Below are 139228 nucleotides of genomic sequence, written 5' to 3'. Positions count from 1 at the left end.
TAATCTCATTTGGCAAAGCACAGCTTAAACTTTTACTTGTTTCCATTCAGGTGGGAGGGAGCTGCTTAAAGACATCGGACAAGTTCTGCCCAATCTTGCTTTTACTTTTGTTGTTTAACAACAATCCTCTCAGGCAGACGGGAAAAAGGCGTAAAACGTTGGGACGCGGTTTTCCCCTCGGGCCCCACAAAATGGCAGGCTGCGGTATTTCGTGCTGCGAAGGGCAGCTTTGCACACGGGCCGGGGGGGGGGGGGGGCGGCCTGACCCGCTTTGGGGCTTTACAGGACCGAGGTCGGCGGAGACCAGGCAGAGGAAGGATCCCGAGGGGAGGACATGCCGGAATTTGCGACCCTCTCCCTCCCCGGGGCGCCCCCACACTGCGAAGTCTCCTTCCTTTCCCAAGGTCAAGGAGGCTCCCGGGCCCGCATTAACTCAAACACCACGGGGCCTACATGGCCAGATTCTAAAGATTCTGGAACAGCTACGGCTCATCCGGGGTCTTTTCCCATTCTAATAGTTCCCCTTCGCTAAAGTCCTTCTCGGGGTCAGAGAAAGCTCGGCTCCCCGGGTTGGGGGGGGAGGGGAGAGGAAGGAGACCGAGGCGAGAGATGAGAAAGGAGCATGCGCAGAGAGAAAAGGCGGGGCGGCGGGCGCAGGGATATCGCTGCAGAGGGTGAGATGGTTCCCCCCCTCCCTTTGTGTCTTGCTCAGCTCGCGTGTGCGGCCTCGGCCGGTTCTAACCGGCTGCAACCGCCCCTGGCCGCCCGCGGGTGCGGCGTGAATTGGCGCAGTGAGTCACTGCGCATGCGTTGCTCCTTCCCCCCGCCCCCACCTTCTTACTGCGGCCTTTTTTTGCTTTTCGAGGGGGGAAGGGAAGAAAATGGTCTCCTCTCTCCCCTTTCTGTGGCGTCCCGAGGCCCAGGGAACGATGGGGGGTGTGATCCCCCTTGAATCCATTTAGCCCAACCCCCAAACTTTACAGGATGGGGAAACTGAGACCCAAGATGTGAAGGGACCAGGAGTTCAGGCGGAAAAAAGAGCGTTTAATGGGGCAAGGGTTGGTGGGGGGATCCTGCAAGCCCGTGCGAGGGGGTGGGCTCCAGGCCCCCCGGGTCCCGCGGTAGAAAGCCGAGTTTGAGGGGTGCAAGCTTAGTTGAGACGAACACAAACCTGTTTGGGGGTGAAGGGGGCAGGGCTGGGGATCCTTTAAGGCTTGGGGTGAGAAGGAAGCCAGGCCGGGCAGGGCCCCAGTCCCCTCGGGCCCCCTCCGTAGCCCGAGCCCCCTCACACAGCGGTCACGCCCCATTATTGCTAAGGGAGGCCAGACCAGCACTTGGGGGCGGCCCCTTTGCCTGTGTCCTATTGGATTCCCTAATCTTGGCAGAAAAAGTCAGGGGGGGCGCAGTTCTGGGGTGAGGGCCCCCCCCCGCAGTGAAGTGCCCAGGAGAGCCAGAGGCCGAGGTCTCAGCTTCCTGGTAGTTACCCCAGGCTGAGGCCCAGGCCTTCCCGAGGGTCACGTGCTCTCATTCAGACCCCTTTGTCCCCCTGGCCCTCCCTCCTGACCATTCCTGGAACTAACAATAACAAAGTCTCCGGCTCCGGTCCTGGTCTGGGGCTCTGGGAGGAGCAGAAAAGAGCAGCCCCACGCTAGAGATAAGAGCCATCTGGAGCCAATGGACCACGGCCCTCGCGGGCTGCCAGTCACTGCTCTGGGAGCGCCGGAGCCCAGTTCTAGAGGAGCACAGATGCAGCTGCCCCTTTGCTGCATTTGGGAGGGGCTCAGAATGTCCCTGCGCTCGTCGCCCTGACAGCTGCCCCCGCTCGGGGCCTTCTGTGCGGAGGCTGATTTTGATGAAAACCCTGGAGATCGCCGTCACTGAATCCCCATCTTTGTCCTCCTCCTGTCGGAATGCTCCCCAGCTGTCTGCTCAGGTTGCATCATGGGTCCCTCCTTCTCAGAGAATGTCCTCCTCTCCTCTGAACTAGCCCAACCCAAGCTCGGCCTTGCATTCCTTTATTATATTACTATATCCCTCTCTCCTCAAGGGGGCTTTCAAAGGATCTTTTTTTCAATCATGTTTCAGAAGCTACTTTTTAAAAATTAGTTTTTATTAGTATCTTTTAAAAAATATCCTTAAAGAATACCCCAGTTAGCCCTTCCCCTACTCCTTCCCAGAGCTCGTCCCATTTAACAACCAGTATTTTTAAAGATCAAAAAAGGAGGAAAAAAAATCAGCGCGGCTGATAATTCATCAGAATGCACTGCACGATCACTGTGACCTCCAGACTCCTTCAAAGAGCTGAGCATCTTTTTGTCTCATTACAGTTTGGATTCATGGGGCTTTCTGGTTCTTTCCATTTCCATTCACTTCGTCACAAATAGAATGTCTTAACATTTTCTCGGCCGACTTAGATTGGTTCCATCTGTCACTTCCTAGAGCCCAGGAAAATTCCATGACAACCAGAATTTGGCTCACCATTCCTCAGTCAGTGGGCACCAGAAGCACTGCGGAGGCCTTCCCCGTTCACCTTGGGATGGCTTTGACCTCACAAATCCTCCCCCACTAACGTCCAGCTCCTCGTCCCCCTTCACCACCCCCTATTTCAGGCTCTGATCTCACTTTTTCAAACTCCTGTCCTCTATCCTAAGCCTTGTGTCCCCCAGGGCATTTTCAGGGGCCCTTCAGTGAACCCACTCCCAACCAGTTCATACAAGGTCCGATTCAAAACCAGGCCTTTAGTCTGAGAAGTTCCCGCCAATGCTGTCGTGCCCACTTAGGAGTCCACCAAGCCTCTTTCCAGAAAGAACTCGTATTCTGCACCAGACTCAGAAAACTAAGTTCAGGCTAGTTGCTTCTAGCCTCCCTCTCATTCCTCCCGGCCTCATTCTGCAGCAGAGGTAAAGAGCTTTTCCACTAGCTCCCCCTCGGTGGAATGGGCTAAGTCCTAAGGCAGTGAGTCTCCAGGTAGAGCTTGGAGGACTTGGTGGGTGCTTTTCCAGAGCATTCTGGGGCAGGCATGGAGCCTTTCCCACCCTGAGGTTCTGGATCTGAGGTGTCTCTGTGAATCTGTGCAAGGATAAGCTCCAGCTCTTTGGCTAAAAAGAGGAGGAGGGCCTGCGAGTAAGGAGGAAGATTGTGGTGGGGGAGGGGCAACCCACAGGTGGCCCCATCAGGGAGCAGGAAGTGGGCCGATGGATGGCAGCTGCCTCCGACCCAAGCCGATCCAAGGGCAGCTGCAAGTGATGAAAAGTCAAGTGTTCACTGGGCCAACAACGGAGCCTTTGTGGAGGCCCCCGGGTCTGCCAGGACCGGCTTCCGCCCTCCGCCCACCTCAGCCCCTGACTGCAGCTCCAGCCCAGAGTCTGGGGAGCCCGTTCCTCTGAAGAACAAGGAGACACTTCCAGCTTTCCTTGGCCCATCTCTCAAGGCCTCCTCAGCAGAGGAGAAGGGAGGGGCGTGCCCTGCTCCCATAGAAAGTGGCTGCTTCCCATGGATCCCCCATGGATGATTTAGAGCAGACCCGCCCCCGCAGATGTCACCCACTCTACCACTTCCTTTATCCTTTACAGGTGGGGAAACTGAGGCTCAGTCCCCCACGGGGCCAAGCCCACCCTTCTGCCTCAGTCCTGCCAGCTCCTAGCGGCCCTCGGCCGGTCCTGCTGAATCAGAGGGGTGTGGGGGTGCTGACTCTGGCTCCCTGGCAGTGCCCAGAAAGGAACAAAGACAGGAGCTGAAATGGAGCTTTCCTCCCCTCCCCTCCCGCCCAGAACTCTGCAGCCTCTGACAAGGCACAAGCCTTCTTCCCCACCCCCATCTCTGCAGCAGCCTCTGCGGCTGGAAGCTTTTGCCTGCATGGTGACGCAGGTCCAAGGCTCACGTCCCCAAAATGAAGCAAGTGGAGAGGCTGAGGTCATCGGAGCTCAGACAAAAAGGGACATCTCGGGAAGGCAAAATCGGCCCCGCCCCCCAGCTCAGTCTCCAGGGAAACTGAGGTCCTTCAAATAGAGGGGAAGCTCCCTACAGGCGCAGGGAACAAGGGTCCTTGCTCCCCAGACTGCGAGGTCTTGTACCCCAAAAGGATCCTGGAGCGGGAGCTTGGCCCCCTGACACTGAGGCCGGGGGCTGTCCAAGGGCAGATTTCGAGGGACACCAGAAATGTGGATGGAAAAAGAAATCTTGATTTTCAGGGACCGCAATAGCACATTTCCTTCCGTTATGAACATTCTGAAAAGTCCAGAGGCTTCATCCGCTGTCTGCCAGGGGGGCTGTGACCCAGAAAAGATGTAGAGCCCGGATCTGGGAGAACCCTCCCTTTTATAGATGAGACAACAAATGAGCCCAGGTAAAAGTGGGCTGCTCCTTCCCATGAGGCGAGGTTACAGAGCTGGAGGACCCAGGGCTTCCTTCTGGGGGTCAGGAGACCCAGGAGCAAAGTCCTCCTCTGCCTCCAGCAGCCGGGGTCTCAGAAGCGCTCCCCTCCCTGTGGCTTCTGTAGTTACTGTGGCAGGAGGTTCTAGGTGCTGGACCTTGGAGTCTCCCAGTACTGGCCTTGTGGGTGCGAGGAGAGATGGGAAGCAGAGGCTGAAGGGTCTCATTCCCCCCCCCCCTTCAGGCTGACATCCTAAACTGATCACAATTTGGCCCCATAAGGGAAATCCCTGGAGGCAGCTTCCCCAGGCCTGGATTCAAATCCTCCTTACTGCCACTGGGCAAATAATTTCACTTGTGTACCCCAGATAAAAGAGAAGGTGCTACCCTGTGGGGGTGGAGGGCATTTCCTCATCTGGGAGTTCTCTGTACCAATGAAATCACACAAATCCCCCTATTTGGTGCCAGGAACCAGGGATGTAAAAACAAATGTGAAATGTCCTGTCCCCCAGAAGCTTCTGCTCTTTCTGGAACAACAAACTGCTTCTGGTGAACTGCAGGCCATCCTACAGGCTGGAGGAACCCACACACCTGACTGTCTCCTAAGGCTCCCAGCACCTCGTGCCCAAAACCTTTCCATGGCTCCCCAGAGTCCATGGGATAACATGTTGGCTCCTTAGCTTGTCGGTCGGGGCCCTGGCCTTCCACAATCTCTGCTCCAACTGGTCCTTTCAGTTTTATTTTACTCCACTGCCTTCAGGGGCGAGCTACATGCCCACGCCCCATCAAACTCCCTCCCATTCCCTGATTTCTTCCTCTCTTCTCTTGCCAGCAGGCCTTTGCCCAGTGCTGGCCACAGCCCCTTCCCTGCCTCTGGAAAGCTTCCTCTAGCTCAGGTGCCCTTCATCCCGTCAGCTGCAATCGAGCTCTCTCCCCTCCGACTTTCCAGAAGATTCTGTCTGGACCCCAAGAGTGTGGACAGTTCTTATTGTACAGTCCTTATGTAGGCACCTGATTCTCCCTCCCTTTGCATTTGTGTTCCTTGAATATAGGAAGTGAGCAAGCATAATGTATTAATTATATGGATGGTGGTAAACAGTAGATATTTCATAAATGCTTAAGGATGGATGAATGAACAAAAGAACCAATGAATTGGGGAGATGGTAGCCAGTGTCCTTCATACTACCACGTTGCTTAAATATTTTAAATTATTTAACTTCATAAAAATCGTGGCTTCTCAGACTCAGTAGACCCCAGACTATGCAGAAAGTTGTGAAACCTTTTTTCTATAAAATCTCAAGATGGAACTTGTTAAAATGTGGCTGTCGGAACCCATTTGGGCTCACTTGGATGTCTGGGGCCATTTGGACCCATTTGGGCAACTATCTGGACTCATTTGGATCCACTTGGGTACCTGTTTGGACCCTTTAAGTATCTGGACCCATTTGGGCGTCTGTCTGAACCCACTTGGGCTCACTTGGACATCTGGGGCTATTTGGGCCCATTTGAACCCACTGATAGACTTTCAAGCCCCAGAATTCCATGGAGGGTTTCCATAGCTATCGGATGAGATCTGTTGAAACTTTCCTCCTTTGAGTCACCTGAGCGACCTTGATGACGGATGGCATTTCTTGGGGCCTGAGTCACCCCGGGGAGTAGCCTTCAGCTGGCCATGCCCTGCAGAAGCTCCTGCTCTGTTCTCCTGACCTCATTGGGCTCTGGCCCAGAGCCAGGAGGCCTGAGAAGGGCAGCTTGGGCATAACATCCGCATTCCACGGCCTCTGACCTCTGCGGTCCCACCCTGGATCCTGGACTGAAGGTTCTGATCTTCTCTCTGTTGTGTACCATGGTGGACGTGCTGACCCACCACAGGCTCTCCCCTGTTCCCTTCCCCCTCCCACCCTCGGCCTCTGGACCTCTCTCACAGGAAGCCAGGCTGGTGGAGGCCCGCCAGCATTCCCAGCATTCCCAGCCTCCGCTGCCTCGTGAGAATTCCAGGGGGCCGGGCCCTGCCGACAGCTGGAATGTGTAATGAACCGGGGTCCCATCTGGACAGGGGTCGGAGTTCAGGGGTGGGGGGAGTGAGGGCCCAGGAAGCCTGGGCCGCAGAGCTGGGGCGTCCCTCCCCATCTTGCCCTTCTCTCAGGGGTGACTTTCTCGACCCCTTCCTGAGCCTCTTTCTCCTTTCTCAAAAGAACCCCAACGTTGCTAAAACCAGGGGTTCTTCCTTCTCCGGCTTCAGAGCGTCCTAACCAGTGTCCTCTGTGAGGCTAAGAAATAGATTTTATATAAACATGATTGTGAGCAACAGTGGCTGTGACCCCCTGGGCTTAGACGGCTGAGCCCCTTCCAGCATCTCACCGGGAGACCTCTGATCTCCCATTCCACAGAGGAAGAAACTGAGGCGGGAGATGGGCAAGTCCTGACCCAGGGTCACACAGCAGAGAAAGAGCGGCGCCCCCCCCCCATTATCCATCTGTAAAAGCGCCAGGGCCGGGCACGTAGTAGGCGTCATATAAAAATGTTTATTCCCTTCCTCCCTTCCTCCTCATCCTCCCCTTTCTCCCCATCCTCCCCATCCTCCCCATCCTCCCCATCCTCCCCATCCTCCCCATCCTCCCCATCCTCCCCATCCTCCCCCATTCCTCCCCATCCTCCCACTCCTCAGAGTGGAATTTCCCAGAACTCAATAACAAGCCTGAATTTCGCCTGCCGAGGAATCGTCGCCATGGAAACGGGCCACGTGACGGTTCCTAGCTGTTTCCCCAGCTCCCGAGGCAGAGCAGCGCTCTCATTGGCTCTCCCTTCCCAGGCCCGCTGAATCCCGGCCGGAGATTGGCCCGGGCTTGTTGCTAAGCTGGAGCCCGACTTTCAGCCTCGGGAACGCGGGAGGAGAGTGGGTGGTCCCTGGCAGCCTTTCCTTCCTCCCTCTCCGGTTGCCGTGGCAACAGCTCTTGCTCTATTTCTGGCCTGGGAGAAAACATCTCCCTTTCCTTTCTACCTTCCAAACCAAGGTGGGGGCAGGGCAACCCTGCCGAGACTTGGGGAGCGGCTGGAAGCCCAGAGGTCCTTTGTGACAGAAAGGGAAACTGAGGATGGGGCAAGGGCGGCGACGGGCGGCTGGTCAATGTCAGTACTCATAGGAGTTGTTAATAAATTGATTTATTGTTGAAAAACGCAGTCTGTTCCTCAGAAAAAGAAGCTTCCAATAAAATGTACACGTGCATATAGGGGTATGTAGGTACATAGATATGCGGATATAAACGTGTGTCTGTGTGTGGGGGAGGGTTTCACCCCGGAAGAATCCAAGCGGAAGGCACGTGTCCAGTTGTGGGATACACGTGTGTGTGGAGAGAGGTGTGCATGCATACATATATATGTGCATGTAGAAGTATGTATGATAAATGGGAACCACCAGCATGAAGGGGAGGGGGCTGGGAAATGCCTCTGGAAAAGATGGGATTTGAGTCTTAAAAACAACTTTCCCAAGTACGGTAAAGAGAGTTTTCCGCCCTGACTTTTGTAGGACTTTGTGTTCCCGAATTTTCTCCCCCTCTTCCCCTCCCTCTTCTCCAGTCTGATGCGGGTAAATTGGTGCAATGCTTTTAAACAGATTCCCACATCTGTCATGTACAAGAAAAATCCGACCAGAGGGAAAAATCCATGAAAAATAAGAACGGTGAAAGGCTCTGCTTCTGTCCGCGGGCTCGGAGGCAGATGGAATTTTCCATCCCAAGTCTATTGGAATTGCCTTGAATCCCGATCTCAGCTGAAAATCACCGTGGGATTGGCATCTCCGGGAGGGCCGGGAAGCCAGAAGGCAGAGGCTGCACAAGGTCAGGGAGATAGTCAGTGACAAGGCTTTGCTGGGGTTAAAGAACAGTGAGATGGGGGTTACAGGCTGGGTGTAAGATTGGGAAAGTGGGGAGCCAGATTAGGAAGGAAGGGCTTTAATCACCCACCCGAGGAGTCCATGTTTGGTTCTTGGGGCCAAAGGGAGCCCCTGGAGTTTGTTTACCCCATGGGAGGGAGACAGCGTCACACCTGAGGCCACCTTGACAGCTGAGCGAAGATTGGCCTAACGTGGGGAGAGCAGAGCCTTGTGCTGGGCAGATTCCCGGACCCCCAGCTGGCTATTGCAACAGTCAGACACAAGCATTTATTAAGCTCCTTCTCTGTGCCAGACACTACGATCAGCGCCGGGCTTACAAAGCAAAGCAAAAGGAGCGCGTAGTTTCAGGGGGAAGGCAACAGACCAGCAAGCTCTGGGCAGGGTCAATAGGAAGTAATTACGGAGAGAGAAGGCCCCAGAATGAACGTTGGAAAAGGCTTCCCGTAGAAGACGGGGTGCTAGCTGGGACGGGAGGGGAGCCGAGAGCTCAGTTGTGGAATGAGAGCGAGCGTCCCAGACACATCTCGGGATAGTGCAAGGAAAAAGTATGAGACCACCAAGATGGCGGCCGTGAAAGTGGAGAGAAGGGGCCTCCTTTAAGAGATGTGAGGGTAGAAACGAGCTATTGGGATTGGGGGGAGGGTGTGTCTGGGAGTGGCTGTAGCAAAGACGGACATTGAGGTGGGGAGTCTGCTGGCAGGAGGATTTAGGGGAACAGATGAAGCCCCCATTGTGAGCTCATTGAATTTGGGAGGCCTGTGAGAGGCCAGTCTGAAAGGCCTCGTTTGATGGGGGAGACTGAACTGGAGAGAAAGCCAAGGCGGGTCTGTGGGCCTGAGAACCATCAGCCAAGGGCTGGTCATTGAACCCCGGGGAGCTGATGGGGGGTCACACCGGAGACTGGAGGGAGAAGGCCCAGGCCAGAGCCGGGGAACCCCCAAGGACAGTGGGTGTGACCTAGAGAGGATCCAGCAGAGGAGACTGAGGAGGGGGCCAGGAGGTGAGGCAGGCTAGCAGCAGAAGAGGTCTCCCCTAGTTAGAACTCCACAAGTTTGCATTAAGTGCCTACTATGTGATGAAATCCTAGGGAAACAATGTCCAAAACACCCGCCCCATGCTCACAAAGAAACCGTCCAGAAAAGAGTGGTTGATTGATTGTTTTGATTGATTGATGGGTGAGGGAATAAAGTACCTACTAAGCCCTACTAAGTACTGTGGCTCATATTCTATGGGAGAGACGGCCCAGGGGAAGGTTTTATCCACAAATCACAAGGGCCCCAGGGTCTGAGAGGGCATCAGCAAGGCAAAGGGGGAGACTGCTCCTTCTGCTCCTCCTGATCAGACCTTGAAGGAGAACCTCTTGGCAGGGCTAAGGGCAAGCCCTTCCCTTCTGTCTCTGCGGCTGGCCAGAGGGGCTGCTGGTTATTCTCAGGGCCGTGGGGTCAGGGGTCTAGGACGCCTCCATCAGGCAATGGGGGTCCGGGTGGGACTTGCTGGAACCTGCTGCCTCTTGTCTCTGGCTCAGGATAAGGAGGCTGGGCCCCCTCTGGACACTGACTTCTCCCCTCAGAAGGAGTGGGGCCAGATGACAGTATCCCAGATGAGGAGGAGGGAGGGAAGACCAGTCACTGGGAACTTTGGCCAGGTGGGGATGAGGTCAGAGGCCAGACTAGGAGAGGAAAGTTAAAGGGAAGGAGAGAGAAAAGGGACCCCTGGGTGGTTTTATCCTGTGAGGCAAACTGAGACCTGAAGGAGCCTGAATTACCCAGAAAGGGCCAAGGCAGAGGCCATTTGTGGGGCAGCTGAGAGGAGGGGGTAATGGAGCAGATAAATGGATCCTTAATCCATTCAATGAATGAAGGAGCTTCATCAAGTACTTACTATGTGCCCAGCACTGTGCTAAGTATGAGACAAAAATACAACTCAGGCCCTGCCCCTACTTTCAAAAGGGGAAAACAATCCAGGAGGCAATCTGGGTAGAAAGTGGAGCTGAAGAGATTGACCTGCCCCATCCAGGAGCAATGGGAGCTGATTTCATCAGGGTTCCTAAGGACCCCAGCAAGTGCAGGCCTTTGGCAAATCCTCCCTGAGTTGTATTGCCCCAATTTTTAGACTCCTCCCTCCCTCTTGTAGCTGTAGCCTTGTTGTTGCAACGTTTTTTTGTTGTTTTTATTGAAGTTTGTTTTTTTTTTAATTTTCAAAATATGTGGAAAGATCTTTTTTCAACATTAACCCCTGCAAAACCTTGTGTCCCAAATTTTCCCCTCCTTCCCCACCCCCTCCCTTAACTGGCAAGTAATCCAATATATGTTAAACATGGTAAAAATCTGTTAAATCTAATATATGTTTACTTAGACACTTCTCTTACTGCACAAGGAAAAATCAGATCAAAAAGGAAAGAAAACAAGAAAAACAAAATGCAGGCGAACAACAACAGAGGGGAAACGCCATGTTGTGGTCCACAGTTCCCATAGTCCTGTCTGGGTCCGGAGGGCTCTCTCTATCACAAGATTATACAATCACATTTTTAAGGGTATTTTTTTTTAAGTCTTAAGGGTAAAATTTACAGGACTAGGAAGGAAGCCAATGATATTGAAATGCAGGGAACAATATATTTCAAGAACACAGTCAAGGTCTCCAAGTTAAGAAGCCAAAGGGCAGAGGGGTTGGACTTGGGGACAGTGTGGCCCCCAGGAAGACCCAGTTATTCCCCTTCTGAGGCAGCCAGAGTCCATGTGATCCTGCCCACAGGGCAAGGGCCCTGGAACATAGGGCAGTGCCTGGCCTTGGCTTGGGCACACCCTCCCTCCTTCTCTGAGCCTCCCAGCCACCTCCTCATCTATTAGCAGGGAAGCCTCAAGAGAAAGAGACCTGAGTAAGAAAAACAGAATCCAAACAATCTCTCCCATAAACAAAGGCCTGGCTCCCCAGAGACCCTCCCTCCCCACCCAGGCTCAGCCTCAGCCTCTTTCAAGTTGGGGCGGGGCCTCCTCCCCCACCTAAAGCTGCTCTGGAGCTGATTTTTCCCTGATTTCACCTGAAAAGACTAGGGAGGGACAGGTCCCCATCCCCAGCTCCCTCCCCTCCTCCCTGCCCCAGGGAGAGGAGGATGAAAGGATCAAAAAGGAAAGATGAGCTCATCCAATTAGTGTTTACAGCCAGTTTCTAAGACCCAGTCACACAGATAAATAAGGATCAGGAGATCCTGAGTTGGCAGCAGGGCCTGGCCCTACACATCATCCAGACCAACCCTAAGATTTTACAGAAGGGAAACTGAGGCCCAGGAACAGTTCCTATGGCCTTTACCTCTTGGGTGAGCGAGTGACAGCTCATCCCAACCCATGTCTCTAGCTGGCTTCGGACCACGTTTCGCTCCCATTGTCCGGGACCACGGGGGCTGAAGGGGCCTGGACCCTTCATCCTGGAAGGCCCCTCCCTGACCAGAGAGTGAGCAGTCCTGAGCCAGACTCGGCAGGAGCTACACAAGAAGGAAACGGGCCCAGTTCTGTTTTGTTCTCTCTCAAATGATGCCATCCCTGCCTGGCATCAGAGTCCCTTTTAGTCGGTAAGGGAAGAATAGACAGTGCCTTCCCAGGGGAAGCTGTCTCAGTGCCGGCCAAACTTGGGACTGGGTTGTTTTAGGAGGGCACTAGTCCATCAATCCTGGCATATGGGAAGCCCTCACCACTGATAAACATGGCTCCCAGAAGGGTTAGTAGGGGTGAGGGATGGGAGCTACAAGAAACCTACCAGGACTGTCCCCTGCCTTTAGAGTCCTCGGTCTAGAGGGACCACCTGGTCCAGATAGAGGCAGGTGGATGGGAGGCCCAGGGAAAGGCCCCTGGGGGTCTGGAAGAGAGGGGCAGGTGAAGAGGAAGAGCACCCAGGCTTGGAGCACTCCCAGCTTGCAGAGGATCTGGGAATGAGTGAATCACTGGAGCTGCTCCCCTCCCCCCCTCCTCCCAGGTCCATTAGCCAGAAGGGATTCTGCTCTCCCAAGAGCCCTGTTTCCTCAGGGCTGTGACCACATCACCTTCCCATGCAAGCCATGGCCCTTGACTTTTCCACTTGTCACAAGGGTCCCTTGGGTGACATTAGGGGCAGTTTAGCAATGCTGAAGCAGCTGATTATCAAGCACTCAACAAGCTCTTGTTCCCAGGGGAACCTGGGGCCTGACTCACTTATTAACCTCTCCTGGCCTGAGGGGGTGGGGTGTGGAGTGCTAGGCTAAGGTGCAAAGGAAGACATGGTTCCCCAAGCCTCCTGGAGCTAATGGAGAGATAAAATAGTGACTATGTACAAACACAAAGCAATCTAGAGAAAGGAAGGGAATAAGTATTTATAGAGCACCTACTGTGTGCCAGGCTTCCATCCTCACAGTAACCTGGGAGGTAGGGGTTATTATTCTCATTTTTCAGATGAGGAAAATGAGGCAGACAGACAAGAGGCAGCCAGGGTCACTGGAACTCAGGTCTTCCTGACTCCAGGCCCACTTCTCTATGCCCTGAAGCATCACAAGCTGACAAGGGGGCTCTAACCACAGTACCACCAACTGCCAGGGGCATCTATCTGCCAGCTGTCTCCAGGAAGACTCATGGGGGAAAGGGAACCCGGAAAGGCTTCCTGCAGAAGGGGGATTTTGTATCTTTTTCCTTTAATCTCTTACTCGACTTATTGCTGAGGCTAACATTTCTAATACAATATTGAATAGTAATGGTGATAATGGACAACCTTGTTTCATACCTGATCTTACTGGGAAAGGTTCCAGTTTATCCCCATTATATATGATGCTTACTGACGGTTTTAAATATATGCTCCTGACTATTTTAAGGAATAGTCCGTTTATTCCTATACTCTCAAGTGTTTTTAATAGGAATGGATGTTGTATTTTATCAAATGCTTTTTCTACATCTATTGAGATGATCATATGGTTTTTGTTAATTTGATTATTAATATGGTCAATTATACTGAGTTTTCCTAATATTAAACCAGCTCTGCATTCTTGGTATAAATCCTACTTGATCATAGTATATTATTCTGGGATGCTTTTCTGGAGTCTTTTTACTAATATCTTATTTAAGATTTTAGCATCAATATTCATTAAGGAGATTGGTCTATAGTTTTCTTTCTCAGTTTTCAACTTACCTGATTTAGGTATCAGTACCATGTCTGTGTCATAAAAGGATTTTGGCAGGACTCCTTCATCCCCTATTTTTTCAAATAGTTTATATAACATTGGGGCTAATTGTTCTTTAAATGTTTGGTGGAATTCATAAATGTTTGGTGGAATTCACTTGTAAATCCATCTGGTTCTGGGGATTTTTTTCTTAGGGAGTTGACTAATAGCTTGTTCTATTTTTTTTCTGACTATTTAAGCAATTTACTTCCTCTGTTAATCTGGGAAGCCTATATTTTTTGAGGTAGTCATCCATTTCACTTAAGTTATCAATTTTATTGGCATAAAGTTGGGCAAAGTAACTCATTATTGCTCTAATTTCTTCTTCATTGGTGGAAAGATCCCCCTTTTCATTTTTAAGATTTTGTATCTTTTTCAAGGAGGGTCCATGACAGCAAGGGGTGATGGCTCAGCTCTCGCTGAGAGAGGCAGGGAGGCTCTAAGCTCTTGGCCTCAGGTCTTCCAGGGTCATCTAAGCCCAATACAAAGGCAAAAGCATGTGGCAATAGCCCATGAGGCAACGGGGTTCTGGCATCTTCGGATGGCTGACCAGACTCCCCAGCCTCCTTTGTGCGCCCATTCCACAGAGGGAGGTCTGCAAGTGCAGGGTGTGCACACCTCCTCACTCAGACACTGCTGGTCACCCTCCACCTGGTTCAGCCCATCTGCCCAATCTGAGAAGAGCACAATAATGCTCCCACAGATGCGCTTGTCCTTACTGAATATCCCATGTACCCCAAAATACAGAGCTTGCCAAGAACAGTGGGGAGGCTAGTGGGACTGGATCTTAGGGTACAGCCAAGTCTGGGGAGATCAGAAAGGTGGGAAGAAGGGGGAGGTGACATAGACCTGTGCTTTAGGAAAGTCCCCGGTGGCAGATGATCTTGGGGGGGACCCTGAGGCAGGCAGACCTCCCATCTCTCCTGCCCAAAAGGCCACCTGCCCAGGGAAGATGGCAGTGCCCTCAACAGCAATGGGAAAGTTATGGAACAGTAAAGAGGCCGAGCTCTGCCATGCTGTGTGTGGGATGCCTTCAGGACGGCCGGTTCTGGATGTTCAAGAGCTCTCTGGAGCTCGGGACAGGCTGGGGCAGCCTTACTGGGCTCACCTGATCAGGAGGTGAAGAAAGGGGGGGGGCATGTGCCAAACAGAGACAGAATGGGATGTGGAACATGAGGAAGAGCTGTCCAGCCTCTGCATGCTGCAGAGCCAGCAGCATTTATGAAGTGCCTACTGTGTGCTGGTGAAGCCGCTGGGGAAAACTAGATGAAAATGGAACAGACCCTGTCCCCCAAGGGGCCCGTCTCTGTGCCCAGGCAATGCCCTGTGTGCTCTCTCCAAATCTAGGTCACCTGGACCAGACTGGTCTCAAACATGTAGGCAGCCAGAACAGAGCAGGCTGAAGACAGAGTCAGCTGGCAGACTGTGAGGGAAGCTGCAAGGAGGCAGATGAGACACATGTACCGGGGCCCTGGCCCTAATGTAGGACCCCAGTTAGACGCAGATCTCAAGACTTATACCAGTGGCTAAGCAGTGAATTCCAGACTGACAAGGTGGGGCGACGGGGGCCAGTGTGACACGCTGGCTTCATGACCCAAACGTGGATCGGGCAGTACTTGTCGGAGCTCAGGGAGCACCCAATATGGGCCGTACAACCATTATGTGACTGTCAAAGGGTGAGATCACCCAGAAGGGAGCACAAAGGATTGTTGTTCCGCCAAACTCGGGCACAGCTGGCTTGCTGGGCCTCAGCTTTGGAAAACAGGGTGGCTCCTGACCTCCTGACATCCAGGAATGTGGCGGAACCTTCCTGAGGCCTTCAACAGGATTTTCCTGGAGGCCTAAAACAAGAACTCTCCCTGGCATGGGATTCTCCAATGTCCCAAGGCTTTCCTTTGTTTGGACATTGGGGATAATAGACTGGGACACATCCTGGGCAAGTTAGTGACAAAAGCAGTACCAGAATCTGGGTCTCCTGAAATCCTATGAGAAGCAGCACTGGACAGAACACTGTCTTCGGACCCAGGTCCAGATTCTACCCGTGATCCTTATTGATTGATATGGGGGAAGTCATTTCATCTGCCCGACCTCAGTTTCCTCATCTGTAATCATCAGTCTGTAATTCTAGACTAGTTCTCCCAGTGGAGGCAGGGCTGGGGAGAGGCCAGTGGGGAGAAAGCCTCCTCTGCCTTTGTGACCCTACAAGCCCCTAAACTTTCCATGGCCCCGGGGGCAAACTGGGGGTGCTTAGGAAACCTCCTGGCCCCTGCTGGCCTGCCTCCCTCTGGGACTTTCTGGTGGAAACCATCTTCTGGCTCATTTCATTTCCTCCTGCTTCAGAGCTGCCTTTCTGTCTCTGAACCAAAGCATCCTGGGAGGAGGAGTCAGCAATTCCAGAGTCTGCAAAGTTCCCTGCTTGCACTTCCCTGGTAGGACTAGCTGCCCCCGCAGCCACCGCCTCGGCTTGCCGCAGCATGAGCTCAGCCTGCATCAACCCTGTGGGCGTCCTTTCCTGCCAATCTCCTAGTGCCGCAGCATGACTCAGGGCTGCGGAAGGAGCCCGAGAAGGACTCTGCAGGGGCGGCTGAGGGTGCCAGATAAAGGCAGGCCGGCAGGGGTCCAGAATGAGGGCCCATGACCCCAGAAGGTCGCTCTGACCCCAAGGCTTAGGGGCTTTCCCTTATGTATGTCATATCAGGTTAGTTCAGTAGAAAGGATGCTGGTAGACCCCGGCTGAATTCTGGCTTAACTGGGTGACCTCACATGAGAGAGGGGAGCTCTGTGGCTTCAGCCCTTCTTAGTCTCAGTCTGGGGTCCTCTCATCTTTTTCTGTGGGCCTTGTAAGTGAGGCAGCCAGCTCTGAAACCACTGTAAGGGAGATAGAGCAAAAGTGAGAAACTGAGTCAAACAGGCAGTGGAAAAGGACATTCTAAATTTGGAGGCACGGACTTTGGATTTGAATTTTGGCTATGCTCTTTACAGTTTCTCGTTAAAGGAGGGGGTGGGACTGCATGGATTCTAAGGCCCCTTCTTGTTCCTAATCTGTGATCAATCTCTTTCTTTCTCCCTCCTTCCCTCTTTTCTTTCTTTCTTTCTTTCTTTCTTTCTTTCTTTCTTTCTTTCTTTCTTTCTTTCTTTCTTTCTTTCTTTCTTTCTTTCTTTCTTTCTTTCTTTCTTTCTTTCTTTCTTTCTTTCTCTTTTTTCTCTTTTTCTTTCTTTCTGTCTTTTTCTTTCTTTCCCTTCCTTCCTTCCTTCCTTCCTTCCTTCCTTCCTTCCTTCCTTCCTTCCTTCCTTCCTTCCTTCCTTCCTTCCTTCCTTCCTTCCTTCCTTCCTTCCTTCCTTCCTTCCTTCCTTCCATTAAAGCTTTTTCTTTTTCAAAACAGTGGACAATTCTTCAACATCAGCTCTTGCAAAACCCTGTGTTCCAATTTCCCTCCCCCTTCTCCCACACCTTCCCCTAGATGCCAAGTAGTCTGATAGATGTTAAACATGGTAGAAAAATATGGTAAATCCAATCTATGCATCCATATTTATACAGTTATTTTGCTGCACAAGAAAAATCAAATCAAACCAGTTAAAAAAAAAAAAAGTAAAGCAAAACAAACTGCCAGCAAACAACAGAAAGAGTGAGAATGCTATGCTGTGGTCCACACTCAGTTCCCACAATCCTCTCTGGGTGTAGGTGGCTCTCTTCATCACTGAACAATCAGAACTGGTTTGAATCATCTCATTGTCGAAGAGAGCCACGTAAGCCAGGTGACTAAGGTCACTTCCAATCCTAGCTCACAAAGGAAAGGGAACAAGCATTTTTTTTTTTAATTTTCTTTTTTTTTATTATTTTAGCTTTTTATTTACAAGATATATTCATGGGTAATTTTTCAGCATTGACAATTACAAAACCTTTTGTTCCAATTTTTCCCCTCCTTCCCCCCCCCAAATGGCAGGTTGACCAATACATGGAGAACAAGCATTTATTAAGTGCCTGCTATGAAAGGGTACATAGGGACATCCAGGTGGCACAATGGATAGTGTCAGAGAATGTCCCCCAAAGCTGAAACAGAGCATTTGGGTGGTGCACCAGGACTGGATTCAAGAAGGCTCATCATTCTGAGGTCAAATCCAACCTCAGACACTTACTAGCTGTGTGACCCTGAGCAAGTCACTTCACCTTGAGTGCCTCAGTTTCCTCATCTGTAAAACGAGCCAGAGAAACACACCAAAGCACACCAGGATCTCTGTCAGGAAAACCCCAAACTGGGTCACAGAGACTGAGTGAAAAAACAATGGAAGCAAAGGTTCCAGGCACTGAGCCAAGTGCTTTACAAACATCTCCTTTGATCCTTTGACTTTTGTGGAAGAAGAAAGGCTTTGGGGGGAGGGGAACAGGGAAGGCTGCTGGAAGGAGGGGTACTGGGTAGGAAGGAAGAGAAGGTCCCTACTTGAGGGGTGTGCTCTAGGCTAGAAGGCACCAAGGAACCACAGACCAGAGCCGGAAAAAAAGCAGCTCCCAGAGCAGAAAAGGAACGGGCTCCTTCCCTCCCGGGAAGGCTGGGGACGCAGTGGGAGGTGGGAGCCAGATGGTGGGAGCCTCTGGCTTCAGCCTCAGAGGGTTTGGCACATCCAAGGCCCTCTGACCTAGGAGGAAAGAGTGGCAGGTAATTCCCCTGCCCAGGAATAGGGAGCCCCTGAAGCCTGTACCCCTTGACTAGGTGGCCGGGGTGGGGAGGAAAGGGGAGGGGCTAGTGTCATTCCACTGCCACATTTTACAGATGGGGAAACTGAGGTCCACAGAGGGGCAATGACTTGAACAAGGTCACCCAGGCAATACTCATCAGAGCCAGGTTTCAGACTGGGGTCATTGGGTTCAGAGCTCTTTCTGCTTTATCACAGTGATCCTGAGGGTTCAAGTCCGGGTGATTCGAAGGAGGGCAGGTTGAGTTGGGGGATGCTGACTGAGGGGGAGGGGAGGATTCTTACCCTCTGACACTTTCTATGTGACCTTGGGCCTCAGTGTTCTTATCTGTAAGATGGGGGTGGAGCCTTCTAGGATCTCCCTAAGCCTTTCAGCTCTGAATAGGGCAAGACTTAAAGCTCTGGGGCATAACTGGCTTTTGAGAGAGGGCGGCCCCGAGATCGGGGGCTCAGAAGGATCTGGGGCCAAATGACGGGATTTGTGCCCACGGAGCAAAACCGGGGGCCGGGATTTAGAGATGGGAGCCCAGGCCTGCAGGAGAGGAAGTGCGTCACAGCTCCACCGCCCTCGGGGACTAGCTCTCGGACCCTCCCTGGACTCAGCCTTAGCTTTTAATGCCGCCGCCAAGCCCGTAAATACCCCGAGGGCTTCTGGGAGTTCCAGATATATCTAGCAAAACATTGCTGGTCACCCAACGTGGGGGGGCCGAAAGCCTTGGGGCCACCGGAAGGGCAGCGCCGCGTGGGCTCCCAGGAAGTTTGCCTGGCGGGTCCTGGCGGGATCATTGACGGGGGCGTGGTCGTGGCCCGTGCCTCAGTTTATTCCTCTGTAAAAAAGTCAATCCCTTCCCTCCCAGTGCCTACGTCCAGCATGCCGAGCTCCGGGGAGCCCGCCTGGCTTCTGCCCCTCCCCCACGGTGCCCCAGATCCCTTCTCCATTCAAAGGGGCTTCCAGCTCGGGCCCCCTCCCCAAGCCCAGGAGGCCTCCCGCTCCCCACCCCTCCCCCTCTCTTGCAGACGGGGGAGGGGGGGCGGCGTTCTGCCCACAGACGTGACGCATCTCTGCTGGCCCGGCATCTGCAGTGCAGGTAGGGGGAGGGGACCGGGAGGGGGCCGGGAGGGGGCCCGCCCCGCTCTGGAACGGACTCGCTGTCCGCGAGGGCCCCCTGGTGGCCAGAGCGGCGGCGGCGGCCCGGCCCGCCCACGAGTCCAGCTCAGTGTTGCTGGCTGCCCCTGCCCGGCCCCGGGGCTCGCTTTTCCTCCCAGCTCACGCCCCTCGGCTTCTGGTCCGTCCCTAGCAGCCTTGGGCCGGGAGCTTCCCGGGGGCGGGAGCCGCTGCCCGGCGGGGGGGGGGGGGGTGGGGGGGGTCACTAAGTGCCGGAGCGCGCCCTGGGGCCAGAATCCCTCAGCCCCATTCAAGTGGGCAAGCGCGCTGAGCCCCTCCGGCTGTGCGCCCCCCCCCCCCCGGGCGTCAGGGGATTCGGAAACCCGAAGGCAAAACACCCCCGGGGGCTTCCATGTTTCTGGAATAAGGAGGATTCCGGAACAGCTAAGTGCCTACTGTGTGCAAGAACGGGGCAGCAGCCAGTGTTTGTATAATGTGTCTCTGCGCCGCTAGGGGGCGCCGCGGTACCCGCAGAGCCGGGCCTGGAGGCCCAAGACTCCCTGAGTTCTTAGTTCCAAGGTGACCTCCGACACTTTCTAGCTGGGACCCTGGGCCAGAGAGGAGAAGGCAAACAGGGCAAACCCCGCAAGGCGGCGCCCGGGGACCCTGTGGAAGTCGCCAGAAGGGGAGAGCCCCTGCGGCTTCCTCTGTCCTGGCGCCCTCTCGCCCCCGAGAGAAGCTGAGCCCCCCCCCAGCTTCCGTTAGATGGACCGTCCGCTTCAGCCTCGCCTTCCCAGGCCAGCCGGGGCCCGCTCCCCCATCTCCCACCTCGCTTTTGTCTTCTCCCTTAGAACATAAGCTCCCTGAGGGCAGACACTTTTTTTGGCTTGTACGTTCTATCTTCAACACAAGCACAGTGCCTGGAACACTGTAAGTGCTTAATAAATGCTTAAGAAAAGCAGACACACGCCGGCTGCTTCTGCCCACTTAGCATCAAGCGGATCTCCCCATGCCCCTCCCCGCAGCCCCGCGGGGTGAGTACCCCTGGGAGCCGGACTGCCCTTTTTCTTTGTTTTTATGCCCGAGTGGAAACAGCCCTTGGAAGGTCAATGTGCTCATTCATCCTCCAGCGCATACAGACGACCAAACATAAATGCTCATCCAGTCTCAGAGGCAGGGCAGCCCAGGGGAAAGAATAGCTTGGAGACCTCAGGGCCACCCCTAGCTGCTACTTGGCACATCCCCAGAGGCCCTCCTGAGACTCAGTTTCTTCATTTATAAAATGGGAACCTTTGTACTTCCTGCCTCCCAGAGTTGGCAAAGTCCTGGGTTTGAAGGCTGCTCCTGGCTCAGACGTAGGGCTTTTAAAAATCATATAGAGATAGATATCCATAGAACCTGAATTCTTTTTCATTTTTAATTTATTTATTAGTTTTTGACGTTTATAAGGTTTCGATTTCCATTTTTTTCTTTTGACCTCCCCTCTCCCCTCCCCAGGATGGTCATCGGTTTCCTATGGCTTATACGTGTGCAATCATATTAAATACATTTCCACAACACACATGTTGAGAAAAAAGAATCAGGACAAAAGGGAAAGAACCCGAGAAAGAAAAACCCCAATAACAGTGAACGCCGTCGGTTCGTGGAAGTCCAGGTTTTTCTGAAACCATCTACTCATCATATGATATATTCTTTTTCCCCCTGAGGCAATTGGGGTTAAGGGACTTGCCCAGGGTCCCACAGCCAAGAAGTGTTAAGTCTCAGATTTGAACTCGGGGCCTCTGGACTCCAGGGCTGGGGCTCTAGCTCCTCCCCCCCTTATACTCTTCCCCCACGACCTGCTCAGCCGTTCCCTGACTGGTGGGCATTCCCTCATTTTTTCCAAATCGTCGCCACCACACAGAGAAATGCTATACAATTTTTGTAGATGTGGGTCCTTTCCCATCTTTTATGATCTCTTTGGCTTACCGTATTGCTGGGTCAAAGGGTATGCAGTTTTAAAAATTTTTTATTTTATTTTTTTGGGGGTACGCAGTTTTATAACGCCTTGGCCACAGTTCCAAATTGCTCTTCAGGATGGTTGCATGGCCCACATTTCCCCCAACATCAGGATCCCGATTTTCCCGCATCCCCTCCCACATTTATTATTTTTCTTTCCTGTCTCTTAGCCAGTCTGAGAGGTGTGAGGTGGAAGCTCAGGGTTTCTTTACTTGCATTTCTCTGATCCATGGAGATTTAAAGCACCTTTTCATGTGACTGGATATGCTTTAATTTCATCTGAAAACTCCCTCTTCATATCCTTTGACCATTTTTCAATTGGGAAATGGCTTGTGTTCTTCTGTTTGACTCAGTTCTCTGTATGTTTTAGAAAGTTATCAGAAATACTGGCTGTAAAAACTGTTTCTCAGATGGGTTTCAGCCGGCTTGGGAGCTGGCCCCACTTACCTCTAGTTTGAACGTTTTCTCTCAGATTTTGCTGAAGCACTTTTGCTGCCTTCTCTTTTTATTCCCATCAGCCTCTGCTTTGTCTCACCCTTATCTCAGTACCCACCACAGCTAAGGCTAAGTTTCTTTTTTTGTGAACGAATGAGTGGAAAGAGCATTTGTTAAGCACTTTTGAAGTACCTGGTAGAGGGCTAAGCCCTAATGATGGAAATCCAACAAACCAGACAGGCCCTGCCCGCTGGGGGGCTTCCATGCTGATGCCCAAAGAGATGTTGGGAGTGGGGCTGAGAAAGCCGACAATAGTTGGAGTTGCTGGAGCAGAGTCCCAGTCCCAGGGGAGGAAGTGAGGAGGATGGGCTGGGCAGGGAATATGGGTCAAAGTGGGCAGGAAGGTGTGTCCTCGGGGCCTGGCACACAGCAAATAATTCCAGGCCCATGTGGGAAGGGAAGCTCAGGCAGACATCAAACTCCTTCCTTCTTGACCCTCCTCAAGCCCAGAGGCTTACTCCTTACTCATTGCCCTCCTCGCCCATGAAAGCTCCCTCTGCCCCTGGCTTCCTGGTCCTGAAGGACACTCTGGCCCCTTCCTCCTCAGTTTCCATTTAAGGAAATCGCCCAGGTCGCTCATATTTTCATTCCTCTCTGGGCCCCCCCTTCTGATTCTGTTCTTGCTCTTTCCTTCCCTTCCCCAATAAATTCCCTCTGTGGCTAACTGTCTGATATTTATTCTCATGCGCAAAAATTTTCCTTCAAGAGAACATAAGCTCTTTGAGGGCAGGAAATGTGGTTTTATGGCCATGTTTGTTGCCTTAACACTTGGTACACAGTAGGTGCTTAATAAGTATTTGTTGAATGATTGCTGTAGTAGAGCTCCTCTTCCTTTCAATACAACCCTGTAGTTAAACAACTGACCTCACTTTACAGATGAGGAAACACTCTCACTGACAAAGCACTGAAGAGGGATTTCTGGGAGATTCACTTGCTTCCATAAGGACGGAGCATCACCTCAGGTTTCTGCTTGGAGAAAGCCAAGCCTGGAAATACAGTGTGGGATTAGGACCCAGCTCCCCTGATTTGAATCCAGGCCAGGTCTACCCACTGCACCACCCTTGTGCCTTGGGCTGGATGGATTCAACAGGGATACTTGGTTGTTTCTTTAGGATCTCACATTTTTAATTGATGTCTTTTGCTTTTTTCATTATGGTCATTTCTGAAAAATATACCTTCCCCTTGATCTAGTCAACTGGTAGTCAATCTAGTCTAGAAGATTTTATTTTTGTTTTGTTTTGTTTTTTTAACCTTGTTTTTAAAAATAAGAAAAGATAAATTAGGGAGAAGTCTTAGGCTTGAGTTCAAAAAAACCCAACCTCCCCAATACAGTGTGGGGAAGGAGTGGAACATGATTTTTGTTGAGTTTTCACAACCCCATTTGGGGTTTTCTTGGCAAAGATATTGAAGCTGTTTGCCTTTTCTTTCTCCAGCTCCTTTTGAAGATGAGGAACCTGAGGCAAAGGTAAGTGACTTGGCCAGGGTCACACGGTTAGTGAGACCAGCTTTGGATCCTCTTAGGGCTCTGGGCACTCTGACCTAGATGTCCCTCTTGACCCATCCACCATCATTAACTGTTTCTCCACCTCTCCTTCCCTTTGTCTACACTGTTTCTCAACTTTCTCCTCTCCTTAAGTCTCTGTCTTCATTCTTCATTCAAACCCAACTCCTCTCAGCCTCATTACCAAATTCTTAATACATGTCTGCCTTTGAATTCCATGGAACAGAGGTTTGGGGATCTTGCACCCGGGAACACAGAATTCATGCAACGATTGCACAAATCTTCCTGACGATGACAAATGAAACACTAAGCTTGATTTATAAATTCAAGAAAGTTTTACCCAGAGGAACCACAACGCACAGACATTGTCTCAGATTAAAAACAAAATCACCAGCAACATGCAGAATGAATACTGCCGCTCCCCAACAGCAGCACCAAACCACGCTGTCGCCTGTCTTTGCACGTGTAGAATCAAGGAAAGGCTTGGTATTTTCAGGATTGAGGTAAGGGAAAAACACTGGAAGCCAGATCCACCCTGTTCTCCGCCCCCCTGCACAGCTCTGCTGATTCATCCCGCTCAGAATAGGATTCAGTCAGCCAGTGCACAGAGCCCTGTTAGGGCCCCCGGAGGTGGGAAGTTTATGACTGCACCAGCAGGATGTGCACAGGCCCAGTGACGCACTCCCGCCCGCCTCATTCCAGAGTGTGTCTTTCACACAGTAATCCATCCACAACCTGACGTCCATGAATTTCTAGGTCAAAGCTAGACATCCAAACTACCTTAGTTCCTCCCCTTCCCCAAGAGGATTTGAAACAGCATTTATAGAAATTTTCAACAAGGGAGAGAGGATCAAATATTAAATGAGTTTCCAGGTGACATTCCCAAACTGGATCCCGGGCTTCCTTCCTGGACCAAAACGGTCACTCGGGGATCAGGGTCAGCCTTTGGGTGAGCTTGGGACTCTAGAGCTGGACCAGTGGCCCATTTGCTTCAAGGGATGGGAAAGGTAAAGACAATAAGAAAAGAGAGATTTGTTGTTCATCCTTCTTGGTTTCCATCCTTAATCCAAAAAGTCTTCTTCAGCAGCTGGGTGGGGCAGTGGGTAGAGCACCAGCCCTGACACTTAAAGCATCCTGGCTGTGTGACCCTGGGCAAGTCACTTAACCCCAGTTGCCTCAACAATAACAACAAAAAAGGTGGTCCTAACTCACATTTTTTTTTTTTTTTTTTTTTGGTAAGGCGATTGTGGTTGTGACTTGTCCAGGCTAACCCAGCTAGGAAGTGGTAAGTGTCTGAAGCCGGTTCGAATAGCTCATATTTCTAGCAAAAAAAGGGAGTCTGGAAAGGGTTTTTATATTAGAGGAAAAAAATATTTTGTTAATATTTCATTTTTACCAAAAAGGAGATTGTTAATTACCTCCCAGTGCCCTCTTTTGGTTTCTTGCCCAATTATCTGAGGCACAATTTATGTGTGAAATTGTAGGATCTGATCACAATCTGTAACTGACCCGTGTTCTTGGTCAGCTGCCTGCCAGGGGGTGAGACTTGGAATGACCTCATGATTTAGGCTCCTGAGAATCACCCAGAGGTCAGAGCTTCTGAATAAAACAGTTCCGAAAGTGATGAAATCCATCGCCACTGCATTTTGTCGGCATTTTTCTCAAATTATTTTCCTTCATTTTCTTTTGTTTTTTTGCCTCAATGGGAAGCCAGTTAAACTGCACTATCATAGCAGCAGCTGCTAGGAAAACCATGGGCACACGTAACTTAAAACAGTAGGTGATTACCCAGTTATTCAGGCAGACGCCATGATACTTGTTTGTTTTTTTTGTTTGTTTTTTTTTTCTGAGGCTGGGGTTAAGTGACTCACCCAGGGTCACACAGCCAGGAAGTGCTAAGTGTCTGAGGTCACATTTGAACTCAGGTCCTCCTGACTACAGGGCTGGTGCTCTATCCACAGTGCCACCTAGCCGCCCTATGCTGGTATCTTTGACTGGTGGTGCAAGTTTCCTGTAAGAATTGAAGCTTATTATTATCATCCACATCCAGAGAGAGAAGTATGAAGACTAAATGTGGAACAAAGCATAGTATTTTCAGCTTGCTGTTGTTTTTTCTTTTCTTTTCTCATTTTTTGGGTGGTTTTTGGTTTGGGGCTTGGGGTTTTTTGCACAACATGACAAATATGAAAATGTTTAAAAAAATTGCACATGTTTAATTATAGCAGATTAATTGCTATCTTGGGGGGGAAGGGGAAGGAAGTGTTACACCCCTGTGGACTACTCTAACCTGGTAGCTCCCCTTAGAGCTACTCTTAATGCCTGTCTGTCCATGGCACGGCTAGGCCACACGTACCCGTCTTCGGGCACCCACCCGGATCCCATAGAGACGGACCACCAGAAGGTAGGGGTGAAGCAAAAGAGAGCTTTATTCTGAGATAGCACATATTTATACCCCACTGATGATATGGGGGAAGGGGGAAGTCCTCTGGGAACCTGGCATAATGGGATTGGCCCAAGAAGAAGGAGGGAGGCGTGCTAGGCTTTGAGAGCACTAAGGAGGGAGGCTTGGTACCTGGAATCAGACACCACCTCATGGGCTATGCCCCACCTCCACATAGGACTCACCTGCGCCTCAGAACCTCTCATCCCTCGGGTCCTCCCACATGCCTTGAACTGCATTCCTTGCTTCTAGAGGCTTTTTAACCCTTACAGGGAAGGAGAGAGAAAAGTCTGGAACACAAGGTTTTTTTTTTTTTTTTTTTTTTAATTTTTTATTATATATATATATATATTTTATAATATTATCCCTTGTATTCATTTTTCCAAATTACCCCCCCTCCCTCTATTCCCTCCCCCCGACGACAGGCAATCCCATACATTTTACATGTGTTACAATATAGTCTAGGTACAATACATGTGTGCGAATATCATTTTCTTGTTGCACAATAAACATTAGAATCCGAAGGTACATGCAACCTGGGCAGACAGATTGTAGTGCTAACAATTTACATTCACTTCCCAGTGTTTCTTCTCTGGGTGTAGCTACCTCTGTCCATCATTGATCAACTGGAAGTGAGTTGGCTCTTCTTTATGTTGAAGATTTCCACTTCCATCAGAATACATCCTCATACAGTATTGTTGTTGAAGTGTATAGTGATCTTCTGGTTCTGCTCATTTCACTCAGCATCAGTTGATTTAAGTCTCTCCAGGCCTCTCTGTATTCCTCCTGCTGGTCATTTCTTACCGAGCAATAATATTCCATAACCTTCATATACCACAATTTACCCAACCATTCTCCAACTGATGGACATCCATTCATCTTCCAGTTTCTAGCTACAACAAAAAGAGCTGCCACATTTTGGCACATATATGTCTCTTTCCGCTCTTTAGTATTTCTTTGGGATATAATCCCAGTAGTAGCGCTGCTGGGTCAAAGGGTATGCACAGTTTGATAACTTTTTGGGCATAGTTCCAGATTGCTCTCCAGAATGGCTGGATTCTTTCACAACTCCTGGAACACAAGGTTTTGCAAAAGTGAATGTTGAAAACGATCTTTGCATGTATTTTGAAAAATAAAATACTATTAAAATGGAAAAAAAAAAAAAAAGGCTTATGTCTAGGGGAGGAAGAAAAAAATTGGAACAAGGTTTTGGAAGGGTGAATGTTGAAAACTATCTTTGCACGTGTTTTGAAAATAAAAGCTTTATACACACACTCACACTAAAGACACTTAGATAATCTCCAAGAGGAGGATTTTTATTTTTAAGCAGCTGTAGGGAGCAGGGCAGGTGAATGTGCAGGTGTTTGGGAGTTCAGGACAAAGGACCGAGCAGGTAGGTGCTCTACCCACTGTACCACCCAGCTACCCCCAGGGGTGTTTCTTACACTAAGAAGTGCTCTGCGTTGGGGTCAGTGGGAATCAGCAGCCCAGACTTTGGGCTACACCCCAGGTGACGTTGAACAATAACTGGGTGGAAGAAAAAGTTTCCAGGCCCAAATCCCTTTCTTTTGCACATTCTCTGTTCCCAAGGCCTGGCTGGGGGATCTTTGAAAGGTACTGGGGTGTTGGCTCCCATTGGGGTTCCCACTAGCCTGGGGGTTGTTACATCCCTAAAGACTGAGCCATACCACGCCCACTCTGAGGTCATTCTGGCCCCCAATTACAGGGAGGTCAGACATCCGTCCTCCATCTCCTAATTCCACATCTTGGTTCAGCAAACACGACCAGGGCAAGAGCTGGCCTGGAAACTTGGGCCTGGGCCATGGCCAGCAGCATGGAGGCCTCTCGCCTGCTCTTCTCCCCCCATGCAGCTGCCAGGGCCTCCCCCTCTGGCTGAAGAGACTCCAGCGTTCTTGGGCTTCCAACTACAAAGAACACCCGACCTTCAGAAGTTCCTCTCTCCAGCTAAGTCCTGCCTCCCTGCTCTTCCTCAGATGATGTTCCAGGCTCAAAAGCCACTTCCTAATGAAGCTACGTGATCCTGAGCAAGTGGTTTAAGCTTTGGGCCTTGTTTTACTCATCTGTAAGAATGGGGATATAAGTTCACAAGGTTATGATAGAACTTACAACAAAACCCCAAGGGTTGTATTTGTCACCTACTGTATACCCACATGTAAATGCTCCCATCAAAATACAAGCCCCTTGAAGGTGGGGACTTTTCCTTTGTCTATCTGGCTGGTATATAGGGAACCTGATGGTCTGAGCTCAGCCTGGCTCAGATTCTGTGACTCAGGCCTGCCCCTGCCAGGTGCCCAGTTCAGGGTCGAGAATGGCCAAGAGAAGCAACCTCAGCCAGCATTGGGAGGAAACCTCAACCCCCTCCCCAGTCCTGGAACCCAGCCTCCCCCCCAGCTGGAGTCTGAGCCCTCCCCCCAGGGGCACAGGAGAGAAGGGAGCCAGCAGCAGCAGAGGCACCGCGGGGACTCGAACCCCGGCCCACTGGGTGCGCCACCACCAGTGCCTTTTGCTTTTTGGCACCTTCTCTCTCACACACACTTTAAGGGTGAAAAGCAAAACCTGAGGCTGCAAGGCAGCCTCAGGAAAAGAAACACCCGCGGACGGGGCTGCCCCCCATTGTCCCCCAGTACTGCCAGGGAGGAGGAGCCTCCTTCCCCTTCAGCCGCCAGGAACCAGGTACTGACTAGGCTCTCGCCCTCCCTCTGCTGATTCCTCATCTCCCCTCTCACCCTTCTCTCCAATTGACCTTCCCCTTTTCTCCTCTTCTGACTTCTCTCCCCTCTCCAATTCTTCCTCCTCATCTTTCTCTCTGACTTTTCCCTCCTCTCCTTTCTCCATCTGACTTCTCTTCTCCAAGATTCTTCCTCTTCTCCTCTTCTCTTCTGCCCATATGATTTTCCCCTGATTTCCTGACTTATCCTCTCTCCAAGTTCCTTTCTCCTCTCCTCTCTCCATCTGACCTCCTTTTCTGACTTCTCCATAATTTCTCCTCTTTTCTCCTCCATCTGACCTTTCCCTTCTTCTTCTCTCCATCTGACCTTTCCTTTCTCTCCATCTCCATTTGATCTTTCCCTTCCTCCTTTCTTCTCCTGACCTCTCTCTCCTCCATCTGACTTTTCCCTTCTCTCCACTTCCATCTCTCCTTTCCCTTCCTCCTCTCTCCATCTGACCTTTCTTTTCTCTCCATTTCCATTTGACCTTTCCCTTCCTCCTTTCTTCTCCTGACCTCTCTCTCCTCCATCTGACTTTTCCCTTCTCTCCACTTCCATCTCTCCTTTCCCTTCCTCCTCTCTCCATCTGACCTTTTCTTTCCATCTCCATTTGACCTTTCCCTTCCTCCTTTCTTCTCCTGACCTCTCTCTCCTCCATCTGACTTTTCCCTTCTCTCCACTTCCATCTGACTTTTCCCTTCTCTCCACTTCCATCTGACTTTTCCCTTCTCTCCACTTCCATCTCTCCTTTCCCTTCCTCCTCTCTCCATCTGACCTTTTCTTTCTCTCCATCTCCATTTGACCTTTCCCTTCCTCCTTTCTTCTCCTGACCTCTCTCTTCTCCATCTCCATCTGACTTTTCCCTTCTCTCCATTTCCATCTCTCCTTTCCCTTCCTCCTCTCTCCATCTGATCTTTCCCTTCTCTCCACTGCCATCTGACCTTTTCCTTCCCTCCATTTCCATCTGACCTTTGCATGCTCCTCCACTTATCTTCTCTCCATCTGACCTTCCTCTTCATTCCTCCTCTCCAAGCCTGTTCTCACGCTCACCTCCTAACTTTTCTCCACTGCTCTCCAAGGCTGGGCCCTGGTCCCCAGGGTTGGCTCTCTGCTGACGAGCTGGTTCTAGTGCAAGTCATTCACAAGACAAGCCGAGGACAAAGGAGACTTCCTGCCTGGCCTCCAGAGCTGCTAAAGGAGTGAAGGTTAGTCGCCACTGGAGCCCGGCCTTCCCCTTGGCCGGCGCCCCCCTCCCCTCACAGACGTGGCTCTCGGGCTGCTCCATCCCTCCCCATCAAAGGCCCCCAAGGAAATCTTACCAAGTCTACTTTGAGCTGCTCTTCTTTTTCCATTTAATCTTCCTGAACCCTAGGAAGGAAGGGAATGGAGGGAGGGGTACCCCCGGAGCTGACCTTCCTTCTGCCCCCCTCCCCTGGGTCTCTCCTGGATGTTGCCCTAGCTCCTCCACAGGTGTCCTATCGCACCCCCATTCTGGGCTCACAAGGGCTTCAGAGCACACCTTCCTTATAGCAGAGACCCCTCGCCCCCTCCTGACAGCCATACTTTCCCCCGATACATCATACAGCAGGTCTATCTGAGGATGGCAGCCACAGCCAGCCCCAGCCGGCCATCTTCCTCCCCATCCTCCACTATCCCATCATCCGCCCAAGGCCACGTAGTAAAAATCCAGCCAAGGAGAAGGAGACTGAGCAACCAAGAACGTCCTGCCTACAGCAGACGCCTTCCTGACAGAGCCCCTCGTGGGGCCACAGCCAGCTTCCTCTCTTTATACTTAGGCCGTGGAGGGACCGGTTCAAGATCCCACAGTATGTCATCCACGGGCGTGCCCCTCCCCCCAGGCCCACGTCCCTGTGGCACTCACTCACTGCTTCCCTGCGGCTCCTGCTCGCTTGCTTCCAGAGGATAGAGGAGGGTCTCCCATCTGCTTGCTTGCACATGAAGTGGCCAGCTCTGGCCCATCTCACTCCCTTGTCATCATGGTCCACGGGAGAAAGGCATGGCCGGCTTCCCCGACCTCCTTCCCAAAGACCCGGGAGTACAGGAGGGAAGACTTTCCAGGTGGGCGAGGGGCTGGAGTCAAGGGCTGGGGGCACTGAGGAAGCTGAGGGATTCAGACAGCCACCATCCCCCACTCCCAGGGAGACGGGGGCAGGCTGGGAGAACGTGGGCTTGGGCATCCATGGTGTCCGTCAAGTGTGGAAGAAAGCCCTTCTGCCAAGCGCAAGGACAGCCAGTCATTCACTTCCTACCCAAAGGAGAATCAGATTTATAGCAAACCCCAGCCACCAAATGAGGCCGTCACCATTCAGGGGAAAAGGACTTCTGGGGGGACGATGATTGTTACAGGAGAGGAGGAGGAAGAGGGAGGGCCCTGGGGGTCTAGGGAGCGAGGACAGCCGAAGGCTTGGGGCCTGGATACAGGGAGGGATTTTCCTTGGAGAACAGGGCAGATTGGGGAGATTTTAGGTGAAATAACACTCTCTAAAGGGGTCGCTTTAGAGAACGAGACAGACAGATTTCAACGGGAGGAACAAAAGGTCAAGGACAATCATGGAACAAATGGGAACGCAGGGGTTCAGCTTCTGTTAGCTCCCAAGCTACATTACAAAGCAATGATCAGAACTAGTTGCTACCAGGACAGAGGGTCACCGGGCTGGGAGAACAATTCCAAGTCCACAAAACCATGGAAGCGTGGAAAGCAATTTGTGGGAAAAACAGGGTGGGACCAGCAGCTCACACCACATGTTCCGAAGGTCCTACATGAGCTCAATGAGAGAACCACGAAGGTGAGTCAGAACAGCAGGAGCCATTCAGAATGGCTTCCAGGCTGGAAGTTCTCATCCAAAACTGGCGATAAAACCCAAGGCACAAGAAGCAACAGCTACAGATGGATTGTGGCCAACAACTCAAGGATCAAAGATCCTTAGAACAGTGTTCTAAGTCTCCCCTCCCCAAGAGAAGGATTTAGGACAAATTAACACGCTCTTACCTCCCAGAGGGAACAGTATAGAGGCCAGCCCAGGCTGGAACATGCAGGACAGACCTGCCCCCGTACAGCAGCAGGATTGGGGCTGGGGAAGTTCTGGTTCAAAGGGTTACAGCAGCCAACGCCGGGAGAAGGAAGATCAGAGCAAATGGCACATCAAGGCCCTCCGCAGAGGGATACACGAGCCGGACAAACAGTCAAACAAATCAGAGGAAAGGGAGATTTCTGCCTTTCAGATCTATGGGTAGAGGAAAGTCTGTGATATACAGGACGTGAAACAGCTCATACAAGGGACAATTGAGATCAAATTGTTAAAGGTTTTTGTACAAACAAATGTAATATAGTAACAGCAGGTAGAATAGGTTAATGGAAAAAAAAAAAACCCTCAAGTTTCTCTGATAAAGGTCTCATTTCCAAGGTACTTTTTAAAAACAAACAAACAAACAAACAAAAAAAGAAAATAGACTCTATTTCTGTATATGTGCATACATACGTATGGGTCGGTATTTATATATAATTTAGATCTAAGAGAATTTTGCACTAATTTGAAAGCTAGGACAATACTATTAAGAGCCCTTCTAAGTAATCCAAGCATATGACCATGTAGCCAAGTCACCAAAAAAAACAAAAACAAAAACAAAACATACAAATGCTCTAAATCACTAATATTTAGAGAAAGGCAAATTAAAACAACTTGAGTTTCTATTTTATACCCATCAGATGGGCAAAGATTACAAAAGCAGAAAAGGACCATATGTACAAAAATCTTTCTGGTGTCCAACAACTACACTAAGTAGTTTAGGCTCTATGATTAGATTATTGGCCTGCAAGAAATGTCTGGAACTTGTAGGAGCTGATGCAGTGCAGATCCCCCAAACCAAGAACCATTTACCAGTGACTCCCAAGAAAACCCAGTGGCATTCTGAGCCACGGAATGGAAAATCGAGATGAAACCCACCACTCACCTTGGCTCAGAGGTCACATTCTTACTACACATCTGGGGATGTGGCCCGAGGCCGTGTTTGCTGGATTCTGCCTTCTCTATGAGGGGTGGTCTTTTGGGGAGGAAATTACAGGCAAAAACTGCTCCATCCCTAGTCTCCCTGGTCAGAGCAGAGCAGTAAGGAAAGTATTCACCGATTAGGGAAGCTTAAAAAAAATTATGAACATTTTTGTACAAATAAATTAAAGAAAACCAATAAATTACAGCCAAGATGCCAATACAACCCTCGTTCCTTAGTTGATCGTGTAGTGCATTAGACTTAAATTATCAATTCATTACTTAATAATTAGAAGAAAATGTAGGGCTAGTATCAAAGAACATTGAAAACTAGCGTTTGTAAGAAGGATTTATATGAGGAAACCAAAATATAATCTATAAAAAGCAATAATAGGTATATAATTCTAGCTAATGTCAAAACCAAAGTGTGTAAAATAGACTGATTAAACAGGTCTGATAAACCTGAGGTGTTAACATATTAGGGAGGTATTAATTTTTAATAATCAGAAAACTAAGTTTTCCTCTAGTAATGCTGTTTTAGATTCACATCTCACACATCACAATTCCAATTATGTCAATAAAGATTTAAAACATCATAAATGGAAGAAGATGAACTATATCCAAGAGGTAAAAAATTTTTTGGTATCCAAATATTTAGTCCAACAAAATGAACCACAGACGGGGGCATAAAGTGGAATCTTTGTAGCAAATACTTCTGTGGACAAATAGCTATAATCTCTAATCAAGACAATGTCACATCATTTGATTAGAACTAAAAATGTTACCAACCAAGGAGGAAACCTTTTTACCCAATATTCTTAGCTCTAAACAACTCACATGTCTGTCCAACAACAAGGGCAAAAAAATTAGCGTATCTGATAGTCACACACAAAATGACGAACATAAAGGGACCATGGAAACAAAGTGGACAGTTTTGTTACTATTTTAGCACACTCTTATGAAATGAGCAGATATGACCATCTAGTAAATACATCCACCAAGACATGTAATTAGACCTATCACAAAATTATTTTAATATTTAAGTAGATGTATTTTAAGTATTTACTTAAGATTATCATTAAACCATTAAATATAAATATTTAATACTACTTCAGGTTTTTTTTTTTAAATTCTTGATCCAATTGGGATTAAGCAATTTGTGAAGTACTTGAGATGGAATTTGAGCTCATGTCCTCCTAATTCCAGGAGGAACTCTATCCACTGCACCATTTACCTGCTTCTATTTATGTATTTTAGAAAAAGAGCAAAGATTTAGTAACCTGAGAGATTCAATGTGCATGGCTAGATGGAGCTAATATATTAAACCTACTTGTTTGCCTTTATATTACTTATATACCAACAATAGGTTATTTCACAATAATAAGTAAAAAAGAATTTGCAGAAGAACAAATAATCAAAGAAAATTATGGAAAGGAAAAAGAAAGGGAGATTTGCATGGCAGCATTTGTAAATTTCTAAAAACATTTCTAAAATTATCTGGATCTAGTTAGTTATGAATCAGAAGACATGGATGTGAACAGGTTACTTTGAACTAGAATCAAATGCATAACTATTCCAGGATCACAAATATCAAGGATAAAAAATATCATTCAGTAAAAAGAGACCACGTGAAGAAGTATGGCAAATACATTTTTCTTCCTTTCTTTTTTTTTTTTTTTTTTGAGGCTAGGGTTAAGTGACTTGCCCAAGGTCACACATATTTTTTTTTTTTTAAAGCTAAGAATTAAATATCATACCACTATTATAATGATTACATGATTACAAGTACATCAGCATCCTCAATAAGTACAGGGAAACCAAGAAATTAAGGGAAAATCTTTGTCAAACATGTTTTTGGATATAATTCTGACATCGAAACTTATGATGGTATTTATGAGCTGTTAACACAAGAGACAAATTGAAATGGAACGAGCAGTTCCCAAGAGAAAACAAATCAATGAGCACAACCTCTAGCAAAAGGAATATAACTTAAGCACCAGGATGTTACTTTATACATATCAGAGGGCAAAGACAATTAAAATATATGCAATCCCAAAGTAGAAGGACTCGAGATAAACACAGGCATTTTTTTGAATGTGACAAAAATCATATAATCAGAAATCCAAACTTGTTCATAGCTTCTATGTTGGGGGAAGCCAGGACAAAGGAGGGACTTATATAACAGACAAGACTCCTAGCCTTAGAGCCAGGAAGCCCTAGTTTCAGTCTGGCTCTGACAGGCCTACATTCACTCTCCCTGGTACAAAAATATTTCTAGAAAAACCAGAAACACTCCCTCTGTTCAACAGTTGGGGACTGGTTGGACGAGCCATCCATATACTGACAACAAGTACGCAAATAGCAAACTACCAGAAAGACATAGAAAAGAGCAGAATGCCATTACCTTGTTAATGTATACTTCTTAAATAAATCTCCCTGCAACTAAGAAAAGTTTAAAGATCCATTTAAAGGATTTTTGTCTTATATTTGCACTTTCATAGAATTTAATGAAAATAATTGATAATGTACCCTTAAATTTTTTCAAAGTATTTGATAGCAAATAAATTAGAAATGCAGAACCAAACAGATAAAGAACTATAAAATGCAATGCAGATGGAATAGACTAATATTAAACAAAACCAAGATCATGGAAAACACTGAGGAAGGAATAATTCATACTATGTTAGAAATTCCAATGATTTCAATGACCCAAATAAGTATTAGGAAATAAAGGAATGTCATATTTAACTTTGCTACAGAATTCTGAAGTATTCAACCAAGACACATTATAGGCAGCAGAGTGAAAATTATCAAGAAAAAGGATAAAAGAGAATATCTTTGCCAAATGAATTGGAAACTTATACATCAAAAAAAATTCAATTAGATACAAGAACTTCTTCCTTCTAAGGAGTTTTCTAATTGATTCCAAGGAAAGGTTCATGGGGGACAAGGGTAAATCTGGAAATGAATGACATAATCTTGTTAAATAAAGTGACTTAAGCAAAGAAGGAAACCTGAAGAAAGCTGAGCCTGAAGTATCTATTTATATATACCTGCATATTTGCACTGAATATAATTATGGAAGTCACAGCAAACCATCCAAGACAGCAAAAAATTCTTGGTTTCTTGGGGGGGAGGTGTCATGTAAATCAAGAGCTATTTTTTCATTACTTTGTTAAAATTAAATGTTTTTCAAAAAAAAAAAAAATCTACCTAATGTAAATGCGATTCCTTTTACTTAGTTGTAAAGTACTGAGGACTTAAAACTTACTGCTGATATGTCAGATAAAGAAAGAAAAATCAATTAGATAAACATTGCTTACATATTATTAAGCTGAACCACATTAATTGAAGAAATCAAACTGTATCAACAGAACACTTAGACATTCATCCTAAACACAATTTTATTGTTGTTCAATTATATCTGACTGATGACCTCATTAAATATACCTTAAGTCAATGATAAAAGATTTTTTGGAGAAATAAGGAAATTGGAGAATTTGGATATATACAGTTAGGTTCGGTCAATACCCTAAAAATGATTAAAATTGACTCAATTATTCCATTACACAATGTCTCAAGATCAATAATTTGTAGGATTAAAAAAAATTTTGTGACAAATTTTAAAAGCTACTTATATGAAAGATGGATTTTTATATAACCCCAAACATTTCATAAACTTATATCCAAATTTATATAATATTAGATGTCAGAAAAGATCAAACCATATTGTATACAATATACAACTTGATAAATCCAAAAGCTGAAGGCTAGGGCAGAAGGAAAATTCTATTTCAAAGGGGAAAAATAAAATAAGCTCTCATATCATTTACCCAGATACATTACAAATACAGATGTAATATAAATGTAGTTATAAAATCATTAAGAATTAAGAGTGAAAGGAAATCTTGTACTATATGAATAGTGAACTGAACAAAAATGCATTTTATATTTTGCAATATCATGTAAAGAAGGTACTATACCAACAAATATAAAACATCAAAAGGAAAAAGGAAAGCAAATATATAGGGCTGGAGAGGAGGTACTTTGGGGGAAAAAAGAAAATCCATTAATCAAAATATAAAAATGTGTTATGTATAAGTAATGATCTTTCCCCAAAAGGTTAGGATATATATTCAGATGGCTTTTAAAAGAAATACAACTAAGAGAAAAGCAAACTAGGGAAATTGCCATAGTACATTGCAGCCAAATTGGCCAATATTGTGAAAGACGATATTCAATTGCCGATCGAGCTGTGGTAAAATGGGCACTATGTGCTGATGTAGGGGCAGAAACACATCACTATGATTTCAATGCAATATGATGCCCTTCAACAAAGATCTGCCACACTGCCAATGCCTCTGACTCCATTAGTGCTGTGGTCTAAGCAAATCTAAACAAGATTGTTCAAAACAGTAAAACCCTAGAAATCCCCATGTCCCACAAGCAAAGAATGACTACACAGCTTAAACATTTGAACAGTATTTGACCCAAATTGTAGGAAACAATCTGCTTGGAAAAAAGGGAGAAATATCAAACTATTGACCACAATTACATGAAAGGAAACGCCCAAAGATACATAAATGTTCATGAGACAATCATTATTACTACTACTTCAAGTCAATGAAAACATAACATGAATAGATCTTGTGGAGTTTGAAATTTTGTATAATATCTTTTATCCTATAACCTTTTTATCCTAAAATTACCAACCATCCAGTATATCAGGGTGCTATAGTCCACTTGAGGTCTGAGAAAGGTCACTATCTCCTGGACGGTAGGAAGTGGGAGGGCTACAGGGGAAAGGAGACACAAAACATTTCTAAACTTCTATGGAAAATACACCAGAGATAAGAATCTGGTCTTCCAAAGTCTCAGGAGAAAGGTTATCATCAGTTGGGGCTGAGAGCTGGAAAGCAGGAAGGTATGTGAGCCTTTGAATGGGGTTCAATAAACAAATATCCATAATCCTTGCAAAGAAAAAGGGGCCTGCATTTTTAGCAGTAAATGGATGCTTTCCTCTTGTATTCAGAACAATGTTAGGAAGACCGGGATCACTTCAGACAAGTGAAATATTAGTTCTCTGACATTACAAGGCATGGCTCTAATAGTCTCCATGAGACATAATGCACACATATACGTTTGGTTAAATTGCGCTTAATGGATTTCTATAGTATATCTGAAATCAGCAGTGAAATAAAACTTAAAATGACCACCGGAGTCACAAACCAAAGTATAGTTAGTACTATCCTAGATACCAGGACATTACCTTTTCCACGTGGCATTTAATTTAAAAACAACAATCAACTATCTACTGCAGAACTCTGCACTGAAAGGTTAGGAAGGTAAAGGGGGAAAACTTAAACTAGCCATGGCCCATGAGACTAGAACCAAGGAGTTCCTAGGGTATAATCGTAACAATAAATAGTTTTAGAAAATGCAATGTTAAGTAAATACAAAAACAAAATCAACATTTCTATACGGTTTCTGGATGCATACATATCATGCATTTCTGTTTGAATGGAAAAATAATAAGAAATAATATTACTCTGATTTTTACGACTTTGCACAGACCTTTTCCCTTCACAAAAGGATGTGAAAAATGAACAACTGTGGATAAAGCGACAAATGGAACAAAAACGTGCCTCGGAACTAGTAGTCTTCCTTAATCCCTGATTCAAGACCAGTAGCCTTTCATCCATATGGCAAGTACTGGGACATTGATCACTGGAAGGTCCCCCTTTCCACCTGAGGACAGTCCTAGCAGGAACTGAATAATCTTAGTTTAGTGACAGTTAGTCTATTGTACTTAGACAGAAACTCCAAACTGGCTTTGAACTTCTGGCTTACATATAGTAGGGTTGTAACTCAAGACTCCTACAAACATCACCTCAAATTGTCTCGAGGTAACCACGATAGAAATGCTTGGACGTAGAGCATTGTTTCTGAAGGATTTGTGACATCTTGCACAGCATTTATAGTTACCATTTAGAAAAGAAACTCAATTAGACAAGGAAACAATGCACATGGCCGAGGTCGCATCCAAGATAAAAAACTGCCCCAAAGAATTTCACTGCTCTGGTATTATACTACAAGTCACCATTTTAGACAATTTCTGCAGTATAGTTTGTCCAAGAAATGAAGCTGAGACCAAAACAATACATCATCTGAGAAGTACAAGTGAGAGGGGCCAGTCGAGGAGAAAAATTCATTGCGTGGGGGAGCTCTGGAGGGGTAGGGTGGGGGTTGCTGGGATTCATATAAAGCTCCAGGAAAAAAAAAAGAGTGGAATTTTCAGGGGACAAAAGCTCAGCATATGGGAGACCTATCACAGTTCAGGGTGGCTGGGGCTGTAAAGGACATCAGATTATTGGGGGGAAGGGGAAGAGAAGGCTTTGAACTACATTATTAAGACAAACAGGCACACAGGTATAGAAACGATATACAGAATTCTAGAGCCCTAAGTGGACTTCAGTATTCCAAAGGGGTAGTCTGTCCTTAGGATCATCTCATGGAATCCAATTCCAATAATTCTGAGCATTTATGGTTTCTAGATTCTAATACTGGGACAAATCAAGGCCTAGATTAGACTTGAGCGTGGCCCATGAGTGATATACACCATATTTTCAAAACACAAAAGACAGAAACTAATCTAGATTATAATAGCCTCAGCAAAATACAGGATAAAACTCAAAAAATCAGTTTTATAGTAATCTTTTTTTATTTATTTAAAGAAATCTGTGGAAATAACACTTTCAAAGATTGACTATATATAAAATATTTATACAGATACACATGAGATATATGAAGCTGATCACACAATTTTTAGATAAATCCACTGAGGGAAACTCAACGTGCATTATTACAGTGTTACCTCTAATTTGATATTACACCAATGAGCTCATTCACATGGGTTCTGGGAGCAGAAGTTCAGACTCAGGAACCAAGAGCAGAGTTTGAATCCTACCCTCAGGCAATTATTCATCAGAGGATCTATCTAACCAGTCATCTAACCAGTAAGGCCATTTCCCTTCTTCACAAAATGTAGAGGAGATCTCCTATTTTCAAAGATTTTGGTTTATGTATAGCTTTTTACAAACCTGAAAAGTGCTGTGTAAATTTAGCTATTATAATTATTAATAATAAAATTTATACATCAAATGAGAAAGGTAGTTATAAGGGAGAAGGGGAATTTCTACAACTAGATCTCAAAATATATTCTAAAGTAACAATCAAAACCATATAACAGACGTTTATAGCAATGAAATAGTAAGTCACCATAAGTGGAACCAAATGTATATAACACAGAGTAGCTCAGCATACCCAAAGAATTGAGAGAAGGACTTGTTATTCAATGCACAGGAAAACTGGGGAGCAAATAAAATATGGGGGAAAAGGCATCAGATGTAAATCATTCCCATATCTCAAGGAATTGCAAATGCATGGCATGTACTTTAAAACTATCATCCTAAATTATAGGACACAATAGAATTGCTCTAACATAGTTATACACAGATGGAAAATTCTGAGCTTATCAAATACAGCAGTTTATAAGAGATAAAATAAATGGGTTTCATTGTAAAAGGCTGGCATAAAAAAATAAAGATTGAGGAATTAAAAGGTCAAAGGTTAGAAATATGCAAGTATCAAAACACAAATCACTACAAGACATGTAAAACTAATGAAAAAAGCAAACATAGTTGTACAACATAGTAATGCTGGTTGAGCTGGGGCAAAAGAGGGTGAGTGATGGGGCTATTATAAATTGATATTGCATGCTTACATGCATGAAAAACCATAATACAGAGATCCCACTATGGAGTTATTGCCTTTCAAGGGAACAAAAGACCCAATTGTAAAATATACATGTAGCAGCATTATTTATAACAAAAAAAGCCCCAACAGTTGGGGAAGAGCTAAGCAATTATGAAATATATGGTACCTTTTTTTTTTTTTTTTTTTTTAAATGTGGAAAGATGTAAAATAGTAAAGCAAACTAGAAACACTGGGGAGAAATTCATAAATGTTCCAAAGAGGAGAGCTGACCTGGCTTTTTAGAGAACAAAAGTCATCCTAAATAATAAAATTTTAAAAGCCTGGTTTAGTTGTTTCTAATTATTTTATATATAGGTTAACAGTAGAGGAAAAAAATTTAAAAGTCCCATTTTAGAAAAAGAAATTGAACAAGTCAATAATGAACTCCCTAAGAAAAAAATCTCCAAGGCCAGATAGATTCACAAGAGAATTCTACCAAACATTTAAAAAAAATTAATTCCAATATTATGTAAACTATTTGGGAAAATAGGTAAAGAAGAAGTACTGCCAAATTCCTTCTATGACACAAATATGGCACTGACCTAAACCAGGAAGAGCCAAAACAAAAACTTACAGACCAATCTCCCTAATGAATATTGATGCAAAAATTTTAAATAAAATATTAACAAAGAAATTACAGCAACTTATCAGCAGGATAATATACTATGCCCAAGTGGGATTTATGCCAGGAATTCAGGGCTGGTTCAATACCAGGAAAACTATTACCATAATGAATTATATCAATAACAAAACCAATGGAAACCATGAGAATCAATAGACATGGAAAAAGTTTTGACAAAATACATCTCTCATTCCTCTCAAAAACATTACAGAGCATAGGGATAAAGGGAGATACTGCTTATTGTTTTAAGGAAAGCTATCTAAAACCTACAGCATGCATTATTTGTAATGGGAAGAAGCTACATCAATAAGATAAGGAGTAAAACAAGAATGCCCATTATCACCACTATTATTCAACATTTTACTAGAAATCTTGGTTTTAGCAATAAGAAAATAAAAGAAAGGAACTAGAAGATGCAATGAGAAAATAAAACTATTACTCTTTGCAGATATGATAAATATATCATCATTATAGAGAATCCTAGAAAATCATCCCAAAACCTGTGAAATAATTCACAGCTTTAGCAAAGTTGCAGGATATAAAATAAACCCACACAAATTAGCAGCATTTTTATATATTACTGACCAAGCTTATCAGCAAGAGATAGAGAAATTCCATTTAAAATTACTGTAGACGAAATAAAATACTTGGGGGAGGGGGAGCCCCATGTGCCAAGACAAACTCCAGAGCTATATGAACATAGTTGCAAAACACTTCTCACACAAATAAAATCAGATTTAAACAATTGGAACTGGTTCAGTGCCATACCAATCTACCAAAACATTATTTTATGGAACTAGAAAAAAATAAAATTCATCTGCAAGAATAAAAGATCAAAATATCAGGGAATTAACAGAAAAAAAAAATACAAAGGATCATGGTTTAGCAGTACCAGACCTAAAGCATTACAAAGTAGTAGTAATCAGAACCATTTGGTACTGGCTAAGTAGAGTGGTGGATCAGTGGAATAGATTAGATACACATGACACATTAAAACAAGGCCTATAATATTTGATAGACTCTCATCTCCAACTTCTGGAATAAGAACTCAGTATTTGACAAAAATTGCTGGGAAAACTGGAAAACAATGTCAGAAACTTGGTATAGATCTACATCTTACATCCTAAGGTCAAAATGGATACATGATTTGAGCTTAAAGGATGATAACATAAACAAGTCAGGAAAATAAGGGACACTTGACCTATCAGATCTTTGGAGAAGGGAGAAATTTATGACCAAGAACTAGAAAACATTATGAAAGGCAAAATAGACAACTGTGATTACAGTAAATTTAAAAATGTTTTGCAAACAAAACCAAAAGAAATAAAATGAAAAGGAAAGTACAGATTTTTGCTGGGAAAAATCGTTTACAGGCAGCATTTTTGATAAAGGTCTAATTTCTAAAATATATAAAGAATTTTGTCAGATTCATAAGATTACATGTCATTCCCCAATTGATAAATGGTCAAAGGATATGAACAGACAATTTTCAAATAATGAAATTAAAGCCACATATAGGTATATGAAAAAATGTTTAAATCACTATAGATTAGAGCAATGCAAACTAAAACAACTCAGATACCACCTCACAGCTCTCAGATTGGCTAAAATGAGGAGGGGCCATGGAAAACTGGGACACTAATACATTGTTGGAATTGTGAAATGATCCAACCATTCTGGAGAGCAATTGGAACTATGTCCAAAGAGCTATAAAACTGTGTATACCCTTTGACCTAGCAATACTATTACTGGGTTTGTATTCCAAGGAAATCATAAAGGATGGAAAAGGACCCACACATACAAAACTGTAGCAACTCTTTTTGTGATAGCAAAGGAATTGGAAAAGGAGTAGATGCCCATCAATTGGGGAATGACTGAACAAGTTGAAGGCTGAAATAAATATAAAGGTAATGGAATATTGTGTAAAAAATAATGAATAAGCTGATTTTAGAAAGGCCTGGAAATATTCATATGAACCTATGCTGAGAGAAACAAGCAGAGCCAGGAATACATTGGACACAGTAATAGCAAGATTGTACTAATGATCAGCTAAGAAAGGCTTGGTTCTTCTCAGTGATTCAATGTAATCCCAATAGACAGAAAATACCATCTGTCTCCAGAAAAAGAACTAAGGAGACTGCATGTAAATGTTATGTTCACTTTTGTTTTTGTTTTCTCTCTCTCCCATGGTTTTTCCCTTTTTTACTAATTTTTCGCTCTCAACACAATTCATAGAGGAAGCTGCACTAAGATCACATAATTTAAAAAATAAAATAATTGTACGTATAACAAAAAAAATTTTATATCCTAAAATTACCAGCCTTTAAGTAGAACATAGCTTGAAACTAAATACCTTCACATTTAAGGCTCAAGAAAGCTCAGTGCTGGATCAGGGAAGACCAAAGAGGCCATCTTTGAGCTGGACTTCACAGAGCTTTGGGAAGAATTCTACCGACAGAACAGAGGCTGGGGGCCCGGGATAAGGCTGCAGGGCTGAGTCCATGAAGCTCAGAATAAGCTTTTTTAAATACTAAAAGGAAATAAACACAATTATAATCCCCTCTGTACACTACTCTACTAGGCAACCCCAGACCTGAACACCGACAGGAAACCAAAAGTCTAAGCACTGTGTCCTATTACAATTACAAGAATCTCTACACGTGCCAGTAATTGGGGAACAGCTAGGTAAGTGTGGTGCCATGAGAAAGGGCAAATAAAAATGAAAAAATAGCACATATATAATGAAACCAAAGTGAATCTGAAAGAATAAATGCAAATAAAAATCATGAGAAATGTTGCTGCTAATTAAAGAAAAACTGCCATTTAAAATGACCTTTTTTTCCTTTTTTTTTTTTTTTTTTTTTTTCTATTTTGTTAATGCTCTGAAATTGCCAATTATACAATTACACAAAAAAGCAGAGGGGGTGTCCCTTACTGTACAACAGGGACGGGAGAAGGGAAGACTAAAACAGGATTTATGATGCCTCCATTGAACACCAAAACACTGTTCACGTAACATGTATATACTGGGACAAGGGGACAAGATGACCCAAAGGATGAGGTCCAGCAGATCAATGCAGATCAGAGGAAGATTAACACACACATAGATTACTACCCGGCATTATTTGAGAAGTACAAGGGAGGCTGAAATCACATGTTGTGAGAAGACTACAGGGGAAGGGGATCGCTCAAACTGAGGGTTCAGAGGAGTGAAAAAGCCTAGGGAAGGGACTGAAAGCAGAGCATTTATATTTATTTTACATTTTTTATATTTATATTCTTTAACTTCAGTATTTTTCCATTAAGTTTCATTCTAGAGCATAACAGGGAGAAAACAGCATGGATGAAGTGGGAAGCAGCATTAGTTCCAAGAACAAAAATCCTAGAAATTCACACGTGTGACAACTGGGAAATGGCCTGAACAAACTGTACCATCCAAATGACACATCGTTCGTATACCATAAGAAATTATAAAAATGAATGAAATAAAACATGGGGAGACAAGAAACATAACAGAGCCAACATTAACACTGACTAATGTTATATAAACTACAGAAAAAATTATGAACGGTGAAAAAAGGAACCTAACCATTTCTGGGTGAAGACAGTAAAAAATCTACCATAATCAAGCAAGTATGGTTTTGTACTTGGCATTCTAATACTCATTGCTGAAATCTTAGGGTCCTAAAGGTAGAGGGTATTGAGCCACAGCCATATTAAAGAAGAACATAGCTGTGTACATACATACATACACACACACAGGGAATCTAAGGCAGTAAATGGACTCGCTCACTTCCTGACAACACTAGTGAGAAGAAGTCTAATAAATGAGTTCCACAATAAATATTCACATGGCATAGGGTTCTCTATGGTCATTCCATGAGATTCAATTTCAACACTGTGAAGCATTTCCTGTTCATGGATCCTTGCACTTACAACTTGGAAAAATAAAAAATAAGGTCTGATTATAGCCAGGCCCTGACACAAACTGTCAGCATGGGATAAAAACCAGGACACTAATACCATAAACAGAGACAAAAACACACCTGATGAAAACACGGTGCTGGCCAACTGTAGCAAAAACCAGGAGCCAAGTAGCCCATCCAACTGTCAATGATCCTTAGCATTTTTTAACAAAATCACCAAGAAGAAGAAATTGATTGAAAGGCCATTTACAACAGCAGAATCTATGAAGTATTTGGACAAGACATGTGTTAGACCTTTAGTCAACTATACTAGTTTTAGAGAAATAATTAAATTGGACAGTCAAACCCAGGGACCAGAATCATTCCTTGAGTTTTGCTGCTTGCATAGCAATATAGCTTTTGCAATAAGTAGAAATGGTATATTATATATAAGTATACTTCTATATACATCTGTAATATATGCATACATATAAATAAGAAATAAGCAGTAAATCAAATTAAATAACCCTCCATCAACAAAAGCATAAAACTAGGATAATTTAAGTTACAAAATATTAGGAAAAGGATCTAATAGGCAGGAAAATGAGACTAGATATATGTCACAATATATATTCCAACAAACTGCAAAAGAAATGACCTAAAGAATTACCAACTACAAACTCACAATTACATGTTAAGACCTATAAGAAAAACGCAGAGAATTCAGATAAAATACCCTATGATTAGAACCGGTAAAGTGTCGCTGGTAGAGCCATGGCAAGAGAGGCACATCATAACCCTGATGGGGCAGCTAGGAACTGACCTCGTTCTTATTGAAACATGGGATAACATAATGAGAAACGTTATTTCTTATACCTTTTCATCCCAGGGTTACTCTGTAAAGAAATGCTGGACTCACTCACTTCTGCATGGCAGCAGTATCTATAAGAAAGCCCTGGAAATCCACCCGGCTAAGCATTGGGAAATGGCAGGAAAGCCATGATACCTGGAATATGACGGAACAGTGTTGTATTATAAGAAATGAGAATCATGGGAAAATAAAACATGGAAAGGTCATTAAATTTTGTAGAACCAACATAACATTCACACTGACCACTGATTATATACACTCTGGGTGGGGAAAACATAAATATTGGTTGGTTGATAATGCTTATTAAAGAGAATTAAAAATCTACCATAATTAATGGAAGGCTTCTTTTTAAAAACTTTTACAACCAACCTAGGTTAGAGCTAAAACCAAATTTTGTTTCTTGAGGCCCCAGAAAGGTCATTGCTGCACGAAGTGGAAAAATACACCTTGAGCAAGTTCTAGGCTATGGGGAAGGGGGAGAGAGGGCACAAGGTGACCAGGTGAGCCAAAGGCACCTGGGATTTGCCAAAAATAGGATAAGACATAAAACCTATTTATCTAAAAACATCATATGAAAATTATAAGGGACAGAAGAAATCAAGGGCTGTGGGGAGCTCATCAGCTGCGGTTGGAATAGTTACAAGGCATAAAGAAAAAATTGAATTTCACAGAAACAGAGCATGTGGGAGACGCCAATAGGGCAATTTGTCTGGGGCTATAAAAGGAGGCGGGATGAGATCATGGGGCGAGGAGAGGCTTTGAATCAGACACACATAAGAAAAGGACCCACGGAATTTCAGAATAAATGGATTCTGATCTCACCCTAGACAGACAGCATTCACAATACTAAGGAGAATGCGCTCCCTTCAGAGAAAAAGAATACCATCTATACCCAAGGGGCAGGGTCTTTACAGACATCCCATGGGACTCTTGAGCACCTATGATTAGCAACATTGAGGCTGTGGCAAATCAAAACCAGTATTGGACTTCACCCATGATCTGTGGGACTACAGCGACTGATACAGTACATTATCATGTAATGGACCTGGCCAAGATAGTAACTTCAGCAGAAACAGGATTAGGATAAAACCACAAACACCAATTTAAAAAAAAAAAAAATATTGTTCTCTAACAAATAAAACGGAAATTGGTGAAAATTAATTTAAGATAATTGACTGTACAATTCACAAACATTGGGCTTATAATCACAACTCTTAAATAAATTTTTTTAAAGAACTATGGGAAGATATCACATGATATTAAAGCAGATCCAAATGAATATTCACTAGCCAGAATTATACCCGCTACAAACATTTGGGGGGGACACAACTAGCCAGAAGGGGATAATGTAGTTTTTTTTTTTTTTAAGATAATAAAATCATGCTTTAAAAACTATAAAACTCCCCATTTACAGTGCCAATTTTCTACTGCCTTCTCTTAGTAGTGTCCTTAAATTACTTTATAGACCAGCAAGGCTGTAACCAATACCATTTTGGCTCCTACCTCCTGCATTTATCGAGGCAGAGAGAGGTTAGTTACCCAACTAACAGCAAGTCACTTAAACCTCTCTCTGCCTCGATTTCCACAGTCATGAAATGGGGATTACTTTAAGGATCAAGTGAAGTCACCTAAATAAAGCTCTCTTAAAAAAAAAAAACTTCAAGGCTAGTCAGAGGCTATTATTATTATTATTCACAATGAGAAAGAAAGCAAAGTTAGGAGGAAAAGGTTATACAGCTCAATCTCAAAATCTAAAGTGGGATTAATAAAAACCAACCAGATCTCCCCATAAGGACAATAAAACATGGTATTATGTAAGGGGCCGGAAGGTAGAACAATTTAGCATCCTGAAGGCTTGGGGAGGGCATCCCTGGGGACTGACCCCATGTGTTCCAATTTCCTAATAAACCCAATTACCTTAGAACTGCATGAAGGAATAAACACAATGTGGAATGTAATCACAATTAAACAGGTGGGGAATCCTTAGCTATTCATCAAATAAAGCAATTGTAGGAGAGAAAATAAATGGCATCAAATATAAAGAATTTATAGGAATAATTTTTATTCCCAAAAAGGGTTAAATGACAAACTCCAAAATAAAATTGTTAACTACTAGAAAGCATTCAAACCACTGGAGCAATTGGCCTGTTGGGGCAGCTCTGAATTCATACTCTCAAATGTAAGCTCAGAAATTGAGTATCAGACTCTGCCCTAAGGAAATGATAGGGAGGGGAAGGCCTTGTTGGACAGGGTCGAAAGCAAATCCTACTGACACCACAAGCCATACCCTCTGAATGATGGGGAACACCGGTATTCTAAAGAAAACAATAGAAATTTAAAAAGCTTAAAACTGAATATTAGTACCAGCCAAAATCATGTGAACTACAAACATGGGAAAACATACCTGTGTAATGAGGGGGACGACTGGTTCTACTTTACCACACTGTGTTCGATTTTGTGATGATTTTTTTTCAATGTTTTTACATCCTAAAATTAACTCAACTACTCACTATGTCATAGACCTCTAAACCAAAGCCTGCCACTTGAGGTCCATCACTAGTGTCCGATGAGGGTGCAGGAGGGCCATTTTGTAGACTTGGGGTGCCTGTAGGCTGTCAGGCCCAGGAGTCAAAAAGGAGGTTGAAAGAGACAAATCAGAGTTCACAAAAATACAGGTCAGAGGGCATGAGAACAAAACCCCAAATCCAACATGATTAGAGAAACACATGGGGGAGGTGGAAACCAGGAACTCTCCAGGCTCAGGGGAGGGTCACCATAAGGAAGGGCTATGAGGGAGTGAGGGAGAAGGTATAGGAACAAAGGATGGATCTCAGGGGCTGGAAGCCCAGCATATTGGGAAGGAGATGGCATTGGATCATGGGAGGCAGGCAGGCTTTGAATCTCCTTAGAATCAAGTTTGGGAGCACACACATTACCAAAAGGACATTGCAGGGCAGTAAGTGGGGTACAATGTCCCCCGCACTCACAGCAACACCCTGAACAACATGATCTCTTCAGAGAAGGAAAATAATTTGATCTCCTTGGAAGTATTTGAAAGGCCTAGGTCTTTATGGTCATCTCAAAGGATTCAATTCCAATAGGAACAGCTCTGACATAATTTCAAATCCTTTATCCCCAGAAAGTCAGTACTCCTGGTTATCCCATAGCATTAAATCCCAATATTATGAAGCATCTCCTGTTTGTAAGTGCCCGGCTAAGAATTTGGGGAGAGAAGGGAAAAGCCGAGATAGGAGCTGGCCTCTGCCATCATGATACGCTACCATGGGGTGAGAACCAAAGTTTTCCATAAAAAGAAACCTAATCATGACACAGGAATAAGGAATAAAAACAGGATATTTTTATCAACATTTCTTGATCATTCTCTAGCAAAAGGACCACAATTAATTCAAAGAAAGAACATTCTAACAGGACATAATAAAATACATGTGCGATACCTACTTCCCATGACACCTTGGACTTAAGGGATAACTATCACAATTTCTAGAAAAACAAACTGGACAGAGTCTACCTGGTACCCAAATAGTTCACTTGTTTCAGTATCTATAGTCCATTTATGAATAAAATACAATTTAAGCAACAAATCAAGAGGCAGAGTAAGAAAAGGACTAAGAGATTGATGCAACTAGATTTCAAAATTACTCAAAATGTAAAGAAACTTATCTAGTAATAGACATAAATTGGGAAAGGTCAATGAACCAAAAATCAAGAAAGGCTTAAAATGGAAGCACACAAGTACATCATGTGAAAGACTAAAACACCAAAGCACTAGAGGGATGCATCATTCAGAGAGGGAAACCAAAAGTTGTGTGTTGTTATGGTGGGTGTCCTTTGCCCTAGGAGACCAAAATGACATCACTATGTTAGGCTTACAGTGTGTCTGTTCAGCCCAATACCAGCTCAGAATGCCGTCACAGGCTGGACACATAGTCCCCATGAACATTGGGGGTAGCTTCTCTAGTTTTACACATCTCATGTTTCTTTTGGTAAAATGAAATTAGATGTAGCTTGCAACCTATATTTTAATAAAATCACAATACTTTTAAGCCATCATACAGAATTAAGAAAGGAATACTATTTCAGAAAGGTGGGAAATTACTAGCTACTTAAGGCAACTGTGGTGACAAAAAATGGATTCGTGTTACAAAACTATTTTCGATAAACATAAAATTCCTTAACATATATAACGCTAATTCACCAAATTATCAAAACATATAAACACGCTTCTCAAAAAAAAAATTAGAATCTACATAGAAATGTTCAAATTAGCAACAGAACTGCAAATGAACACAAATGCCTCATAAATATGGGAATATGGAAAAAACCACATCCAGTGCTGGGAGAGCCATGGTGAAAGACACACAATGATGGGAAATTGGTCTACTTTTTTCAAAGTAAACATCATAAGAACCACAATATTCCTTAGACTTTTTTTTTCTTAATCTTTTTTACTACAGGAATCCCATTATGAGCCCTATTTTGTATAAATATTAGCAAAAAACAAACAAACAAAAAATGAACTTGTCTCTAGAATATATGCATAGCGGTATCACATCTATAAAGAAAACAGCCAATGGAGAACCGAGGAACAGACTGTGGAACCTCAGTGTGATGAACTATTATTTGAACATTATTGTTTTGAGGCGGGTATCTCGGGACGAATAAACTACTTCAGAGAACATGGCAGCTAGGGAGGGCTGTAGACAAGCCTGGAAGATGTTCCTGTTTCAGATTCCTACCAGCTGTGTGACTATTCAGGTCAGGTCAATTTTTTGGGGGGAAGGGGGTCAATTGAGGGTTGACCTAACTCCTGGGAGCTTGATCCTCACTGAGAAAGTCTTTTGAAAACCTGATAAAAGCCAATATTAATTAATAAAATTTACTTAAGAGGAAAAAAGGGAAATAGTTGAATTACAAAATATTTTGTAGTAATTAAAATTAAATAAAGCTAATGAAACAGATTGTCAGCTTAAAGTGAAAACATGCCTACAAATGGGAAACCCAGTATCAAAGCATTGAGAAAGGGGTGAATTATTACACAGGAAAACTGATAACACGTGGGAAAATGTACCAGCCACCCCTCACACTGTATGAAATACATTGCAAGCTTATAGGTACATTTTTTAAGTTTTGTAGAATTAAGAGATAAAAGATGCTTTTTTTCACAATTATACTGATAGAAAATCCTTACTTATTCAAAACACATGGAGCAAGCAAGTTATAGAGACCAGGTTTTATGATAAAAGTCTGACATTGGAAATAAAGAATTTATAAGAATATTGTTCATTTTCCAAGACCAAACGGGCAGAGGATATGCAGGCAATTTTCAAAATGACAATCAATACCTACATTAAAACATTCTAACCAGGATATCGCAGATATCTTGGAGCCATGATATACCCTGATATACTGCGTATGCAACGGGGGCCCAAGAATATGGGAAATGAGATAAATGCAAATGCTGGGGCAACTACACCATCATTCTGGAGGGATGATTGTTACTGTTTGTGAAAGTTCACCAAAATTTGCCATTGCGAGTGAAAGATGGATCAGTACTTGTGTGGTACACATACCAAGAATCACCATTGAGCCCATTATGGAGCCACTGACCAAGTGCTCATTCCAATGAAGAGAAATCTCTACAATACTGCAAGATAACAGAGCCTCCCTTCAGCCCTTTCCAGGCCTTTCAGGCTGCTTCTCCCTTGTCTCCTGGGAACTGACTTCCTGCGTGCTCCTTCTCACCAGCTACTTTCTCCCTCCTAATCCTGGCGATTTTCCCTGCCTGTCTCCCTAGCCTGGACAAGCTCCCATAGGAGCATCCCCTGACCTCCTTCAAGCCTCACCTGAAATCTCACCTTGGACCTGCTCCTACAGATCTCTCTCAGTACCAGAGGGTCCCCTCACTATGTCCATGTCAAGCTCCCTCCCAATAAAATGCAGCTGCATGAGGGTAGGAACTCTAACCCTTTTTATAGTAGTAGCACAGTACCTTGAACCTAGTAGTAAATCAATATTTGTTGGTAACTTGGGAAGAAAAGCAGGTTATGATAATCCTATAAAAACAAACAACTGAGGGGCAGCTAGACATTACTTCCTGGCTGTGTGACCTTGGGCAAGTCACAACCCCAATTGCCTCAGAAAAAAAAAAAAAAAATTGATAGAAATACCATTTATAACAGAATCCACTGAATTCTTGGGCACTCTCAAAGAAAATTGCAAAACAATTTAGAGAAGTATTAAATAAACAGCAAATATCAAGCACATGGCTGGGTTCAGCCTGGAAGGTAAAATAACACTGACATCTTGCATTGCCCCCAAAATCCAGACTACCTTACTAAATTAAAACCCTAAAAAAAAAAAAAAAAAAATTGTATAACAAATGAAAAAGAAAATTATGGAGAAGACCTAAAACAATGAGTGAACTAACTAGCACTAGATATGACAAAATATCAATAAATATAGCAAATAATCTTAAGTAGAACTGAATCTCTACATCACAAAAAAAAATTTTAAATCCCATTATTCAAAGGAAAATTGGTGGCAGTATTTGGGCAAATAGGTGGAGAACAGAAAGGGAAGATGAACAGCACCAGAGATTTCCTAGTACATTGCAAATGCTCTATCTTTAAAACAATAAAAGTGAGGAAATAATTACAAATTACTCAATCTACATACCACTGAATTAGAGAAATTTTTGCCAGTAAACAAATTATAGGAAATTAAATGGTTGCATAAATAGTTATGTACAAGAAAACAATGATCTAAAAAAGCAATGACTAGAAAAAACCTACTGTAACATACATTTCAAATAAACATGGCATTCAGACTAAAATGGAAGGTACTGGCACAAAACTTCAAATATAAAATGGAAGTCAGAGGTTCCATCACAGGCAGGGAGCCACCCTCAGAGCCTTATATGGTAGTCTCTCTCAGTATATTGCATAGAGTATGGTAGATTGTGCATAATTCAGTCTGTACAAGAACAGAAGCAGCTTGCCTTTTTATCTAGGTGCAACCCGCCCAGTTCTAGGAGTCAGGAGACATTTTAGACGCTAAATACACTGATGTGTACATAGTCCCGAAAACTAAAAACTAGAATAAATGAACAAAGCGGAATCGGAGTTTGGATCAGCCTGTCCCAGAGCGGTGGGAACCAGATCTCGGCTACTCCCAAGGATCAGAGTAGAGCCCAGATACCCAAGTCTCCAGGACACTGGTGCAAACTCAGCCTTGTCCGAATGGACATAGGAAACCTTGACCTTTCCATCCTTCCAACAGCACCGGCTAGCTGCACCCTGTCTCTAGCTAGTGTTTTAAGGTATGTCACAGGTTTGCACTACAGGAGCTGGAAGATAGTCCTGACAAGCAGAGCTCAGCTAGGAAGTTCCCAAGGGGACCAAGGTTCCAGATCAGGTTCAAAAGGGACATGTGGGAGGCTTTAGGAAAGTCAGAAAGTTTCCCAAATGTGGCCATGTGAACTGGATCTCAAGAGTCAATTCAAGGATTTCACCATTAAAAATAACCAATTGGTCTTTCCTCAAGATTATTGCGAAATGAGATCAAATCTACTTCACACCATCTGGTGCTTTTATAACTAAGTACCAATGAGAACCTATTAAAAAGTCAAAATAAAAGAAGCAGAAAAATGGGAGGTTACCCCAACTATAGAATTTTTTTCCTACAAAAATTTTGACTTGATTACATCACGTTTCTAAATACCTCAAAAAGCAAATACATCCAGAATAAGAAAATGCAAATAAGAGAAAAAAGTCAATTTTTGAGAAAATCTCACCTAAAACCAAATTCTATTCAAGACTCATTTCTCATTATGTAATTGATCAAAAGTTATGAACCCAGATATCTCAAGTCCCATCTGAGAAATGAATCAAATGATCAGAAATGCAAATACAGATGTAGCACAGAAATGTCATAATGTGGTTTGTGACACCTAACATGGTCAGGGTAAGGCAAGGCCAGAGGCAAAGATGCTTAGTGGGGGGAGGCAGCAAAGGGCGCCAGTGGCCCATGGCCAGGAGGCTACATCCAGCAGGGTGACCACCAAGAAGCCCCATAAGGCTGGAGACTGTTGGGGTACAAGAGAGAACAGGACAGAGAAAAGGCCAAAGGATCAGGGTGGATGACCCAGCCTGGAGGTCTCAAACATGCAGAGCCCAGGACCTCACAGCTGGGGCTCCAAGGAAGGAGACTGGCCTAGGGTCACAGAGGTGCAACAGCTGCCTGCCCTGGGGACCAGTCTCCTCCTGATCAGGCAAGAGCAGAAAGGTGGCCCCAGTACAGACAAGGCAGAATGGCCTGAGAATGGGGGGGGGGTCCCAAAGTGAGGGAAAAGGTCAAGGTCAAGGGAAGGCCCTGGCACAGCTGACCCAACCTCCTGGCCACAGATAAGGGCACCAGAGGCAAGCTCTGGGCAAAGCTGGTGCGGAGGGAGGGAAGCAGACCCACTCAGCACTGACCCAGATTGCTAAAACGTCCTAACCCCGAGGACCCACAAGTGGGATGATGGGCACAAACTCCTCCACCCCAAATCAATCTTGACAAACAGCCTGTGCTGAGTGGGACTGAGCGCAAGAATTCCAAGTCACGAGCCCGCTGCGGTGACCAGGAGGGAGCCAGACCTCGAGCGGGGAGGGCCAACAAGCCAAGGAGCAGACTCCGGCCCCACGAGGGTCCCAAGCCTTTCCTGTTTGTCCTGACCTTCCCCTGGCTGGGTCTGCACAAGTGCACTCACATCAGTGTCTCACAACCTAACTTTCCCCACGGTACTTAAATACCAGGCCGGCTAGAGCAGACATTCAATTAATGCCCATTGGAAAAAATGGGGGTCTCCAGGCGCAGGAGCATAACTGGGTGGGGAAAGGTGCGGAACAGTGGACAGGGTACACTGGGGTGACAGAAAGGACACTATGTCCCCAGCACCCCAGCAGTTCCCTGAGGCCAGAGCCTTAAACATTAGCACCCCCCACTTTCCCACAATTACTTATAGGTCACAACTATTCAAAGGTTTTTCCAAATGTTTTTTTTTTTCCTCACCCAATTCAAAGGGTGCACATCCCTGAGACTGGTTAAAATCTGGCAATCCCCCATTACAGAATTTCGTCAAAACAAAGCACCCAGCACCAATGTGATCACACTAATGAAACTGGGGTCAAAACATTATCTACAAAAAGTTGGCTCACCTGAATCCAGCCTGGCACTGAGGAAGGAAAAGACAATTAGAGCTTACTTACTTGAGTTCTGGGTTTGGACTTGCTCCACGTGGGGTAGGTGTTTAGTTCTAACCTGGGACAAACCTTGACCAGCACACTAGACACCCCCCTCCCCAAATGCCAATGCTGGTTCATTGTTCAGATTCAACCTTGACCTTAGTATGGGGAAGACCCCAATTCAGATTCACACAAACCTTCCCTTGAATTTTAAGTCATTCAATAAATACATTGGCCAAACATTTTCAAAGTATGGCGGCCTAGAAGGCACAACTGCTGCCAGCTGTTCGTTCAGCTTTTAGTTGTGAACCCAGAAGTGGAACTGGGCCTGCCCCTCCCTGCTGCCTGGAGTCCAGAAGCATCTTAAAGAGGGAGGGGGGGGGGGGAAAGAGGCCATTCTCCACAAGCAAACTCTGTAGATATCACACTTTAGGACTGTCACCACTGGGCGTGGCTGGCACCCAGAAGTCTCAGCCACCTCAGCATTAGCCTGGCAAGTTAACGTCAGTGTTGAGTCCAGCTCCCCCATCCCAGCAGATGGCCACCATGCCAGAGCACGCCAGCCTGACCTCAGAGGCAAAGAGCCCCCTCCCAAGACAATGTTTTAGTTTCCCCCAGTACTTGCAGGAACATATGCCCTTAACGGGACTCACAGCAATTTGTACTTCACAAATAACAGATTACAGTACAATCAAGCAATGACTTTGAAATATTCAGTTTTCATGAAAATTACCACGGGGTGAGCTTTTATACCTCCTAGAACACTCAGTAAGCATAATTTAGGGTCTGGGCATAAAATGTTTGACAATTATTTTCAGCAAGGGACTCAAACATCATACAGATCAACAGCTCAGTATAGTCACGTTTCACATTGCATTAGGACAAATTACTCATCCCATGTACCCAAGAGGATTTAGCCCCAAAGTAACCCCCCCTTTGTTTTCAGTACAATTAGAAAGACGTTAAAAATACAACAGCCAACATGAAATTTTGGAAAAAAAACGAAAAACGTCAAAATCTTTATTTGTGCTGCTTAAGGGAGAAAAATGTTAGTCACTTACACGTCATAGGTTTATAACTATACAACAAGACCAATATACTTTTTAACCTCTTTACACATTTCTAGGACTATCTACACTGACAGAAAACGTGGTTTTAAGTTTTGTTTGTATCACGAACCAAGACTGAAATCCACCTTTAGACTTGCCAAGTCAACAAAACCAACAAGATGGCAGCCAAGTAAATCGAGTTGTGCTCCCCAGCCTTCAGCTTGGAGCCACTGGCACAATGACCCTTTAAGGCTGTTTTAGCAAAGGAACATGATACAAAGTCACTTTACTACCCTTTTCATCCTTTTCTAAACAATTACAGGTTAAACTAGGTAAAATCTACAAGTACCATCAAGACTGAAAAAAGTTCATTGAAGCAATTTTCCAACGTACAGAATACAAAGACGAGTCCCTCCCAGTTTGCTCCTTAAAGGCCAATCTAAGCCCAGTTTCATTCACATTTAATTATGGTCACAATACAAATATCAGTCCCATCGCAACGCTTTGTTCCCCAAGTTCACAGCACACGGTTCTATCAGTACTTTATTGAAAGGTATCGTTACAGACACAACCTGGCAGCTGACCATTACCATCTCCCCTCCCCCCACTCGTCGGGAGGACACTTACAGTACTTCCAAGTCTTCAGTTAACCACCACCTGTTTACCAGTTAACCACCACCATAAGTTTTCCTGACAGGCCCATTTTTACAAGCTGATCCCGAAAAGCAAAATGATCAGCTTTAGTTATATAGTATCAATCTCATCCTTTAAATGGTGGAATTTTAATAAATTTTCTGCCTTTTCTCCCAAAATGGACACGCAACTGGGCCACACTTGACACAGCATTTCTGTGGAACCCAAAGGTTCTCTGGTCTGCTTAGACTACCAGTTATTAGTGTTTTGTAGACTTCCCAGCCAGGTTCCAAAACCAGGCCTGGCCTGTTGTCATCTAAGCTTACGTATACCCTCCCCCCCAACTGCCCCCCCCTCCCCGCCCTTAACCACCCACATTCAACTTCCTCCCCAACCCTGGTTGCTTGCCACCCCCCAAAACCTTATCCTTCCCCTCCCCCCAACCTCCCCTTTTCCCTAACTCCCAAAAAGCAGCCTGCCCGCTGTAGTCATGACCCTAAAGCCCTCCCAACTTGCCCTCCTAGAGACCCCGACCCCCTCCCCATTTAAGCCTCGTCCTAACTCAGGTTGCTTCCCCCCCACTGATCCCTGTTTAACCCAAAGCCCCCCCCCGAATATTGTGCCCCTTTTCGTGTGCGAATCGGCTCTCCCGCGGGCTCACTGCCCGGGTCTTGGGGCTTTAAGCACTGCAGCCGCGCGATCCCTCAGCCGCTCTAGCAGCGGCCGCACTCTCGGGGTCCGTGTCTCAGTTCCGATCTTACAAGAGTTCGCAGCCCGGCCCGCGCTTTCCAGCTCGGTCTTCTTGGCGCCAAGAAGTTCCTTATCACCAAACTGGAAATTGGCTTGTGCGAAGAAGCCTCAAATTTGGAAGCTGGCACCTGACAAACCCCGCCCCCCAAAAACTCTTAGAGGTCGGCAGGACGCCTGCTGGGGGCCTAGCAACAAACAGGCAGGAGGGAGGGGCCGAGGCTCCAAGGCGGCGGCAGCAGCACATCCGCAGCAGATACACCAGGATGTGACCGGAGCCTCCCGAAGGTTGCTGACTCTTGTGGTCGAATTAAACACACCCACGTGACTTTTAAAAGGCCAGCAACCTGCGCGGCCGAGCACTCCTGAACGGGCTCTGCCAACATTAAGCTGACGAACTTTCTTTACAAGACTCCGGAGGCATCAGCTACGATGGCTCTGAAGGACACAAGCTTTCTCGGTGAGCTCTCTCCCTGACGCTCGCTCGCTAGGGACTCATTGGGCAAACTGCTCCTTTCTGATGGTGCCATGAGACCGTCCGGTGAACACTATAATCAATCAGGTTCCAGAAAGCATTTACTGTACAGCAAAAGGCACTCGGAAAACGTGCTCGTTTAAAGCCACCCAGGCCCAGCGGTCAGCTAACGCACCGCCCGAGCTTCCTTGCCGGGGCCCCACCCTTCCATCTCCTACGTCACACCCTGCTTCTGGAGGAAGACCATGCCCATATCGGGATGGGGGCGGGGCGCCTTAAAACACTGCCCCACCCAAAGACTCCAGGAGACCTGCCTGTGGCTGCCAAGTCAGCTTGGTTCGTAGCCAACACCGACGGCTGCTGAGCCAATATGCGCCACCTCAAGGACACATTCGGAATGTTCCCCCTTGATTTACTTACGCCTCACCAGAACTTAAAAACTGAACTTATCGACTGAAAACCTCGTGAAATAAAGGAAGGAGAAGCAGAGGTAGAGGGAGCAGACTGGGTACTTCGCACCTAAAGAAGTTAGCTTCCAACCTAAAGGAAAGAAAGGCTCCCCACGGAGAATCCTGCCATCTGGAAGATAAAATGTGTCAATTCCCCCCCTCCCTCAACCCAACAACTTACAAGCACATCAAACCCTGCAGCGCCACCTAGCCGTCAACAGAGTAACGTTCTTACAACCCTACCTGGTGGAGCCGTCCCGGGACCCCCGGGGCCCCTCCAGCATCCACTAGCCCTCCCTGGCTTGGAGCTCCCGTCCTCGCCGACACAATTACATACCACCCTGAGCCTCCAGGAGCTAAGTCCTTTTCCACAACATCTGTGCTCAGCAGCACCTCCTGGGGCTTTCCCAGTCTCACACCCCCAGGATGGTCCACAAACCCTTTGCCTGGAAAAAAAAGTGACTGCTGGTATGACACGTTCGAACTCAGTCCCCCCCCCCCAACAACCCCCCTTCCAGCCTACATGATCGATCCCCTTATGATCTTTTCTCCCCAGAACTTTCTAGAACCATCTATTCCCTTCCAATCTCCAAGAACAGCATTAAGTGGCCAGGGGAGAGTCTCACCCTAGTCCATAATATCATCAGCCCTAGGTATCACTTCTTGGCCCCCCCATACAAACCAGGGCACCCCCCGCCTGAGCCATAATCTCAGGGGGTGCCCCTCCAGAAATCTCTTCTCTTCCAACAGGCAGATTAACAGCCGTGGATCTTCACCTCTATATTCACTGTAAAAATCAATAGCCTCACCCCACATAGCTTTTCTCCACCCTTCCCTCTCTTGTCTCTCCCGTCCACAGCTCACTAAGCTCCCGAGAGGTCCCTCTCAAGTGTCCCTTTCTCCCCGAGCACCCTTCTTTCTCCCTGGGAGCCATTCCTGGAAGTCCCAACCCAAATCCCTCTGGCAGCTGGCTAAACTACTCTTGCCGTCTACACTCGCCTCCCGCCTGCTCTATGCTTCTCCCGAGCCAGGAAGAGCGGTTTATATAGGGCTCGGGACGCATCACCGAATTGACGCTCATCGGGACGTTTCCTCCGCAAACTATTAAAAAAAGAGTTCCTCTCGAGCCTTTGTTTTTGGCCTCTCTCCAAGTCCTTCCTCCTTCGAATTCAAAATTGAAGGGCTTGCAGTCCTTATACTTAAGGACTTATACTTTAAGGACCCTTATACTTTAAGTCCTTAGACTTAAAAGGCAAAAAAACGAAAGGCTAAATTAAAGAAATGTTTTTGAAGGGTCTAGGAAAACAGGGCCCCTCCCCCTTCTTCCCTGAGAAGAGCCCAGAAGCCCGCCCCAATCCCGACTTTCCCCGCGCTCAAAACAAAGGGAGAAAGAAGGTCCGGCGCTCCCCAGGGCGCGGCTGGCGTAGGGATCTCTGCGGAGAGCCACGGAACTTGCTGAGGACGCCGCGTCCTCCTACGGGACGGGAGGCGGAGGGGCGAGCAAGAATGCACAGTCATTTTGGGGCCGTGCGCACTGAAGCGCGTGACTGCGGGCGGGGGCGGCAGCAGCTGCAGCCTCGTGATTTGTTCATTGACGTCAACACCACCCCGCGCTCCCGAGGGGCCAGGGCGGGAGGCTCAGTGCGCGTGCGCGGAAAGAGCTCAGCGCCTGCAGAATGGGGGGTTGGGGCCGGGGCGGTGTCCTTGTTAGACAAAGAAAACTGGGTCCGGGCTTGGGCCTGAACTTCCCCTCCTTGTACACAGGGGGAAACTGAGGCTCAGAGAGCAGGGAGGGTCTAGAGCTCAGCCAGTCCAAGGTGGGGGTTGGGATAAGGGGGTCTGAGGGGGAAACTGAGGCCCAGAGCGGGAGAGGGGCCCTGGGTCCTCTGGTACAAGAGCTGGAAGCTGAGGTCATCGGACTCCCAGCCCATGACTCCCCTCCAAGGCCAAAGAAACTGACATTTAAAGGCCGCACCCAGCCGGGCCGGCCCCTCCGCTCCGGAGTCCTGTGATCTGGAAGCTCTTCGGGGTCCTCGGCTGTCTGCCGGTGCTTGGTGTCCCCACCGCCATCCCTGCCCCAGGCTTTCCTGGCTCCCCCAGGGCCTGGTGCAGACGCTGTCCTCCCGGCCCATCGCCTTCCTCCGGGGCAGGCTGCCGGGCCATGTGGTCTTTCCCCTCCCCCCCAGGTCAGGGACCAGCCTGAGGAAGCCTTCCCCAACACTCATCGGTGGGGGTCTGCCCGGCTTCCTTAACATCCGGCAAAGGAAGGGTTGCCTTGGTCCTGGGGGTCGCCCAGGTCCCTTTCAGCTTCCCTGCCCACAGCTGCTGAAACTGCTCCTGTAGCTGTTGTGGAAATGAAGGAAAGGTGCTTTGACTGAGGCAAGGAGCCTTCCGAGGGCCCCGCAAGGCCTCCAATATCTCCTTCCACCCTTGGAGGGAGGGGCTCGTTCCCATTTTACAGTTGAGGAAATTTAAGGCAAAACTGAGGCAAATGGCTTATGTGACTCAGGTATGTGTCTGATCGTGACCCCGTGGGGGAGTTTCTTGGCAGAGACACTGGAGCACTTGGCCATTTCCTTCTCCAGCTGGTTTGACAGATGAGGAAACTGAGTCTCAAAGGTGGCTGTGCCCTCCTGCCTCCTGATGTGCCCCTCTACCCACTGTACCATCCAACTGGCAATCACCAGAAAGGGTCTTACAAGTCCTGGAGGGTCACATTTGCAGTTGGGAAGGACTTTGGGCCCTTTCCAAGCCTTGGCCTTCCTTGTTTAAAAGCAGAACTTTTAAGGAGGGGCTCCTAGGCTTTCCCTGACTGATCATGAAGACCAGCCCATTTCATGGAGGAGTAAATAGGCTCCAGGAGGGAAGAGAGCCAGGCATCGTGGAACCAGTTGGATTTGACTCCCAAGCGAGTCTTCAGATGGCTCCTAGTCTAACTGAGAGTGGGACACCGAGGATGCCGGGAGAAGGGAAGTAACCAGCCCAGGATCTCAGTGGGTGCTAAGCAGGGAAGCCAAGATTTGAACTTGTTTTTATTATAGCTTTTTATTGACAAAACATGCAGGGTAATGTTTCACCATTGACCCTTGCAAAACCTTCTGTTCCAACTTTTCCCCTCCCCTAGGGGGCAGGTAGTCCCATACATATTAAACATGTTAAAGTATGTGTTAAATCTAATATATGTATACATATTTATCCAGTTCTCTTGTTGCAAAGGAAAAATTGGATTTAGAAAGAAGGTAAAAATAACCTGGGAAGAAAAACAAAAATGCCAGCAGTCCACACTCATTTCCCAGAGTTCTTTCTCCGGGTGTGGCTGGTTCTCTTCATTATCGAACAAATGGGACTGATTTGGTTCACCTCATGGTTGGAGAGGGCCGCGGCCATCAGAACTGATCCTCATGCAGTATCCTTGTGGAAGTATACCATGACCTCCTGGTTCTGCTCACTTCCCTCAGCATCAGTTCCTGTCAGTCTCCGGGCCTCTCTGACATCCTCCTGCTGGTCATTTCTTACAGAACAATAGTATTCCATAACCTTCATATACCACAGTTAATCAGCCCTTCTCCAAGGGCTGATGGGATTCAGGTTCCTGTTTCTGGCCACTACAAAAAGGGCTGCCAAATTTTTGCACTTACGGGTCCCTTTCCCTTCTTTAACATTTGAACTCTTGGTGGAGGACTAATTGCTCACTTTGCCGGGTACTCATCAGAAAGGCAAACTGAGATAAGCCCCCTGGGAGGGGCCCCTGAGCAAACCTAAGTACTAGGGGAGAGGCCGGTCCCTAACCTTGGAGTGGTCCGGCACCTTGGGCCCTGGGGTGGCCCACCGCCCACTTCTCCAGTTTAAACTATTAGAGACTTTCCTGTTAGAGAAATTACCCCGGGAGGTTTTGCCCACCCTACTTCAGGAGCCCAGAAATCTGTCCACAGAGGCCAGCCCCCGCCCCCCATACCTCCCTCCTCATCCTCCCCTGGGAATGGGAGGCCCTTGACCGGCCCAAAGTCCCCCATGGACCGTCCCCCATGGGCTGCAGCCCCCGTGCCCGCTCATCTGCTTGAGGGCCTGGCAACGGCGGGGCCCTGGGCCAGGGAAGGGAGGCCGTTCGGGGTGACGGCCCCTCCCAGGGCCCTGCACAACCGGGACAAACAACCAGGGAGGGCCTGGTAACTGGGCGGGGAAGGTAAAGGAAGAAAACAGCTTGTGGCGTTCCAGGCTGAGGCTCCAAGATGGCGCCCGGGGGACCGCAGGGACTGGGCGCGCAGCCAAGAAGCCTCCGCCCGCCAGCTGCCCTTGGAGCTGGTGACTCGGTGCCAGGAACATTGAGCAAGCCGGAGGGGGAGGGGAGGAGCGGGAGGACAGGCGGAGGCTTGTGGCTGCGATAGTGGAGCCCGTTTAGAGCGGTGGGGGAGGGGCAGGGCCAGCGATTGCACCCCACCGCAGCAGTGGGAGCCGGGGGCGGGCCCCAGGGGCACCGCGACCCTCCCGGTGTGTGAGCCCTCGCTGCGGATCTCCGCAGCCCCGCCAGGCTGAGCCGCGGGGGCTGCATGCCATGACCTCTGGGGTCCCTTCTAGCGCTGCATCCCGGACTCCTCTAAGAACTCGCCTGAGATTCTTTCCTGGGCATCTTGCCTCCTAAAGGGGTTGGGAGGGGCCCAGGGCAAGGAGCTGCGCCCAGCGGCTTCCTGCTCCCACCCAGGCCGCATTCAGCCCCTTCTAAGACAAAGAACTGTAAAATCAAGTAAAAAAGGAGCTAAGCGAGGGCTCGGATTATCGGGTTCCGGAGCCCGAGGCCTCTGTCTCCAAGAGAGGAGGTGGTGTTTGTAAGAAGGGGTGACAGCTGAGGTGAGGGACCCCCAAACCCTGCCCCTGGGGGAGGGGCGGGGAAATTCTCCCGCCATTCTGGAAACTGGCAATCAGCGAGAGACGGTGTTCGGCCTCTGCCCTCGGGACCCTCCTGCGGAGGCCGTGAACCAGAGGTCGTGGGCAGCAAGAACAAGGGGCAGCCAAAATGCGGAAAAACATTCCCGAAAACTGCCCTGGATGCCCGCGCATCCTTGTCTACACTGCCCGAGCCAGAGCAGGCAGCGGAGGTGGGGGAGGAGGGAGATGAGAGGCGGACAGGGAGAGAGACAGAGACAGAGAGAGATACCCGAGACACAGAGACTGGGAGACACGAAGAGAAGAGACCCGCCGAGAGACCGGACAAAGAGACTCAGCGGGGGGAGGAGGGGAGGGGGAGGGGGAGTGCCGGGGCCGCTCGGGTCAGCCCGGGTCGGAGCTCTAGTTCTGTTTTTCCGGGAGAATTCATTTGTTGTTTGTAGCAAAGGTTGCCTCGAAACCGAAGGCGCGTGGGTGGCTGAGAGCAGGCCAAGAGCTCACTTTTGGGAAGAGGTCGGCGCAGGGCCGGGCACGTAGTAGGTTCTCAATAAATGCGTATTCCATTAGGAGTGGGGGAGGGGGGCTGGGTGTGGAGAGATGGGGGGCGGGGCGGGGCGGAGGCCCGTCTTTGTGCAAAGCTAAGGGCTCCTGCCGGAAGAAGCTGCAGGGCGGGACCCGATGGCCCAAGGAGCTGGTTCCTTCCAGCCGAGGCTGCAGGGGCCCGAGCTGCTCTGATTTCCCTCCTCCCCATCCCCCCTCATTTCTCCTCCCTCCCTTTGCTTCGTCCTTCCATCCTCCCCATCCCCCATCCTTCCTAACTCCCCCCTCCTCCCTCCCTTTGCTACGTCCTTCCATCCTCCCCATCCCCCATCCTTCCTAACTCCCCCTCCTCCCTCCCTTTGCTTCGTCCTTCCATCCTCCCCATCCCCCATCCTTCCTAACTCCCCCCTCCTCCCTCCCTTTGCTATGTCCTTCCGTCCTCCCCATCCCCCATCCTTCCTAACTCCCCCCTCCTCCCTCCCTTTGCTATGTCCTTCCATCCTCCCCATCCCCCATCCTTCCTAACTCCCCCCTCCTCCCTCCCTTTGCTACGTCCTTCCATCCTCCCCATCCCCCATCCTTCCTAACTCCCCCCTCCTCCCTCCCTTTGCTACGTCCTTCCATCCTCCCCATCCCCCATCCTTCCTAACTCCCCCCTCCTCCCTCCCTTTGCTTCGTCCTTCCATCCTCCCCATCCCCCATCCTTCCTAACTCCTCCCTCCTCCCTCCCTTTGCTATGTCCTTCCATCCTCCCCATCCCCCATCCTTCCTAACTCCCCCCTCCTCCCTCCCTTTGCTATGTCCTTCCATCCTCCCCATCCCCCATCCTTCCTAACTCCCCCCTCCTCCCTCCCTTTGCTATGTCCCTTCCCTTCCTTCCGCTCTCCTCTTTCTCCCCATTCCTGCCCCCATGTTAGCGGGAGGGGGAAGGGGGCACAGCTTGCCTCCCTCCCGCCCGACCAAAACCTTTGCCTTCTCCCCAGCTACTTTCTTGGGCCCCTGGGCTGACGCGTGTGTCAGAGTGCTCTTTACCATCGCTCGCGCCCCCTCCCCCGCGCCCCCATTCTAAGAGCTGGCAGGCCGCCTCCCCCAGAGCAGCTGCCACAGAGCTGGTATCTTTCCACAGGAAGTCAGTTCCGCAGCTCAGAGTGGGGGAAGGGGCTCAGATCTGGTGTCGGCATTTGTCCCCCACAATGCTCAGGGAGGGCCATCTTCTCCTGTGGCTTAGTGGGAATGTCTGGGGGCCTGGATGGGGCAAGAAGCCCTTCCGGTGACCTTGCGGGGTGCAGGGACAAGGCTGCGGGTCCAAGTAGCAGCAGATGGCCCTGCCTCCGCAGGAAGGGAGCTGAGATGCTGGGGAAAGGGTAGTTATCTAGCTAGATCATGTGCTGGGCTTGCCATGTGCCAAGCACTGTGCCAAGGCGCTCGGCATCTAAGCAGACAGTTGTTGTTCATTCGCTTCCGACTCTTTGTGATCCCATTTGGGGTTTTCTTAGTAAAGATATTGGAGCAGTTTCTCCAGCTCATTTTACAGATGGGAAACTGAGGCAGGCACTGTAAAGTGACTTACCCAGAGTCCCACAGCTAATAAGTGTCTGTCCAGATTCGAACTCCAGGCCTGCCGCTCTATCCACTGAGCCACCCAGCTGCCTCCTGTCCTTAGTTCTTATCTTATTAAAGGGAAAGCCAGAAGTGTGGGGAGGGGGGGCTGCCTGGCTCAGAAATGGTAGGCAGGAGGTGGAGGCCTGTTCTATCAGAAGTGAGGGCTGGGAAGGAGGGGAAGAGGAGGGAGAGGAAGACCAGGAGGGAAGGAGGAGTAGCCAGGGCAGCAGAGCCAGCCCACTGCTTGTTGACAGGATGGGTCTTCATGAGCTTTGGGCCCTCTAGAATTACTCACCAGGTGCCCTATCAATCCATTAACAGGCATTTATTAAACACTTAATGTATGCCAAGTTGTATGCCAGGTATCGGGGATATGGAGGCCCCAGTAAAATAGTCCCTGCCCCGGAGCTTGTGTTGAGGAGGGGGACACAGTATGTGGAGAGACGCCATGACAAGAGCAGCTCCCGGGCCTGCTCTGTGCAGGCTGGGTGTCAGGAGGCCCATTCTTTGGGCAGGAACCGTAACCTCTTCTGGTCCTGGGCATGGATAGAGACAGACCATACAAGGACAGGAGCCCAAAGAGGGAAGGGCTGTGTCGGGGGCTGGTAAGCCTGCAGCATCCCAAGGCAGTGGGACTGCCCACCGACCCCTTCGTCAGAAGCGCCAGCTCGGACAGTTTCGGACTATGAGTCACCAGCCCTCCCTGTCCCAGACCTCCTCCTTGCAGACTCACTGTCGCTCATCTGAGGGACGGCTTGGTCCTGACTCAGATCGCAATTATCACTAGAAACAAGGTGACCTCCAGTCTCTAACAGGCACGGAGAGCTTGAGAAAGGAGCTCTGGGGCAACAGAGGCCACTGGCTTTGTTGCTGGCTCCCTTCCTCCCTGGGTCATCCCGGCCAAGGGCCTTGCAGCTCTGGGCCTTAGTTTCCTGTTCTGGAAATGGAGTGTTAGTGGGGACCATCGAATCTCTTTGACTTTGGTGAATGAATAAACTTTTTTTTTTTTTTTTTTTTTTTTTTTTTTTTTTTTTTTTTATAGAGGCATTAGGGTTGAGTGATTTGCCCAGGATCACAAAGCTTCTGAGGCCAGATTTGAACTCAGGGCCTCCTGACTTCAGAGCAGTGAAGACCTGTGGAGACCTTACCCACTGCACCATCTAGCTACCCCCGTCTCTTTCTTTACAGGGATCTCTGATTTCCTTGGAGAGCCCATGTCTTTTTAAATTTTTTTTATTACATAGCTTTTTATTTACAAAAAATATACATGGGTAATTTTTCACCATTCACCCTTGTAAAACCTTTTGTTCCAACTTTTCCCCTCCCTCCCCCAGATGGCAGGTTGACCAATACATGTTAAATATGTTAAAGTGTATGTTAATTACATGTGTGTACATATCCATCGTTGTTTTGCTGCACAAGAAAAATCAGACTTAGAAATAAGGTAAAATTAACCTGAGAAGAAAATAAAAAATGCAAGCAAACAACAACAGAAAGAGTGCAAATGCTGTGTTGTGGTCCACACTCCTTTCCCAGAGTTCTTTCACTGGGTGTAGCTGATTCAATTCATTATTGAACAAATAGAATTGATTTGGTTCATGTCATTGTTGAAGAGAGTCGCCTCCATCAGAATTAATCCTCATATAGTATTGTTGTTGATGAGTAGAGCTCCTGGTCCTGCTTATTTCACTCAGCATCAGTTCCTGTCAGTCTCTCCAGGCCTCTCTGAAATCATCCTGCTCGTCATTTCTTATGGATCAATAATATTCCATAATATTCATGTACCACAATTTGTTCAGCCATTCTCCAACTGATGGGCATCCATTCAATTTCCAGTTTCTGGCCACTACAAAAAGGGCTGCCACAAACATTCTTGCACATAGAGGTCCCTTTCCCTTCTTCAAGATCTCTTTGGGATATAAGCCCAGTAGTAGCACTGCTGCATCAAAGGGTGTGCACAGTTTGATAACTTTTTGAGCATCTTTCCAAATTGCTCTCTAGAATGGCTGGATGTATTCACAATTCCACCAACAATGTATCAGTGTCCCAATTTTCCCACATCCCCTCCAACATTCATCATTATTTGTTCCTGTCATCTTAGCCAATCTGACGAGTGTGTAGTCGTATCTCAGAGTTGTCTTAATTTGCATTTCTCTGATTAATAATGATTTGTAGCATCTTTTCATATGGTAGAATTAGTTTCCATTTCTTAATCCGAAAATTGTTCATATCATTTGACCATTTATCAACCAGAGAATGGCTTGATTTCTTACAGTCAGTTCTCTATATTGGAAATGAGGCCTTTATATGAACCTTTGACTTATAAATGTTTTCCCAATTTATTGCTTCCCTTCTAATTGTGTCTGCATTAGTTTTGTTTGTACAAAAGCTTTTTAATTTGATATAATCAAAAATTTTCTATTTTGTGATCAATAATGAATCTAGTTCTTTGGTTACAAATTCCTTCCTCCACAGGTCTGAGAGGTAAACTATCCTATGTTCTTCTAATTTATTTATAATCTTGTTCTTTATGCCTAGATCATAAACCTTTTTTTTTTTTTTTTTTTTTTTTTTTTTTCCTGAGACCTCAGGGTCACACAGTTAGAAAGTGTGATCACAAACCCATTTTGACCTTATCTTGGTATGCGGTGTCAGGTGGGTCAATGCCTAGTTTCTTCCATACTAGTTTCCAATTTTCCCAGCTGTTTTTGTCAAGCAGTGAATTCTTCTCCCAAAAGCTGGGGTGAGAGCCCATGCCTTTATCTATTCGCCTTCCTGTCCCTCAGTGCCCAAGGTCCCCAATCTCTGACCGGTCCATGATTTCCCTTCAGAGCTTGTTTCCTCGTCACCTGCATTTCATGGCCGAAACAGGAATTCACTGGTAATAAGTGTATGTGCAAACTAATAACCAAGCAATTTGGGGAGGAGGGTGGAGGGGGAGCACTGACTGCTGAGAAGGGTTGGGAGGATCACTCAGAGGCCCCAGAGGACAACCTACCATTGTCCAATTATCTGCCAGAGGAAGCAATACTCTCTCAGATTGCATCAAGTCCCAAGGCAGTTCCCCATGGAACAAGTCTGAACAAGCCTGTGCTCCACCCAGTCTGAGCAGGCCATTTCCCGATCTCCCCGCCCCGGGCCCTTAATTTCAACTCTGCCCTGACATTCAAGCCCCTATATCCAACTTTTCCAGCCTTTTCCCTACGGCCCCTTCTTTATGCTCTGGGTTCCAGCCAAATTGGACAAAATTTTGTGCTCTCCGTCCTTGAGCCTTTGCCAGTCTGTTCCTTCCTTGGATCTCGAATGGCTGTCTAATGATTAAAAAAAAAAAAAAATTATTATTTTCTAGTCACATGGAAAGAGAATTTTCAGCATTCATTCTGGGGGGAACCTTTTGAGTTCCATATTTTCCTCCTCCCAAGATGGCGGCCAATCTGACCTGGTTTTGTGCAATCTTGCAAAACATGTTTCCACATTGGTCATGTGCCGAGAGAAGAAACAACAAGAAAGAAAGAGAAAACAAAGTGAGAGTCGCTGCTTGGATCTGCATTCGGACTCTGGTGGACGTCTTTTCCACTGGCTTCCTGAGTCTCTCAGGGTTGGTCACTGCACGATGGCAGCTCCTGGCTCTGCTCACCTCACTCTTGCTGTGTATTAAAAGCTAACTCAAAGCCCCCCCGCCTCCAGGCAGGCTTCCCAGTTCTCCAGCCCCCCCAACTCCATCTTGGTCATAACCTTCCCCTTCAGTCCTTGGTTATTTACTGAGTAATAACAGTATCCCAGATACCCTGGGACAGTGTTCCCCCCTCCCCCCAGGGAGTTTTACTGAGTGTTTTACTGAGTTTTTTGTATTTTACTGAGAAATGGCAAATGGAAATTCTGCTTAATCAATATCCGACTTGATTTTTAGCAGAGCCTGCTGGGAATAATTAAACTTCATCAAAGTAGCTTGTGTTAGTGATGAGGGCTGAACACTCCCCCTCCCCTCCTGGAGCCCAAATGGCTCCTTGGAAAATTCCCCTTTTCTGCGTGAGTCAGAGGAGCCTTTCTTTAGATGCGTTAATTCCTCATTTGGACTCATGGAAAATCACCAGCTGTCCACATGACGCGGGCTCCATTCTGGGGCTGTGACCGGCCAATCAGAGAGAAGGGAAGTTTCCTCCTCAGAGCTTGCCCAGACTTGCAGGCCCCCTTGCCCAGAAATAGGTCCCCTGCTCCTGATCTATTCCTGGCCCTGCTTTCCCTCCTCTTGTCCTTGGCCAAGGTGCCCCAGATGCCTCCGCTCTGCGGCAAACTCTGCACCCATTTTACCACAGATTTGTGGGCCAGAAAGTTCTGTTAAGTTTCACAGGAGCCCCAGAGCCTGTTTAATGGCAATGATTCTCCCTTGCTAATAGGTAGCTGGGGATACAATATACACAGAGTTCCGATCTGGGGTCTGAGGAAAACCTCAGACACTTCCTAGCTGAATGCTCCTGGGCAAGTCACCTCCCCCCCAGTCTGCCTCAGTTTCCTCATCTGTCAAATGAGCTGGAGAAGGAAATGGCCAACCCCTGCAGCAGTCTTTGACCCGGTCGTGTCTCGAAGACGTGGGCACAGGGAAGAAGAGCCTTGCTGATCAATGGACTGGGCTCGGTTGCTCTTTATTACAGATTTCAATTGGTACAATATCTGAGCTACCTGCCCCGTGTCTCACTGAGGGCTCTGTAGACAAGAGGAGCTTAATAAATGCCTGTGATTTATAGAATTTTCTAGGAGGACACCAACATAGTTCTGCGTGCAAGAGATTAACTTAAGGGCGAAAGGAAGGTTCAGGACATGAGATAATATTTGTAAAATTCTCTGGGACTCATTGCTTATCTGTAAAGTGGGAAAGAAGCCGGTCTCGTCTCATTTCTTTCTGTCTCTGTGTCTCTGTCACTTATGGTGGGGCAGCCACTTTATAAACGGCTAAGAAAGTGATTTCCTCCGGGATACTCAGCTCCCCAGTCTGTGCTCCCCAGTCTGTGCTCCCCAGCGCAAATGGGTGGAGGGCCTGGCAAACAGCAGGTGCTTAATAAGAAGGTGGGGGGTCTTTATCCACTATGGGGGCGCAGTGGATAGAGCACCGGCCCTGAATTCAGGAGGACCGGAGTTCAAATCTGGTCTCAGACACTTAGCACGTCCTAGCTGTGTGACCCTGGGCAAGTCACTTAACCCCAGCCTCAGGGGAAAAAAAAGGTGTGGGCTGATTCATTTGTAAGCCAAACTGGGGCCCTTCTGGGGCGCTGCCTGCTCAGGGAACGAGGCTTTCCCTCCGCTGAATCGGGACTCCACGGGGGTCTGAACCTTGACAGAGCCCCGGCTCCCAGGTCTAGAACACTGCCGTCACGGGCTCCGGATGGGCCGGTCCTCCGAGAGCCCCCTTCTCTGCCCCTCCCAAGGGTGAGCTGGGCTGCTCTGGGGGATTAAGCCTTAGAAAAGACGGCTGTCTCCCTGCCCTGGTTCAAAATAGCTGTTCTGGGAGCTGTGAAGAGCGGGAGGGGGGCAGAGGTCTGTGGGCCCCCTCGGGTCTCGCTGGCTGCCAGTCACGTGACCAAAAACATTTCGGGGGCCAGGCCCTGTACCTGATGCCCAACAGCCGGGGGGGGGGGTCGCCCTCACTTGGCAGACGGGGGTCAGGCTAGCTCTGCTCCGGGGGCGCCCCCACTGCCCACAAATCCAGCCGTGACCCGCAGCTGGGGGCCCGCGTTGTGCCAGCCTCGGCGGGGGGGAGGGGGCGCCGGCTCCGGCTCCTGCTAATGGAGCCTGGCCCCTTCACCCAGGTGTCCGCCCGGGCGCAGCCTCCTCCGCCCCTTCCGGCCGCGGTTCCGAGCCCCTCTTCCCCAGGAAGCCGACCCCTTATGCGCCTCAATCCCGCAGCCTCAGTTTCCCCTTTGGTGAAACGGGGGCGTGAACTAGATGTTCTCAGAGGTCCCGTACACTGCCCGAGCCCCGGCTCTGCCCTTCCCCCCCTCCCCCAGGAGGCTGAGCTCGTGCTCTTTTCCTCGGTCCCCAAAGGCCCCTCCCCCGCTTTGCGCAGTGCGGAGGTTTTAAAGGCTGGGCTCGGCCCAGCGGACGGTGAGGCTCAGGCGCCACCTGCTGGTCAGACCCGGCATGGCCGGCTCCGCTCCTCGGCCGCGCCCTGCCCTCCCAGGCGGGGAGGAGGGACAGCCCTCGCGGCCCCCCCTCCCCTCGGAGGCCTGAGCTCCAGCCTTAACCCTGGAAAAGCGGGATTCTGGGCGGGAGGCCCCGGGCTGAGAGCCAGGGCCAGTCACCCAGCGCGCTGAGGCTCCCGGGAGCCGGACCTCGGACCCTGCTCCGCCCACTGGGGGGCCCCGAGCAAAGATCTGGGTGTGCCCCCATAGAAAGTAGAGACTTGCGCTTGTGAGTGTACCTGCGCCCGCGGGGGGGGGGGGGGGCCGCCGGCAGCCCCCCCCTCACTTGAAGACGCCTCGGGCCCAGTCCTGCAGCTGCGCAGAGGGGCCCCGAGAGAGTCTGGAGGGAGACCCTGCAGAGGCCGAGGCCCGGCTGTAGAGCTGGGCTGGCGCTCCCAGACCAACGGCCTCATTTTACAGATGGGGAAACTGAGGCTCATGGGCATCCTCGGCATGGTTTGAAGCCAGGTTTGTCCCTTTGTGTGGGTTCTGGAAGCCGGGCCCCCTCCCCCCGGGCTGCTTCTAGTGTTGCTGTCCCAGGTTGAGGGAGACAGACCGCCCACCCTTGTCCTAAGTTCAAATCTTGTCCAAGCCACTTGCCTCCTGTGTGACCTTGAACAAGTCATTTGACTCCTGGGCCTCAGTTTACCCGTCTGTAAGACGAAGTTTAGGGGTCCCTGACCTCTGCCTTGCTTCCTGGCTCTGGGTCCATATCCTTCGGCTCCGCCCTTCCCACCAGGACATCCCTTGGGCTAACTGCAGATGACGCCATGTTCTACAGCCCAGCTCCTTCCATGACGTCATTTCTTGTCCCACTTACTGATAACGAATCAAAGGGGGCCCCTCCAGGCCTCTAGGCTCTGGGAGCTGCGTGTAGGCCTTCTTTGCCCAGGCTGCTCCCGTCATGGGGGGCCCTTCTGCCCCCACTCCATCCCGCTCCTCCGGGCCGCCCAGCCCCCTCCCCCCCACTTTCTGAATGAGGGCATTGTCCCTTGGGGACATGGGGAGTCAGGAGGAGGGAGGCCGTCCTGGGGGTGTGAGTCATCTTGGCAACCACAGACTCCCTGCTAAGACCCGGGCCCTCGGCCTGGGCTGGGCCTTCTTGTTGTGAAATGGGATTTAATTTGTCAGATGTCTAGTGAGCACCTTGTGGGGGTGCGAGCAACTAACCTTGGCCCCGACCTCACCCTCCCTGGGACCCCCTCCCTGGACCCCTCCCCGCCTTCCCTCTGGGATTTACTCCTGTCCACACGGAGGGACCAGGATTATGTACCCCTGTAACTGGCCGGGGACCAGACCTGGCTCTGGAGCAGGAAGTGGGGCCGGGCAGCCCGGCCCTCCCTCGTTTAAGCCCGGTCCAGGGCTCCCCCTCCCCACTGTCCGGTCCTCTTCCAGGACTAAGCCCAGCCACCACATGTGAACACACGTGCACAGCTTTGTTTTATGTCAGGCACAAAATGGGCTCTTAAGTGATCCCTGAGGAGAAGGGCTGAGGGGGCGGGGATTCTGGGAGGTCTAGGAGGAGAGGTGGACGCTATGGGCCAAGAAGGGGGGCAGCCTGCAGAAAGTCCGCGAGGTGGGGTATGGAAGGTGACAGCTGAGGGGCCCCAGGGTGATCAGGGTGAAGGGCAATGCCGACAGTGCTGTTGGGAATGGTTAGGAAGGGCATGAGAAGCCAGGCTTTGGAGTTGGGAGCCTGCCTGGAATGGGGGCGGACGGCTCAGGGGGCTGTGAGTGACAGACCCGGACAGCCCAGGGGTCACAAAAGCCCGATTGGGGGAGACAGCCATGGTTCTGGCACTCAGGGTCTCCTGCTCCCCGGAGATGGCAGAGCTGTGCCCTCGCAGGGCCGCCCGCCTGGCTCCTGGCACGCTTATCCCAGGCTTCCCTTCTGCCCTCCCGGTACCGCCCCTCCCCCAGGGCCTCCTTTCCCTCCTCGATGCTCTTCTCTCCCCCCACTTCCAAGTTCTGCTCTCAGACCAAGAGAGAAGGGAGGGCAGATCAGCCTTGCTCTTGTTCCTGGACGGGGCCTGTCGGCTGCTCCCCTCTCTGGCCACCATTTTCCTACATGTGCAGTCTCCTCCACCCCAATGTGCAACCCGAGGAGTGGGAGAGGAGCAGACTGGGACACGTGGCTTCTGATTGGTGGAGAGGAGGCCCCAGCCAGAGACCCCTCCAAACCTGGAAATGGGGTTCAAGTCAGGAACACCAGCCCAACCCGGCCTGGGACCCTTGGTTGTGGGAGCCTGGGCAAGCTGGGCGCCTCTTTGCCTCAGTTTCCTTGTCAGTTAAATGAGAGGGTGGGCTCTCCCTGGCGCTCGGTGATCTGGGGGCGCGCGATTGCACCCACCCCAGCCTCAGAGATGGCCGCAGCCAGGAAGGGTGGGGCAGCCCCCTTCCTGAGGACTCCTGCCCTCCTCTGTGCTGATCTCACCCCAGGACAAAAAACAAAGGCCCAGCTGTTGCTGCCCCCTCAGCTTCCGGCTCCGGCACCGGGAGAGGAGCATGAGCTCAGAGACTCAGAATGAACCAGCCCCCGCCTCCTCCTCTGCATGGGAGACAGCTTCGGCCTGTCCAAGGCTCGGCCTCAGAGGGAGAAGATGCCAGAATTCAGATCCTACCCTTCCGGAGGCCTTTCCAACTCCCCCTCCCCCCAGTCCCTTCTCGGGCACATGGCCTTCCATACTGTCTGTCCCTGGATGTAAAAGACTTTTTGCCCTTCTTGTAAAAACAAGCTGCTCCTTTCTCTGCCCACCCTTAGCCGAGGGCCTGGAGCCCATACTGAACACCGAGCCAATGAGGAGAGTGGCTGGGGGGCTGGGGTCACAGAACAGGGTCATGGACAGCAGCGCTCAGTGAGTCCTGAAGGACGCTGACCCTTGGCTCTCGGAGCTCTAAGTGTAGCTAGGACCCAGGGCTGGAGGAGGCCCCGGCCCGAGTGTGTGTGAGTGTGTTTGGGGGAGAGACGAGGGTCCGGACTGAATCTGGACTCTCACTGGCCTCCTGTCCGGCTGGAGGGTCAGCGGGAGGAAGGACTTTAGAGGCCACTGAGACCCGGCAGGAAACTGCGGCCCAGAGCCCTTGACAGAAAGTCCCCAGAAGAGACAATTTGTGATCCATGTTTTCTGATGACTCCAGGCTCTTTCTCCTGGGCCACCCTGCCTCTAAAAGCTACAGCTGTCCGTCACGGGAAGAACATAACTGCTAACTAACCTTCTGCCGAGATTCGGACCTTTGACCCGGGCTCACCTTCCTGGGGTCTACCTGGCCCACCCCCAGCCGACAGGTGCTCTCCTTCCCACAAGTTTGCCTTGCTGTCATATATAATCAATGGCACTTCTACACGGCTGTACGTCTGCAGTGCCTTCCATGCGGAACTTCACCCAGTCACCCTGTGAGGGGTGCAGGAAAAGGCTCCCCACGAGCAGCTTGTCAGGCCCCGTGGGGACCCGGAGCAAGTGGCAGTGGGAGTGAAGGCAGGGCTTTATTTTGTTCTTTCCATAGTATTTCCTTTTCCCAAACACAGTCAGAGGTCTTTTCCAACACAGATTTGGTGGATTTTGTTCCGTGTTTTCTCCCAACATCCTCATGACCACAGGCCATCTGACCTAAGGGAACCACGTGCAATCCTTTTAAATGTAGTTCCATATTTACCTCTCAGACTTGTAGAGGAGGAAGGAGTTTGTGTCCAAGGGAGAACTAGAGAGCATTATTGATCACAAAATAGAACATTTTGATTACACCAAATTAAAAAGTTTCTGCATAAACAAAACGAATGCAAACAAGATTAGAAGGGAAGTAACAAATTGGGAAAACATTTTTACAGTTAAAGGTTCTGATAAAGGCCTCATCTCCAAAATATACAGAGAATTGACTTTAATTTATAAGAAATCAAGCCATTCTCCAATTGATAAATGGTCAAAGGATATGAACAGACAATTTTCAGATGATGAAATTAAAACTATTTTCACTCATATGAAAGAGTGTTCCAAATCACTATTGATCAGAGAAATGCAAATTAAGACAACTCTGAGATATCATTACACACCTGTCAGATTGGCTAAGATGACAGGAACAAATAATGATGAATGTTGGAGGGGATGTGGGAAAACTGGGACACTGATGCATTGTTGGTGGAGTTGTGAAAGAATCCAACCATTCTGGAGAGCAATCTGGAACTAGGCCCAAAAAGTTATCAAACTGTGCATACCCTTTGACCCAGCCATACTACTACTGGGCTTATATCCCAAGAAACTACTAGAGAAGGGAAAGGGACCTGTATGTGCCAAAATGTTTGTGGCAGCCCTTTTTGTAGTGGCTAGAAACTGGAAGATGAATGGATGTCCATCAATTGGAGAATGGTTGGGTAAACTATGGTATATGAATGTTATGGAATATTATTGTTCTATAAGAAATGACCAACAGGAGAAATACAGAGAGGCTTGGAGAGACTTACATCAACTGATGCTGAGTGAAACGAGCAGAACCAGAAGATCATTATACACTTCAACAATGATACTGTACGAGGATGTATGCTGATGGAAGTGGATTTCTTCAACATAGAGAAGAGCTAATCCAATTCCAATTGATTAATGATGGACAGAATCAGCTACATCCAGAAAAGGAACAATGGGAAATGAATGTAAACTGTTATTTTTACCTTCTGAATCCAATTCTTCCTGTGCAACAAAAAATTCGGTTCTACACACATATATTGTATCTAGAATATATTGTAATATATTTAACATGTACAAGACTGCCTGCCATCTGGGGGAGGGGGTTGGGGGAGGAAGGGAAAAAATCTGAACAGAAGTAAGTGCAAGGGATAATGTTGTAAAAAAATTACCCATGCATATGTACTGTCAAAAAAAAAAAAAGTTATAATTATAAAATAAAATAAAAATAAAAAAAAAATAAATGTAGTTCCATATTTAGAAAAATCGGGCCAAATGGGAGAACTGTGTCAGGAGTGAGCAAGCAAACCAAACCGGGGGGGGGGGGGGGGGAAATGCCCAGAAGCCAGGACGGCCTGATTCTGGGGCTGCGGCCCCTTCTCCGCCTCTGCTGACCCCCAATCCCTCATCCTCCGGTGCCTTTCAGACGTCCCGCTCCGAATGTCCGGTAGATTGTCACCTCGACATCCAAGTGGAGCTCAGGGGCTCTCCCCCAAATGAACTCCAACCCCTCCACATCTCCCTCCTTGGCTGGGCAATACCAGCCCGTCCTTGGGCTCTCATCCTAGGAGTCAGCTCAGATTTCCCCATCTCTCCCGCCCGCCCCCTCCATCCAATATGGCGCCCTTTGTAACATCTCTCCATTGCCCCATTGGGGTGCACTGGGGCTATTGCACAGTCTCTTCCCACTGCGATCCACTCTTCCCTCTGTCTGATCATGCCGCTCCCTCCCCAGGATCAAAAAGCAAATCCTGGGGCTTTGACAGCCCATCTTAGCTCCTCTTGCCTTCCCTCATCCCTGTTCTCTGCCTTCCCCTTCCTTGTTTCCTGCCCAAGCCTCGCCGTCACTTGCCTTGGTTCCCTTTCCCTGGCTGCCCCCAGCCCTGGGCCTGGAACTCTTCATTCCTCCATTTCTGACTCCTGGCTCTGTCCCAGTATGAGCCAGGATCCCATTTCTGTAAAAAGTCCCCTGGCTCCCTTTCACGCTGGAGCCTTCTCTGAGCACGGCTGGGCGCTTCTGCTTTCCCTCGAACCGGTGTCTGCCACAGGAGGTGCCCCGGAAATCAGCCGGTCCCTCTCTTCTATGCTGCGGGGGGGGGGGGGCTGCTTTTGCCTTTTTGGGTCCATACCTAACAGTCGGCTGCTAATTGGTGGAGAAGACACACTTCTGAGGGACTCCAGTTACTGGCCATCCGGTTTCACAAGCGAGGGTCCCAGCTCCAGCCCAATCATGGTCAGCTTGCTTCCAGCAGGCCTGAGCTTCCAGGGAACTTCTCGGGAGTTTCCACATCCTCCCCGAGGCTGTTCTAGGTGAGTCTGCACTAGCTGTGGGATCGGGACCAAAGTCTGTGTCTGAGCAAGCCACTCTGCGTGGATTCGATTTCGTCACCTACAAACCGGGTACAAGGCTGAGCTGTGTGGGTGAGAGCGCCCTGGGCCTTCTGAGTCTCGCAGATTTAATGGTGTGTAAGGAAAGTACGGCCCAGAAAGAGCACGGGGTTAAAGTGACTGTGGAAGCCATTTGGGCCTCTCTTGTCCAAGGTCTCACCCGTGTCACAGAACTGAACTTGGGACCTTGGCGATGACCCAATTTACAAGGAATCCCTGGGAAGCGCTAGCCGGGGCTCTAGATGTGGCCATCCTTGATGGAAGGGGCTGGGACCGGGCAGCCCGAGTCACAGAGGCAGGTCCAGGAGAGCCACAGTGGTTCAGCCTTCCCGCTGGGCCCTGGACCATCCTCCTGGGGCGCAGCCCAAAGGGGCAGAACCTCTCCACCACAGGCCTGAGGCAGAAGCTTACCTCAACTTCCAGGTAAAATGTAGGGGGCTGGGAATGCTTCTGAGCCAACACACCCAGGACGCGTCATCACGGCTTCTGAGCCAGCAAACCTTTGAGCAACTCAAGGATCGCCATACCTTGGATTTCTACTTAATAAAAGTTCTACTATGGGGGCAGCTAGGTGGCGCCGTGCATGGAGCAGGAGGACCTGAGTTCAAATGTAGCTCAGACACTTAACACTTCCTTGCTGTGTGACCCTGGACAAGTCACAACCCCAAAAGCCTCAGCAAAAAAAAAAAAGTTGCTAAGAAATTCCCCAGTTTGTTTTGTCACAAATCACTCCAAATGTGCTAGAAACACTCTTTATTATTGTTAATGGTTATTTATAGAATACAAAAAATTAGTATTTCCACTTAAAAAAGTTACAATTATTAATAAAAGAAACACCCCTTGTGTTTAAGAATGTGTTTGAGGAGAGAATAAAGAAAAAAGCTTCAGTTGGGTAACAGAGATCCATCCCTGACCTGCCTCCCTCCCCTTCCCGAGAAGGCTCAGAGGGAATGCTGGGAACACCCACGGCCCAGGGTGAAGTCTCTTGGGGCCCTGCCTGCTCCCCCGGGGGCCACGAGGGTGGGCACCAGGCTCATTTCAATCTCAACATCCTTGAGGCAGTTTTTCAAAAATAAAGCTCCCAGAGAAGGCCCCAAAACGGGCCTACAGAAGATCTGAGAGTCCTGGTGGGGTCTTTCCCAGCAGCACGAAGGAAGACGAGGGAAATCCCGGGGCGCCTCCCTGCCTCTTCACCTGAGACGCGCTTCCTTTTCCTGCGGGATCAGCAGCCACTGGAAAGTGGTGAAAGAAATCCCCAACCCGGTTTTGATGGCAATGGGGAACGTTTTCCCTGCTGAAAGGCCTGGTCTTTTGGCCTTTTTTTTTGGGGGGGGAGAAGTGGGTAGTGGGGAAGGACAATCAACCAGAACATGATTAGAAAATGAATTTTTTCCTAATTAAAAATTTCCATTCAAATTGTGCTCCCGTGAAAGTTAAGGCATGGTGTTAAGCTGTTTTGCTTTAGGTGACAGAGAATCCTCCAGGTGCCAGGGCTGAGCACAGGCTGGCAGGGGGGAAACAAAGGCAGCCACCCACACCAGCTGGGCCCGTGGGGCATCCTGGATCTAGCCTGGGGAATCCAAACACTCAGTGCAGAAGGGCCCAGGCCCCTTCCGGAGGCCTGGGTAAAGCTCTGGAGCTCGTGGGGTTCTCAGAAGCCTCGGGCACAAGTTCAGACCAAGGGCCTGTGAGTGGCATGAGCTCAACCCAGAAAGCGGAACTTTCATGGGGATGAAAGGGAGACTGTGTCCCAGGTGACAATAGGAATTCTGAGCCCACCAGAGTGCCCCCAACCCAGCTCGTCCCAGTCATGTCACCTAACAAACAGCGGGCAAGCAGAAACACCCGAGGAGAGGCTGTGGTCTCCCGGAGGAGCTTGGGGGGCAGGTCTCCCCGGCCATCCGGTCGCCTCAGGAAGGGAGGGTGACCATGTGTCTGGCAGAAGGAATGTGGATGGTGCGATGCCACGGTCGCTGGGCCAGAGAGGGGCACTGAACCCGGCTCCGCCATCGCGACCCCAAGCTGGAGGGTCCTTTGGCTGCTTCTTCAAGACCCAGCTTGTTCAGACAGTAGGAGGCACTATGGGGAGGGAAAGGCCGGCCCCTGCAGAGAGGGAGGGCACTGAGGCCCCCAACTCTGGGCCCAGGGGAGCAAGGTCCCATCACCGAGTCACCGGCCACAGGTAGAGGAAGGAAGCACATATAAATTAGAAGAATAATTTAGCAGAGCGCGCCCTGTCCGGGAGATGAGGGCAGGTTGGTGCCCCTAGGGCTGCTGGCTGTGGGTCAGGCGGGCGCTCGGTCCTTTGTGCCCGTCAGCCTTGCTCCAGACTGTCCGCAGGCTGCACCGCAGTGTAGGCTGCTGGGCCCAGGGACAGCTGGCGACTGAAGAAGGAAGTTGTTCGCTTGGGCTTCACCCGCTTGATCTCCTTGCCTGAGATTGAGAGGAAAAAGATTCAGCTCAGTGGGAGTCCGAGATAGCGGCCCATTTGCCCTGACACCCGGCAGGCCGAGGTCAGGAGAAGGATCTGAAAGTCATTGGCAGGGGGGATGGGGTGCTCCTTTGTGAGAACAGGCCACCCTTCCCCCTCCTGTCTTGGCCTGGGGAGGGTGCCCAGTGCAGGTTGGGAACAGTCCCCAGGCCCTGCTGGGAGTCGGGGCACTTCTACTGGTCAGAGTTCACCAGAGCAGCAGATGAAGGGCTGAGACTTCTGCTTCCCTTCCCGGGGTTCCCTGGGTCACGGCATCTGAAAGGAGGCCTGGCTTTTGAGGATGCAGGCCTGGCAGGCTCCTGGCCATGGACGGAGTATCCCCAACAAGGGGGCGGGCAAGAGCCGCCGACAAAAACCCAGAAGAGATTTAAAGCGAAGGGGAGGAGGAGAAAGTGGATGACGCTCGGCCGGACCGACTGAAAACCAAGGGGTGGGGGTGGGGAAAGCACTTTAGTGAAGACCAAGGGAGAGACAGGAGAAGCAATAATTATCCTCCAAGTGTACCACAGAACAGCAGAGGGGACAGGGAAAAGAAGAGGAAAGGAGGAAGAAGCCAGGCCTGGCAGAGAACCTTGGTTATCTGGACGCTGCTCTCTCTGTGGAAGCCCGGCCCTGACTCACTTCCATCTTCCCTCCCCTCCTCTGTCTACCAGTTTTCCTCCTGAGGGCAGGGCCTGCCTTTGTCTCTTTCATGATCTCAGAGTTTGGCACACAGCAGGTGCTTAATAAGTGCTTGCTGACTGACTGATCGCACCAATAAGGGGGCTCAGGTTGCTGGGGTAGGAATGACGGGACCCTGGGATAAAGTGGCTCCATGGGAGGGCCTGGCAGCAACCCTGGCTCCTGGACTGGAGAAAGCAGACTTTGAAGCATTGCGGGGAGGCAGGGAGCAAAGGTCCTGGCGATGGAGGGGAATGGTGAAGAGGGAGCCTCGGCCTCAAAGTAATGGCGGCTTTAGGAGGGCGGTGCTGGCCCCTTGCTCGGCTCTAACCCAAGCTGGAGAGCCCAGGCTCTCCTTAAAATCCTCTCCAAGGACCTCCAGGCAAAGGCTGGATGTGGGGGTTGTGGAAGGGCGAGGCGGGGGCTCTGAGTGTGGAGACCTCTGGCCTCCCTCTGGGCCTCAGATTTGCTGCCCCTCCCCAGGGCTCCAAGGCCACTCACCGTCATCCACGTAATCGATGGTGGCCAAGTGCTGAAGCCGGCTGCAGACCACGCTGCTCTGCCTCCGGAGCTTGTGGCGCTGAGAGGGGCCGGGGCCGGCCGGGGGGCCGACCTTTGTCTCTGGGGCCGGGGGAGGCTCCCTGGTGAGGCTCAGCTCGATGCAGTACTCGATGAGGCCGCTCATCAGCTCGGCCTGGGAAAGCCGGGGAAAGGAGAGGGTAAGGGGAGGCTGCGGTCTGCTTCCACTGGACTGTGGGAGGCCCCAGGAGACGGGGCTCACAGCTCTCTGATCTGCCCCGTCCCTGCCCCATGGGGAGCTCCTGCTTCCTGCTCTGTGACAGGAGGCAAGTGCTCTCACCCCGAGGAGCCTCGGTCTCTTTTCTGTAAAATAGGCCCAATCCTATTTCCACTATTTCTTAGGTCATGAAGCTCCTGGATCTTAGTGGTAAACCCAGGTGTCAATTATATGACCATCACCTTTTACAGGGAGGGGGCTGGCTAACAAGGTCAGGAAGGGAAGGAGAAACCTCCTATAGCACCAACTGGAGGCCGGCCTTCCTCTGCCCTGCTCCGCCCCCAGTGGAGCTTGGTCAAGAGGCCGGAGAAGGGCCAGAGGCAAAGGGTCCTGGGGGCCAGCACAGGGGGAGCCAGATCTGGGCTCGGCCCAACTTTCTGGGGGCAGCAGAGCCCCCGGGGCCACAGGCTGCCCTCAGTTACCGGGTGGCCTTGCCCTGAACTGACTGTGCATTCTGACCCACGGAAACCCTCTCCTGGGGGGCGGCGCTCCAATAAGAGCTGCCGAGGCCATCCCGCAGGTCTCCTGGGCCTGTGACTGAGGCAGTTCGGCCCAGGGGAAAAGCCCCGCCCCCTGACCATGGCCCTCACTGGGTGGCTGGACCAGGGGACCAGCCGAGGCCGCTACCTGCTTGGAGTAGACCTTCAGAAGTTTGTTGACAGGCGTGCCCTCGCTCTCCCCGTCGAACTCCAGCCACAGGACAGGCTCATCGTCACCCGAGCACGTGTAGTCCCAGGATAGTTCTTGGAAGCGCAGGCCCAGGAGGACATGCTGGCAATGAGACAGCCAGGGAGGGGTCGGGGGAGAGGCAACCATGGTTGGGGGGGGGGCCTCAGCAGGGAGCAGGGCAAGCTGAGAGGTCACAAAGTGCTGTCTGTGACCCCTGGGGTTCTGAGAAGGCTTCATGGGACTCTGCCAGCCTCCCCTCAGCCCCAGGAAGGGCCATTGGCAAAGGGCTTTCCATAGGATCTCGCCTGAACCCCCCAACTGCCCTGGGCGCTCAGTGCTCCCCGTTTCACCGAGGGGGCCCCAGATGCCAGGAGGACCGAGGCCTCCTGAGTGTCAGAGAGCCCAGTCTGCTGCCACGAGTCACTCGGGGCTGTCCCGACACATCCGGACACTCAGAGAGGGCCCCGGCAGGCCGTACCTTCTCCTTGATGTCGATGACATGGACGCCTTCCAGGTTGATGGCCACGGTCACTGCCTTGCGCCCACCGCGGTGCAGGAAGCCCTGGGCCGGCTTGTCCACCTCGCCGTAGAAGAACGCGCACCTGGAGACCGGGGCTGGGCGTCAGGCTCAGGCCTCGCCGGCTCCGGAGCCCACCTCCCGCGTGACTCACCCATAATAGGGCAACTCATGGCACTTGAGCAGATAGGCCCGGTAATGCCTGGTGAGCAGCTCGGCCTCCGCCCCCACGGCCTCCTCCTTCACCTCCTGGTAGGCACTCAACAGGCCCTGCTCCCCTGACACCAGCCGGGGACCCCGACTCCGGAAGGCTGTGAAGAGGCTATGAGGTTTCTTGCAGAGATGGGCAGGCAGGAAGGAGTCAAGCTTCTCTCTACAGGGCAAGATGTGCACCCTCAGGGTTGGGGGCTCTCCCAGAGCACTCCCCAGAAACCCTGGGGCTGAGGCTTCTGATGTGTCTGAGCCGCCCCTGCCCCCAGAGAAGGCTTTGTAAATATCTGGTTCTGGATGTCTGTCTTGGGCCGGAGATGGGGAGCAGATGGCCCAGGGGAGGGAAATAACCAGGGCCCATGACTGGACCTCCCCCAAGCCTGGGGCTGAGGGAGGGCAGGGCCGGCTGGTGTGGCCTGGGAGCCCCAGAAGGGTGTTGACCCGAGGAGACGGGAAACCCCTCAGAACGTGAGAGGGTCAGGCCGGACCCCAGGCCTCCAGGCCTGCCAGGTGCCTGCTTGCTCATGTCTGGGCTTCTTTGCAGGCCATGGCCCTGCACCCGCTGCTCAGCCCCCGCCGGCAATCTTTCTGGCAGAACCCGGGCCCCTTTCCAGGAATGTTTTAACTACTTGGGGGAAACACCGCGCGTCCAAGGGGCAGAAGGGCGAGTGCGGGGCTCCCCTCCGGGGCCTGTGAGCCCGAGCCGGCCTTACTTCACGGCGCAGGCCGTCTGCTGGCCTTGGCGGTACGGCCCCAGCTCCAGGCGGCACACCAGGGCCCCGAGCTTCTCGCAGTCCTCCGCGTCACAGGGATAGCGCACCTCCAGAACGTTGAACTTGGCCTCCTCGTATAACAGCCTCAAGATGTCCTCGTTGTGGATCTAGGAGGCAAAGGGCCCTCAGACGGAGGCCAGGCCTGGGAGGCCAAGCGGGGGGCCAGAGCAGGGCCGCGCAAACGTGACAAGGGTGGAGGGAGATGGGAGACGAGGCAGAGCCAGAAAGCACCCCAGGGAGTCTGTTCTGGGCTCTGGGCAGCCGGGCCACCTCACCTGCAGCTCCTTGCGCTTTGGGAAGAAGACGTTCCTTCGGAACTGCAGGGAAGGCTCATCTGGGGGACAGAGACGAGTCGGTCACTGGCCCTCTCCTCCCCCTCCAGGGCTCCCCCCAGTGCCCCACTGTCCGGAGGGGCAGCCTCAGGAAGACTTTTGGTTCATCTCACACCAGCACCACGAAGCCCAGCCCAGTGGTGGCTGCAGAACAGGCTGACTGTGGCCCAGCTGGTGAGCGGGTCACCAGAACGGCCGGGCCTGGGACGAGTCGGGAGAAGGCCAGGAGGGACGGTGGGGCCGGGCACCATGGCCACAGGGCTTCCCTCAGGTTGATGAGAATTGGACTTATTTAAGTAGCAAACCCAGCCCTGCTAGCCTGAAATGGAAAATGGCGGGAGGAAGAGAGGGCAAGGAAAAGCCCCGGGTTCGAGGGCGGGGGTTGCTACCGACCCGTGGTGATGTCGTCCTCTGAGGCATCCGTGAAGCGGTACAGCAGGTCGGGCCACTGCCGGCAAACCTTGTACGGCTGGTGTTTGGGCTTCAGCTGCACCTCTGCCAGGGGAGCAGAAAAAGGCCCTCAGAGGGTGGCATAAGGGCCCCCCTCACTCACCTGCCTCTTGGGAGACCCTCACCAAGGCCGGGCTGCAGGGACAATGGGACCGAGTTATTTGGGCACCTGAAGCCAAAGGTCAGTGGACCTGTGGAGGTCAGCTCTCCATGGGGTGTATGAGTCTAGAACCCCGCTATTCTGGGGCTCAGTCTCCACTGCACCCACAGAGGACGGCAGCTCGCATGGTACTTCATGTGTACAAAGTGATTTTGTCTGCTACAGAGCGTGGGAAGGACTGCCTTTTGGCTCAGCTCCCCTGTTGCCTCCTTCCTGTCCCGGAGGTTTTCGGGCCACAGGGGCACAGACTCAGTGACCTCTCAGGCTCTTTGTGACCCTGGGGGGGCGTCAGCTCCCCCACATCCCTCGCCACATTATACTCAGCAGGCCTTCTCAAAGCGGCCCCTTCCGGCCTCCGATCTGCTGCCCCGGGCCCCATGCTCCTGCTGCCGCCGCCCGGGAGAGCTGTCCAAGCACAGCCTTCCTGGGAAGCTTCTGGGCTCCCAGCCATGCGGCTGACCCTGGGACTCACCAACCCCCTTGGCCTTCAGAGTTTGCCCCCGCCCCCACCTCTCCACATTCTTCAGTGCTCCCCGATCCCCCCAACTAACATGCTTCTTTCCAATGGCCTTGGGCCTTCCTCCCCCATTCCTTTCCCAGTGGCCCCTGGGGTCTGTAGTCCTGGGGATCTTTCCGGGAGGGTGAATTTCTGGGGCCCAGCCTGGCATACGGTGGGCCCCAGTGTCTGAGTCACAGGGACACCGGCCTGAAGCTGGCTGCCCTGCCCTGGGCCCCAGGCGAGGAGGAGTGGGCAGAGTCTGGCGCCATGGCGGAAGGCCACCGCCCACTGCCTCACCTTCGAGTCTGTGCGTTTGCTTCCCACCATCCCAGGGGCTCGGGCCTCAGACTCACTTGGCCCCTGGGGCATATTCTCCCTGTCTCCCCCACTGGGAGCCACAGCTGGGCACAGCCAGGGAGGCCCGAGTCAGGGCCACAGATGCCTCCTCAGTGCTCCTGGGAGGTTCCGTTCTCCCTGCCTGTGGCCGGGGGGACGAGGGCCTCAGTGAGCAGCTTGCACCCACGCCAGAGCGCCTCAGGCAGCCAAGTGGCTGATTCCCACAGCCGGAGTCAGCGATATGCCCAGCCGGGGGGGGGGGGAGGGTAAGCAGGCTGGACAACAAGGGGCACGGCAGTATCGGGAACAACGCACCCCGGCTTTGCTGTGTGGGGCTCTGTTGCCCTGAGCTTACTAGCTACCAAATTTAAAAGAAAAAAGGAAGCAGGAGAGTGAGGTGTTATGTGTAAAAGAAACTGGGTCCAGATGGAGGCCGTGGGCAGGTGGACCTCGGGGGTCTCACCTATGACAAGGGGACAAAAACATTTGGTGTACAAACCTGTGCAGGCCACTGGGGGGCCTGGGGGCAGACTGTGCAATGCGCTTGGTGGTCCTTAAGGGCCCGTGGGGACTAGCCTCCAAAACTGGATTTCCAATTCCCACTTGGAGTCTTCTGTCCCACCCCCCATTTGGGTCTCAGGCCCCACCCCTCTGCTGTCCCCCTTTTCCCCTTCATGAGTCTCCAAGCCCCCTGGGAATGGGAAGGTACAAAAGCCCCACCCCCTCTGCTCCCCACAAAGCAGGGGCCCAAGAAAGGCCAAGTTCTCCACCCGGAGGCCGAGAAAACTACCTCCACACACCCTGTTTCCAAAGCCCTTCCCTTGTGCCCGTGCTAGGGTGTAGGTCTAAAGCCCGAGGGACCCCAGAAGCCCTCCTCCCCCCGCCCCTATGTACAGAGGAGGCCCAGAGAGGAAGGCAGGGCCCCCACACCGGACATCTCTTCCAGGCCGCGATGTCCTTACCAAGCAAGGGTGAGATGAGCCAGAGGGCAAAGGCCTCCACGGCCACGTCGGGGAGCTGCAGGGCCTCCCGGATGGTGCGATGAAGGTCCTGGGCGGTGACAGAGGCCACGTTCTCCACGGCCAGGGGCAGCGCGCTGTCATCCATGAGGTACACGAGCACGTCGGCTGCTGTAACACAGGCCGGGGTCAAACTGCTGCCACCCTGACCCTGCTGCCCATGGGGCTCCCCCTGGAGGAGGTTTGGCCTGGACAGGGGTCTCTGCATGGAGAGGGTCCCTATGCACTTCCATCGGCTCAGTGCCCGCCCCAGACCGGCTATCACCTGCCAAGCACGCCCTGAAAGTGGGTACCTCCTGCAAACATGTGGCATCCCGGGGCTGGGACCCAGAGCACAAGCCGCAGGATGTGGGGGCACTGAACCAAGGCTCATGTGACAACCCCCAGACCCAGAAGGGGCCGACAGAGGGTCAGGCCCTGAGGGCAGCTTGGGGCTAGACCGGCCTCTCCATGGAGGCTGCCTCTGCCCTCCTATCCAGCCTCTGGGATTCTCCGGCCTGGGCATGACTGTGGTGGAGCCTCACCGACTTCCGCAGCTGCTTCTCCACCCAGACTCTGTCTCTGTACAAGGGCAGACCCCTGAGGGCAGACCTGGATCATCTGTCTTGCGCCCCACGACTAGCACAGTGCCTCGCATACAGTAGGGGCCTAATAAGTGCTGGCTCCTTAACCAATGGCACACAGTCTGAGTGCGGAGGCCTCCACTTGAGTCCTGGCCTCTGCCAGCCATGTGAACCTTCCCGGGCCTCAGTTTCCTCATGTGGAAGATGAAACTGCTTCGGAAGGCTCACAGCGGAAGCCAGGGGTGTAAGGTGAGAGGGCCCGGCTCTGCCTCCAGCTGGGCGACCCCGGGCGGGCTCCTCCCCTGTGCTGATGGAGGGGCAGCACGGGGAGCCCCTAGTGCTCGCACCACTCAGTGTCCCCTGGAAGTCACTGAGCCGCAGAGCCCCTGGGAGCACCCGCCACGGGCAGCCGAGCACAGGGGGGCCACGGGCCCAGACGGCCACAGTGGCGAGGGGGGCGGGCTCCACAAACTGTGAAAGATCAAATGTGCAGGAGCCTGGGAAGGACGGGGGGAGGGGGAGAGCAGGGGTGCCAGGCGGTCACAAGGGCAGCCCCAGTCTGGTCTGGAGGGTGGATGGCAGGGGCCCAGCACAGAAGCAAGGCTGCTCCACCTGGCAGGAAGGGTCCCGCCTCCGCTCTGGGAGGGTTCTATAGGGGAGGCTGGGAGGGAAGGAGCAACAAAGGTTTCCCATCCTCCCCATCACCACCTGTAAGACAAAGCCTGCTGGACTTCGAAGCCCTGCACCACCTGCTCCCTCCCACCTTCCCTGGCTGCGCGTCCCCCAGGGTCCGGTGATCTTGGCCTCCAAACCGGCCTCTGCCCCTTCTCTCTCCCTCGGACCTCCCCCGCTTCCTGTAATCCCAGAAGCCTCCCCTCCCGGCTCCAGGGCCTGCCCTCTGTCCCTGTTCCCACCAGTCCCAGCCCTCGTCAGCGTGACCGTGGCACGGCGGCTGGCCTTGGCGCAGGGTTTTGTTTGTGGGCTGCCACTAGAATCCCCCATCGGCCCTGGGAGAGCGGGTGCCCCTGGTACAGAAACTGAGGCGAGCAGAAGGGGACTGGCTGGCCCAGGGTCACGGGTTATTAAGTCTGAGGCTGGATAGACTCGGTCAAACATTTATTAAACACCTGCTGCGTGCTAATTCCCTGTGCTTCTGACAAAGCATTCGGCTGCACTGCGGAGAGCACGAGGGGTCGGAGGGGGCCAGGGCTCGAGTGCCAAAAAAGTTCTTGGGAGAACTCCCAGGGACAAGCGCTCACAAGGCGGTCAGACTGGGCGGGACGGGGACACTCTCAAGGCCTCCCTGAAGAACTTTAGCACTGATTGTGGACAAGGCAGACCCCGGCCCGCGTGCGGGCGAAGCAGAGCTGAGGGGGCCGAGAGGAAGCCCCCAGATGCCCCCAGGGCTGCAGCGCCCCGAGCTCCTGGGTCTGACCCCCACAGGGGACGCGCGTGCCTGCCCTAACCCCGCCATGTCACTTGGTTCTAGAGAACGCCAAGCCCAGGGCTGCCCTCAAGCGGCTTCCACTCCCAGGGGAAGACGAGCGCCAAGGAAGGCCAAACCCCTGCCCTCCCGGCCCCCCAAGCGCTGTCCCGCGATCTTTGTCCAGAAAATGGCCGGTTCTGCTCTCGGGGCCTCGTCATCAGCCCCATGTTCCATTCCCGTCTGGATCCCTCCCGAACTCCAGGCCCCATGGGGGATGGGATGGACCGGGACCCCCTGACACTCTACCTTTCCAAACACTCCCCATTTCCTCGGCTAAACCCGGGGGACACCGATCACCCCCTGGGGACCATTGGGGCGCTGCCTCCAGGAAGGCTCCCCCTCCTGCGCCCCCCCCTCTGAGGGCGCCTGGCCGCCCCGGGGTGCCCCAGCCCCTCCCTCGTGCCATGAAGCCCCTCTTTCCTCTGCCCAGGCCGGCCCATCACTCCCTTCTCCCCGCTATACACCCCCATTTTCCCTTCAGGGCCCCCACGGGCTCTCCCCTCCTCTGCTGGACTCCGGGGTGAGGGGGGCGGGAAGAGGACCCACCTCGGGCTCCCACGGAGGACACGCTGCTGCGGTGGGACCGCTCCGCGGGGCCCGGCGCCCCCGAGCCCCCCTCGCCTCCCTCCATCTGCGGGAGAGAACAGCAGGGAGCCAGTGTCGATGCTGCGCCCGGACTCACCCGGGACCTCCTGACTCCAGGCCCAGCGCTGCAAAGCTGCTGCCCAGGCTGGGCAGGGGTCACCGCAAGGCATCCTGGGACCACTGGGCCAGGGCTCCGAAGGGGGCCTGAGCGCTTGGCCGGGGAAGCCCCTCATTTGGGGGGAAGGGCTGCGGCCCACAGAGGGGGTGTCCGGGAGAGGCGGGGGTGGGGGTGCGTCAGGGAGAGAAGAGGGGACCAGTGGGACTAGTGCAAGGCCGGGGTTTGGGGGGAGTCAGAGAGGCTGAGGAAGTGGGAGGGGTGGGACAGCCAGGCTGTCACTGGGGCTGGGGGCGGGGTGGGGGCCTGGGGGGGTCAGAGAAAGGTAGAAGAAGCGGGAGGGGTGGGACCGAGGGGGCGGGGCGGGGGCGGGGGGGGGTGTCAGAGCGAGGCTGCAAAGCGGACTGGAGGAAGAGAGATGTCAGAGCGAGGCTGAGCGGACCGGGGAGAGAACCCAGCTCCGCTACCTCAGAAGCGGGTCTTCGCCAGCGGAACGCGAGGTCGGGGGGCTCCCACCCCGGACGGCCCCGGAATCTCACCTCCTGTCGGGCCGGCGGCCTCGGGTTTACGGAAGGGAGTGTAGCAGGAAGCGCCAAACTCCGCGATTCCCGCCCCCTCGGTCCGAGAGAGCCAATGGGAGGCCGGAGGCGGAGCGCGTGCGCCTCTGTTTGGCGCCTTTGAAAAGATTGGGCCCGCCCCTCGACCCTCCCACGTGGTGCTGCCCGCGGGGCACTCTGGGTGTTTTGACTTGAGTGGAACTTGCGGAGCTCCTCCTTTACGTTCCCGGGAGTTTTCGGCGCCCTGGAAGCGGGGAGGTGGCCCTGTGTGACCCTGCGCGAGCCGCTTCGCTCTGCTTGCCTCGGCCTCCGCCTCTCTCCCACGAGCTGGAGAAACGGCTCCCGTGTTCCCTAGTGGGAATCCCCGGCTTGCGGGTCAGAGGCTGCGGGTCTTGGGAGGGGGTCCAGGGCTAGGCGTGCTTGGGCCGCGCTGCCCACAGGGCAGATGTGACGTCATCCCGGAGAGAGGCAGCCCGCTGGCCGCTGCTAACCGTCCCGTGTCCCGGCGGGGGGGCGGCCAGGGGCCCCAGGAGCCACAACCGAGCACCCCCTAGAACTGCCCGAGCGGGGAGCTCGGAGGAGGAGCTGAGCTCGAGGATGGCACTCAGGGTCACGTGGGTGACCAGGTGGCCAGAGCGAGGCGCCCCCTGCGGGTCAGTCAGGGAGCGGCCCGGAGCCGCCCGGGAGCTAGGGTGAGCCTTGGGTTGAAATCACTGAAGAACTTAGACAAGCCAGTGGAGACAACTGGAGGGAACGCCCGCATCCCTGAGAGCCGTTATGCAGGGCTTGGGCAGGTGGCTCCTTAACTAGCCAGGTGACTGCTGGAGGCTCCTGACATATTGCAGACGGAGAATGAGCAGGGCCCCACTGGAGGAGAGAAAGGGCGTCTGGGCCTTTACCGAGGATGTTCTGGGGATGCAAATCATGAAACACCAAAATTTCCAAAGAATCAAATTACCGGTGGCCCCCAAGATGCGTGGCGAGAGAACCTCTACCCAGCCATATTCCACGTGACAGGCACGGGCAGTGACATCAGAGGCTTTCGGCCTGATGCAGAAAAGGAGGTAGACTGAGCAGGTATCAGAGGATGAGGGATGAGTAGTTAGTGCGGCGTGGACAGCCACGAGATGCCAAAAGACCTAGAGGAAGACTTCCAATGTGCTGGATAGATGTTCCAGGGGAGATTTATGAGAGGATATGGACAAGAATTACATAGGATTTGAAAAACAAAAACATGGACAAGAGCAAAGAAATAAGTCAAATGTGCTGAGTGGTTTTCAAAAGAATTGCATACCATTAACCAGCATATGAAAGACCTCCGAGACACTTATATTAAGAGAAAATCTGGGGTTAGAGTGTACAGTGGATACTCAGGAGGACCCGAGTTCAAATCTTCTCTCAGACACTTAACACATCCTGCCTGTGTGACCCTGGGCAAATCACTTAACCCCAGCCTCAGGGGGGAAAAAAAAAATTCAAGCTAAAGCAACCTGAAATTTCACTTCACACAGCTCAGGATAGGAAAGATGATCAGAGATGTTAGTAGTCAATGTTGAGGGGCTGTAGGAAGACAGGTACCCGCATACACTGCATTGGTATCATTATGGGAAATAATTCTTAATTGTGTGAGAAAAATAAGGAAACTAAATATCCTTTGACCTATTGTACACAGAAAGCATTTAATAAATGTTTACTGATTGAAACTTCTGAAAGAGTTCGGAGACAGTCCCCATGTGCACCAAGGTATTCAGAGAAATCTTTTTTTTGTGGTAGCAAAAAAAAAAAAAAAAAAAAAAAAAAACCAAGAAAGAAAGAGTGTCCACCGTTTGGGGGATTGTGAACAGGTAAGCCTATGTCATTTCATTTTTTTTTTTTTTTTTTTCTTTTCTGAGGCTGGGGTTAAGTGACTTGCCCAGGGTCACACAGCTAGGAAGTGTTAAGTGTCTGAGGCCAGATTTGAACTCGAGTCCTCCCGAATTCAGGGCTGGTGCTCTCTCCACTGCGCCCCCTAGCTGCCCCCCGCCTATATAATTTCTAATACTGCTCCTGCGTCCCACGTTCAATGGAAGAACATCTCTTAGCTGTAAAGAGCTTGGAATTGATTGTTCTAGTATTTTGATAGTCAAGAAAAAGGAATCTTGGAAATCTGGGGCAAGAGACAGAGCCGCTGCTGAATGGACTAGATGAACCTTCCTTTCACACTGGGAGTCATTCTCTGGCCTGGTCTCCCCGTGTCTGAGCACCGAGGAAATGCCTTAGGGTGGGGGGATTCTTGTCTCTATTCTTGGCTCCCAACCTCCATGAAAGATCTCGTGCAGACTCACCAAACAAGCCAGGCGGTAAGTGTATCTTCCGAGGCAGGATGAAGTCAGTTAACCCCAAGGGAAGCCAGGCTTGGGAAAGGTGAGAGGAGGCTGCAGCCCTTGGGAATAAAACTCTGGGGAGAACTTGGGAGAAGGGGAGTAGAAGGCTTGGAAGCGAGCCCATTCCTCTGCTGATGAATAGGAAAAGTAGGAGGCTTTGGGGAAAGGCCTAAGAAAGTAGTGTGTGTGCATCTATATGTCTGTCTCTCTATGGATATATGTATGTGTGCATTTCTATGTATGAATATGTTTATATATGGGGTTATGTGAATCTGTATACATATATGTGTGTATGTATATCTATTTCTATATGTGTGCATATTTACATATATGTTTCTATTATGTGGGTTTATGTGGATGTGTGCATATATGTGCACGTTTCTATAAATGTATACATATATATATCTTTCTATGTTTTTGTGCATGTGTGGATATAAGTGTGTATATTTCTATATGTAAAGGCGTGAGACTCTGGATAGGTGCACTGGAATCAGATAACCGAGCACTTAAGGCTAATTACCCATTGGACAATAATGCTTGGAAAATGGCCCTTCTCACTATTTTGTGCTGGCTCCATCTTGTGGTGAACCAGAGAATTGTGGGAGGGATTGGAGGTGGAGTAAGACTAGCCAGAGTCACTTTGGTGGAGGAGGAGGAGGAGGAGGGAGGTGGTGAGAGCTTGTGTCCGTCCCCTTCTCTTCTGCCCCTAAAGACCAAGAATAAAGACCAAGGACTTTTGCTTATCCTGACTCTAAGGCATCCAGGGAGCTAACCCAGACTTCACATCTACATATGTATATGTATAGCTTTCTATATGTTTTTGTGGCTACATATACATATGTATGTTTATACATCCATATATACATATGTTTATGTGGATGTGTGTACATATGTGTGTTTCTAAAGTAAATATATGTGTGTATATATAGCTTTCTATATGTTTTTCTATTTTTGTATATGTGTATGCATGTTTATGTGGACATATGTATATATGTGTATTTCTAGGTGTGATGTGTGTGTTTCTGACGTGGGCATGTATGTGTCTCTGCATATGTGTGCGTGTGTGCGTGTGATGGGAGAGACAGACGAGGATGGGCTGGAACACAGGATTTAAACTTGGGGGAACCCCCCCAGCCCATCCGGCTCCAGCGTTTGTGAATTTATTTGTATCCTGGGCTCCTCTGGCGGCTTGGTGTAGGCCGGGGGGAAGCCTTTCTCCAAACCATGTTTTTAAATGCATAAACTATACTCTATAGGATCACAGAGGAGATCTATTGTAGTTAAAGTGTTCAAATTATTTTTAAAACACATGTTCAGGGGTCTCAGGTCAAGAACCTCTGATCTAGTCCAATTCCTTCTCTCCTGCCCCCCCCCAGGCAGTTGGGGTTAAGTGACTTGCCCAGGGTCACACAGCTAGAAGTGTTAAGTGTCTGAGGCCAGATTTGAACTCAGGTCCTCCTGACTTCAGGGCTGGTGCTCCATCCACTGAGCCACCTAGCTGCCCCTAATTCCTTCATTTTGTAGATGAGCCAACAGGCCCAAAGAGACTAAACAGTTTACCCAAAGTCCCAGCCGGACGTGGCAGAGCCAGGATTTGAACCCTTGTCTTGTACTTTCTGCTCCAGAGCTTTGATCCCTCCCCAGTGTGACCTAGGTGCAGGGGATCTATGGAGTCTGTGGCCGATAATATTCCTATGTTTACTGAACTGCTGTGAGTGTTTCCCAGGTTAGCTCGTTTCAGGCTCATGATGCTCTGGGGGTTATTACGCTTCAGGTATTGTTCTTTGTGCCCCTTTTCATATCTCAGGAAACTAAGCTCAGGGTGGGATTTGACCAGGATCAGAGAGCCAGAATGTGGCCCCAGCTCTTCCGGATCTGTTGAGGCTTCCTTGTTCAGTTTCTGATCCATCCAGCTAGTCTTAAAGCTGATCAGGTCACTCTCCTATTCAAGAAGCTTCAGTAGCTCCCTCTTGCCTCATCCTTCTGACTGCCTCACCGGCGCAGGGTGTAGTCTCTTCCTGAGCTCTCCTTTCAGCCCTAATTGGCCTTTTTGCAACTTGAGAGGATTCTGCCCCTCCCATCTCCCTCCTAGAACCCTTCCCTTCCTCTGCAGCTCAGGTCCAGGGCATCTCCTCCAGGAAGCCTCCCTTGCTCCTGCTGGTTGCCAGAGCCCTCCCTGATGAAGTGACTAATCAGGTGGAACAAAGGGCAGGTGTACACCTGCACCGAGGAGGAACTCTCAAGAATGGCACCGGATGAAGTCACCTAGAAAGTGTCTGAGGGATGGGATGATCCGTGGCAGGGGGAGGGCTGCAGGCCATTAGAAAAAGACGGGGAAGACGAGGACAAAGCTCTTAGCCTTTCAGACCTCAGTTTCCCCATCTATGAAACTAAGGGGTTTGACCAAAGGGCCTTGGGTCCCTTCCAGCTTCAGAGCTTTAAAGGTGAGGGAACAGGCCCAGAAAGCGAGTGGTTGGCAGGGCTGCCTGTCAGCATCAGGGCTGATGCTCCTGGGGCCTGGAGGGTCATTAAAAGTTAAGTCTGGGGTTGGGGGGGGACACCCTTCCAGGGGAGGGAGGACCCGCAGACCTGCAGTGTACTTGGCCGTCTCCGGCCTCTCTGGGGCCTTCCTTGCTTTGGGTTGTGGCTGTGCAAAGGTTAGGCCACAGCCTCTGACCTCGCCCCTCCCAGGGCTTCCCTCCCCACACAAGATCTGGCGGCAGGCCCAAGGAAACGAAGGTGGAGTCACTGCATGTGGAGGAGAAGCTCCTGGGTACTCTGGAGGGGGACTGCCAGAGACTGGGCGCTCTGCCCCACTACTGCCTACAGGGAGCTGCCATTGCTACCTAGTGGCTCTCTGGCCAGTCCCCTCGAGGGGAGCGTCCACAAAGCCATTGATGATGGGAGGGAGAGTGATGGGGCAGCAGAGTTTCAGGAGGCAGAGGCCGGCCTCCACACTTATCTGGGTCAGGCTAGGCATGGAGTTAACTCCTTAAGGACTTCCCGGGCCAGGAGGCAGGACGTCCGGCTTGCCTATGAGGGGGAGAGCTTTCTGTCTTGGTGCTGAGAACCTGGAGCCCAGGAGGCTGCTGGGAAGCCTGGCCATCTCCCCGTCCCCGCCTCTGAGAACATTTCAGTTTCTGCCGCTTCTCTTCTTGCACTTTATCCAGGATCTGTCCCTCCCTCCCTCCAAGGTCTTTGGGCCTGGGCACTGAGCCATTTCTCACCCCCCTGCATCTAGGTTTAAACATTAGTGAGAAGCTATCAGCTCAGGCCGGGAGAGGAGCAGAGTTACCCTTGAGCCGACTTCTCCCCCTTTGCCAGAGCCCCCTGGTTCCTGGCTCTGTGTGCCTCGGACGATGCCTGTGGAAGAGTTTGTGGCTGGCTGGATCTCTGGTGAGAAGCTTTTTTTCTGGTGTGTCAGGGTAGCCTTCCGTCGGGCATCCTTCCGTGGAGTATGTGGGAAAGAGGGAGACAGACACACAGAAAGGAGACAGACAGAAAGAGAAATGGAGTTAGGAAGAGAGATTAAGAGAATGAGAGAGAAAGAGAAGAGAGAGAGAAGAGAGTGATAGGAAAAAGAGAAGAGACAGAGACAGAAAGAGAAAAAAGACAGATATTGGTGAGGGCTGCAACCAAGGCCAGAGCTTGTGTGACAAGCCGTGGCTAGGCCACGGTGCTATCTCAATTCCCCATTTCTGGACACATGAACCATTTGAGCCACTATTAGAGAAAGCTGCCCTGTCCTGCCTCTCTTGCCTTTCAGAGCGCCACGTGAGGATGGCCCACCTTTGGACAGGTGCCCCTTGAGTCAAACTGACCTTGGTCTGTCTGTCTGAGCCACAGCCGTGGGAACTGGAGGGAAAGGGGGCCTCTTTTCCGTTCCTGACCCACGCTCATCCTGGCTTGGATGGCCTCTCAGGCTGCCCTGTCCCTAGTAGCCCCCGGGGCTCAGGCTAGATGGATTCTAGGGGTGGGGAAGGGAGGCTGGAGCTTGGGCTCATGGCAGAGCCAGCCATCGAGCTGGGAACATCTTCCCTGAGTGCCCTGGCCCTCTCCCCACTTTCCCAGTAAAGCTCTTAGGGAATCTGTCCCCGGAAAACCTCCCCAGGGCCCAGAGTCAACAGCGCTTTCCAAATCTGTGCTTTTAGGGGTTGAGATGCACCCCTCGGATCTCCCTGCCTAAGAGAGCAGCGTCTGGCTGGGGCAGGAGGGTTGGTGGGAGGATAGTTGAGGTTGGAAAGCCGTGCCTTTTGCCCACAGGCCTCGCTTTTTTTCTGTCCTCTGAAATTCTTTCCGGATCCAGAATTGCATGAGGAAGCAATGCTAGCTGGGGGTGGGGGGAGGCTAGATGGCCTTCAGTCTGGGAGTCAGAGGCAGCCAGTGAGCACCCCGAATCTGGATCCTCCCTGGGCTGGAAAAGAGAAAGATGCCCTCTTGGATTCCTGGCAAGGAGGGAGCAGCAGCTTCTCCCCTCGAGGGGGGTGCTCTCTAGGCCCGGCCCGAGGCCCCGTGGCCTAGCTCTTTCTCCTTGTCTACAGGAATTGTGGGCTTGATGCTGGGACACCCCATAGACACAGTGAAGGTGAGAAAAGCCGTGGTCAACATCTGGAAGCAGGGGCTGAACATCTGGACCACTTGAGCTCGGGGCATGGATTCCCAAGCCATCCATGCAGCAAGAATCCTGCCTCCAAAGCAGCAGCTCTTGCCCCAGGACAGTTCCTGAGCTCGGGAGCACAAATCTCAATGGGGGCCCATTTATTGTGGGGGACAGCTGCAGGCTCCCCATTACAGCCCTTTGCCTTGGCCCCCCCACAGCAAGTTCCCCATCCTCCCTCCACCTCCCAGCGGTGATCCCAGCGTGTCCTCTGCCCCCAGGTTCGGCTGCAGACCCAGAACACGTATCGGGGCATCATGGACTGTGTGATCAAGACGTACCGCCGGGAGTCAGTAAGAAGCCCTGATTCATCTGAGGAGGGGGCAGCTTGGGCAGGAGCAGGTCTCATCTCCCCCTCCCTCCCCCAAGCAGGCTCCATTACACCCAGGCAGGGATAGGAGGAGGTGGGGGGGGGGGCAGGTGCCGCAGGCGAAGCACTCGAGAGGCAGCGCCTCTGTTGGGCAGCTCAGAAACGGGCTCCTGTCTCGGCTTTGCCTCCGTCTGGTGTCTGGGGCCGAGTTTTACTAGAAGGGTCCTTAGAGGCCATTTGATTTTACAAATGAAGAAACTGAGGCTCACAGAGCTCAAAGCATGTTGTGTAGGGGCATCCAGGGGGTGAGTGAGACCCGGGTCCAGGTCCCTCCTCCATTCTTCTCCATCACTGGGCCCTAGGTTGCTCCCTTCCAGAATGAGGGACAGGTGGCTCAGGGGTTACTGGGTGACATTCTGTGACTGTTGTAGGACTTCAGGATTTCTCCTGGCCTCCGAGTCCCTGTGGGCAAAGAGAGGTTCCATTCAAGTAGAACCAACCTTTGCGGGGAAGGGGCTACTTGGGTCGGGGTTTTGGTACCCAGCCCCTTGTCCAGAGTCCGAATGCTTGTGGGAAGAAGGGAATGAATGATGGGGGCAGAGTGTGGCCCCTGTGAGCCTCCCGCCAGGGCCCCCCTCCAGCCCTGGCCTGGCCCTCTCTCTGCCTGCAGGTTCTGGGCTTCTTTAAGGGGATGAGCTTCCCTATTGGCAGCGTGGCCGTGGTCAACTCTGTGCTCTTTGGAACCTACAGCAACTCTCTGCTCCTGCTCAGCTCCACCTCCCCCCAGGACCGGAAGGCCCAGCCCCCCAACTATGGTCACGTCTTTGTGTCTGGCAGCATCGCCGGGTTTGTGCAGGTAAGCGGGGACCCCCATTCTGGCCCACCAGGGAGGACTGGACTTCCCCTGCCCCCAGGCGGCCACGTCTCATGGCTGGGCCTTCTTCAGGCTAGGGCCTAGGCCTGGGGATGATTCTTGCCCTACCCGTGCTGCATCCCCACGGGCATCAGAAGAGGGGAGCTCCTCCTCAGGGCTGCTTCTCGGGCAGATAAAGCCACCTTTCTCAGTGGAAGGCAGCCTGAGCCCCCCCAACATCCTCTTACAGAAGACCCCAAAGCCTTCCACTGAACGTGGAAATGTCCCAGCTTCTAGTGGCTGTCGGCCCCTTGGAGTCCCCTTCAAATTGAAGGCCTCCATAGGCCTGGGGTCTGAATGCGGTAGGGGTGAGGAGCGCCCCAGGGGGGGGTCAGAGAGTGGGAAGGGATGCCCTGATGGAATGGGGCAGAGAGGGAAGTGAGGAGACCAAAGCCAGTCTTCCACATCCTGGCAGTCTGATGTCCCCGGGGTAGGACCGCCTGACTCCTGCGAGTGCGCTCTGGACTCACGGTTCTGGAGTAGTGGGAGCTGCGAGGGGTCTTGGGATCAGAGGCCTCCCCTCGGGGCGATTCTAGGCTGGTGCCCTGATCTCCCTGGGCCTCAGTTTCCTAATCTGTAGAATGAAAGAGTTGTGAGATTACTTTGAGCTCCTGTCCAGCTCTGGGAGTAACTCCCACTGTTCTCACACTTCCTCCCATCATCCTCCTCTCACCTCTACTCACGAGTGTCCTTTGGGTACTACTTGGAGCCTCTTCTCTCCCTTCACATGCTCTTCCTGGTGACCTCATGCCTCCCCCCCAATCAGTTCTCTCTGGAGTCAGCCCCCCACTCCTGATGGACATCTCCTAGGGGGTGACCCTTTGCCATCTCATGGGTCCATCTTCAACAAATTGCCCTTTCCCCAAATTTCCCTGCCATCCTTCCAGTCAGGGGGTTTGCTACCCCAGGGTGCTGGGTGACTCTCCCTTCTCCCGCGCTGTCTCCTTGGCTGCCAGGTATTCCTGCCCTGGACAGCGGCTGCCGGCCCCCACTCGGCTCCCCTCCTTGTGCTCCATTCTCTCCAATCCTTCTTCCATCTAGTTGCTGATATGCTCTTCCTAAAGCCTGGACCTGCCCAGCTCTGTCTTCGGCTTCTTCTTGCTCCTTTGATAAAATGTAAACTGCTCAATCAACCAGTCAACATTTATTGGGCACCTGCTGTATGCCAGGCACTGTGCTAAGCTCTGGGGGTACAAATATAGTCTCTACCCACAAAGAGCTTCCAATCTAATGGTCAGCTTTAAAAGCTCATTCTCAGCATGGCTTAATGCGCATTTTAGGGTTAGCTCTCTTACTCATCTCCCTCCCATGCACTCTGTTCCAGCCGAACTGTGCTCCCTGGCCTTGGGCATGCATCTGTGCACCTCCAGGCCCAGAATGCACCCTTGGGTATCCCCTCCGCCCCCTGGCAGCCACCAGATCCCTCAGGTGCTGGTGTTTGCTCTCCCCCCAAATCATCTTGTACCCACTTATTTATGTGTAGGTTGTACTCCCAAAGAGAGCGGGAGGTCCTGGCAGGGAGGGACCCATTTTTCCATTCTTGCCTTTGTACCCTCAGCACTTAGCCCAGCCCCTGGCACCCAGTAAGTGCCTAATAAATGTATCTTTAAAAAGCTGAATTGTCAAATTGAACCTTAAAGAACCGTGCAGTCTAAAACTCTATATAGCCCACTCTAAACTAACTTCTAGACTAAGGACCCTTCCTCCTCCACCACTGATAGCCACCCAGCCAGCACCAGGCCCAAGGCGTTGTTGAATGCTACCCTGACCTGTTCCTTCTCCTTGCCCTACTCCCATAACCTCCTGGCTCTGCTGACAGCCTGATTTATTAATGAACACTTAGTTCCACAGATCTCAGGGATGAAAGGTGGTGCCATATTAATCATTAAGTAACTTAGGTAACCTTGCCTTGGTCTTTGTGCTTAATCTTTGTCTCATGAGCCTTTGGGGATGGGGTGGTGGGGAGCCGAGTTCTATGAGGGAGCTCTTTGGGGGCAAAAGAACACCAGTCCATCATCAACAAATGTTTATTAAGGAGCCACCGTGTTCAGCGAGGTGATGCCGTGGACAGAGCCCTGGGTCTGGAGTCAGGAAGACTTACCTTTGTGAGTTCCAGTGTGGCCTTTGGCACTTCTAGCTTTGTGAATCTGGAAAGTCATTTCTCTGTCTCAGTTTCCTCATCTGGCAAATAAGCTGGAGAAGAAACTGCAATGTAGTGTCTTTGCCAAGAAAACCTCAGAGAGGGTCACAGGGAGTCAGATGCAACCAAACAGCAACAACATGTGCTACGAGCAGCTCCCAAGTCCTACGCCACGCTGAGTAGTCACTAAGTTCTTCCCATTGGTAGAGCATGTTGGGTAAGGGATCAGAGCGGAAGAGCCGGCATTTAGATAGGTAGCACTTGGAGATTTAGAAAATGCTTTTTCCATACCAGGACAGTGAGTATTATTGTATCCATTTGACAAATTATAAAATTGGGGTTCAGGGAACCAGCAATATATTTGAACCCGTCTGCCTTCCCTATCCATGGTCTCCTCTAGCTCAATCCCCAGGGACCCTTTAGCAAATCTCTATTTTGCACCACATTTCTCATTCCTAATGAGGATCACAGTCCACAAAGGGTTGGGCTGTTTGCTGAAGTTAATGATTAATGCTCCCCAAATGATTCAAGTTTTTCTTCATTCCTAGTCTGTCTGGGGGTACACACCCTTAGTCTCCCCAAAGCCTCTGAACTGGAATTCTCCAAAACAAGGCTGATTTCCTGGATCTGGGGTCTGACATCCATTGTAGTAATCCAGGTGGATGAGGGGATGAGGGCCTGCATGGGGGTGTGGGCAGTGTAAGAAATAAGGAGGGGTCCTAAAGGTGCTGCAAAGATAACATAGACAATCTTTGATAACAGCTTGGATGTGGGAGGGGGTGGTGGTGGTGAGAGAGTCTAGGATGATCACTGTTTGTAAGCCTAAGAACTGGAAAGAAGGTGGAGTCCTCTGCAGTAATAGGAATGGTAGGTGGGGGAGAAGCTGGGTGACACAGTAGAAAGAGGCCTGGGCCTGGAGTCAGGAACACTCATGTTCCAGAGTTCAAATCCGGCCTCAGATACTTAGCTGGGTGACTGTGGGCATCTCACTCAATCCTGTTTGCCTCAGTTTTCTCATTTGTTAAATGAACTGGAAAAGGAAATGGCAACCCCTCCAATGTCTCTGCTACAAAAATCCAGATAAGGTCATGAAGAGTTTGACATGACCAAATGACAACAGGGGGCAATTGGTGGATTTTTTTCAATGACAATTTTTCCCTCTGGTTCTAAGACATTAGGGTAATTTTCCTTGATGATTTCTTGAATTATGCTGTATAGGCTTTCATGATCATGGCTTTCAGATAGTCTGATAATTCTTAGATTATATCTCCTGGATCTATTTTTCAGGTTAGTTGTTTTTCCAGTGAGGCATTTTACATTTTCTTCTATTTTTTCATTTTTAAAAATTTTGTTGACTGATTCTTGATACCTCACTGAGTCATTCATTTCCATTTATCCAATTCTAATTTTTAGAAAATTATTTCCTTCAGTTAGCATTTGTACCTTGTTTTCCATTTGGCCAGTTGAACTTTTAAAGGAGTTGTTTTGTTCTGTGAATTTTTTTTTCCCATTTCACCAACTCTTATTTTTTAAGGAGTTGTTTTCTTTTCCCACTTCACCAGTTTTATTTTTTAAGAGGTTGTTTTTCAATTTTTCCAATTTTATTTTTTAAGGAGTTGTTTTATAGGGGGCAGCTAGGTGGTGCAGTGGATAGAGCACCATCCTTGAATTCAGGAGGACCCAAGTTCAAATCTGGTCTCAGATACTTAACACTTCCTAGCTGTGTGACCCTGGGCAAGTCACTTAACCCCAGCCTCAGTTTAAAAAAAAAAAAAAAAGTTATTTTCTTTAGTCAATTTCTGTGCTTCCTTTTCCAAGCTGTTGGCTTTTCCTCCCAAACTTACATAATTCTCCTACATAAATCTCATTTCTTTGAACCATTGGTCTTCTTTTTCTCTTTTAAGATCCTTTTTAGCTCTTCCAAGAGAGTCTTTTGAGCTTGAGACCAGCTACTGTCTTGCTTTGGGCTTCACCATTTTGTCATTGCTGTCCTCTTCTGGGTTTGTGTTCTGATCTTCACTATCTCCATAGTATCTTTCTAGCTCGTTTTACAAAGTCGAGCTCTGCTTCTAGGGCACATGGGAGATTGTCCCAAGCTACTTTTGCAGAGGGACAGGGGCCTCTCACCGACTCGGCTAGGGTTTTCCCACTGGGTTTGGTCAAGTCCTGCCTGTTGTACCAGGGTTTTGGGGCTCACAATTTGCCTTTTGTGGTTGCATTGGAGGTTTCATGGCTGACCTGCTGATTCACTGTTCTTCTGAACCAGGGCAGACTAGCCAATGCTGCTGTACTTTGCCTACAAGCCTTCTGTTAGATTCCAAGTGCAGGGTCTCCCCATGCCAGGTCTCTCAGAGGAGTGTCTCGGTCACGTCCTCCTCTACCTGGTTCAGACCAATCTTTCTTGAAGTCCTTGCAAGCTATCTTAAGCTGGAAAATGTTTGTGGGTTCTTTCACTCCAACATCCATTCAGAGGTGTTGCTTCTGAGGGAAGCTGGGGAGAGCTCAGGCAATGGTCCTGTCTACTCTTTGCCATCTTGGGTCTCCCACCCCGATCTGGGATCTAATCCTGACCCTGTCAGTGACTTACCTGTGTGACCTTGGGGCGTGGTTTTTCACCCCCAAAGTGAAGATGTGTCTCAATGCCTTCTAGCTCCAGGCCTGCCCAGTGTTCTAGGCTCTAAGTATAGGCTGGCTCCTTAGCAAAGAAATCACAGAGGCTCCGAGGTGCCCCTTCCTGCTCGGCTCTATTCTCTGTTCTCCAGTCCCAGGGAACGAAGTGTTCCCCAAGAAAAATAGAAGGGCTTGGGCATGAAAACAAAGCTTGGTGCTAAAGGAGGGCCTGGCTCTCAGGGGAGCTGGCTGCTTGGCTGGGGTTGCAGAGTTCTTTTAGTCACAGGTGACTGTGACTCCCTCTGGGCTTTTCTTGGCAGAGATCCTGGAGGACCTTGCCATTGCTTCTTCAGCCCATTTGACAGATGAAGAAATGGAGACAGACAGTGGGGAGTGACCTGCCCAGAGTCACACAGCTAGTGGGTATCTGAGGCTGGATTTGAATTCAGCGCTTCCTGACTCTCCACTACAGCTTCCCCCGTTTGCCAAGGATATGTGGGTAGTGTTGGGGCACATTAGGTGGGGAGGGCCCGATGAAGAGGACAGCAGCGGTGCAAGATGATCTACCAATAATCAGGTCTAATGTTTGCCTGTCGCTCCCTGGTTGAGGAGAACTGGGCTGCTAAAGTTTTTGCAAAAATCAGTTCCCCCCTGCAAGGAGCCTCAGTCACATGGGCCATCCTTGGCTAAACCTCCAGCCCAGCCCTTCTCTTGACCCCAGGATCAGCTTGGGTCTACACTTAGAAGCTCTCCCCCACCCCTCACATCACTTTTAACTGCTTCTCTTTAGGACTTTGTTCTTTTTCACCAACCTGGGCTGGACCAGACTGTCCTGGGGCGTCCCTGAGGTTTCAGTAGAAAAACCCTTTGGGTGTTAAGGAAACAGCAAGTCAAAGGCCCCAAACACAGTTTTGTGCAACAATGAATGAGCCTCGATGGCAATATAGGAACCATCCATTTGTGTCCTGACAGCGAGAGGGTCCCACGTGAGGCGACCCTCTGCAAAACTTCCCTTGTTACATCAGGGAAGCTTTATTATTACTTATAGAGTGGCTGGGACCTAAGCCTCCTCCCCCCACAGCCTAATCAAGGCCTCAAGCCCTTGTATCTGTTCCAGAACCCCACTTTTCTCCAGTAGGAGGACAGTTCAGCAGCCATCCAGTGCAAGCCAGGAGTGTGCTGGAGCATCCTGGACAAGTGGGCCACAGTCTCTGCTTCCAAGCCCTCAGGGAGCGGGGACCCTGCCCATCTCAATTCACCTCTTCAGTGTCACCCCCAAAGCTCTTGATTCTGTTCCCTGTGCCAATCAGAATAAGTCTAATCTGTCAGAGAGCTGGCAGCCCTTTAAATATGTGAAGGCAGATACTGTGCCATGCTTTAGGCTCTGTCCAGTGCTTTCTGATCCAGGCTATAAATGTGCCCAGTTCCATTGGCCGACTGGTGCCAGAGGCTCAGGATTTCTTTGGAAATCCTGGTATCTCTGTCCCTAACTCCTCACTATCTCCTCCCATACCTAGCATTGTGCTGCTGCTGAGACCTGTTGAATATTTCTGTCCCCTTCTATCCATTCTCTGTTCGCTCAAATGATTTCCTAAAACATGAGTCCATGTCACCCTCTACTCAGTAAACTTCAGTGACTCCCTATTGCCTCCAGGACCAAATACAAAATGTTCTCCTTGGCATTCACCTGCCTCTTCCTCCTTTCCATTATTCTTACCCCAACCTGAACTCTTCCATTCAGTGATACCATCCTCCAGCTGTCCCACGGACATGACCCTCTATTTCCCAACTTTGGGCATCTTCTCTGGCTGCATCCTTGTCTGGAATGCTCTTTCTCCTCATCTCTGTCTGCTGACTATCCTTGAAGACCCATAAGAAGCTTTTCTCAACACTTAATTCTAGTATCTTTCTGTTGATTATTTTCTACTTATCTTGTATAAAGCTTGTTTGTATGTATTTACTTGTGTATTATCTCTTTTCTATTTGTGAACTCCTTGTGAGCAGGGCCTGTGTCTTGTCTCTTTTTGTACTCCCACTGGCACATAAGAGGCCCTTAATAAATATTGCTTGCTCCCCATTTGGACACTTTCCAGCTTGCTGATAGCCCATGGTGTTCAGAGGTAACTCTGGTTCTCCAGGTAGGAGAAAGACAGAGCACTGTGGGACACCTCCCCTCCCTTTCTCTGTCCTTCCGCATACAGCTCAGTAGCTTTCTGACATTGAGGTTGCTGTCTGCTAAAACCCCAATATCTATTTCAGACAAACTGCTGTCTAATCAGGAAGCTTACCCCGCTCGTACTAGTGTGGTTGATTTTTTTGTATGTCTAAGTGGAAGACATTTTGTGTCTGTTGAATAAAACTTTAGCCTGTCAATATTGCTGATTCTGTTATCAAGGGTATCTTCTGCCCATCAATGCCCTCTGTGACTTACGTAGTTCACTGACATCGATCCATTAAGGATTTCTCTCTACTCATTCCACTAATTCTCAATTCATCAAATTGTGTTATTAAGAACCTATATCACCTTCATCTTTTCCCCAAAGATATTTTAACTTTATCAAATGCTCTGCTAAAATCAAGATATCGAGCTGCCACAATAAAGGAAATGTGGTCAATCTGGTGTGACTTGCCTTGAGGAAGCTAACCTGGTTCTGTATAAACAGTTTCCTTTTCTCAATGTCTGCCAGCCATCTCTTGAATGATTTGGCTGGAGTTTCCCCAGGAATTAAAAGTCGATGCACTTACCTAAAGCTCCCTTATTCCCTTCTTTGAACACTGGGACATTGATCCTTCTTCCATCTTGACTTCTCCCGTTTTCCATGGCCCTTCACACCTCATCGATGGAGCTGGCAATCCCATCTGCCCCTTCCCTTAGGATCCAAAGATAGATCATTCATGTGGATTTACCAGGGGCTTCCAAGTGCTCTCTGCCTAGTTCTTATCTCATATCCACTCTTGGTTAGCCATTTTTGTTCTGACATTTGGAGCACAAAGGACATTCTCCTTGGCAGAGATAGGAGCAGCGTTTTCGTTCCTTGTTTAGCGTCCCATCTGCACAGCTCCTCTCACATCCCATCCTTTTTTTGGCGTCCCTAGCTTCCCTCGCACCCCAGCTGCTTCCAAGCTTTAGTGTCTTTGAAACTAAAGTTACAGGACCATTTGGAACTTATCATCTTCTGACTTTGCTTCTACTAGGCCACTTGGTGGCGTAGTGAGTGACAGTCCTGTGCCCCCTAGCAACCAGCAGAAAAACAAGTGGAGTTCAAATCCCTTTCAGACCCTTACTCGCTGTGTGGTGGGCCAAGATTTAGTTTATTCATCTGTAAAATGATCTACTAATAGCACTTACCTCACAGGCTTTCTGTGAAGGTTAAATGAGATGTGGACAGTACTTTGTAAATCTTAAAGCGAATTGTAAATGCTAGTTATTATGTATATGTTTTTTTAAATCTTGCCTTCCTCAAACCTAAAGGTTTTGCATGCGCCTGGGCTTCCTTTTCTTTATCACAAACTCTAGGAGGGAGTAGTCACTTCCCATCAAGATTCCTGCCATTTCCAACCTATTAACCACTTCCTCCCTGTTAGTGAGAATCAGGTTGAATATGTGTTTTCACCTTGGTGGCCCCTTTTTGAAGGATGAAATGATCATTAAGGCAAATCAGGAAGTTTAGTTGTCCCGTTTTGGTCAGAAAGTGCCCCATCACTGTTCCCTCACTTTGGTGTCAGGCTGGTGAGATTCCCATACTCTAATCTCAATATGCCAGCGTACCAGCTCCCACAATCTTTTCTCTAATCCAGCCTCTTACCGAAGGTTTCTAGTACCACTATTTGCCAAGCCTTTCGCTTGCTGGCCACACTCAAGAGGTGTGGAACTCAGAGGTGCAATGGGGGCTGCCGACGAGCCAAAGTCTTGAGACTTTGGGAGTCACGGCCAGGAGGGATGTCACTGGGAGCCTTTGGGATGGAGCTGATTGCACAAAGCTAAATGAGGCTAAGTGTCAGGGGTTTGATACCTGAGGGCTTCAAGTACGAAGAACCCTAGACTCGGGCTCAGAAGACTCATCATTGTTCAGTTGTGTTACCTTAGGAGAAGTCACTTACTTTGGCTGTTACCTTCCTGCTCTCTCTTCCTGGTCTCCCTTGTATGCTTCACTAAAGTGGGAGAGAGTGGTTCTCTCAGCAGACTGCTCTTACCTGGTATCCCCTCCCGACTGGTTTCCTTTGCTTCCCTGTAGGCTTACTGTTTGGCTCCTTTTGACCTCATCAAAGTTCGACTGCAGAACCAGACAGAGCCCCGAGCTCGGCCAGGAGTAGCCCCTCCTCAGTACAGGGGTCCCCTGCACTGTGCCAGGACCATCATCCGGGAGGAGGGCCCTCGGGGTTTATTTCGGGGAGCCTGGGCTCTGGTGCTAAGGGATACTCCTACTCTGGGCCTCTATTTCCTCACTTATGAAGGGCTCAGTCGGTGGCTTACTTCAGACAGTAAGGAACCTGGTGAGTAAAGGCTCTGTAGGAAGGGGGGAGGAGTCGAACGCTCATTTTTACAACCTGGCTGGAGGATGGGGGTAGGGATGGCCACGGCTTTCATGATGGGATGGGAAGGTTGGATGCGCTCACTCTAAGGTGCACGAGTACAGAAGAGGAAATCCTCAGGTGATCATTCTCCATTTCTGAATTGCAGGCTCGGCTACAATGCTGGTGGCTGGGGGCTTTGCAGGAATAATGTCCTGGACCACAGCCACTCCTCTGGACGTGGTTAAGTCACGGATGCAAATGGATGGGCTTAAGCGGCGAAAGTACCGGGGGCTGCTGGATTGCGTGATAAGCAGCGCCAGGCAAGAAGGGCCCGGTGTCTTCTTCCGGGGACTGACCCTCAACAGTGCCCGGGCCTTTCCGGTCAATGCTGTGACCTTCTTCAGCTATGAGCATCTCCTCCGGGTCCTGAGCTGAGTCTTCTGGGTGGTGTCGGCTGAGATGGAGGGGAGCACAAACATAAAAGACAACAGACTGCTCTGTGCCTCAGTTTCCTTGTCTGTACAGTGGGGGGTGGGGGTGGCTGGCATGGCTCTTCAGGGTCTTCCAAGCTCTTGAGGATCCTGAGAAAAGGAGCTGATTGGGGAAATATATATGCTTCCTTGGGTCTGGCCATCAGCTCGCATCCCAGTCCCTCCTCTAGGACTTAAGAGAATATTGTCAGAAGTTGCCATGTGTGGCTTACAAACTCCTGCTACTGCAGCCAGCCAGGAGGCAGGCCTGAGCTCAGGGGACGAGGCGGCCTGCCCCTGGATTCCCACCTTGCTAGCCTGGTAGGAGCTGCTATAGCTGATGTGCCACTGTCGAGAACCCAAGGCCTCCATTACCCCCTAATCCGAGGAAGAACCACGTGCCTATAAGAAAACTCAACACTGGAGAAGCTCCAAGGGAAGAAGTAGAATCTTTATTTGTAAAGAACTTTTAAAAAGAGAAGTCAGTTCATCAATAACCTTCCTAGAGACGGGGCCTGAATAAGACTTCCAGCTTTGTAATTCTAGGGGAGAGAGAGAATTCCTCTGATTCTACCTACAGAGCACGAGACACAGGGTCAGAAATCTAGGGTTCAAATCCTGGCTTGCTAATTTACTAGATTGGCTACTTCCTAACTATATCACTTTGGGCCAGTCATTGACAAGCCTCCCTGCAAAAGGAACGGTTGAGTCCAAGCTCCCTTCCAGCCCTATTCCCCTGACCCCACTCTCAGGCCATTAGACACTCATGGCCATGCCTTTGCTTCGGCTTCCTCCTCTCCCTGAGCCCTTTGACAAAGAGGGCCCTGTGAGTGGGGCGGGGGCCTATATCGCCTAACCCAAAATCTGAAATGAACATCTCAAGGGATTTTGGAATATCTTCTTATAATGGCTCAGAATCTCAGGGAGAAAAAAGGAGGGATAAGGAGGAGAACTGGAATTGTGCTGTTGTGAGGAGGGTGGTTGGATCCCAAAGTACCTGGGAATAAGGCTTTCCTATTAAATACTTCCCTTCTCCTCCAATTCCAGCTGAATAACACATTTTTCTCTAAAGTATTAAATGAATATTTGTAAGTATATTTGCTGCTTCAAAAAAACGAGTTGAGATTGCCATGCCCACAACAAACTCAGTATTTAGGGGCAAGCAGCCACTGGTGTCAGTACCAGGGGCAGGCGTTTCCAGGCTGGCTCGACCCTGAAACTAGGAAACATTCCAAGGACTCAGGGCACCATGAGGGGTGATGGATCATGCTGGACTCTGAGCCCATAGCCACGACTTCCTCCCACACTCTCTATCTTGCTTTCCTCAATCATTTCCTACCCCGGGGACTCGGCAAGAAAAAAGCAAAAATCCCTCAAAACTCTGGCCTTTCAAACGGGGGCCTTCTCTTCAGGCGCTCAGTTTGAGGTGACCTTAGTCGGTCAGACCTTCCATGGGTCCTGTCTAGTCCAACCCCTCAGGCCGAGGTGCAGAGCTGTCCCCATATCAGACAGCCGCGGTGATTTCTGTGTGAGCACTTCCTGTAGGTACCAGCACGCACCTCCGCCTTTATGGCAGCAAAGGAAGTCTCAGTTTGGAGATCCGGGTCACAAAGTCTCAGCTTCCCCAGGGACCAACTGCCTTCTGCTAGTGTAGAAATTCTGGGCTTTGGAAGAGTACAGGACTGGCCAGATGCCCTCATCAGGGCCTCGGCCTCCTGACCCATTTCTCCTGGGGAAAGGAGATGGCTAGAAAGTCTTCAGGACGATTAGGGGTCTGGCCTTGGTGAGCCAAAGGAGCATTCACTGGTCATCTCCATGGGACCCAAGAGTCCCAGGTGTGACACCCCTCCCCTGAACTACTTCCCAGCTGTTTCAAGGACTCAATCTTTTCCTACTGGGGATAGATGCTACAGGGTGGGTAACGCAGTCTCCCCTTCGAGTTGCTATGGGAGCCTTCTGAAAGGAGACTCATCCTGCCTGGAAGACTGGGCTGGAGCATCATAATCTGACGGGGAAGAAGCAGCAGTCGGAGTCGACATTGAAAGGCTCGGCTCAGGAGATGGGAAGGTGGTGGGGAGCCCACCTCTGGTCTGGGTCAGGTGACGCTCAGGCTCCCTGGTTCAAATTCAGCAGAATTCATGGACTTCTCGTGCAGATGCTAAAGCCGAGCTTCCCCATACCCAAGTTCCCATTTTCCCCTTGATGGTTTCTTGTTTAATTCCCTGGTATTTCCCAGAGGGTAGTCTTAGGCAATGTATTCAGCACCACTTGGCCCCCTGCAGGCACCAATTTAAAACCCTTCTGCTCAAGGAGCTTTCAGAACTTGGCCCTTGGTGACTCAGCTTCTCCCCTCTCCACAAAAAGTCCTCTTATTTCGCGGGAAAGAAATCCCAAAGTGACCTTGGTTAGCGTTTCCATGGGAAACAAGAAAGTAGGGGACCCTGACAGGCCCGGGGGACCCTCACTGGTAGCACATGCGTTCTACCTCCTCTTCACAGTCATAAAATTTCTCAAAAAGTTCAGGGGAAGCCCCTTTACACTCGAGCCATCGCCTCAAGGTACCCAGTGCCTGCAAGGCATCTGTCTTCGTTGGCAAAGGCATGAAGCTGTCGTCCCCATTCTCTTCCTCGCCCTCACTGCTCCCTTCTTCCTTGCATCCTCCCCCATCTGTCTCCTCACCTTCCAGGTCTACAAAGCGGGAGAATTCATCGGATCTCAGCCCGCTGGGCAGGGGGGGCATCTTGGGCACTTCTTTTGTGGACGGAGGAGTTCTGCTGGGCCACAGGCCAGCCAGAGCAAAGCTGCTCCTGATGAAGTTGGGGGGCACCCTGTCCCAGGCGGCTGCCATCATATGCAAGGCGTCAAGCACCGTGATGCCGGCCCCGGCAGCAGCCAGAGACACGCCCTCCGCGCTCCCTCGGAGAGCGGCCAGCTTACTCAGGAGCCGGTGCCGGTAACGGCTCTTGAAGTCCCGCACCACAGGAGTGGGTAAACAGGGCATGGTGCCGTCGGCAGGCAGAGGCAGCAGACTCACATGCTGAAGCTCGGGTAGGTCTGTGGAGCCCCTGGCTGGCTGGGCGGTCAGCAACAAGGCCACGTGTCGGCCCTGCTGCCCCATGTCCTGGTCCAGCTGGGCCAGCCAGTCCGCCCACGGGATCCCTGGGCCCGGGCGGTAGAGGACGGGCAGAGCCTCACTGCTGACCCCAAAGAAGCACCGCGGAGAGCGCTGGCGGCCCCCTGCGACCACCAGCCGCCGCTTCTCGGTCCCTCCACTGTTGGCACACAGTAACACCTGTAACCGATCACCCAGGGCCATCCCACCGGGGACCGCCCGATACAATAAGGGCACCTCAGCACAGCCAAAAATATCCTCCGGGGAAAAGTCTTTCAGGGTAATGGGCGTCTGAGGGTCAGCGCCCGGGGGAGGAGTCTCCGGGGAAGTCCGGGCCGGAGGAGGGAGGACGTGGCGGACGCCCAGGCCCACGTTGTTGCGGCGCTTCCAGCGCACCAGCCAGCCGATACTGGGCACGAAGTGCTGGCCCATGAGGTCGGCGAGCTCCTTGGCTTTGTGCAGCAGCATGGGGCCCGTGACGTCCCAGGCCTTGGCGCGGGCGATGTGGTACCAGCACAGGAGCGCCTCGTCGATGCCGCTGTACTTGGACTCCCGCTTGCGCTTGCGCTCCCGGTTGGCCGTGCCGCTGCACCAGTCTGCCAGCAGCTTCTCCTTGTTCTTGCAGATCCGGGAGATCTGAGGCTGGGAGACCTGGAAACGCCGGGCCACCTCCGACTGGGACATCTTGGATTCGTCCAGGAGCTCCAGCACCTGGATCTTCTCCGCCAGGGACAGCGCGTGAAGCTTCTTCTTGCCGCCGAGTTCCATGGCTTCTCCTGCAGGTGGGAACCACATAGGACAGGTGGGCAGGGCCAAGAAAAGGGCATGGGGAGGTGCGGGTGGGTGCAGAAGGGCCAGTGTGGGAGGAGCACAGGCAGGAGGGGAGGAGGGACAGGTGGGAGCAGGCCAGGGAGGCCCAGATGGGCAGAGCAGGAGGCAGCTCCCAGGTGAGCAGGTGCAAGCCTTCATGCAGCACCTACTGTGCCCGCTGGGCACGGTGCCATCTTTACTAACACGAGTTATTAACATCATCTCACCCGACCCAGGCCCGGACTGCAGAAGCGCTCTCTAAAGTCTTCTGGATCCTAAGGGGCAAAGCATGGAGGGGGCTGGAGCAGGCTAAGGGGGACCCAGGAAGGACCAGGAGGAGGGGGGAAGGAGGAGGTAGGAGAGTGGGATGGGAGGAGAGGGGGCGGGGGACCCCGAGGAGGGGGAGAAGCCCAAGGCCAGGTGGGGACACAAAGGGAGCAGATGTGAAGACCACTGAGTGGGGGAGGGGAGGGAGAAGGGGGAGGGGCAGCACACAGAGGGAGGGGAGGCCACGGGGATGGGGGTCATGAGTGGAGAGAGCAAGAATGGGAGGGAACAAGCGTAGGAGAAGGGGGTCAAGAATGGGGGGGAGGGGGACGAGAATGGGGGAGGGGTGACAAGAGTAAGGGGACCACGAATAGGGAAGGGGGAAAATGAAGGAGACCAGGAGTGGAGGAGGGGGTCAAGGCTCGGAGACTCACAAGTGGGCGATGGGAAGGGACGCGGGATCCCCCAGCATCCCCCAACAATCCCCAGCACCCACCTCCCGGGCCGGGTCCCTGCAGCGTCGGGCTGGGGCGATGGCGGGGGTGGGGGCGCTTCACGAAATGCAGACCCCGGGCCGGCCCGAACCCTCTAGACTCTGCCCGGCCTGGCCCGGCCCGGCCCGGCTCTGTCTGCTCCCCGCTCCGGGTTTTCCCGGGCTCCGGGGCGAGGGGAGAGACAACCACTCCGGTACCCAGAAGTCACAGGGCCCTTCCCTCCTGAGCAAAGTGATTGGCTGCTAGCCGACAAAGTCCCGCCTCCAGCCGGCCTCCATTGGTAGCCTCGGAAGGGACGGTTAAGCCCAGGCCACAGCTCGGCCTCCTCAGTACAAAACCGGCGTTTGCCCCGCCCTCAGAGGGGCGGAACCTAGGAGTGAGCAGAAACGCAGGTGCTGGAGGCGGGGCCTAAGGGCATTGGGCGGGGCCTTGGAGTGAGGAGAAAGGCTGGCACTGAGGGGCGGGCCTTTGTGCCAATAGACCAGAGTGGGGAATGAGGCAGAAAGCAGGTGTCAGGGGCGGGTCTTCGTGGTAATAGGCATGGCCAGGAAGTAAAGATAAGGCCGAATGAGGGGCGGGGCTTAAGGGAAAGTGGAGGGAACAGGCAGGTGCCAGGGGCGGGCCTTTGAGGTGATGGGCAGAACGGGGGCGTGACCAAGGTGGGTGCTGAGGGGAGGTCGGCACGCTGGGCTGACGGTGACCGATAAGGAGCCGGATTTGAAGAGTCAGGGGTAAGGGGGCGTGGCGCCAGCTGGGGCTTTTGTCCGGGGCGCTTCGGATAGGCTGGCGCAGGGCGGGGAGCAAATGGCTCCGGGAGAACGCTCACGGCGGAGGGCGGTCCCCGGGGAGGGACAGATTTGGGCTTGAGGTCAGGCCCCTCCCCCTTGGAGGCGCGTCTTGGCCGACCGCTGGACGGAGAAGTTGTGCTGGGCGGGTCTCCCGTCCTGAAGGGGAGGGGGGGCGAATGAATAAGGAGGTGCCGAGCCGCCTGAGGGGACCGGGGACGATTGACTTTGAGCCCTCAATGAGATCCTCCTTTTTTTCCTAATGAATTCTCCTCAGAGCCTGAAATACTCCTCGCGCACTTACCTCCGTCCTGGCTAACTTCCATTTAATTCTACTGCTCGCCCCGCCCACGGTCCCTCCCTTATCTTCTCCCCCCGCCCTTTTTTCCCCTTTCTCAGTAACTAAATGCCCCACCTCTCCCACTAATGGCTGCACCCGCCCCCACTGCCCCAAATCCACAGCCCTCCTGCCCCCCTCATTCTGTCCCCCCCTTCTTTCCTGACTGGAGGGTGCTGCCCGGACGAGCTGGAGCCCTGCTGGCAGCCGCTCCTGGAAGCGGATTCTTCCCCCAGGCCAGTGAGTCCCGGATGCTCCTGCCTCGCCCAGCCGAGCTCCCCCCATCTCCCCCTGGCCCGAGGCACAGATAAGTTGACTCTCCCTCAGTCTGAGCGCAGATTCCTGCCGAGGGGCAGCCAGTCGGGGATGGCTCCTTAGCCCCGTTCCTCCCCGTAGACAGTGCAGTGGAGAGAGCCGGGCCTGACGGCCGGACTCCGCTTCCTGAGTTCAAATCTGGCCTTAAACACTTCTTGAATGGGTGACCCTGGTCTCAAACACTCCGCCCTTTCTGCCTTAGTTTCCTCATTTGTTAAAATGAGGTAGGGAAGGAAATGGCAAAGCATGCCAGGGACTTTGCCAGGAAAATCCCCAAAGTCGGGCGTGATTGAACCACCACAATGCCCTTCGAGAGGCTCCAAGGCCCAAAGCAGCCGACAGGTGTGTTTGTGCACCCGCCCCAAAAGCCCGGGTGTGACTCACCTGAACCGGCCTGAGGTCAGCCTCTCCCGCCTGTCCTCTGGGAGGAGAGGACGCCCAGGGGCTGGCCAGGAGAGTCTGCCCGAGAGCTCTGGCTGCCCTTGCCTGCTGCTGTGGAGGGAGGCCGGACCAAGGCCCGCAGGCTCTCTACATGGCAACCTCGGGGGCTGCAGCTGGAGATTCCACCCAGGGCCGAGCTGCGGGGCACCATCTCCTACAGACTGTCAGTGGCTGCTTTCTCAGACAAAACGCTTCCCTGTGGGGAGCCCTGAACCTCCTTAATGGCTGCTGGAAACCTCCGGGGCAAGTCTCCAGTTTGGGCACTTACGGACAGGCTTGTCCCCGGTGCTCCGGATTCTGGCGGCTCCCTGTCTCCTCTGGGATCAGAACCAAGCTCCCTTGGCACGTAATGCCCGTCCCAAACTGGATTCAGCCCTGGCTGTTGTGCGTATTCCCTTTCACACACTTGATAGACACACTATCTGGCCCACCTACCTTCCGTGCCTTTACCCGAGCTGCTTCCCTACCCACTGAGCTCTCCGACCTCCATTTTCCTCCCCTCTGTCTCGCAATCCCTTAAAATAATAAATCAAGGCCTAGCTTGTAACATTTACCCGACTGCTCTAGTGTGGACTCTCAAACATAACAATTTAACGGCTGGAATGGGCCCCAATAAGGGCCCTGACCGCCTTGTGCCTCTGTCACACTTGAAGGGACAAGAGCTCTGCAGAGCAGGAGACAGTGCTCGGGGACTGGTCGTCAGGAGGCTGCCGTTACGTAATGGAGTCAGGCCAGAAAACCCGGGAAGCAGATGCCGACCCAGCCCCAGGGGCTCCGCTGCTTCTCCAGCCGGGCACTGTGGTTCTCCACAGTATTTCCGAGCCAGCCCGGCAAAGTCCAACCAATTCATAGGCCAGACCTCCCCAATATTGGAGACGGTCCCTGGGAGGCTTCACTTCCTCCGTGTCGCTCGTCCCTCGACCCGTCCCGGCCATCCCTCGGGCCACTCTTCAAGGCAGCTGCGGCTCAGAAGCCAGGATGTGGTCAGGACTGGTTGAGGCTGGGGGAGACTTCCCGAGATGCTCGGGTCCAAACCAGCACCCATGTTTGTGTTCGGTGACTTAGGCAGGGAAACAAAATGCTGGGATCCACAGATGAGACACCTTGGATGTTCTACCAAAGGGCCCCCCATTAATGCCCCCCCCAACAAAATCCAAAACATCATAGCCATTTCTAGACAGACTTCCTTCCACCAAGTGCACCTTTCTCACAAAACTCGGACAAAATTGTGCCCCCAGCCCCCCCCCATATTCGGAAGAGGATCCCAGAACCCTTTCCAAAGCACCAGTTTAAGCTGGAAGATTCCCAGCAGGCACCGAGTGCAACTTTCCCTTCAACGAGCCCCACAAAGCAGCAGAGGCTCCATGTAAAAATGTTTATTGTACTAATGTCTGGAATACAGGAACTTAAAAAAATGACACCTCGACTCCAAAGTGACAGTGAGAGAGGCCCAGTCTCGGGCCCAAGCAGAAGGGGCTCCCTGGGGGCACTGCCATGTCCTGTGCCCCTCCCTACCACTGCCAGCCTCGCCTGGCAGAAGTCCGAGGAACAACGAGGGGCATGGAGGCCTTACCAGCTGCTAGCAAGCGTGCAAGGAGAGGATGTCTGAGGGGCTCCCCTGTGACACAGGAGCTTGGGTGCTTGGGGTGTGGGGGCCTGGGGGGCTCCCAATTCAATTGAGGGCAGAAGGCTAAAGGCCCAGGTGGGGAGGAGGAAGAACGGAAAGGGGATTTTGGAGGTAGGCTTGAAGTAGAGTTAAAAAACAGGCACATTATCCAACATCTCCCTCTGGCCCCCACACTGCTTGGACGGCCCCCTGATGCTTCCCTTCTCCCCACAAAACAAAACAACAACAAGGAGAAGGGGAATTGAGGAAAGAGAGTGGACACACAAGGTAGAGAATCACTTTCGCCACGAAAGAGGCTGCGGAAGATGAGCCGGGAGGGAGGGGTCGCCACGGCCGGGGGCAGCACCAAGGGGCCGGGGGCCCGAGGTCATGCCGGGCCTTGGGTGCCCTTCTGCTGCAGGGGCAGGAGGGAGAGGAGGTGGGAAAGTGGAGAGGCAGGGGGGAGCCAGAGCCCCCCAGGCTTGCCCAGCTTCCACGGTCCCTTGGGAATGCCCTCAGAAAGCAAGGAGGGCAAACCCGAGGGGCAGAGTGGGCAGAGCTGGGAAAGAAGTGAGCTGCCCTCCTGCTCCGGCGTGGAGGGCACAGCTGAACCCTGTGAGAAGCAGGGCCTGGGCCCAAGGCAGGCAGAGTGAATGCACTTTACGGAGAGCAAAGGAGCGAGGAGAGGCTGGGCCGTTCTTCCTAGGGGCAGCCTGTCTCCCCCACCTCCGGGAGAGGCCGGGGCCAGGCAGTGTCGGAGCTGCCAGGTCAGCCTGGCCTGCCACCCCACACAACCTGGCACTGCCCTCCCTGGGCCTGCCAAAGAGGAGGACGGGAGAGGAGAAAGTGGAAAACAAGAGAGAGGTTCGAAAGACAGAGCCCCATCCGGGGAAGGGGCCTGGGGTGCCCGGGCTCCCGGCCACATCAAGAAGAGTGCTGGTTCTGGTAGATGGAAGCCTTTTCCTTCAGCAGGTCCAGACACAAATGGCAGCTCCAGCTCCCTGTGGAGGACAGGGTTACGTTTGCAGGCGGCCCCAGTCAGGATCCTCTGCCAAACAGGCAGGACCCGGGGTCCGACAAGCCCGAGTTCTGCCCCCTTCACCCCTGTGGGGTGTTCCTGGCAGGGATCCTGGAGCATAAACCGGGCATCGCACAGCCAGCACCTGAGGCGGTGTGTGGGGCCCGGGCTCCCCTCTTTGTTTGCAGGGGGGTTCAGGCCGGCAGCTGAGGGTGGCCTCCTGAGCAGAGGCTCACAGCCTCCTGTAGCCCTCAGAATCCTGCTGGTCAGCATTTCTACTGCAATTAAGCATGTCCGCGGGCCCCGGCCGTAAGCTCTGGGCTCTCCCGGGAGAGTCCCAGGTCAGAAGCACCCCAGTCACTGCCACCTGCTGCTCTGGGGGAGGACCCCCTCGAGGCCCCTCATGGCTGAGTCCTGTTCTGTCCTCATTCCCGCAGGGAAGGGTTCCGCTCATCAGGGATCCCCGCTTTAGAGCCCGGAGGGGTGCTGGAGGCCTGGAGGTGGATCCTCTCATCTTACAGGTGAGCTAAGGGGCTGGGCCAAGATTTGCAGCCAGGACCCCCTCGCAGCTCACACACTCAGAACCCCGTCAAGGGGGATGCCCTACAGGATCCTGCTTCACCCTGCCCTCTCCCCTGGGGGCTGGGCAACAAACAAGACCTCCAACCTGTTTGGGGCTCCCTGTCACCCCCACTTCTTGGAATCACTCCGGGAGATGCCAGGAGCCTTTCCTGACCCCCCCCACCCCACTCGGGGGTCTTCTTCCCCTACACTGTCACGTGTACACTTGTGTGTGGCTGCCTGCCCCCCTAGAACCAAGGGTCCATTTCTTTTTTGTGTCTTTGTGTCTACTGGCATGCGCCCAGAGGGGCCCAGGTCTCCTGGGGACACTCACCTTCGGGTGGCTCCGACATCGAGGGGGTAAGACAGTACATATGATAGCCACGATCACAGTCATCACAGAAGAGCAGCTGGTCCTGGGGGGACAGAAGGGAAGGGGGACAGAAGGATCAGCATGCCCTAGTCAAGCCACAGGGGGAGGCAATCGGGGGGAGGCAGCAGGCGGGCACTCACATCGTTCTCTGAGGTGCCACAGATGTTGCAGCATTTGCACTCGATGCACTGCCAGCGGTAGGTCTTCACAGCAGCCATCATGACAGGAGTGAACTGGAGGCAGGATGGGTGCCCTGTGGGAACGGAAGGGTCCAAGTGGAGGCCAAGAGGGGAGAGCAGGGAGGCCGGGCCTGCCCTGGGAGTCCCCTCGGGATGTCGGCAACGCGGGTCCTCCCTCCCTTCGTCCCGGGGGGCCGCCCCAGGAGGTACCTGAGCGGCCACAGTCGGAGCAAGACACCAGTTCCTCAGGCTGCCCCGTCTTCTTGTTGATCTTCGAGTCCCCCAGGCAGAAGTCACAGTAGTTGTTGGGCAGAGCCAGCCCGTCGGGGCCCTTCTTGGCTATAGGGCAAAGGACAAAGGTGAAGCCGGCTCCTGGGAGCCCATGGGGCCCACTCCGCAAGGAAGGGCAAGGCACAAGCCAACTCCCATGTTAAAGACCCCCCCCCAATTGTCTCCTTACATTTCTGCTCCTCAGACCTCTGGGACACAGGGGTGGGAGGCTGGGAGTCCTCCTTGTCTTCGCCTTCCTCCTCTGCCAGGTGGGAGTGAGCATAGTGGTAACTGAGGCCGGGGCGGTTCTTGTAACGCTTCCCACAGACTGGGGAGAGGATGGACAGAGAGGCGTGAGCTCCCAGGCACCCCTTCCCTGCTCCCTGCAAAGTCCAGGCCTCTGTCAGGGTGCAAGGAGGTCCCCCTCCTCCCTCCCCAACTCGGAACATCAGCTCGGCTTGGGGACGGATCTCTAGTGGATGTTGCTGATGGTGGACGGTGGCGGGCCGGGCGCCTGCTCCCCCGGCCCCTTCCTCCCCCGCCCCCCAAAGCAGGCCCCGCTGATGCCCAACCGGCCGCTCTGGAGCCCGGGCACCTCTCGCCTCATCCCCGCCCAGCCTGGAGTGCTTCAGGCTGAGGAGAGGGGAAGCGGGAGGGCGGGAGGCTCTCTGGCTGCTACAAGAGGGCAGGGGCAGGGGGCAGGAGATCCTTTCCCAGGCCCGCGTTCATAAGCAGGGCCTGAGAGCTCGGGGCACCCCCTAAACTCCCCACCTAAAGTGAACGGACCCAAGCGGTCCCAGGCAACATGACTGAGAGGAATCATGGCAAGGTAGGGGGTGGGTGGGTAGAAGGCCAGTGGGGTTATTAGCTCATCGGTGGCAGGTCCAAGGGGGAGCCCCATTACGGGCCCCGCCTCAAGGGCAGCTGGGACTCAGGGGCTGCTCCTCTGCTAGCCCCCAGCCCCACCAGATCAGGGGCAGGAGAACAGGCACCGAGGGTCACTTCAGGGGGAAGAGGCCCCCTTCCGCCCGCTCTCTTTAGAAGCCATCCAACGCCAGGGCCCGGGTGCTAGGGGAGCAAGTCTGTGCACGACACGTGGGGGCAGAGGCAGGTGCCGGGGTCCGGGGGGTGCAGCGGAGCAAAGACTCCCTCCCTGTCCCCCCCAGCCCGCTGCCATTGCAGAGACTTTCAGACAGAAGACAGAGGCAGGAGGAGCGTCGGAGGAAGGAGCAAGGGAAAGGGAAACACAAAGGCAGAGCGCCGAGAGAGGACCACTACCTCTCTGGGGTGCTTTCGAGGTATGCTTTTGTTTGAAACTATCTGAAAGACAGAAAGAAAAGTCGTGAGAGGAAGGCCCGTACACGCCCACTCACACCCAGGCACCCGCAGGCACGCTCACACGCACACACGACAGGAGCAGCAGCTGCGGCGGGAGAACCCAAGGAGGGAGAAGCCCCCGAGCGTGGGGGGCGCTTGGAGGGACACAAAGGGGGGAAGGGGAGGCAGGAGGAAGACAGGACAGAGGAAGGAAGAGAGAAAACTGCATTAAACAAACTCAGTGGGGAACTCCCGAGGCGCTCCCCGTGCGGCCGGCTCGATGCCTCCCAGAGCTTGGGGGCCCCGCGCGCCACACTGGGCACCGCTCGGGCAGCCAATGTCTCCCCCCGACAGGGGACCCGTCCTCCCCCAGACTGGGCAGCACTCACTGTCACAGGCATAGGGTTTGTCCCGATCCTCCAGGATCGAAGCGTCCAGCTTCTTCCGGGCGTTGCTCACCCCTTTGCCCTGCCAATAGGAACGAGGAAGGTCCCTTTACCCGGCTCCCACGGTCCCAGGCAGTCAAGCGTCCCTGTGCCTTATGCTGTGGGCGTCTGATGACTGTCTGAGGGACGGACGAGCCGGATCCCCCTGCTGTGCCCTCCCCATGGCTCTATGTTGGGGGCAGAGGCAGGTGAGGGCTGCCAGGCCCTTCTCCCGGCTCACCTTGGCTTTGCCCTTGCCACGGCGTTTGGGCGTATCTTCCTCGTAGTCCTCATCGTCCAGATCGTCCAGAAAGTCCTCAGGCTCCAGGATCCGCTGGGGGGGGGGGGGGGAAAGATTAGGATGGGTGGGAGAGGGGCAAGGATGCTGGGACACGACCCCAGTCACAATGCACGGGGGGCGACACAGCCGGGTCGCCGGGCACGGCACTTGCCCACTCTCGGCTGTTAGCCTGCCAATGGCAGACGAGGGTAACTAGCTCCTTTCCTGAGGTCTGCATTCAGCAAGAATGAAGGGGGAAAGCTGAAGCAGGAAGGAGCAACCAGAGGGGGTCGCCCAGAGCTTCCACCCAGGCTGGCCCGCACTCCCCCCGCCCTCGCGTGGCCGGCTGCCCCAGCTTCCTGTGAGGTTCCTCCAATGTGGGAGAGAAGCTGCTACCTTCCTTGCTCGGCTGTTAGTAACTGGGAACTCTCCCAGGCTATCGTCGTCCGCCTGCGGATTGGGGGCACCCCGCTTCTCAAGGGGGTCAGTGCGCAGGAGGGCCTCCAAGCTGCTTCCATCCTGGGAGATCAGTCCTTCCTTCTTCAGGGTCTGGTCTGTGTCTGAAAGGAGAGCCAGGCTACACTGAGACACGGATGGACACTGGGAGCCAGGCCTGGGACATAAGATGCGGATGAGCTCCAGGGAGACGTGCTGGAAGCCAGGGCCCTCCCGTTCCCAGAAGCCCAGGCTCCCGGTCTGCCGGGCTCTCAGCAGCTCTCTCCACCTACCTGGCTTGATGGAGGGAAAGGTGAGGCGGGGGTCTTCGGGAGGGTGGGCGCGGCGCTTTTTCCGCCAACGCCGAGCAGGGTACGAGTACAGCTGCCCTGAGGCCAGTCCTGTGGGAGAAGAGACGAGTCAGTGACCCGAGGAGAGCGCCCTCTGGACCAGCCCTCACTTGGAGGCTGGGGTGAAAGATTCCGGACAACAGGGAGGAACATTGAGAGTTTGGGGGGGGAAGTCAGCCGTGCAGGGAACAAAGGAGGCCGGCAGGGCCCTCCCCCAGCCGCACCTGGTCCCCGGTGGCGCTTCTCCATCCAGATGTAGCAGTTGCTCTGGGCCACTCCAGTCTGGGAGTCCAGGAAGGGCAGGCGCACGCTCCGCTCGGCGCACAGGCGCGCGTTGTAGTTGTGGCACTGCTCCATGGCATCTCTGTAGTACTGCTCCCCGAGGCTGCGGGGACAAGGGGCAGCAGACAGGGCTCACAAGCTGCTGCCTCCAGCCTTCCCTCCTCCTCTGCTCCTTACAGGCCACGCCCCGGTTCCATCTGATTCAAGCATCTCTCCGTGGAGGGCTCGCTGCGAGACCTGCCTCCGTGGGTCCTGGCCCAGAATTGCCTTAACCCCGAACCGTGATCTGGAGAGCTCTCAAAAAGAAATCCCCACCCCCAAGCCTAACCAAAAGGCGGCGGCAGAAAGGCCGCCAGCTCGGCTTAATTCAATGGGCTGTAATTCCTGTAATTGGAGGTAGGCCTCTTCTGTGAGGAGGCGGCAATGGGTCCGCATTAGCCCGCTCTCAGAAAGGCCTCCAGTCTCTGCACCGAGAAGAAAACTGAATAAACAAGGCTGAGGAGCGCGGCTCCTTTGTTTGCACTGATGGGAATTGAGAGTGACATTCAGGAGGAGATGGGAGGCGAGCTGGGAGAGCCCGGCTGGGAGATGGGCCACACGGCTCTCCCCAAGAACCGAGTGTGCTGGGGAAAGGGCAGAGAGTCTGGGGGCAGCGACCCGGAGAAGACAGGCTGACACAACTCCAGCCGGAGCGCCTGGTACCGGGACAGAGGAGGCTCCGCGAACATGGAGGCTCGGATCCCGCTAGGCGGCCCACAGAGGGAGGGCTGCCTGTTTTGGGGTGTTGGCGGCTGGTGGGCGGCTCCCTTACATTATGCTGGGGACAGAGCCCACAGGAGATGGAGCACAACAGGGCCCCGTCTCTCAAACTGAGCAAAACCAGCCTGGCGACGGTGCAGGGAGGATTGAGGGGACAACGGTTACTCCCCTGGAAAAAGAAGGCGAAGTTCCCTTCTCTGGAGGGCTGTCGTCCATAGCCCCCGCAGACTGTCCCGGAGGGAAGTCGCTGCCCCCCTGCTTGTGTGGGTTCAGGAACCCCAACTCCACTCAGAACCCCCTGAATCCTCCAGGCGAGACGGAGGAGCCATGGCCTGCCTCAGGAAGGAAGGTGGCAAGCTTGCCCTGCCAGCCCCTCTACCCCCACCTGGAGGGCGCCCCCTCGCAGCGATCCTGCTCCCCTTAGAAGCTCTTCCCAGAGCAGCCCTAACTCAGGGTGAAATCTGCGAGAGCTGCTCCGGCCCCCGGCGAGGGTCCAAACCCGAGGAAGGGGATGGGATGGGGGAGACGGGAAGGACAAAGTGGGGGATCAGCGCGATTCATCAGCCTGGGAGGAAAGGGGGACAGATCAGAGAGAAAGAGAATGATGAAGGGGGTGGGGCTGCCTCAGAGAGCACTGCACCCCCAAACCATCCCAAAGAGGGAGGGCACCCAGCTAAGGGGCAGTGTCTCAGCCCCCACAGAGCAAGGGCAGAGCTGAGAGTCACCTAGGAAAGCTCCCTGCCCCCCCTGAAATCTGGCGTCCGGAGACCAGAAGGGATGCTGACCCTCTCCTGGACAGCAGCTTCGAGGCCGCCTGCCACGTGGCCCGGCCCTCAGCTCAGCGTGGGAGGGGGCTTCCCTCCTCTGCCCCCTTCCTCTGAGCCCCTCCAGAACCTCCGCGCCCCCCATTCCACAAACCCCATCTGGCTGCTCTCGGGAGGGTGATGACGGGGCCCCCACGTCCTCAGAGTGCCTTCCGGACCCCCAGGGGGCTAACGATGGAGGGGGCGGAAGCAAAGGCACAGTCCAGCTAAAGGATGACCGCCCTTTCAGGCCCTCCGCCAATGGGATAGTGCTGAGGAGAGATCTGGGTTCGAATCCTAGCCCTGCTTCTCAGAGCCTGGACTGAACCAGCTCCTGCTCCCTGCCTCAGTTTCCCCACCTGTCAAAGATGAGGTCGGACTAGATGGTCCCTCGGGCCCCACCCCCGCGACCTTTCCCACCGACTCCGTGACCTTGGGCACGGCACTGCCCGCAGTGCCTCAGTTTACCCTTTGGTCGGATCGAAGGGCCTAGGCCAAATGTCTTTCCCCTTGAGGTCCCTTCCAAGAGCCAGAGCTCGGGCCTCAGTTTCCCCTCGGGGGCGCGCCTGGCAGCAGCGGGCCCGCGCGCACGCCCCCGCCGGAAGTGCTCGCTCCCGCGGCTGCCACGCGCCCCGTCCCGGCGCTCAACCGCCCCTGGGCCTCGGCCGGAGCCGGCCTCCCCGCGCCTGCCCCAGCGGCGCCTCCGCGCAGGCCGCCGCCACGCCCCCCTCCACGGCCCCGGGCCCGGGCCCGCCCCCCCCGGCTCGGAAGAGAGACGGCGGTCGCCACTCACAGCTTCACTACATTCTCCACCACGGCCGCCATCTTCCCTCCTCCTCTCCCTCAGCCCGGGAGCCCCCAGGGCCGCAGTGCGCAGGCGCCCAACCCGGAGCGCGCACCCTCGCGCTCCCGCGCGCTTCCCGCCCCCGCCCCTGCTGCGACGCCAGCGCGCAGGCGTGTGGTCGGGAGAGAGAGGCTGCTTCTGCGCTAGCACGCAGGCGCCGGTCCGGGAGAGCGCGATCTCTCCCCCGCCCTTACTACAGACCCAGCGCGCAGGCGCTTAGCCTAAAGAATTCGCCTCTCTACCCCATCCTCGCCCAAGCTTCAAACGGAAGGGCTCTTTGCCTATATACATCAAAGCCAGCTAGACTCCAACGCGCAGGCGCCAAAAAGGTCGGCCATCTTCCCCACGTCCCATATGCCTCCAATCCCGGCCCCCCTCAGCTCAATTACGCAAGCGCAAGAAGGCAGGCGGGGGCCCTTTTCTCCTAATAGCAAGACCTAGCCAGTATCTGGTAAGAGAGAACAAAACTAAGCCAATGCGCACGCGCTATTCGAGCCTGTTTATGTCTCTTAACGCAGGCGCGCTGAAAGTCCAAGAAAGTGACAAAAACCTCTGGGCCACTAATGGGAGCGTCCGACTCTGGCCGGGGCGCCTCCCTAGACCTTTTTCCTTTCACCTCCCATTGAGGACCCCCAATTGTGGAAGGGGTTCCTGGGACGGAGCGAGGAAGGAAAATAGCGATGGAAATAAATCTGAGCTTTTCCTCTGCAGTGGGCGAGATTCACGGCATTTATTTAAACAACTACTGTTTGTGGGGCGCTGTGAGAAACGGGGCATATACCGAAGGGCAAAGACCAGTCCGCCCGCTCAGGATTGTTTCCCCTCCCCCATCAACTCCTCCTTCCGGGAATGTAGAAAAGTCTCTTCACTCTCTCTTGGGGATGCGCGGCTGTTAAAAGTTACATTGTATCAATTTTATGTCCTTTCTCCGCCCCAGTTACTTTGTATCTGCTTTGTATGTTTGTCTCCTTGGACGTTTTCTCATCAATTTCATTTCCGAATATAACCAGGGGAATGCTGGCAATGTGTAACAACCAGATTTTGCAGGAATTAAAAAAAAAAAAAAAGTTTGCCCAAACACTTTTAAGTGAAATCTGATTATTTACACTTTTAAAATCTAACCAATCTAAACCAAACAATAAAGCCCCGATTTGTAAGGATTTCCGATTTCTGAGGCGCAAGAGCTCACCCTCCTCACTTTCCTCTCCTACCAGGCAGCCATCTCTTGTTAACAGAAAAGTAAAAGTAAAGAAAAAAGTAAGAAAAGGGCTCAGCAAAGCTGACCGTGCCTTAGCTGTGTCTGACAGAGCTACAATAGCTACTCCCAGAGTTCTGCCTCTCTGCGTTTTCTCAGCTCTTCTCTGGGTTAATCTTGCTTATAAAAGATCATTACAAACTTTGTGTTCTTTCTGTTTATATCATGGTAGTATTTTTTTCCCCTGTTTCTGCTTAATTCTACCTATGCTCATTAAAAGTTTTTCTTTTGAATTTTTTGTTCTTTTCAAGGATATCTTTTCTTCCAATGTTGTTGGTAACCAATTTAAACTGTGATTTATAATATTTAATTAAAACAAACAAACCTAAAGTTAAAGAAAAAGTTTTATTGATGTTCAGTGACTTGCTGTCAAGGGACCAGAGTTGAATACCTAGAAATAATATACCATCTGCGCCAACCTTAGCAAACCATTTTAATCTGGACCTCAGTTTTTTACTTGTAGAATGAGGATTTGGGGCCAGATGACATCTAAGGTCCCTTTGAGGCCTAAATCTAGAATCTTATGAGCTTTTGCTGAATTTGATCCACTTTCAAGCTCAGGGAGATTGGATTCGAGGCCCTTTGGCCTTCCTCCTGCATTGTTGCTGAGGGCTAACTTGTGCCTTCCCTCCCCCTGCCTCTGACCGTCCTCCCCTTCTTTGGACACTGGCTAGGTAGATCAGGATAGGGAGCTACGCCTAGATATATACCAAGATAGGAGGCACCGCTAGACATACCAGATCAAGCTCTGGCCAAGTTTCTGTGGCTGGTATCCTCCTTTCTTCAATCTATGACGTTTATCTTTTTTTGACACTATATACTGCAAACTCACAAAAAAATTGATGGGTTTGATTAAAAAATTGAAATCTGGAATAACAGATCTGGAAATTATCTATTCTTCCTTCCATCTGACTGAGTCAATTTCTAGCCGCATTTATTTTGTGAATATGTCCCCAAATCATTATAATTCCCGTAATGAAAACAATGAGATATTTATAATGTATTTAATGTTCACAAAATGACTTAAACATATTATCTTCTTTGATGCTCTCTATATAACTCTGTACTGCTAAAATTCTACCTAGAATTTCTAATTCTAATTTTCTAATTCTGCTAGAGTTTCCCTCTAATGCCAGTGTCTTCTTTCTGTTATCTCCAGTTTCTCCCCTATATAGTTTGTTCAGAGTTATTTGCACATTGTCTCCCTCATTAAGGGACAGTAAGCCCCTTAACAGCAAGGCCTGTCTTTCAGCATCCTCAGCATTTAGGACAGTACCCATCCTGTAGTCTAGTATGTGCTTAACAAATGTTTTTATAGACTGTTCTAGGAACAAAAATGAATCCTCCCAAGGATGAGTTCCGAGATTGTACAAGAGACTCTTCTCATCCTTCTGAAATTCCTCAGCCTCAAATGACCCTCCCTGAGCCACTGAGTGTTTTCCCCTTTATTAGCATGGAGAAACTGAGATGCCTGAATAACAAGAAATCTTACAGCTAGATTTCCAGTGTGTGCACTTCCTGTGTCCCCCACTTCTCTAAAGTGTAATGTTCTCTAGGAGCAAGTTTCTTGGGGGGCTTCTGGAGGCAGCCTTCAGTTCAGTTCAGTGTAATCACCCCAAATGCAGCCAGGAGTTAAAGTCCAAATCCTTTATTGTTTCCCTCAAAATCTTATCTCCTTCCCTGCGGGCTTGGCTAGATTTCTGGAGGATCTTGCTGCTAGTTCTTTGCCTCTGCCAGCTTCTGTCTCTAGCTCCCTCCAAATGTCTCCGAATCCAAAGGTTTGTACTTCAGCCTCCAGCCAGCACAAAGGTGGAAAATGGAATGAATCTGTCTTCGCCTCCGAGAGTGAGCTTCTCCTCTAGTGGCCTTGTTCTCTCTGACTGAATCCTGGCTGAGGCTCCTAGCTTATACATGCTCTCTTAAAGGTGTGAATCTTGTGGAACTCTAGTAAGAATTTGTATCCAGGTTGAAGTTATTTTTGTCTTCTGTTTTTGTGACAGCATCCTTGCCAACGTAATAGTTTTATTACGGTGGGAACCTTTTGTCTCATTTTTTAGCCTATTTTCTGACTTCAGAACGTTGTAATCACTATAGAAATGTTAGCTAGTGTTTAGTACTTCTAAATAGGAGGACTTGAATCTAGACAGGTTCAAGAATAAGTTTTGGAATTGCAAGGGATCTTAGTGAACTAGAGAATTGTTAATTAAGTACCATGCTAAGTTAGATAACTGACTTAGCACCTTGTAGGAATCCTAACACCCAAGTATAATTAGAAAATATGCCACATTTAATCTGAGTGGAGAAATCCAAGAAAAAGTCACAGTGAGTTGTTTTGGCCAGCTCAGTTTGGTTTAGGGAGGCAGATAAGAGGGGTCTGGCTGGATGTTCTCCAGTGGTGTAGACTAGGACAAGAGGAGGCCCTGGACCTAAATGGAAAGACAGGAATAGATGTCCATTGGTAGCATCCCAGCTCCCAGATCTAGGCCACAGATCAAGGTGAATTTAGGAGGGGACCTGTACTCAGGGATGGTATTTTGGGGTAAGGAGCAATTGAGGGCTGAGTTGATATGGTTAGCACTCTACGTTCAGAAGCCTGCAGTAGTGAGAGGGTGGCTCAGATGTCAGGAACAGAGTGGATCTCAGTTCTAGCTTCTAGCCCAGCCTGCAAATGAATAACCAGGGCAGGATCTCAGACTAAAGTCACTCAGAGCTTTCCCTGGCAGTTATGGGATGATTTCAGCAGTATCTACTGTTGCTGGGACCCAAACTCTGGTCAAGAGTTTACAGAGGACTTCGGGTGGAGTGAGGTCAAGAGGGCAGCAATTAGATTTTGCTTCAGATTAGACCACTTTGGGAGCAATGAAAACTTGTGGGGCTCCAGCTTGAATTGTCCCTGAGATGCTAGAATAACACAACATTCAGTACTCTAAAAATGCAACAGGGCCAGTCTACATGTTCCCTCCAGAGACACGTAAGAATCTGACCCTAATACAAACGTGAAGTCAGAAAATAGGTTAAAAAATGAGAAAAAAGATTCCCACCATAAAACAAACAAACATACAAACAAAAAAAAACTATTATGTTGCCAGGGATGCTGTCACAAAAACAGAAAAGGAAAATAACTTCAAAACATCAAAGAAAAACACAACCTGGATACAAATTCAACTAGAGTTCTGGGAAAGGATTTTTTTTTTAAATATATAACATTATCCCTTGTATTCATTTTTCCAAATTTTCTCCTCCCTCCCGCTACTCCCGCCCCCGGATGACAGGCAATCCCGTACATTTTACATGTGTTACAATATAACCTAGATACAATATATGTATGTAAATACCATTTTCTTGTTGCACGTTAAGTATTAGATTCCGACGGTATAAGTAACCTGGGTAGATACAGTAGTGCTAACAGTTTACATTCACTTCCCAGTGTTCCTTCTCTGGGTGTAGTTGTTTCTGTCCATCATTGATCAGCTGGAAGTGAGTTGGATCTTCTTTATGTTGAAGATATCCACTTGGGAAAGGATTTTTTAAAAACATGTTTACAAAGAAAATGAGAGCTATGGAAGAAAGGATCAAAAAGGGAATTAACAGCTTGGCAGAAAAAACACCAAATCTGCCCAGGAAACAAACTCCCTGAAAATTAGAATGAACAAATCTGGTTAATTAAGTTAAAGATGCATGTCTATAATATTGTATTTACCTTGTATTTTAACATATTTAACATGTATTGGTCAACCTGCTATCTGAGGGAAGGGGTGGGGGGAAGGCAGGGAAAAGTTGGAACAAAAGGTTTCACAGTTGTCAATGCTGAAAAATTACCTATGCATAAAATTTTTGTAAATATTAATTAAATTAATTAAAAAAGATGTATGCATAACATGTATGTATACATAATGTGTATAAAATATCCAGAGAGAACAAGCACTTAACAGACCAGCAAGAATGGGCAAAGCTGAGATTTGCCCAGATATCATCCAGACTCCTTGAGTGGACCAGAAAGAGCTGGAAGAACCTGGCTTAGAAGACCAGGTCTGCCATCCACTGGCTGTATGCCCTGAGCAAACACTCTATTCATTCTATCCACATGATCTTCCTGGACCTCAGTTTCCTCATCTGATATAAATCCTTCATCTCAGATAATTTTGAAGCCGCCTTTAAGCTCCGTTCGTTATGGAAGAGTGGTACAGTGAAGTTGGTATATCATTATTAGCATTTCCCAAATGAAGAAATTGAGTCCCAAAGAGATAAGGTGAATAGAATGAATAGTGCTGAGTCTGGAGTCAGGAGGGCTTGAGTTCAAGTATGTTTCAGGCATTATTAGCTGTGTGACCCTAGCCAAGTTATTTAATTGCTATGTGTCTCAGTTTCCTCCTCTGTAAAATGGGGACAGCAGCATCTGCCTGGCAGGGTTGTTGTAAGGATTAAATGTAATAATTTTAAAGTTCTTGGCACAGCGCCTCACACGTAGTAATCACTACATGATTTTCATTTGTAAACATGTTTTTAAAAAATCCTTTCCCGGAACTCTAGTTGAATTTGTATCCAGGTTGTGTTTTCCTTTGATGTTTTGAAGTTATTTTCTTCTGTTTTTGTGACAGCATCCCTGGCAACATAATAGTTTTTTATGGTGGGAACTTTTTTTTTTCTCATTTTTTTAGCTTATTTTCTGACTTCAGAACATAGTAATCACTATAGAAATGTTTTTTTTTTTAAGAAGAATGAGTTTTATTTTTTTTATTTATTTTTTTTTTATTAATTTTATAACTATAACTTTTTTTTGACAGTACATATGTATAGGTAATTTTTTACAACACTATTCCTTGTACTCCTTCTGTTCCGAATTTTCCCCCTCCTTCCCTCTACTCCCTCCTCTAGATGGCAGGCATTCCCATGCATATTAAATATGTTACACTATAGAAATGTTAGCTAGTATTTAGTACTTCTAAATAGGAGAACTTGAATCCAAATTGGACAGGTTCAAGAATAGGTTTTGGAATTGGAAGGGATCTCTGGGGCTTATCTAATCCATACATGGTCAAGGATCTCAATCTCAAGGAGTCAAACAATTTTAACTGGAAGACCTCCAGGGATGGGGAACTCCCTATTTCTTGAGGAAGCCCATTCCATTGGCAGATACCTCAAGCTGAATTCAGGAAATTTTTCCGCACACAGAATAATTCTCTCCCCTCCCTGTTCCTAGTTCCACCCTCTAGAGGGCATTTTAACCTGTTTTAACTCTTCGTGACCACATTTTGAGATTTTCTTGGCAGAACTGGAGGGGTTTGCCATTTCCTTCTCCGATTCATTTGACAGATATTCTTTAGCCCTTCCCCATGTTGGTCACCTTTCTCTTGGATGCTTGCCAGCTGCTTGACATCCTTCCTGGCATCCAGAACTTAACCACATTACTTCAGCTAGAGTTTGATTGGGGACTCTTACTTCCCTTCTTCTTGACAATAGAGCTCTTTTGGAAGCTTTAAATACATTTTTGTTGATCTATTTTTATGTCACTTACATTTCTCACTATTGTTCCCCCTCCATCCACTTCCAGAGAGCCAAAGAATAAAAAAAGAGTAAGAAAACAAAATTCAGCGAAACTAATCAAAGAGTAAAGAGTCATAGGTACAGAAATATGCAGAGTAGCAGTTTTTGTTGTAGCTAAAAAATGGCCCCGATGTGGTTCCCACAGGGTAACCACATCGAACAATTATTATCTAAATGCAATAAGGAATGATGAAAAGAATTTGGAGAAACTCTGGGAGGCTCCTAAGAATCAATGCAGAGAAATAGTAAGCAGGAACAAAAGATGAGATACAGAATGACCACCACAATGTAAAGGAAACAAGATTGGCAGACTTATGAATCTACTCATGACTTCAGAGGACTGGGGTTGAGTATTACTCCTAACTCTTAAGATAGAAGTGGTGGACTACGGTGCTCAACGAGGTATGCTTTGGAGGACCAATGTGTTGATAAGTATTTTATTTTTATTTTATTTATTTTTATAAATATATAATTTTTATATTTTTATAATATATATATAAACTTTATAAATAAATTTTATTTTTATTTTTATAAATATATCATTTTATAATTTATATATATAATTTATAAATATATAAAGTTTAAAACTTTATTTTTATTTTTATAAATATATCATTTTATAATTTATATATATAATTTATAAATACATAAAGTTTATAAATAAAATTTATTTTTATTTATTTGGACTCTTCCCATTGCAAGGAAAGGCATTTAGGAGGCAAGTTAATGCATTAACAAGTATAGCTCAGCCCCTGAGAAGCTCATGGAGAGGATGAGACAGCAGAGGACAGTGGGTGTCCTGCATTGAGCAACTGGATTGCAATTATACCTGGACTGACTCTCTAGTCAGACACTAGGGGGAGCTAAGAGTTCCAGGTTGGTCCTTAGAGTAACTTTGAATGGAAGGAACCTTTGATCCAACCAGCTGATTTTTATAGGTTGGGGGGGGGGGGGGGAACGGAGTCCAAATAAAGAAACACAGCTAGTTGGGGATAAAAGGCCTGGACTTCTGACTCCCAGAATTTCATGCTATGGCTCCAGAACCAGTCCCAGAAGCACTGTGTATTTCTAACCATGGCTCCAGGACCAGTCCCAGGAGGGCTGTGTATTTCTAACCATGGCTCCAGGACCAGTCCCAGGAGGGCTGTGTATTTCTAACCATGGCTCCAGGACCAGTCCCAGGAGGACTGTGTATTTCTAACCATGGCTCCAGGACCAGTCCCAGGAGGGCTGTGTATTTCTAACCATGGCTCCAGGGACCAGTCCCAGGAGGGCTGTGTATTTCTAACCATGGCTCCAGGACCAGTCCCAGGAGGGCTGTGTATTTCTAACCATGGCTCCAGGACCAGTCCCAGGAGGGCTGTGTATTTCTAACCATGGCTCCAGGACCAGTCCCAGAAGACTTGTGTATTTCTAACCTCCACCAACTTTGTGTTCCAACTACACTGGTCTCCTTGGCATCCTTAAAATCATCATTCAGCCTCTGGCCTCCACACTTTTGCAAAGGCTGTCCCCCAGAAGAATAAATTCTTGCCACCCAAGTTCTGTCAAAGACTTAACATCAGAAATTGGGATCCTATTAGCTCCTGTGATTCTAAGATTTTAGAGACCATTTGCTCCAAATTCTTCTGTTTGCATAAGGAGAAACTGAGTCTCAGAGAGAGTACTCAGCAAGACTCACAGCAGGGCCTGTTTCCAGACCTGCCTTGCTGCCTAGATATCAATGGCACATGCTCTCCCTGCCTGCCTCACCCACCTCCTTTCTTGGGGGATCTCTCTCTGCAGCATCTTTGCTTTCTCAAGGAATTCTCCTTGCATCCTACTCACGCTCACTGGTGAGATTCGTCACTCTTGTGCCTTCATTCCTGAAGTTTTGAGTAAGCTGAAGTAACCCTTTTTCCCATCCCCACACTCCAGGGCCCTTTCGTGAATGTCCTGTAACTTGGGAGATCCCGTAACTTCCCACCATATCCCATCATCATCAGATCAGACCTATGATTTCCTCCAGGTCCTAGCTTCAAATTTCACCTGCAGAACTGGCAACTGAGTGGCTGCCCATCAGTTGGAGAAGGCTGGATAAGTGATGATTGTTCTGTAAGAAATGACCAGCAGGATGATTTCAGAAAGGCCCGGAGAGACTTATAGAAACTGAACCTAAATGAAGTGAGTAGAACCAAGAGAACACTGTACAAAGCACAAGATTACATGACCACCAATACTGATGGAAGTGGCTCTTTTCAACAGCGAGGTAATTCAGACCAGTTCCAATGGTCTTGTGATGAAGAGAGCCATCTGCACCCAGAGAGGACTGTGGGAACTGAGTGTGGACCACAACGCAGCATTTTCACTTTGTGTTGTTTGCTCGCATTTTGTTTTCTTTCTCATTTTTTTTTTTTTTTTCTCTTTTTTGATCTGGATTTTTCTCGTGCAGCACGATAATTATGGAAATATGTATAGAAGAATTGCACATTTTTAACATATTGGATTACTCGCCCTTTAGGGGAGGGGGCTTGGGGGAAGGGGAGTAAAAACAATTTGAAACACAAAATTTTGCAAAGGTGAATGTTGGAAATTATCTATGCATGTTTTGAAAATGAAAAGCTTTAAAAAAAAAATCCCACCTTCCCCCGGAGGCCTTTCCCTGTCCCTTTAATTTTAATGGCTTCCCTCTGATGATCATCTCCAATTTATTCCCGCTTATTTGAACATATTTGGTCTCCCTGGTCAGACTATAAGTGTCTCTTTTTTTCCCCTGAGGCAACTAGGGTTAAGTGACTTGCCCAGGGTCACACTACTAGGAAGTGTTTAATGTCTGAGATGAGATTTGAACTCGGGTCTTCCTGACTTTAGGACTGGTGCTCTATCCACTGCACCACTTGGCCACCCCTGATTATAAACTTCTTTAGACCAGGGATTATCTTTTGTCTCTTTTGTCTTTTTGTACCTGCAGTGCTTAGTACAATGCCAGGAACATACTAGATGCTTAATAAGTGCTCACTGACTCACACAACCAGTTAAGTATGGGAGGCTGGATTTGAGCTCTCGCTACCTACTGAGCCACAGAAGCCAGTATGTGCCAGAGGTATCTTCCTGGCCTCCAGGCTGGCTCTCTGGCTGCTTGCCCCAACCTCCAACAAATCTGCTAAGAAAGAAGGGCCTCTGAGTGGTCATGGGGGTTCCTGGTAGGTTGGAACGCTCCTCCGAGAGGGCCCCAGATGACCAGCTTCCCCCTGCCTTGGTGTGGTCCATTGGGCCCCTGATACTATGGAAGCTCACAAAGGTGGTGGGGCTGATTCCCGGGGCCTCAGGAGGCGTAAGGGGGGGGGAGAGTAAAGAGCTCCGTGTTTGGCTCAGAGGGGGCGAGGAGGCCCTTCCCCAGGCTGTTTGCCCATCTATGGATGCTCCGGTTTAACACACTTCCCTGAACTATGGCCCCAGAGCCTGAGCGTCTTGGTCTGGCCACAGAAGAGCAAAGGGATGATTTCTAGTCCTGGACACCAAAGTCCTCCTAATAAGGCCCACGGGGCAGTTGCTTTCAGTCATGTCTGATTCTTTGTGACCTCATTTGGGGTTTTCTTGATAAAGCTACTCAAATGGCTTCATTTTCCTCTTTAGCTCATTTGACAGATAAGGAAACCAAGGCAAAAGGGGTCAAGTGACTTGCCTAGAGTCACACAGCTAGTAAGTATCCGAGGCTCAATTTGAACTCAGGAAGCTGAGCCGGACTCCAGAATAAGTATCACCTAGCTATCCACTGAGCTTGTGGTCCACTAAAGCCTTTAAATCTTTTTCAGACTACTGTCCAGCCATCTCCATCTTGTGACTTGTGAAACTGATTTCCAAGTCCAAGCCAAGATGGTTATTTCTATGCTTATTAAACATCACCTTAGCATTTTCGCTGTCCAGGATCTGACGGACCCCGTTACCCAGGGGAGCCGCCCCTCCCGGGTTTGTGTCATCTGCACCTTTGAGAAGCCCGCCATCGTGGCCCCTACCCAACTTTTGTTAAAAATGGCTTTCCATCCCTCTGCTGCTCCTCCTTCCGTGGTGACAAGAGAGATTGTCTCTAAGCAAACAAGATTCCCAGGAAAGGTCAAGTCAGGACCCAGTAAAAAAGCACAGGGCAGCTGGGTGGTGGCCCAGTGGTCAGAGCGCCATGCCCAAAGTAAGAAAGGAGTCTTCCTGAGTTCAAATCCAGCCTCACTTACTAGCTGGGTGACCCTGGCAAGGCCTCAGTTTCCTCTTTGTAAAATGAGCTGGAGCAGGAAATGGAACCACTCCAGCATTTTTGCCAACCCTCCCGCCTCATGTTGGGGTCACAATGAGTCAGAAATGACTGCACAACAGAAAAAGAAAATCCCAACTCCTCCTCCGGCCAGGTCCGGCTTCCCTGCTGAGAGCCGGGCACCCTGAGCAGCCTGTCAGAGAAGGGGGGGAGGGCTGACCAGCAATGGTGACCATGCCCAACGCCACTGCCAGTGTATTCTCTCTGGCCCCTCCCTGAACTAGGGGAATGATTCTCTCGGTCAGTCTGAGCCATCAGTGAGGCTCTCAAGTATCCTTAGCAGGTGATAGACTTCCATAAGTGATAATGGGGGGTGGGGAGGAGGGCCCCATGATGGGGAAGGTGTTCAAAGTGAAAAGGAAGTCATCCTTCCCCTTCCGCTTTCAGGGCTCCCCCAGTTTTTAATTTAGCCTGGAGCATCCTAAGAGTGACAAAGATTTGGAAGGATCTGGGAGCAGAAAACCTGGCCAGTCAGCTCTGTGAGAAAGCTTCAAAGGCTCCGTCTAGTTCAGTCACCCAGGGGACCTTCCAGAGTGGGGACCCTCCTGAAATAACCCACCGGTTACAAGGGGACTCTGTGGTGGCCCTTTCTCTGCTCTGAATAAATGGCAAACCTGCATGCGGAAAACACTGGAGTGTAGACTCAGGTGCGAGAGTGGGTGATTGCGGCCTCTGGGCAGCCGAGCCTGACCTCCTTCCCTCAGCCACACGGTCAGCTCAGTGCTAAGGTTATTGGGAACTAGATCTGGTTTTGGAGCCAGTTCTGCCGCTTACTAACCTCGAGCCAGGGCCAGTGCTCTTCCCTTCTCTAGAAAAGGAGGCGGCTAGAGGTGACCCCTGTCAGGGGCCCAAGGCCTGGGACCCTAGAGCAAGGCAGGCACTGGGCGTTTGCATACGCGGCTCCTGATAGACTGGATTTTTTTTTAAAGACCTCCCGGCCTTATTTCCCAGTCCTTTGTAAACAGGCTTTTGACAAGTGAACAATCACCCAGATACATGTGTTGATCACAAAAAAATGGTGGAGCTGACAAATTGCCAGCAATTGCCCATGCTGGGTCCCCATGAAGTGTGAAGACATTTTGTTGGGTGGGGCCTCTGTGGGGGATTTATGGGAGGCCATAGGGCCTCCAAAGAATTCCTGCCATTGGGTTAGCTTGCAGTTAGATTATACCCAAGAGCAGCTTCATTGCAGTAGTGAGCCTCCATCCAGCCCAGCCTCCTCTCACCTTTGGGGCTACCCTGATCTGTAAGGTCTGGGGCTCCTGAGCAAAGCCAGAACGCATTGACGGGCATCATCTGCTCAAGGATTAGGGGGCACCGAAGGGGATGGCAGCTGTGGTTGGGAGCTTAGCAGGATCCCACAGAGGAATGAGCAACCCGGCTGGGAGGGACGGGCTCTCTGTCTGCTGACAGAGATAGGAAACTACTCAAAGAGAGGAGGATTCTGGGAACCTGTCTGGTTCAAGGGCAACACAAGGTGTACAATGCAGGGAGGGACTGGTGGCTTGCTCAAGCAGGTCCAAATGCAGTCTGTGCCCCACAATCTGACCCATCTTTCGTTTCTCATCTCATTTATTGAGGAGACATTTATTAAATGCCTACTGCATTCATGGCCCTGTACATGCTAGGGAAAAAATAAAGGAAAAAGACAGGATTCTTGCCCTCAAGGAGCTTAGTCCTGACAATATGCTCATTGGGTGTCTGCAGAGCTGGGGGGTTTAAGGGAAAAGTCCTCACTGGAAAAGCTAGCTATGAGTCTCCATTCTTCTGTGTGCTTTTGGCAAATCCTGTCAGCCTGAGCCTCAGTTTCCCTCATTTGTGAAATGGGGACACAACTTCTAGATCCTATGATTAGAACCAGGGATGGTGCCTTCTGCCCAGCGGGCCATCCCCTTGATGTCCGGCACTCTGCCAGCTGGTTACTGAATCCAAGAGAGCCGGGCTCAAAGCAAGCCTGAGATGGGGGACGGGGAAGGAGACCGAGGCGGAGGAAGCTGTCACCAATCCAGCATGGTTTATTGCCATCACAGCTCACTCTAAGTCAAGGTCAAGGGGAGGGAAAGGGATGACACCGTGCTCCTATTGCCTGCAGTCTTTTCCAGGAGGGAACTAGAATCTAGAGTAAGGGTACCCCTACTTCTACCCAGAGCTGGGTGGATTCCCACAGTCCTTCCTGCAACTATCTCTGGTCATCCTGGCTCTAAGTGAGGAAAGGCAGAATTGGGTCTCCCCCAACCACGCAGTTTGCTGGCTGGGGTGCTTGAGAATGGAGCTGAGGAACTCTCCGGAAGAACGGGCTGCTTTTCTGGCACCTGGTTGTCCCAAAGTGCTTTTCTGCTGGTCTCTCACAAAAGGTCACTGTTCCCATGAGACAAAGTGGGGGGAAACTGAGGCGTAAGAGCGAGAGATGATCTGGCCTCCAATCCCAGAGGTAAAGGCTTGGGAAATCCATCCCATGTCCACATCTTGCCTCCCTAGGCTTAATGCCCCTATGCCGTCCTGCCCGTCCTGGGGTTTTATGTGGGGATCTCCACTCTGTCTAAGTCTTGGTGCTGGTCCATGATCTGTAGGACGTCGTCCAGTATGGAAGGCCCCAGGTCCACATGCAGGGAAAGGAGGGAGCTGGCTTGGGACAGGAATGGCTCCTCCGTATCCTGCTCAGGCAGGAAGCCATTCTGGGGAGAGGAAGTCTCTTGAGTCCTCCAGATCTGCAAGCCCTCATTCTCCTGGCAAGTTGGCAGGGAGGTCTCCAGGTGCAGGCGTGGTGGCTTGGGCGGGGCTTGAGCTGAGGGCAGGGTGAGCGCCTGGGGCCCCCCGATGACCGGGAGGGAGATGGCGTTCTTGAGCAGAGGGGAATGCCCGTCCGAGAGCCCCAGGGGCTCCCGCCCACAGACTGTGGTGGTCCGGGCAAACTGGAAGGGGAGGTTGAAGGTGCCATCTTCCTCCTCCTCAGGCCCCTCGCCCACTGTGCCAGGCAGCAGGTGGAACTTGCCCTGTAGGAAGGAGATGTCGCCGAACATGTCTCCCTCGCCACCGCTGCCGATGTGGATGGTGTGACGGAAGTCGCCCAGAGGTGGGCTTATCATGTCTGATGACAGCAGGTCACGAAGCTTCTCTTTCTTCCCTTTGCGGTTGCCCCGCTTCAGGTAAATGGGCACCTTGGTAGACATATCACCATACCAAACACGAAGGGCCCGGTATGGCAAGAACTGGCTCCCACACGGCTAGATTTCTACTGGACTGTGGGTATCCTCAAGCCTCCCTACAGCCCTTGAGGATCCACCAATGGCAGTTGGACCGAAAGGGGGCAAGGGCTAAGCCGAACCAAAGTGGATCGAAAGTCACTGAATTGAGGAAAAGTTTAAAAAATTAAAGTCTAAAAACGGCTGAGGGGCAGCGCGGCAGCCAGCAGCCTTTGCGGCCGGTTGGGAGGCAGCTCTCCTGCCTGGCTCCCTTGGCGGCAGGTGACTTTCTCCTGGATCCACAGGCTTGGAAGCCGGCCCACTCTGCAAGAGAAGACGGGAGAAGCAGGTGAGGGTTTGCCCAGCCCGTGGGGAGCTGTCCCCGGCCATTCCAGGTTTCTCGTCCTGGCCCCTTCCATTCTTGCCCGTGATAATCAGGGCCCCTGGTTTCCCAGCAGTGAGAGGAGGGAGCTCCTCTTAGAACATGGAATGCCAGAAGAGGAGGAAGACAACTTAGAATGAAGGACCTTAGAACAACTTGAGGGAGGGGAGAGGCTGTTGGAGCAGACTTATGGATCGCACGTCGCCCCTCATTTTTTATTTTGTTTTGGTTAGTGATCACACTGCTAGTAAGGGGCAAGTATCAGGGCCTCCTGATCCCAGTGCTGATGCTCTCTCTATTACCCCACCCCTTCATTCTAGAAGAGGGACCCGAGCCCCAAAGAGAAGGGACTTGCTTGAGATAACACCGGCCAAATTGGAACCCAGCAGACTCCCAGCTCCTTCCACCAGCTGTTACTTCCTTGGCCCTGAGTGTACGTCCTGCACAGCAGCACTTTCATATGACCTGCCCACCCAGATCAGGACTCCCAGAGGGCTCAGCTAGCTCCCACAGGGGGAGCGAGCCCAGGGCCTCCTTCAGCACCTTCGTCCCCAAAGTCCTCATTAGTACGGAATCCCAGGAAGAGGTCAGATGTGCGCTAGGAGAATAGACTCACCTGATGGGGACTAAGTGGGGACCAGTAGAAAATCAATGGGAGGCGGAGACAGAAGGGCCAGTCTCTGTACCCAGAACCCCTGAAATCCTGGCACAGCACTTCCTGGTGAGGACTGGAGGAAGACCGGGAGGACCTGCCCTCCTCCACACCCCTCAGCAGCCTGGCCTGTAAGGGTTGCCCCAAATCTTCATGGTGCTCTCCCCCCTTTAGCTCTAGAACCAGGATTT

At 50.7% G+C, this 139228-nt stretch overlaps 5 protein-coding genes and 3 long non-coding RNA genes across 20 annotated transcripts in view; 3 read left to right on the top strand and 5 right to left on the bottom strand.

The window, feature by feature from the left end:
- Window positions 1-25335: 25335 nt before the first annotated feature.
- On the top strand, window positions 25336-26837 carry LOC141547871 (uncharacterized). The gene is made up of 2 exons (XR_012483654.1): window positions 25336-25972; window positions 26754-26837. It is a non-coding gene; the product is annotated as an uncharacterized LOC141547871 (long non-coding RNA).
- Window positions 26838-78216: 51379 nt separating this feature from the next.
- On the bottom strand, window positions 78217-89806 carry FRMD8 (FERM domain containing 8). 6 transcript variants are annotated; one of them, XM_074276511.1, is made up of 11 exons: window positions 89679-89806; window positions 88986-89070; window positions 86334-86501; window positions 84320-84421; window positions 83870-83928; window positions 83535-83701; window positions 82766-82984; window positions 82573-82696; window positions 82053-82196; window positions 81131-81323; window positions 78217-79911 (listed from the first exon to the last, which is right to left on the bottom strand). In XM_074276511.1, the coding sequence occupies exons 2-11, from the start codon at window positions 89068-89070 to the stop codon at window positions 79793-79795; spliced, it is 1380 nt and encodes a 459-aa protein (XP_074132612.1). In that variant the 5' UTR covers window positions 89679-89806; the 3' UTR covers window positions 78217-79792. The 6 variants fall into 6 exon arrangements, with proteins under 6 accessions (XP_074132612.1, XP_074132615.1, XP_074132613.1 ...); XM_074276514.1 differs by having other exon boundaries at window positions 86334-86498; XM_074276512.1 differs by having other exon boundaries at window positions 89607-89748.
- A 521-nt stretch (window positions 89807-90327) lies between these two features.
- On the top strand, window positions 90328-107699 carry SLC25A45 (solute carrier family 25 member 45). Of its 5 annotated transcripts, none has more exons than XM_074276519.1 (7): window positions 90328-92035; window positions 95301-95455; window positions 96601-96644; window positions 96938-97009; window positions 97697-97882; window positions 106925-107183; window positions 107371-107699. In XM_074276519.1, exons 2-7 carry the CDS (start codon window positions 95419-95421, stop codon window positions 107637-107639), a joined length of 867 nt encoding a protein of 288 aa, XP_074132620.1. In that variant the 5' UTR covers window positions 90328-92035; window positions 95301-95418; the 3' UTR covers window positions 107640-107699. The 5 variants fall into 5 exon arrangements, with proteins under 5 accessions (XP_074132620.1, XP_074132619.1, XP_074132618.1 ...); XM_074276518.1 differs by having other exon boundaries at window positions 90328-92099; XM_074276517.1 differs by lacking the exons at window positions 95301-95455; window positions 96601-96644.
- LOC141547870 (uncharacterized) lies at window positions 96940-100316 on the bottom strand. The gene is made up of 3 exons (XR_012483653.1): window positions 100041-100316; window positions 98410-98513; window positions 96940-97488 (listed from the first exon to the last, which is right to left on the bottom strand). It is a non-coding gene; the product is annotated as an uncharacterized LOC141547870 (long non-coding RNA).
- A 405-nt stretch (window positions 107700-108104) lies between the features above and the next one.
- On the bottom strand, window positions 108105-112612 carry TIGD3 (tigger transposable element derived 3). 3 transcript variants are annotated; one of them, XM_074276510.1, is made up of 2 exons: window positions 112298-112612; window positions 108105-111562 (listed from the first exon to the last, which is right to left on the bottom strand). In XM_074276510.1, the coding sequence occupies exon 2, from the start codon at window positions 111552-111554 to the stop codon at window positions 110136-110138; it is 1419 nt and encodes a 472-aa protein (XP_074132611.1). In that variant the 5' UTR covers window positions 111555-111562; window positions 112298-112612; the 3' UTR covers window positions 108105-110135. The 3 variants fall into 3 exon arrangements, with proteins under 3 accessions (XP_074132611.1, XP_074132609.1, XP_074132610.1); XM_074276508.1 differs by having other exon boundaries at window positions 108105-111871; window positions 112360-112612; XM_074276509.1 differs by having other exon boundaries at window positions 112360-112611.
- A 397-nt stretch (window positions 112613-113009) lies between these two features.
- On the top strand, window positions 113010-119520 carry LOC141546102 (uncharacterized). The gene is made up of 3 exons (XR_012483230.1): window positions 113010-113088; window positions 117297-117380; window positions 119409-119520. It is a non-coding gene; the product is annotated as an uncharacterized LOC141546102 (long non-coding RNA).
- Window positions 115597-123836, bottom strand: DPF2 (double PHD fingers 2). Of its 2 annotated transcripts, XM_074273657.1 has the most exons (12): window positions 123687-123836; window positions 121274-121434; window positions 120993-121100; window positions 120661-120824; window positions 120226-120318; window positions 119949-120027; window positions 119521-119562; window positions 118433-118570; window positions 118183-118311; window positions 117934-118046; window positions 117755-117836; window positions 115597-116842 (listed from the first exon to the last, which is right to left on the bottom strand). In XM_074273657.1, the coding sequence occupies exons 1-12, from the start codon at window positions 123716-123718 to the stop codon at window positions 116766-116768; spliced, it is 1218 nt and encodes a 405-aa protein (XP_074129758.1). In that variant the 5' UTR covers window positions 123719-123836; the 3' UTR covers window positions 115597-116765. The 2 variants fall into 2 exon arrangements, with proteins under 2 accessions (XP_074129758.1, XP_074129759.1); XM_074273658.1 differs by lacking the exon at window positions 119521-119562 and having other exon boundaries at window positions 123687-123835.
- A 12979-nt stretch (window positions 123837-136815) lies between these two features.
- Window positions 136816-139228, bottom strand: part of CDC42EP2 (CDC42 effector protein 2) — a 5024-nt gene continuing 2611 nt past the window's right edge. Inside the window, exon 2 of the mRNA XM_074273656.1 lies at window positions 136816-138327. Coding sequence (XP_074129757.1) covers window positions 137338-137991 — 654 coding nt within the window. The 5' untranslated portion in view covers window positions 137992-138327 and the 3' untranslated portion in view covers window positions 136816-137337. The remainder of the gene's footprint in view (window positions 138328-139228) is intronic.

The sequence above is a fragment of the Sminthopsis crassicaudata genome, chromosome 6, assembly GCF_048593235.1.
Source record: "Sminthopsis crassicaudata isolate SCR6 chromosome 6, ASM4859323v1, whole genome shotgun sequence".
Taxonomy (NCBI): Eukaryota; Metazoa; Chordata; class Mammalia; order Dasyuromorphia; family Dasyuridae; genus Sminthopsis; species Sminthopsis crassicaudata.
The sequence above is the reverse complement of the archived record's forward strand: the minus strand, read 5'-3'. Positions and strand labels throughout refer to the sequence as shown.

Coding starts and splice junctions, on each gene's coding strand:
- FRMD8 (XM_074276511.1), bottom strand. CDS start 89,070: ATGGAGGGAGGCGAGGGGGGCTCGGGGGCGCCGGGCCCCGCGGAGCGG. Junction 83,702..83,869: donor CAAAGCGCAAGGAGCTGCAG/GTGAGGTGGCCC, acceptor TTTGCCTCCTAG/ATCCACAACGAGGACATCTT. Junction 82,985..83,534: donor CAGACGGCCTGCGCCGTGAA/GTAAGGCCGGCT, acceptor CTTGCCCTGTAG/AGAGAAGCTTGACTCCTTCC.
- SLC25A45 (XM_074276517.1), top strand. CDS start 91,880: ATGAACCTTCCTTTCACACTGGGAGTCATTCTCTGGCCTGGTCTCCCC. Junction 97,010..97,696: donor AGACGTACCGCCGGGAGTCA/GTAAGAAGCCCT, acceptor CTCTGCCTGCAG/GTTCTGGGCTTCTTTAAGGG. Junction 97,883..106,924: donor GCATCGCCGGGTTTGTGCAG/GTAAGCGGGGAC, acceptor GCTTCCCTGTAG/GCTTACTGTTTGGCTCCTTT.
- TIGD3 (XM_074276508.1), bottom strand. CDS start 111,818: ATGATGTTAATAACTCGTGTTAGTAAAGATGGCACCGTGCCCAGCGGG.
- DPF2 (XM_074273657.1), bottom strand. CDS start 123,718: ATGGCGGCCGTGGTGGAGAATGTAGTGAAGCT. Junction 118,571..119,520: donor CTCGAAAGCACCCCAGAGAG/GTAGTGGTCCTC, acceptor TCCTCTCCCCAG/TCTGTGGGAAGCGTTACAAG. Junction 117,837..117,933: donor GTGGCACCTCAGAGAACGAT/GTGAGTGCCCGC, acceptor CTGTCCCCCCAG/GACCAGCTGCTCTTCTGTGA.